The sequence below is a fragment of the Thermobia domestica genome, chromosome 7 (assembly GCF_964235325.1).
Source record: "Thermobia domestica chromosome 7, izTheDome1.hap1.1, whole genome shotgun sequence".
Taxonomy (NCBI): Eukaryota; Metazoa; Arthropoda; class Insecta; order Zygentoma; family Lepismatidae; genus Thermobia; species Thermobia domestica.
This window is the reverse complement of record NC_137460.1, coordinates 277,258,821-277,402,999: the sequence shown is the minus strand read 5'-3', so window position 1 is coordinate 277,402,999 and position 144,179 is coordinate 277,258,821. Positions and strand designations below refer to the sequence as shown.

Here is a 144,179-nt window from a genome sequence, read left to right as displayed (position 1 = left end):
CGTTTTCACGACAGAAAGGATCGAATTAACTTCATGCCTTAAAATGTGTAATGCTTTCTCATCGAGGATCGAACCAGGACACGGGAATCAAACGCAAGACCTGTACTTCACGACCATTGAGTAGAATTAATCCATGCATGAAAAAAAAGAATTTCACGTATATAGCACTTCGTCTCACGACAGAAAGGAACGAAATAATTTAATGTCTTTAAATATTTAATGCTCTTTCACTAAGAATCGAACCAGAACCGTAAATATGCTTTTATTTTGAAAGTTCTTTCATTGGAATCGAACGCGAGACCAGTACTTCACGATTTAGAGTTGAATTAATCCTCGCATGAAAAAAAATAAGAATTTCACGTATATAGCACTTCGCTTTCACGATAGAAAGGATCGAATTAACTTAATGCCTGAAAATATTTAATGCTTTCTCATCAAGAATCGAACCTTGGACCCCAAGGGGCGCGGTTCTTCGTAAGTATATGGGTCATGTATAAACATTTTCGGCTGACTTGCACATCATCGCAACCGATTTCCCCAGAGGAACATTGTCTTAAAGTATTGAATGCTTTGTCATCGAGAATCGAACTCGGACACTAAATATGCTTTCATTTTGAAAGGTCTCTCTCACAGGAATCGAACACAATACCTGTACTTTAAGATTTAGAGTTGAATTAATCCTTGTATGAAAAAGAGAATGCTTTCTCATCAAGAATCGAACCCGGATCCCAAACGATCGTGGTCTTTCGTAAGTATATGGTACATGTATAAACAAGATGAAACATGATTTCCTCTCCGTCATCCCTTCCTGCATCATGCATGTGTGCGCAGATATTTGTATGCATAGTGTCATTAGTCTCTGTTGATCATCTGCTGAAATAACATGGCTGTGTAAATCATAAGTTACTTTATAATATTGACTTCCATAGATTTCGAACATAATTGAACATAGAAACGTAAGCAAGATTCCATTTAAGTAAACGATTATAAAAATACGAATAGTGGAAGATTAAGAATGGAACTGCGATCAAATTCTGTATCTGAAAGGATACCATTCCAACAAAAGCCAGAATTACCATAAAGTGGTGCATATAAATGTTTTGCCCCTCAATATAATCAGTATTGTACAAAGGAATTACGTTTAAGAACATTTGAACACTGACCTATTTCATCAAAACAATGCCCGGATCAATTAAGTGATGCTGGATTTTTTACACGAAGAAAAGAGACCAAACTATATGCTTCTATTGTGCTGGTGGATTAAAAGATTGGACTGATAACGATGTTCCATGGATAGAACATGCGAAATGGTTTCCTAATTGTCCATTTCTTTACCTTAAGAAGGGATATGCTTTTATTAAACAAATACAGGAAAAGTGCTCTTATATGCAAGTATTTCGTAGTGCTCCGTATGATGATATACATAAAAATGCCAGTAAAAGTTGCAATAAGGAACTTAATTTTCAATATGGCACAATTTGAAGTGAAACTTGAATAAAGTTCCATTACATACTTTTTCTTTGTATATAACTGTAAAAAGTACATGTACATATTCTAAAGTTATCAAAACAATATGTATTTATACAAATAATTTACGTATGTGCTATTATGTATAACCTCCAGATGCATTAGCATCGTATTTGGAAAATGGAAATATATGTTTAATATATAAAGGAATGAAGATTAATTTATTTGGACGTAACATGCACGATCTTGAATTTACTGAACTGATATCATAAACGTAAGTGTATAGGACATATATAAACAAGACGAAACATTGTTGTTTCTCCTCCTTGTCATATTAAATGGTGCATATGGTCTTAATTTAATGAAAGCCAAATTAATGTGTATTGTACTGAAGTGGAACATTTGAATAAGTGAATCGTGTTGCTAAAGGCCTTGTATTTGGATTTAATTGAAATTGTAACAGAATGGGAAAGAAAACTTGTACATTTGATTCCGTCTGCTTTCAGACTATAAACAAAAAACTCATAGATTTGATAGTGTACAAACACAGTCAAGTTTGACGGAAAACGAACTTTAAAGTTGATGGGTGTCAATGAAGTGGACTTCTGTTCATAAAGAAGCAGAAAATATTTTTCATTTATACTGAACAGTGTAGTACTAATTCTAGTGCATTTAATAATAATAATAATAATATAGTGAAATTGAAATCTTTTATTATTTTCACATAAAAATTGTATTTTGTGATCGATCAATACGGTAGGATTTTTTAATTAGTATACTAATGTGTTATTCCGATACTTCTGTTTTAGGAGTTAAGAAACTTCATTTAGAATGGTTGATCTGAAAAGAAACCGTACGGACGTCTTTTTTTCGATCACAGTACAACGTACGTTTACGGTGAAGAACGTTGTGTTTGTAGATTTTTGAATTTATCAGAAAGTCCATACGGTGTGAACCGCGATCGAATCAGGGACCCCAAAATACTGGATGTAAATCTTCTATCACTGAGCCATCATACTCGTCAAACCTAAAATATAACAGGTTTGTACATCATGTAAAGACCCCCACGGAAAATAAAGATCGGATCGGATTTATGATAATCAGTATAAAAACCAGAAATAATTTCTATCATTTCAATTTGATAAAGAGATGATAGAATTTATTTTGTAACGGTGAATTGTTTTTCAAAGAAACCAGTTCTTGATCTTACTCTTTTGAGTGTTGATTCTCAAAGTATTCTTAGAAATCTTTTGTCGTCTTATTTCGTTTTGAAAATGTAAGTACAAAATGATGATCTAGAAGTTATCAGCATCCTTAAAGCATGAACATTTCAATCAGTCAATTAGACGGATAGACATAGCTCTTTCATGTGGCTTCCCGTTGTATTACATAGTCTGGAAGTCAATCTTCAGATTGCATTGTAGTGTGAAAAAAAAGACAAGCATACAATGCAAGGCTACGAAGAGCTTTGTATGTTATTTCCTTGTTTTATCACACTGCATGAAGAAAGAGAGAGAGAAAAAGTATATGTGTATGTGTGTGTGTGTGTGTGTGTGTGTGTATGTGAAAGAAGAAAAATGCAGTGTCATGGCTACGATATCTCGTTTCTGAGAAGTGTGATTATAATAATCTGTATTCGTTCACAGAGGACGGCGATGTTACGCAGTCCAGCGGAAAAGACTAAAAGAAGTTTCTTTATTACTAATTGTCGTGCACTATGACAGGATGCTTACATCAAGTGCATGCAGTCCCTAGTTCGACATCGTGTTCGTGAGTTTTCATGGTATACTCATACATTCTCATTCTACTAAGTATTCATTCATTCATTTGTCTTAATCACCCGTCATCCTCAGCATAATCGTGGTACGTTAAACAGAAATATTTTCTTACACTTCGAACGTAAGAAATATGTGAACGTTTGTGTATGTGTGGCTCAGTGGTAAAGCAACGACTTACTCTTTCAGATGAATACTTAGTGTAGTAGATCATTGTTCCGTAATCCATGCATGTGGTCCCTAGTTCGATCTCCGAACAAGTAAACATACAGGTTTTTATTACTAATTGTCATGCACTGTGGTTGACTTCCGAACATCGTGTCCGTGAGTTTTCATGGTCTACTCATACATTCTCATTCTACTAAGTATTCATTCATTAATTTGTCTTAATCATCCGTCTCCCTCAACATAATGAGCATAATCGTAGTACGTTAAACTGAAATATTTTCTTACGTTTCGAACGTAAGAAATATGTGAAAGTTTGTGTGTGGCTCAGTGATAAAGCAACGACTTATTCTTTCAGATGAATACTTAGTGTAGTAGAGCATTGTTCCGCAACCCAGTGCATGCGGTCCCTAGTTCGATCTCCGATCAAGTAAGCTTATAATTTTTATTAGTAATTGTCGTGCACTGTGGTCGACTTCCGAACATCGTGTCCGTGAGTTTTCATGGTCTACTCATACATTCTCATTCTACTAAGTATTCATTCATTCATTTGTCTTAATCACCCGTCTCCCTCAGCATAATGGGCATAGTCGTGGTACGTTAAACTGATTTGAACGTACCTCTAAATTGAGTTTTCGTATTTGCTACGGAATAAGAACATCATATTGTGTTAAGTAATAGTTTTCGCAATCATTGAGACATCATGCCCTTCGTAAGAGAGAGAGAGAGAGAGAGAAAGAGAGACAGAGAGAGAGAGAGAGAGAGAGAGAGAGAGAGAGAGATATTAAATATTTTTAGTTTAACGTTCCACCTAACAGAATTTCTTCGTATTTCCACTCTTCAGTGAAAATCAACGTTGCCATTTTTTTAGCATAATGTGTTTGCAGGTACATTAGTGACAATACTACGCGTCTCGGATGTTTCTGTTTCATTTCGAATTTGAAAAAATGTACTTGTCGATTTGCGAGTTATGTCTTTTCGTACTGAAAAGTTTCTTGATTTGATGGCAAATGAATCTAAAAGTAATATTTTTTTCTTCACGAACTATGAGAATTGTCTGAAACAAAGAGAGATGTGTTTATGCCCTTATTATTATTATACTGAAAATCTAACATTACCATCATCATCATCATCAGCCTTAGAGAAACATGAATCTAGCAAATTCCGAACTCGTTATCTTTCTTTTTTTTTAGAGTAATTAACTGAAGGTGTGATGATTGACAAATCTGGGGCATGGATCGCCATTAAGTTCCAGCACTTGCTTTGTACAGGATGCATACCAAGAAGATTCAGCATTTGAAAAACGAAGTACTGATTGTAAATCCTTTACCACTGAGCCACCACACTCCTCAAACCTAAAATGTAATAGGTTTGTACATCATGTAAAGACCCCCCGGAGAAATAAAGATACGTCCCACAAATATGCCATTTCTCGGTAAAAGGACATATGATTAAGACAAATGAATGACGAAAAAATAATAGTTGATAGAATGACAATGTGAATAAACGTTATATCACTGAGTCATCATGCATCCTGAAATCCATTGAATTTGTGAGTAGAAGAACAATACACGTACTAGAAAGAAAAGATACATGTTCTTCTAACCTGACATAATTGCTTTAGAAAAATAACAAACATAAAAATAAAAAAAATACAGGAATGAACAAAGTAGAAGGAAACAGGCGAACTAATGCTCACAGTTTTTTTGTTTACCACAATTCCCTATTAACATGAACTCGGATTGAGGCAGGAACCCCAAGCACCAGAAGTAATCACTCTACCCAGACCTTATCCATATGGGTGACAAGCGCCCCCTAAAAGTTTCACGGTAGGCCTGCAAATGAACTAAAATATGATTGAATTGGGTCTCTCCTAAATTATACTCCCCCTCTTCCTACATTTTGGGACTGGCTGTTGGCAATCTACCATTGGGACTCAACCATTGATACATCATGACCGTTACAAAATTAAATTGTGATTACTCATCACTCTTTTACAAAAAGTTACGAATACTGTCAGCGAACTTTCCATTGTGATAATACCAAGGAGACAGTAGACAGTATGGTTAATGAGGTAATGCTTAAAATTACTAATATTTGGCGAACATGGGCCCATGATTAGCAACCAAAATTGGCATGTCCAGGTTCCCTTTTAGAAAATTTTGTCCCAACTGGACCTGATTCAAAATGTTAGTGGGTTACATTAGATAGTATTTGCAAAGATGTGATGTGCACAAGAGTAACATGTAATCGTTTCTTAGAAAATTAATTACTTTCAAAACGAAAGTCTAACATTAAAAATGAATCGAATGACTTCATTAAAAGATTGAAATCTATTGTACTGTACATGTTCATCATCAACATCTTTAAACATCGCAAGTTTACTTTTTTTTAAATGAATGAACTACATACGTGTGAAGATAAATATTAAACCAAGACATTCACCAACAAAAGTGAGAAGTGTTAACTTGATGTTCTGACGTAATGCTGAACAACAAAAGATAGCATATATCTAAAGAAAGAAACACTGACCTATCCTATATACAGAAGGAGTAGCAATGTAATATTCTGCGATATAATACATGATGCATTTTATGTAACTCTGCACATGACGACATCAGGTCCGGAATTTGAATTACACAAGTGAAAAAAGGTTGCATCACGTAATGGCCAATAAGTTTTGATCTATATTTGTTGGAGATACAGTAGCATCATTATTACGTATAGTCATATAATCTTCCTGTACACGCGAAAAAGAAAGTATTCTACAGTTGACAAATTTCCCTTTTCGCATTAATTCGTGAACAAATGAATTAATCTGTTTTCACGTTATCTTTGGAATAGTTATAATTTGATAACTTGTCAAGTCGGTACTGTAATAGGAAAAGAAATTTTCTCAACTAAAGAATTTTCTCAATTAGCTGTATGGCGCTAAATGATTATCCGCGAAGATGTATTGTTTTTTAAGACAAACAAGAAAAGGTAATTCAGATGACGAATTACAATAGTCTTGTGTTACGTTTTTTGAACAAATCTGAGAAAGCGGTTAGATCTAGCAATGTAGTATTCTGTGATATAATACATGATGCATTTTTACATAGCTCTGCACTTGTTGACAACAGGTCCACAATTTGAATTACACTATTAAAGATGTACCTAGACTTATATGGGTTAATCGAATCTGTAACTGTAACTGACCACTCACACTTCGAAAAATTGCACAAATCTGAAATTTTCAGATGTACCTTTAATGCGAAAAAAGTTGCATCACGTAATGGTCAACAAGTTTTGATAAGTGATGACTCTACGGATAAAAAAATATCTATATCCTCCTAACTCTAGCAATTCCCCAAAGTCACTGCTAACAGGGGTAATATAAATCGAAAATCATCGCTGATAACGGGCTTGCGTGTACAAATTTCTAATTTCGATATCGGTTTTTCTGAATATAATGTTGCTTATGAAACTAAACACTTTTTAAGGCGGAATTCAATGTGCTATAAATTCCTACATATAATAATAACAGTCAGTGGCAGAGCGTTCAAAATCCTGTTCCCACCAAGTGAACTTTGTGGTGTACAAACAACGTGTACGTGAGGGTCCCAGGTTCAAACTCCTGTTCCCTGCAGACAGATAGAAAGAAGAGAAGTAATTGATTGGAATATTATTTGAAAAGTAGTGCCTTGTACTTGTTCCATACTTAACACAAATTTGTAAATGTATCAAACCTTCGTTCTGTAATAGTTTCTCTCAGAGCTGCAACTTGTGTTCTAACGTTTTTATTTACGTAACGTCTGCATTAATTATGTTTTTTTTTCAATCTGGATCTGGCTATACTTTATGTAGTTGTCCAGATATAAGACGTACCAGAAACTTTTTGATTCAAAGTATATTGGATCTTGGATCACGTTATCATAAACTGTTTTGAACGTACCAATGTTTTTGTATCATCTCGAATTTGAAAATGTACTTATCGAATTGAGACTTGCCTCTTTTTGTATCGAGAAGTTTCTCTCGTTTTGTTGCCAATACTAGTTACCCTAGTAATAGTATTTTGAGGTTTCAGCTTTAGGTCTTCATAATAAATCTTTCAATCCCCCTTCATTTGTACATTTTGTTTCTACTTTTATATCTCTGTAGTTATTAGATAAAACATAAAATGTGAACGTGATTTAAAAACAAAGATAGAGTAGGAATGTTGAAAGAAGCATTTAAATAAGAACCAACCTATCTTGTGAATCTTTGAATAAGAAGTTAAGAAAAAAATTCTATGGAATAGAAACATAAACGCTACTCACGCGCACACGATGTTTGTACACCACAAAGTTCACTTCATGGGAACTGTGATTGAACTCGAACCCGTACACAACATTTGAGGTACAATTCATGTTCATTCCTGTTCTTTGTTTACTATAATGAAAAGGTGTGTTCTAGGTCAGATCACCACCATTCCTTAATATTCCGACTTTTCTGTAAATTTTGTCTAATGTGGACATCTTGCTTATCAAAAACTTGGACAAACTAGTATTGCTCATAAGTCTCGGATGTGTATGAATTAGTATTGCTCATAAATCTCGGATGTTTCTGTATTGTCTTGAGTTTGAAAATACATCGTGTTCGTGCAATTACTATATCAATTTAAAGCTTTTATATATGCCACATGCAACATTAAAACAGTGTCTGAGGACTAAAACTTCAGTGAACTAGTATTGTCTATGACTCTGGGATGTTTCTGTTTCATTTCGAATTTGAAAAAATGTACTTGTCGATTTGCGACTTATCTTTTTTTCGTACCGAAAAGTTTCTCGGTTCGTGTCATATTTTGTCAGACAGTGAAGATAGGAACAAAGGAACCACTGGATGGATTATTTTACAGAGAGGAATTACAATCTGTGACGTTATCAAAGATCTAGATATTCTTTGCCAAGTAATAATGAAAAAGGAAGGAAGGATAACCATTTCTCAAGTCTAAGATAAATCTTCGTAAATGATAATCTAGATATTCTATGCTTGGTCGCCCTCTTCCTGGTTTTCCTTTGCCTTTCTCTCTATCAACACGGATTTAATTTTTAAAAAGTCGTGAGAAACACTAAAAGTATTTCACATTATTGCTTATATTTCTCATGGCTTTTCTTTTCCAGTCTAATAAGGCTATGATTCCGAAACGAGTTAAAATGAGCTGAACGAGCGAGCCATTTATCAAACTCGACTCTACTCGAAACTCAATCAGAAAACAGTGACTCGACTCGAAAATCAATTCGAGAAAATTACATTTGACTCGGCTCACGCCTATTCCTAAGATTTACGCATGTAACCTACGATTTTACGTACGCTACATAGTTTTTCTTTGTGGCATCAAGTCTGTATATAATTGGTTCATATTCAGCCTCAAAGTCTTCAAAATCCTCAATTTCAGTTCATATAATGGAAATTTAATCCATTTTGAGAAATGATGGATAATGTTGCGTGTTGTGTGTCATCTATTTTGTCCATTGACTTATAGAGGATTTATGTTTCTTTCTCCTTTGAAATGAACTGGAATGTTAATAATTCATTCTACTAATATCTTCTTTAAATATTCCTTAATTTAATAAAAACTAAATTTTGGTAGATCTACATCAGTTGTCTGAAAAGCATTGGTCCTTTGAAGTTCAAAATTGAGAATACACTTGTGATTTGAAAATAACGCAATGAAACTTCAAATACAAATGATCTGCCATTTTTCCGGTAACAGAATTAACCCGTAACTGTAGAACAAGTATTTCAAACTTGTGAGTTGCATGTGGCCCTTGAATCATTTGTTTGTAATCCTCGGTTCACCTTCAGAAAGCAACAAAGAAGTACTCGTATATATATAATGGCCCAAAAGTAGATATACAGCCCCGTACTGATCAGCTCATGGAAATTTCATTTACTTATTGGAATCCATACATACAAAATATTGACTTAGTTTCTTCATTATTTGCTCTTAATTCCTTTTCACTTATGCCTAAACTCGGAATAGACTGAAGTATAGAAATTCATTATCTTAATAAATTAAAATGTCATACTTGATCAATGCAGGTATGTATACCTACTTTGGGACACTCTGTGATATGTTCAAAGATAGTTCACATAGACAATGTTCTTAAATCAACTTCATATGGCTTAAACCAGCGACAATTTGCTGTTTTCTTGGAAGATTTTGCATAAATACTCTAGGTTTCCCTATCGCAGAGAAGTGTGCTGGTTATCCTGTGCTCCACGGGTCTGAAAAGTTCATGGAACTTGAGAGATGAATTTAGCAATTTCCTTCAAATCAAAGAACAAAGCACAAACTTACTGACAGATTCTTTGTGGTTGCAATATGTTTCTTTCATGGCAGTTGATTTTACGAAATATTTGTCACAATTTTAATTTGAAACTTTAAGAAAAAAACATAATTACTGCAAACATTACGTAAATAAAACGTTAGAACACAAGTTGCAGCTCTGGGAGAAACTGTTACAAAACGAAGGCTTGATACATTTACCAATTTGTGTTAAGTATGGAACAAGTACAAGGCACTTGCTTTGTACAGGATGCATACCAAGAAGCTTCAGCATTGGAAAAATGAATTCAAAGAAAGATTCCGCGATATCAGACCTATCAAAGATTAGCTCTCCCTGTGTACTTCTTCTTTCTGAACTGACATTAGGGAATGAGCAACTCGTTTCCACATGGAATTAACATAAATTCAGCCCTATATAACTTGAAACAAAAATTCCATGAAGAGGGTTTACCAGAATTTTACAAACTAAAAAATAGGAGTAACTAAAAAACAATAAGAGTAACTAAAATCTAAAAAAATGAATCGTACATTATTTCCATGTTCGGTAGTTCGTATCACTGTGAAGAAATTTTCTCACTTATGAAAAGAACAAGTCCGTAGTGAGGTTCACGTTAAATCATTATCTGATCAATGTTCTAAAATTATTTATGTGAGCGTCATGTTTATTATTATTATTATTATTATTATTATTATTATTATTATTATTATTATTATTATTATTATTATTATTATTATTATTACTAACTATTCTGTCTTTCGGTAGGTCCTGGGATTAATGAGGATTTTTTTTTTAGATTTGGGACTGGAAATGTTTCTTCCACTTTTGTCGATCTTTAACTTCCTCTTTTAACTCCTAATATTTTCTCCTATCTTTCAAATCAACGATCAGCTGTGTTCTTCTTCTTCCTATTCCTCGCTTCACTTCCATCTTTCCTTCTATGGTTGTGTGAAGAAGACAATTTCTTCGCAAGATGTGTCCAAACCACTTGGCCTTTCTACGAAGGATGGTTGCTAGAAGTGTCCTCTTGATAGTTTTCAACTATGTTTCTTCATTCTGGCAATATGTCTCCAAGAAGAAGAGTTGCTAAATCTAACGTTCTCCCAAATAATAGGAGAGAAATAATGAGGAAGAGAAGAAGACAGAAGAAGATGAGTTCTACGAAACGGAGCTTTCATACAGCTTCAAAATATATATATATTGTTAAAATTATTGGTCATTCAGGCCATTTTCGACGTGAAAGCTCGTGGACAAAAATTTTCCTACCCGGATTTTACTTTGAGATTCGCAAAAGATACACGCATTTCAAATTTCTAATTTTACCTGTCACGCATCGGAAGAGAGAGGTGTTTCTGTACCTTAAAAAAATAAAGCGGAAAATATTTTCAGTAGCGAGGCTTTCTATTCAGAAAAACTTGACGAGCAGCATTGCAGATTTTAATGAAGTCATAGAAAAACTTGAAGCTCAAAAAGAACGAAGAAAGGCCATAAACAAACTCTTTATTTTATTAACGACGTATCAAATGAAAAACCTTTATGTTCCATTGTGACGTTTATGTTGGATCCCTTATCAAGTTGAGTATGGTATTGGAAGATATCAAACATTTTAAATTGCAACGTTGGGCCAACAGTAGAGCCAATTACAGTGAGCCAATTAAGCACTAGACAACAGTGTGCTACGTTGAACCACTGTTTTGTTTTCGCTTCTTGGCATCGATGGTTGTTGGATTATCGAATTTGCCGTAGACATTTTGATAGTGGCTTTGCCATCGATGTCTACGATTATACAACGGTTGGCACACCGTTTGACAACGAAAATGTTACTTGGGCACTCCTGCGAGGGCCTTCACTTCAACTCCTTAGATGATATTTACTGATTTCGGACATTTTATATTATTTTTTATCTTTTCGGTTCACTTCTCTGATCCCCCAAGACCACATACATACAGACATACAGATAGACAGACAGAAAGATATACACTTAGATATGTTTACATTTATATTTCATACGTATAGGGACGAATGTTCATGAGGTTGTCAATCAATCATTGCATGAGTAATATAAGTAGAGTACATATGTAGGTTCTGCCCCACTTTCCCCCTCCACCCCCTAACTATCAAAAAAAATTATGAAGCCACCCCTGATCATTATACTTTAACACAGAAGGATACCCCAAAGTGAGATTGAATAGGCTTTTATGACATTTAAAATCAAAAAAACTTACATCTAAAATATTACAATGAAATCCTACACAAAATATATTTATTGCATCTTAATCTCCAGTTTATAAGCTTTCATTTGACACTTGAATCATGAAAATCCGTTAATAATTAGCTTTAAAAACTCAATAAGAAGGAATACATACAACTCCGGAACAGGTGATCTGTCACTGATTCATTTTGAACGATTCCAGTACCAGAACAGGACCGTCCAATCCGATTCTCCTTCTTCTGAGTATGTAATAATAACAACACCAAAACTGTCCGTCCTGGCTGTCTGTCCAGGCTGTCTGTCCTAGGTGTCACAGCTTCTTGTCAGTCCCGCTTTTTTCGATTCACGGTCATCAATTTGAAGAAAATTCTTGATACAAAATCTGTCCGCAACTCTCTAGCTTTTATTACTCTGAAACATACTACATGCCACACCATCTATTGAGTAGGTGAGTAACTTATTGATCATAGCCACCTAGATGGTAAATATAGCTAAAACATTAATGTTTAAAAAAGAAAAAGTCAGTGTATTCAACTCCATATATTTTTTCGGAACGTTCCAGGATTTTATTTTTCAAGATATCTCTTTAAAACATATCGGGATGAATTCACCCCAATACTAATAAATATGATAATTGTTAAAAGTGAGTTGGCCACACAGTGCCACCCCCAAATAACGTTTTATTTAATACCTCGGTCCCTAAATAACCGATTTCAAAAATTCAAACGGTAAATGAATACTAATAACATAGCCAATTTTCTAAAATGCATAAATGGCTGCATAACCCAAAGGATACTTTTCCCTTTTTCAATATCTCTTCAAAATTTCAACAAATCGAAAAAGTAAAAATACCACCATAAGTCAAATAATATTCTGGACTTTTTTAAAGAATAACATTTTCCCGAAAACTCAAAAATAAACCCGTAAAAAATTCCCGAAATTTTGAACTTGCTATAAAATCGTCAAATATTAACCGATTTTCAAGATCCAAACGACAATCAATAGAGAAACCAATTGAAATTTTTTGAATGTATTGTGGGTTGCATATCTCTAAGGATAATATTCCGAATTTGTTATATCTCCTTTGTTTATTAACCGATTTTCAAAATTCAAACGACAATCAATTGACAAATAAATTTCCTATCTATTGAATGTCTTATAAATTGCATAACTCTAAGGATTTAATTTTTAAAAACTCAAATAAATCCCTTATTTATATATGTATCTTTAAAATTTAAATGACATTATGTTCTGTATATCTAAAGGTCTTAGTTTTTATAGTATCAGACTATAAAAACACTTAAAATTACAAGTTCGGATATTGATAATGAAATCATAAAAACACTTATACACTTAAAATTACAAGTTTTATTTTTTGGATTCATTTCTAAAGTAAAACTGATGTATTTTATAATCATTATCTAAATCTTTCAAACCTTCATACTTAACAAACAGCTTATACTTTTTCAAATCTTTCAATACTTGTTCAGTTTCATCATTATATCTCTGTGGTAATAACGTCTTATATTTCTCATCTAAATGTACTAAAACTCTTTGACCATAACGCTGTGTTTGAATCAATTTCCATAATGTTATTTCGTACGCTTTACCTTTTTCTAACTCATCTATGCGAAGGAATCTCAATGCTTTAACATCATTTTTCTTATTCAAATAATTAGCCATAGTTTATTTATTATAAGGAAAATGCTCGTTTTATGAGAAATTCATAAAACCAATCCTAATTTACATTCAGAAAAAATTTACATAAAAATTTTACATACAGAACTCAACAGTTGGATAATTATCTTTTAAACCAGTGTATTTGATTTTTATTCCATCTTTAACGATCTCATCAATCATTTTATCTGTTAAGTGTTTTGTAAATCTAGGTGGAAGAAATACCTTAAACTCTTCACATTCAACTAAAATGCTCTTCCCAAACTTAGTTTTAATCTTTTCCATTTTTACAATCTTATATTCTGTATTTAATTCTAATTCTCTTAATCCAATAACTTCTTTTTGTTCAAGACTTCCAAGTTTATTTAAAAGCTCAATATGACTTGACATCGTATTTATTATATAGAAAATCAACGAACACTCTTCAATTTTTATCTTCACCAAAAAATATTTAATCATTTTTTATCAATTTTGTTTATGGAAAAACTTTAATACATTTAACTATCTAAAACTCTTCTACTACTTTCTCATTCTTAGGGTCATATGTAAAGTTCTTTTGTCCAATTAAAATCGCATAACATATAGTATTAGCAGCCACAGCTTCTGCAAAGTCTACTACAATCTTTATGTTTGTTCTCTCATTTACCGATACATTCTTCCTCTTACTACAATTAATCATATACATTGGTCTGTTATCTATAAACTCTTTAGGATCATAGTACATTTCGATATTGCCACAGGTTATTCTCTTAAATGCAGTATAATCTTCGTACATCTTAAAATAATCCTTGTTAGCAATATCTAAGTTTCTTGATTCTTTTGGAAATACCTCATTCCTTCCATTCTTAAGATAGATATTCTTTACCTTACAATGATCAAACTTACTTGCATCTGCTGTTTGTTTACCACTTCTATCAGTTTGGAACATTACAACTACGAAATCAGGCATATCAAATTGTCTAGAATTAAATTGAGTAGTAACATCAAACTCCAAGAAAGATCCTACAACAGTCTTTTGAACACATTGATAAGTATGGAATGAAAACATGATTTTAGGTTCTTTAAGGATATTCAACTTTAACTTGTTTTCATAATTAGATTCGTATTCAACAATAGGCATTCTTATCTCCATACTTTTTATTGTTATTTTTCCATCACGAGGAGCTGCTGCACCTGCTCCTGATCCAGTCCATTTATACAAGACATCGTTATTGTTGTTAGGTTTTGTAAATGTTATTCTCAATCGACCTTTCCACATAACCTCTTTATAATCACTTAAAAAGCCAGGAATTAATCTTAATGGATATAAAACACTAAAGTCCTTTCTTAGACCAAGTTTATCATCTGTTTCAAATCCTGCTTGTTTTAGATATTCAACTTCTGGTTTGGAAATCTTTAATGTTCCGATAGCTGTTGATGTTATTCCTGGTAGCTCAATCTTATCTATAACAACACCATGCTTTCTAACCTCAATTTGAGAAAAGAAGAATGGTAAGAAGTTATCTACAAGTTTTATAGTATCATTTGCACCAAATGTTCCTCCGACTGATGCACCAACAACTTCAAAAGTCATATGACAATCTGCTTTGTGTGGATGTATAAAGCCATCCCCCACATCGAAATCAAACTCAATATCTTTGTTAGCTTCATTCAAATTATTAAATGTTCTTGTGTTAGCTTTAAAGCTTTGTAACTCGTAACTCTCAACACTATCCATTTATTATAAAGAAAATCTTGAAACAACGCTTTTATGGGATATACCCATAAAACAATCATATATAATCATACATAATCATACATAATAACAATTAAAAACTTATAATCCCCATCCTAACTTAACCTTAGCATTCATAGCAGTACCAAACCCAAAAGCAGCTAATCGTTCACCAATTGACGCATCACTACTAAATGCTCTTTTCCATGCTTTAGTTTCTAGTTCCTTATCTGCAATATGTCTTGACTCTGTATCTTTATTGTCTCTGTAGTATATATCATGTTCTTTACAAGCCTCATCTAATGGGTTAATACCTTTATCACCTCTTTCTAATCTTTCTTGTAGCTTAGTTCCCGGACCACAATACGAAAATCCTGGAATATGTAATTCAAATGGGAGTTTATTAATCAAATCATTTACTAATCCTTTTCCAAGCTTCTTATCATTCCAGAATCGTGGTGGTAATGTATTTAAGATCTTAATCAAATAACCTATACCTTTTGGATCATTAGGAATAAATTGTGAAAGCTTATTATTAATCATACTATACCTACTTTCTCATTATAAAAGTTATTATTACCAGCCTTTTCTTCTCTATAACTATAACTATCAATTAACTTTCTCACATCATCCATCCATATATATTCTTTAGGTATCTCTGTATATTGTTTAATTCCTTCACCAGTCCTTTTAGGAGTTGGAGGTAAAGATGGTTTAATATAATTATCCCAAATAGGCTTGATAATATTAATGTACTTAGAACCTCTATTAGATGCTACTTTTTTATCTCGATTATATTTTTGGAAGGCAGCATCTGATTCTATTATTATTTCCTTGTACTGTTCAAAATCATCATCATCATAATCTTCAATGGTTTTATTAGTATTCATCGTTAACAATTCCCATAGACCTTCTGTTCCCTTATAAGTTTTACCATTAATTATCAAATCATCACCATTCACTTTAACTTCAGAATTTCCTATCTTATTTATTATTTTTCCATCTTCTTCTACAGTTCTTATTCCAAACACACTATCATTTCTTTTACTATAATATTTCGTTGCAATCTTACCAAATGATTGTGCTGTTGTTAAGGGCTCTACTCCTTCAACTTTGTCTTTAATTTGTTTTCTCATTTGTTTTATTTCTCCCGTTATAGGCGTATCACTACTACTTGGGGAACTATCATAAGTTATCTTTTTAGGTGTTTCTAGTAGACTAGGATCTATTGAAACCGTCTTATGTACAACTGGAACAAGTTCAGTTATTAGATTTTTATTTTGTTCTGCTACTTCTTTGATCTCACTTCCCAAGTTTTGAATAGCATCAATTACAGGTTGTTCTTGTGTCTTAAATTTATCATATATACCTGCTCTTTCTTTCTTCCAAGATTTGAAGCCCTTTATCAAGAACTCCTTTAACTTGATATTCTTATTAATAACTCTCTCATCCATTTATTATATAGAAAACGAACAAACGTCAATAAACGTCAAAGAACATCAATAAACGTCAAAGAACATAAATAAACGTCAATAAACATCAAACGTTTAAGAAATGTTTTATCTTGTTCCTATACTTACCATTGTTTACCTTCCTTGTCATATCAATTACTATAAAACCATAATCTTCTTGCCAACATTTTGAACACATCTCTTTAAATTTATCATAAGACATATCTCCTCCAACAAACTCATTATACACGTGTTTAAGATTAGTATCATCTTGTCTGAATATGCATTGGAAGTTAACGTTATCTCTTATAAGCTGTTTAGGTACTTTTGAATATGTTTGTGCAAGATAGAAACAGTCTAAATGTCTATGCCTACCTCTTGTAAAGTAATTTCTAACAGTATCTTGATTTTCAAAAATGTAATCGTCAAACACTACTACAGAGTATTTTTCACATGCATCAATAGGAACAATAGAATCATTACCGCTTAAGAACGTTGCTATTTGTTTCTTAAACTTTAGTTCTGCCTTTTCAAATCGATCTTTTAACTGCTCATACTTTGGCTGATTCATGCTTTTAGAATATATATAGAAGTAATTATTGTTTAACCAACCTGGCTGTAATAAAAAATTAAATAACAAAAACGTCTTACCACACCCCGATGAACCTACGATAAGACAACGAATATCATCAGGTATAAGCTCTCCATTTCTTTTCTTAACTGTTGTTTCTTTTATCATCTCTTTTACATCCCAATTAATAGTTTTCTTACTCATTTATTATAGAGAAAATCGACTCTTTTATGATCTTATATCTTTAAGTTGTTCTCTGATCTTAAGCAACGTATCTTTTATATATTCGTTATCCATTTCACCATTTAATGTTATTATCATCTCTAACTGTTCTTTAAATGAGTTAATACAAGTGACAATGGTTTTATATTCGTCTTTTCTTTTGCTTATGTTTAACTTAGAAGACAAACCTGTTATTATAGCACTTCCAGTTGCAAGAGAAGTTGTTAATATTGAGTAAATTGTTACAGGTATAGAAATATTAATAAATCCAGTTGTTGCAGAAAGTATGACTGATAACGTGATCAAAGTGTAGTATGCATATTTAACAATTCGTAGTTTTTTCTTTTTCTTCTTTAAACTGTATTCTAACTTTTGAATAACATCTTCTATTAACTTGATTACTTTCTCTCTTGGAATATCTCTAGGTAAATCAAACTCATTCATTTATTATATAATAAATGGCTAAGGTATTTAAGTTAACGAGTGATACTTCTGTTTTAAAGAAGAAACTCCATTACGAATTAGACAACAGTAGCAACTATTTAAGTATAGGACTAGTTGGGTTTTACAGTACATATCTAACTCCAAACATAACAACAGAAAAAAACAGTTTCTCATATGGTAATAGACAAGTTTTTATACCAGAAGGGCAATATAATTTAAACAGTCTTAATGAATATTTAAAATCTCAATCCATCAACATAACATTATCAGAAGATCATTTGAGAAATAGAGTTAAAATTGAAACTGATAGTAATGATGTTACAATTGGGAGTATAGGTACTGTCCTTGGGTTTAATGTTTTTGAAGTTTTAGAAAAGAACAAAACACATATTGGAAGTAAGTTGCCAAAGTTTCATCCGTTTGATACTATAAATGTTCACTGTAATATAGCAGATGGCATGTTTGTTAAAGATACAGAATATACACATAGGGAAACAGGAATTTTAGCATCATTTAAAACAGATGCTGAGTTCAAACATAGTATTATTTACGAGCCTACTTATCCATTATTTTTCCCTATATCCAAAGACAAGGTTGACAATTTTGAGATAAGGATAAAAGATGAAAATGATTCCTTAATTGATTTTGGTGGAGCAACAACAACTGTATTTTTACAAACTAAGATTTTCTCTTAAATAAATAGGAAGATGTGTTCTATTAAAGGTTGTATGTTTAGTGTTCCTTATAAGGAACTAAAGGATTTAAATATTGATCATGTATTAACAAAGAAACAACTTAACGATAAATCTAAGAAAATTAAAGAAGGTAGAGGAATGGATTTAACTTTAACTACTGCACAAATGAAAAAGATTAAGAAAGAGCATATGGGTGGTTTTATCTTTACAATTCCAGCCATTTTAGCAGCTTTAGGCGCAGTCGGTTCATTAGCAGGTGGTGCAGCAGCGATTACTAAACCTGTACTGGATGCTAAGAAGAATAAACAAGAACTTGAAGAACAAAAAAGACACAATATGGCTATGGAAGAAAAGCAGGGAGCAGGTAAACCAAAGAAATCAAAAAACTAAAACCATTAACCAACTTCGATATAGAGAGGTTGGTTAAAGAATTAAAGATAAAACAATTTAGAGGTGTATTTACGAGTGATGAACTTCCACAAAAACCCTATATAAATGAATGTGGTGTAGTTAACTTTGATAAATCAGAAAACATTGGTACTCATTGGATATGCTATTGGAAAGATAACAACATAAAGTACGTGTTTGATTCTTATGGTGGTGTTCCTCCTAAACAACTAGTACAATATCTTGGTATCGAAAACTTATTTTACAATGACGAACGAATACAAGAATTTAGTTCAGTTATATGTGGTCATCTTTGTGTTAAGGTTTTAAATCTTCTAAATCAAGGGTATTCTTTTAGTGATGTTATGTATATGATTAAAAATGATTAAATATTATTAAGTTTAAGTACTTTTATGGTTTATATTCATAAAAGTTTTGTTTTAAGATAAATATGGAAGCTATACACAATAGATTTTTAGATTATTTCGAGAAGCATGAGAATGAACTAGATGCACTAGTTAGATTTTATTTTAATTGGTATTTTCGGGATGTTAGTAAGATAGACTTAAAAGATAGAAACAACGCATATACAGTTGTTCAGTTATGGAAAATGTTAATACCTATATTTTTGTATAAGGAAGAAGAGTTGGTAAAGTTATATCCAATAATTACCTTAAAGGAGTTGTTGAAAAATTATAGTTCTAGACCATTAAAATGCAGTAATTGTGGAAGTAAGTCATTAACAAAAGGTAGGGGTACATATATTTGTGATAATTGTTCTGTAGCGAATGGTTTTGTTTACAGTACTTGTGAAGGAATGAGAGCTTGCGTAAGAAAACCATGGTATGATACTATAAAAAGATTTAAGTTACAGTTATCTCGTTTACAAGCTTTACAGTATAGAATTATTCCTGAAGATGTGTTCAAGGTGTTAAATGATGAATTTAGAAATATATCAAAACATTTAATATCAACAAAAGATGTTCTCAAAGTATTAAAGAAAAACAAATACACAAAATATTATGATGATGTTTATTTAATACACTATCACCTTACCGATCAAAAACCATTAAACTTACAACATATGGAAGAAACACTTATAACCGACTTAGAAAACTTATACAAAACCTTTAAAGAACTGTATCCGAAAAGAGTATTGTTTATTAACTTGAAATGTGTATTGTACTATGTGTTGAAAAAGCACGATGTTCATGTTGATATTGATTTTAAACATTCATCTAAACAAATAGAGATGTTAAAGAAATGTTTTGAAAAATTAGGATGGACATTTTCTGTATAATAAATGAGTATAGATATATTTGGTAATGTTAAAGATAATGTTGATATTAGTGAAGAAAAATTAAAATTGTTGGAGAATTTAAATGATGTTGTTAGCGTAAGTCAACTTAGATCAATAGAAGCTCAATTAGAGAACGATAGAAAACGATTTTAAGATGCATTAGAAACGCTACAAGACACATACATAAAGTAAGAGGATTTTCAAAAGATTAGGATGGATACTACTAAATTGATTATGCAGAAAGAAACTGTACCTCTACTATATCGATTAAGAGCTAAAAACGTTAAGGAGCCAATCTTTAGAATATTTAATCTCTCTAACGGTTACAAATTTCTCTATAATGGGAAAATAATGCACATGGAATTAAGTTTGGATAAATACTTTTTAGACATATATTTAGGTGATACTTTGATTGAAAATACACCTTTGATTTTAAGAAGAATGATATAATAACGATTAAACCAAATAAAAATTCAGCTATGGAAGAAGGTCAATTATTGTTTGTTGTGATGTACATAGAAAGAGAGCTTTCCTAAAGACGTTTGCTATATAATAAATATGGATATTTTTGGTAATGTATCTAATGCTATTGATAAACAAGATGTTGTAACATTAGAACAGCTTGAATCAGTGAAAAAAGAGTTTAATTTACTTACAAGAAAAGAAATTTTTGAAGTTCCATGTCGGTTGACAGAAGATGATCTTGGGAAACCAGTCTTTTTTGTACATAATTTAGCTGCTGCCTACAAATTTCTTTATAGAGGTAGGTTAATGCATATAGAATCGAGTTTTAATAAACATCTTATTGACTTATTTTTAAATGACGTTTTAGTTGAAAGTTTTCCATTACACTTTAATATAAATGATCAGTTAGCAATTAGACCATCTAAAGATTCTGAATTGAAAGAAGGTAAGTTATTATTGATTATTATGTATGTAGAAATAGAAGATGAAAACGAATCAAGTGATGATGATGATGATAATGTTAAAAGTATAGTATTAGGTAATGATAAATTTCAAATTTTTTTTGTTGATTTTCTATACAATAAATAATGATGATGTATTGTGTTAAGTGTAAGAAAGTGACAGATACGGAGAAAGATACCATTAGAATTGAACAAACAAAGAATGGGAGATATGTTAAGAAAGGTATATGTGTTGTATGTGGTACTAATAAATCTCAATTCATTAAAAAGCGCGATTGACTATATGAAGGTGAAGGTATTAGAGAAGATATTATAGAAGAAATTCATAAACCATCTAGAAAAAATTATCCTAAGTTAAGTGTTATTGTTAAAGGTATAGATGATTTATGGCAAGCAGATCTTGTGGAAATGGATAGTGGTGTATTAAAAGGTGTTTCCAAATTAAATAAAGGTTATAAGTATCTGCTAACGATTATAGATGAGTTCTCGAAATATGCGTTTGCTGTTCCTGTTAAAGATAAAAGTGGGAAAAATGTTACAGAAGCATTCGAATCCATAATAAAAACGAGAAAACCTAGTAACTTACAAACTGATCAAGATAAAGAGTTTTACAATAAAGAGTTTAAAAAGTTAATGGAGGAAAATAAGATTAATCATTACTCAACCTATAGTGGTAAGAAATCTTCTGTTGTTGAGAGATTTAATCGAACACTTAAACAAAACATGTGAAAAAGGTTCACAACACAAGGAAATTATAAATGGATAGAGATATTACCAACACTGGTTAGTGAGTATAATAATAGAGTACATAGAACAATTGGTTTAAAGCCTATAGAAGTTAATAAGAAGAATGAGCGAACAATTTTGGAAAAAGTGTATAAAAAAGAATATAAGCGTGTTAAGCCCAAATACAAATTAGGTGATCATGTTCGTATAAGTAAGTCGAAAGGGTTATTTGAGAAAGGATATACACCTAATTGGTCAACAGAAGTATTTGTTATTAGTGAAGTTATTCCATCTAATCCACCTACCTATAGAATTAAAGATTTAGAAGAAGAGGATGTACAAGGTAGATTTTATGAACCAGAACTATTAAAGACGAAACATAAAGATGAATACTTGGTGGAAAAGGTGTTAAGAAGGAAAGGTGATAAAGTATATGTTAAATGGTTAGGTTTTGATGATTCGCACAATAGCTGGATAGATAAAAGTAATGTTTTAGTGTAAATATAAATGTTGTCTTTTATGGTTATTCCATAAAAGGCTAGCAAATCGTTACTCTCTGTTAGATGATTATGTAAGGGTGTAGCGATTTCGTAAGAGTTAATACTTGATATGTTAAGATGGTGAATGAGAATTTATTTGTGTGGGTAAAAACTCCGAAAATGATTAAATCAGCCTTTTATATAATAAATATGAGTACTATGGATAATTCATATAGTTTAAATGATATTTGTTATGAACAGATTAAGAACAATTATTGGTATGGTATTTTTGATGGCTTTAAATTGATTATAGATAAGAGTACAGGATATTTCAACGCTACTAAGTTGTGTCAAGATGGTGGTAAAAGATTTAATAATTGGCTGAAAAATAAAGAATCAACAACACTAATAAAAAGATTAGAAGAAGGGCATCAATCTCAAAAAATATATTACGTGGTTAGTGGAGGAAGAATAACAATAATCAGTGGTACATATGTTCATCCAGACTTGTTCCAAGAAATAAAAAGATGGTCTCAATTGAAAAAAGATAATGATAATTCAGGTTTTGTTTATATAGCAACTACCAAACAGCACCAAGAGAAGAATATATATAAAGTGGGTTATACAAAAAACCTTGAACAACGCCTGGGTCAGTTTAATGAATGTAGACTTGACTTCGAACTATTTTATTATGAAGAAACCTATAAGACAAATGATGCTAAAAAGTTAGAGTCACTTGTGCATAAACAATTAGATGAATTTAAATATAAAGGTGAATTTTTCAAGTGTGAACTTAACACGATCAAAGAAGTTATAGAAGAAATTCAAGATGATGAAGTAATCGAAAAATTAAAAGGATTGGAGTTAAAAGATGAATAGGTGTAAAAAGGTAAAGGTAATGAGTTTTGGACATCACTATCAGAAGAAGAATTGATTAAAGAAATTGATTGTTTATATGATAGGTTATTATCTGATAATTAAGGTTAATATTAAATAATTAAAGTTACAACTTTTATGATATAATAATCATAAAAGATAATTAAGGTTACGACTTTTATGATATAATAGTCATAAAAGGTAATTAGTTAAACATTAAACAAACCATCTTCTGTAACATTGAATGCTAAATTCAATATACCACCTAAATCAGGATTATTACGGTATTTTCCTATTATAACTCCAATCTACATAATGTCTAAATAAATATATAAACTCTACAGAGAGGTGTTGAAAAATTGAAATGTTATGCCAATGAACTCTGTCTTTAAACTCTGCAATAAATCCTTCTTTTAAATTTTGAAACAATGAAATTATTTCCCAATCTACTTTGTCAGCGTAATCTCTTATAAGGTTTTCTGATAATTGTTGAGTTCCAGATAAGCGCCACCAAGAAACTTTATCTGCATGTTCTCGTATAAAGGCTTCAGAGAGTTTGCTTCCATAAGATATAGCATCAAAATCAACTTTATCTATAAACTCATTAATAAATTCTTCAGATAGCTTTTGGTTATACGATACTTCCTTCCAATCAACTCTATCTGCAAATTCTCTTATAAAGTCTTCTGATAAGTCTTGGCTTCCTGAAATAATTTCCCAATCAACTTTATCAGCTAATTCTCTTATAAACTCTTCCGATAACTTTTTCCATAAACATATTTCGCTCAAATTAACTTTCTGCAGATATTTACGTATGAAGTCTTCTGTAATGTGATCATAGTTATATTCCTCCTCATAATCATCATAACCTATAGATAACCATTGTTCATTAGTCAGTGAATCTAATATCTCATCAGACAAATTGATAACATTTGCATAGAGAATGTTTTGTATAAGAAATGAGTTGTTTTCTTTAGTGGCTTTCTTGAACAAATGATCTAACATACCTATGGACACGCTAAAATTTATTTTGTCTTCATCATTATAACCACCAATATCTAAATATTTACATACACAATCAAATATAGGTTTGTAAGATAATATTTCCTTAGCACTAGTCATGTTTGTATTTTATTCTTAGATTTTAAATTTATTTCATTTTTGTTGGTTTTCTATATAACAAATATGGAGAAAGAATTTGATTTATTACATGATAGACTTAAACTTATTCATCATGATCTTAAACTCTTAGCAGCACTAGTAGAGAAGCAAATACTGTTGAAGGAAAAAGAATTATTAATAATGCAACAAAAAACATCTGATTTGAATAGTGATGATGAATATAAATATGGCAGTGATGATTATGATGATGATGATGATGAGTAAGTTTGCAAAAATGATTTAATTTTAATATGTGTATATGTGACTTTGATGGGGTATTTTCATCAAAGTTCTAGACTAACACGCAGTTTAAACATATGTAGGCACATGCAGATGTTTGAACGATGTGTTAAAAAATGGATGAAAATGAAGTAAAAAATTTTGGTGTAGATAAAAATTGAGTAGTAGAATTTTCTATATAATAAATAAGATGAGTAATTATAGTAAATTTACTGTAATAGAGTTAAGACGACAATGTAAAGAAAAGGGAATCAAAAGATATTCCCGATTAAGAAAAGCAGAACTGATAAACCTTCTTAAACAATATGACGATGAACAAAGCAGAAGACAGATTAGAGATATATTCCCCTTTAAACAAGAAGTAATTGAAGAACCGAAACCAGCACGTATACCTATAAAAGTAGAATTAGAAGAAACAGCATTCAAGAAGCGCTTACAAACCGTTAAAGTTGAAAACACAGGAGGATATAAAGACCAAATAAAATTTTTAGATACAAGTGGAAGAGTTGCTATTAACAAAATCAAAGAGGAATTAAAATTTCATCCAGTTAAAGTAAACCTTGTTCTCATTTGTGATTATATAAAAGATAAAGAAATACAAGAACGCAATTTCGAAACATCAAACGAGAGAATATTAGAATCAACTGACTTAAGTGAATATATATCTTATGCCAAACAAAAACTTCGTAGAGAAATGGAAGAATTTCAAGGCCGAGGATCAGGATGGACGTTACATCAAATTAAACACCTAGAAATAAGATTAAATAAGTATGTACCATTAAGAGCTTCTTCCTATATTGAACTTCCAAAGCAGATTAAAGATAAGAAAGCAGTAATGAATATTCAAAATAAAGATAATAAATGTTTCTTATATTCTATTGCAAGTCATTTAAAACCTATTGATAGAACCGTTTCAAAAAATCCTCAAAGACCCTTTCATTATAAACAACTTGTTAATGAATTACAAAAGAAATATTGTGATGGTATTGAGTTTCCTGTACAGTTAAAAGATATAGTTAAGTTTGAAAAAAGAAGTAATATCTCCATCAATGTTTACAGCTATGACAAGAACTATAATGTATATCCACTTCAAATCACAAAAAATAAGCAGGAAACTCATATCAATTTATTATATGTAAAAGATGAAAAAAACAGTCATTTTTGTTGGATAAAAGACCTATCACGATTAATAAGAAGTCAAGTGACAAAACATGAGGAAAAACTATACTTTTGTGATAGATGTTTAACAAGACACTTTAGAAATGAGAAGCAGCTGCAAAAACATGAACTAGATTGTAAAGAGCATGAGGCTGTTAGAATAGAACTTCCAAAACCATACGACAATCAAATAAAGTTTCAAAACTATAATCGATCATTAAGAGTTCCATTTACGATAATTGCTGACTTTGAATGTATCTTATGTAAGTTAAAAATAGAGCATAATTGTAGTAAAACTGTAAAATATCAAAAGCATAAACCAATGAGTTTTTGTTACTATGGCAAATATTCAAATGGAGACTACAAAGCCCCTGTTAGTTATATAGGTCCAAATGCTGCGAAAGTATTTATTGAAATGTTACAAAAAGAAGCAATAGAAATTATGGAAATATATAAAAGGGTAGTTGATATGATCCTGCTTAGTGAGGAGGAAATAGAAGTTTATAACAGTTCAGATACTTGTCATATATGTGAGAAAAACTTGAATGACTTACCACCAGCTGTTGAGAAAAAAATAAATATACTGAAGAAGAAAATACAGTTCTACAAGGATAAAGATGATATGAGTGAAAAAATAGAAGAATGGAAGCATGACTTAAAAAATGTTTGTATAAGATAAATAAAAATAAAGCAAAAGTAAGAGATCATGATCATTTAACTGGAAAGTTTAGAGGTGCAGCTCAAAGTTATTGCAATTTAAACTATAAAAATCCCAACTTTGTTCCTGTATTTCTTCACAACTTAACTGGTTATGATACGCATTTGTTTATTAAGGAGTTAGCTTATGATACACAGAAAATTAAACTGATTGCAAACAATGAAGAAAGGTACATAACACATGAAAAATATGTAAAAGCGGGACCAAAAAAAGATGGAATAAATTTAAGATTTGTTGATTCATTTAGATTTATGTCAAAGAGTTTAGCAGAGTTAACAAAGAATTTAAAGCCAGAACAATTTCGAGAAACATTAAAGTTTTTCCCGATTGATAAACTTGATCTAGTTAATACTAAAGGTGATTATCCATTTGATTATGTTGATTCATTTGAAAAATTGAAAGAACCTGTTCCATTATCTCCAGACAAATTTACAAACAGATTAACAGGAGAAAAAATGAGTCCTGAACGTCATAAGCTTCATGTACGAGTTTGTAAAGAATTCAATCTAGAGTTATTGGAGGACTTAACTGAACATTATAACAAAACAGATGTCCTTCAATTAACAGATATATTTGAAAACTTTAGAGATGTGTGTTTAAAGGCATATGGATTAGATCCTGCTTGGTATTATACGGCACCAGGTCTATCGTGGGATGCAATGTTAAAGATGACTAAAATTAACTTAGAAATGTTGACTGATTATGATAAAATACTAATGTTAGAAAAGGGTATACTAGGAGGAATTTCACAATGCAGTAAAAGATATGTAAAAGCTAACAACAAATATATGCAAGATTATAATAAGGATGAGTGTTCAACATACCTAGCATATTTAGACGCAAACAACTTATATGGATGGGCTATGAGTCAATACATGCCTTATAAAGACTTTAAGTGGGTTAAACCTTACATAGATATAAAGAACATTCCAGATGACTCAGAAACTGGCTACATATTAGAAGTAGATTTAAAATGTCCAAAGCATTTACATAACAAGCATTCTGATTTACCATTAGCTCCAGAGAACATGTGTCCACCCGGCTCAAAACAATCGAAATTATTAACAACGATTTACAATAAGGAAAGATATGTAATTCACTATAGAAACTTAAAACTTTATATGTCACTTGGAATGAGATTAAAGAAAGTGCATAGAGTATTAGAATTCAAACAATCAGACTGGTTAAAGAAATACATTGATTTAAATACAAACATGAGAACGCAAGCTAAAAACAAGTTTGAAGAAGATTTTTATAAGCCCATGAATAACTCGGTATTTGGAAAAACAATGGAAAATATTAGAAAGAGGCAGCTCATACAATTAGAATGTGATCCTAAGAGGGTAGAAGCATTAATTGCAAAACCTAATTTTGATTACAGAACAATATTTACAGAGAATCTATGTGCTATACATATGAAAAAAGAGCGATTGACATTTAATAAGCCAATATATGTTGGTATGAGTGTGTTAGAACTATCAAAACTGTTAATGTATGATTTTCATTATAACACGATGAAGCCGAAATATGGAAACAATATAGATTTATGTTATATGGATACCGATAGCTTTATATATGAGATTGAGAGTGAAGACTTTTATGAAGATATAGCAGAAATAGTTGACCAGTTTGATACGAGTGAATACAAGGAAAATAATATATATGGACTACCACTAATAAACAAAAAAGTAATAGGTAAGATGAAAGATGAGAATAAAGGTAAGATAATGACAGGGTTTATTGGATTGAGATCAAAGATGTATGCTTATAGAGTAGAAAATAAAGAAGAGAAAAAAGCTAAAGGAGTAACTAAATGTGTAGTTGCCAAGGAGTTGCAGTTTGATGATTATAAAGAAAGCTTATTTAAAAATGTTAAAACGTATAAAGATATAAACCTTATTAGAAGTTATAAGCATGATATATATAGTATAACCGTTCATAAGCTAGCATTAGATTCGTCAGATGATAAAAGATATATTATGCGAGATGGTATAAATACATTAGCTTGGGGTCATTATGGGATAGAATAAAAGTGTAATTATATATAGTGTAGTGTAATTTTAGATGTAAGTTAGTTATAAGTTTTAGATGTAAGTTTTTATGATTTTAAATGTCATAAAAGCCTATTCAATCTCATTTTGGGGTATCCTTCTGTGTTAAAGTATAATGGTCAGGGGTGGCTTCATAATTTTTTTTGATAGTTAGGGGGTGGAGGGGGAAAGTGGGGCAGAACCTACATATGTACTCTACTAATATAGTTTAATCTTTCGTTCCAGGGGCCACGGATGCTCAATGATAGAACGTTTACCTGTGATTCATGAGGCCCCCGTGTTCAAATCATGCCCCCGAAAAAGTGAATTTTATGTTAGATAAAATCATTGCATGAGTGTTGTGCTTTGACCTAGGAGGCCTCGGTGGTTCAGTGGTAGAGCGTTCATCTCTGATGCATGAGGACCCCCCGAAAAGTGAACTTTATGTTGGATAAAATCATTGCATGAGTACTGTGCTTTGACCTATAGGGGAGTCCTCGGTGGTTCAGTGGTACAGCATTTACCTGTGATGCACGAGGCCCCGTGTTCAAGTTCTGCTCCCGACAAGTGAACTTTGTGGTGGACAAACACCGTATTCCTTCGGATTTCTCCCGTTTCTCCCCACTTTCTTCACTTCATCATTTCGCATCATCACCTTTCATCCATTAGCCTAGTAGGCATAACCGTGGGACGTAAAACCCATTTGATAGCTTTTCGATTCCCTTCCCCCATTATCATCGTAGGCATAAACGTGGAACGTAAAACTCAAAGATTTCATTTCTATTTTCCCATGTTCCACATTTTTTATTCTATTCTCATCACTTAAAGATAAACTGAGTCGATGTTCCAGGGCTCTCCCAAGCACATACTACAGACAGACAGGTAGACATGCTATTATAAAACTTGAAGACACATAATATTATTTAACATACAATTAAAAGTACTCTATCTTTTACCGTCCGATGTTTACTAACGTTTCTCACGGCAGCTGATATCATTCGTTTAGGAGGACTGTAGATCAGTCTGTTGCCTAGTTGCAATACGAATCATGAAAACATTTGGAAATGTTATCTTATCTGTTGCTCTTGAAACTAAACACTTTTAAGACGGAATTCAATGTGCTAACAAACAGAGAGAGAAAGAGATACTAGCAAACAGACATTCACATATATGTATGTATGTGTCTCTCTGTGTGTTGTTTTTTTTAGAGCATTAAATATTTCAAGACATTAAATTATATCGTTTCTTTCTGTCGTGAAACGAAGTGCTATATACGTGAAATTCTTTTTTTCATGCAAGGATTAATTCTACTCAATGGTCGAAAAGTACAGGTCTTGCGTTTGACTCCCGTGTCCTGGTTCGATCCTTGATGAGAAAGCATTACACATTTTAAGGCATGAAGTTAATTCGATCCTTTCTGTCGTGAAAACGAAGTGCTATATACGTGAAATTCTTTTTTTTCATGCAAGGATTAATTCAACTCTAAATCGTGAAGTACTGGTCTTGCGTGCGATTCCGGTGAGAGAACTTTCAAAATAAAAGCGTATTTAGGGCTCAGGTCGACTCTCGGTGAGAAAGCATTGAATATTTTTAGACATTAAGTTCATTCGTTCCTTTCTATCGTGAGACGAAGTCAAATTCTTTTTTTCATACAAGGAATAGTTCAACTCTAAAATGATGAATTACCAAATTCGATCCCAGCTCCCTACCAAAGTGGGAAGTACTGGTCTTGCGTTCGATTCCGGTGAGAGAACTTTCAAAATAAAAGCGTATTTAGGGTTCAGGTTCGACTCTCGGTGAGAAAGCATTGAATATTTTTAGACATTAAGTTAATTCGTTCATTTCTATCGTGAAACGAAGTGAAATTATTTTTTTTCATACAAGGATTAGTTCAACTCTAAAATCATGAAATACGAAATTCGATCCCAGCTCCCTACCAAAGTGGATATTAGAGCATTGAATATTTTAAGACAATAAGTTAATTCGTTCCTTTCTCTCGTGAAACGAAGTGCTATATACATGAAATTCTTTTTTTTCATACAAGGACGAGTTGAACTCTAAAATCATGAAGTACCAAATTCGATCCCAGCTCCCTACCAAACTGGATTTTTGTGTACAGAGTTAGAATGAAGAAACACAGTTTAAAATTAACATTATAAACACATCTTCTTCTATTTCGTTGGAACATAAACGTAATGATAAATATCATCAGGAAACATATTTGTTTGAAAACGAAGTTCATCTGGCGTATCCTACACTTGAAAGCGTTATAGTGCTTCGAAATGAAGAGCTTTGAACAATGTATATCATATGCTACGCTAAAATCAATACATGAAATTCTTTTTTTTTCATGCAAGGATTAATTCAACTCTAAATCGTGAAGTACTGGTCTTACGTTCGATTTCAATGAGAGAGCTTTCAAAATAAAAGCATATTTAGGGTTCAGGTTCGATTCTCGATGAGAAAGCATTGAATATTTTAAGACATTAAGTATGCTCTCCAGTTTCCCAGGAGGAACGGGTCGGGGAAAGACGAAGACTAATCAAATTGGAGTGCTTCGATCACTGAATATCAAAGGATTGGGGGATAAAGGTCTAACCTATGCTATGCAAAATAGCTATTCAATACATAACGAAAAGACGAAAATCAATCAATCAATTGGAAAGCTTCGATTGTGATAACTGAAAGGACTCTGATGAAGATCCGATAGTCGTCCAAGACTATGAGCATCCAAGGGGGGCTAAATCGCTTATGCTCTTCGACTTCCCAAAAGGAACGGCGCAGGGAAAGACCAATGCTATACAAAATTAGCTATTCAATACATAACGAAAAGACAAAAATTAATCAATCAATTGGGAAGCTTCGATCATGATAACTGATAGAACTCTCATCCGTCCAAGAGCATTTAGCTATTCAATACATAAAGAAAAGCAAAAATCAATCAATCAATTGGGAAGCTTCGACCATGATAACTGATAGGACTCTGATCCGTCCAAGGGTATGAGCATCCAAGACTATGAAGGCATCCAAGACTATGAGCATAGCAACAGGCTGTTCTCATAAACAAACATTTTCCCACGCGTTCCTGTGGTAGCCGTAAAAGGCTATGAAAATAAAAACTAAAGGCTTGTCGAAACTTGCATCCCAATTCCAGGAAATGATATCGATTTCTAGAAGAACAAGATCAAATTTCGCTGAAAGCCCTCTATACGCGGGGATATCTACTGGATTCCTGTTCCCAAACATTAAAATATTCACTGAAATGTTACTAGACACTAAAATATACTCAAAATATTTAACCTAAGAATATACATGCTTAGTTACGGGTTACTATCAAAATGCAAACGAAAATCTAAGATTAACACTGAAAAATAAATTTAACATTGATTATAAGCGTAAAGTTTCATATTCTACGCATGAGATTACATACTAAGTTTCAGTTACAAATATACAAATGTACATATAATTAACAACTAAAAAATTTTTATCCTGGGCATATCAATACTTTCTTTTTTGGAAAAAGTTCTAAAAAGAAAACCAAGCATTAATTGAGAGTCATGCGTATGATAACATGTTTAAGAATTTAGAAAGTGGGAAGGGATCCTAAAAAGGAATTTAAAATTTAAAACATTTAATAAAAATATGTTATAAGGCCAAGGCATCTCCCCAGTAGCTGAGGGTACGGAGCTGCGCTACTAGCTCGAATTGCTTTTGGATAATGCAATTTCTCTACGTATGTGATTACATACTAAGTTTTAATTATAAACATACAAGTACATATATAAGTAACAGCTAAAATTTTCTGATCCTGGGCATCTGGATACATTCTTCTTTTTTCTAAAGGAAAATTAAACATTAATTGTAAATAACATGTATTAACATATTTAAGTATTTCGAAAGTGGGAAGGGATCCTAAAAGATTTTTTTTAAAATTTTTAAACAATAAAAATATATATTATAACGCCAAAATATCTGCCCACTAGCTGGGGGTACAGAAATCTCGCCAAGATTTCAAACCGTTTTAGATAAGTACGGTTCCCCTACGTATGATGATCCGTTAATTATTTACTAAACTGAAATGAAAACAAGAAAAATCAATAACATTAAACTAATAGTAAGTCATTTATTAGGTTTACAACACTCATACACAGCTGACTGAGGTATGAAGTGCTTCACGGAGCAAGGACAAAAAGAGGAAAAGAATTAATCAGCTGTGTATCACCCGTTGTTCGTAACCATAAACACAGGTGGTCGAAAATGCAGCGACTATCTTATCAAAATAAAGAAAGAAAAACGTGTTATCTGCTATTTGCCGAACAGTTAAAAGCTAGAAGCAAGAAGAAGTTTAAAAACAATGCGTAGTTCTCTTTTCACTTTTCCATGAGTCATCAAAACTAAAAGCAAAAGGAAGAAAAATGAATGAATGTCTATCGCTTAAAAGTTGAAAGAAAGATTAAAAGAAATGCGTAGTTCTTCTTTTCGTATCCCGGTATTCTGATCAAAAGCTGAAAGCAAAACAAAGATTAAAATAAATACAACGCTTTCCTGGCAGAAAAATTTGTATCAACACACAAAGTCTTGGTTACTTTTTTATGATTACTGTTTCTGTCTTGGTAACTGCAGTCTGTTCGTTTATTCTTAAAATGATTACTACTACGTACGAAAATTTTCTTAATGTTATCACACAAGTTCGGTTCCTGTCTCGCTTGTGATAACTCAGGTTACGTGGTCGTGATTTACGACTTCTTTTGTTTCTGTTACTACCTTTTCGTGTACGATCTTGGTTCTGATTCCCTTTAAATTTCATATTGTTTACGCTCTGATCTTTGTATTTTTTGCTTATTACAATAACTATAACCTCGTTTGTGCTTTTTCACTCTGTAGTTTGTGACAGCTGTTTTAGTGCGCTTGCGGCCTCTGTCATCTACAATCATATGTTCGCGGATTTCACTACTTCTACTACAAGCGGCGTCACTAGATTCTGAATAGATAAAATCGTTGCCAAATTTGTTACGAGGTTGGTTTAGACTACCTGTCTCTGGTTGGAGTTCAGATTCCTGCGTTTCATTTTCATTAGGAGTGTTAGTTTCTAGCTTAGGTTCCAATTCCAATGTTTGTTTACACGAGGCATATCAGTCACTAACTGAGGCTCAAATTCCGGTGTTTCGTATCCAGTAGAAACACCTGACTGTCACTGGGGTTCACATTCCCGTGTTCTACCTTCAGCGCTCTCTGTTTCTTGGCTATTTTCACGAAACACATCCCGTAAACCGTCTATCTTCTGACCTAAATCACTCGTTAGCTGTTTTCCTAATCTATCTAGGTTTTCTTTATTTCCCTGTTCTAATCTAGCAAAGCTCTCATCATATAACTTTTGTAATCTATCAAAATTTTATTTGTTTCCCTGTTCTAATTTAGCTAGGTACTCTCTATTTTCCTTTTTTAAATCTTCAAAAGTCCCTTCAAAAATTAACTTTAGTTTCCGGATTATATCTGTCTCGTTGTATGCCATCTTACACAAAATAGAATAGACTATTAATAAAACATATTTTGAAAATCATCTGAAAGAGATTTTTTTCAGATTACTGGTTCTAAGCTGGAAAAGAAGTGATATATTAAAATATTTATCTTATATGTATATTCGAGCACCAACGGTCTCGATTCTGGTCCTGTTCGGGCGCCATTTATTTGTAATCTCCCGGGTGTCAAGTCGCTGTTTGGGCGTCCTTTTATTTGTAACCAATTTAATTCGAGGTCTCTATTTGGGTGAACATTTATTTGTAACCGTTTCGTGTAATCTGGTCGCTGTTCGTGGTTCGTGGTCCTACCAATAAGTATTTTCCTGAGACTGGAACTTACCTGGACAGGACGATGAAGGACCTCTCCAAGAAGAGTTACAAACTGTTCCCAAATCGCTCGTCGGTCTCAATAATGAGATGAGCATTAGGCGCCGAGAGGTTCGGGTGTCTCGTCTCGAAAACCTCACGGACGATCAGATGGTCATCCAGACCATAACGCGCACAAACATCACTCATACCAACAACGAAAACACACTGGTTAAATGACACTATACTTATTTATTAGAACACTATTATATATAAAAAATAACGAAGAGAAATGAACACAACACTGAACACTGAATATGTATAATAATTTTAGTCGCTGAAATCACGCTTTGCCCTTTATATATATATGATTATAATTCAGATATCACTGCAAATGCTTCTCTCACACCATTGACACACTTGGGGGATTAGCACTGGGGAAAAGTTGTCTGGATCGTCCCACGACGAATCCAATTGCTGTGCCGACAATCCTGCGGCGTAACGATGAATCCTCAACAAATTGAACAAGAAATTCTCCAAAGTAGAATGCTGGTGTTGGAGGGCGCGTGCATAACTTACATGTACGCACAAGGTCTGCGGACCTGGGACTTCACTAATTGGGGCTAGCCGTAAAAAAACGTCCTTCACCGGCTAATAGCTTGTGCTCCTTAACAAAAAGTCAGACATGAAGCTCGACGCGATATGCGTGGTTACGGCTTCCAGACCTGGAGTCAAACTCCCTGAGCATCAAAACTCAAGGTACGGGTTGCAATGATCAACTGAAAAGTGTTGGCAGTTCATTCCAAAAATCACTTAGTTAACTCACCTGTATGCACATACAAACAGAATACGGAAAATAATTTATGTTAATATTAGTCAACTGCCCATAATGCACTAGACACGGCGATAACTCTGGCGGGAGAAAGTACAGATAACGGGCTGGAAACAACGCAGTTGGTGCCACTTTGGCCACTGGAACATCTGGTCAGACCGTATTTCTCTAATCTATTGTAATGTTTCCATAAGCGATTAAAGAAAACACTTAATTCAGTTCCAAATATCTATAGAATATATACTTTGTATGTAATGAGTCAGGGAGAAACACTGAAATGGTTCGTCACTAGCTGAAATGTTCTCAGCAAAAGCAATGTTTAAATATATATATATAAGAAAACGATGAAAGACTTCTTTGTCCAATTGTGTGGGAAAGAAGCAATTCCCACCAAAGAAAGAACTTATGTGCGTTGCAGAATAAAGTATAAATCGAAAATAATGACCACTGTCTTTACAAAATATACAGAGTGTCACAAAAAAACCTTCTATAACCTGGTAGCGGTTATATCCAAGATCCGGAAGTTTCAAGTACAGAAAATACTCCAGTAAAACCAATAAATGAAGAAATCTTAATAGATAATGTACAATTATACGAAAATATAAACCATATGTATAGACTAGCAAAATTGGAAGAAAAACAAATCCTAATGACTGCACTAAGACAGATAGTAAGAGATATTCATAAAAATGGAAGAACTATAACATTTCCAAACTGGGAGGTACTCGATAGAATTGAACTACGAATTTATGATCTCCCAGCAAACGGATGGGAGTTACTTGATCTAGTGGATGAGGTTTTTCAGAGACGAGGGATATACTGGACGCTAGAAAATGTTTAAAAACAACTGGTGCGTGCGCATGGTAGAGTATACTTCGACCCAACGAAATTAGGAACGGATGCCTACATATATACGAGATATGGATAAAAATCAGAAGTATTTGAAAATTATGCGGAATAACGCACAAGGAAGTAAAATAGCCACAATGGAACTTAGAAGACTAATAGAAATTCAAAAGATTGATATCGTAGCAATACAAGAACCATATTTACTAAAAGGGAAATTAACAACATTTCCAGCAAGCTCAAAAATAATGTACGGAGGACAGGAATCTAAAACAGTTATAGTTTTCATGAATAGAGGAATTGAAGTACTTAAACTAACCCAATATAGTAACAACTGGATAACAACAGCTGAAGTTAAGTGTGGAAACATTAAAAACTGGCTAATAAATGCGTATTTCGAATACAGCTTAGAAACACGTGACTTCATAGACAAAATTCAAGAGATAATATGGCAGAGGAATAATACGGAAATATTAATCCTTGCCGACACAAATGCAAAATCAATCTTATGGGGTGCCCCGGAAACAGATGGTAGAGGAGAAATAGTTGAAGATTTTGCAATGCAAAATGGACTTGTAATCTCAAACATAGGAAACAGACAAACTTTTGTAGGGAATAGAGGCAGCTCTCATATTGATGTGACATTCGGAACATTTGAAATAACAAGTAGGATTGAAAGTTGGCAGATTGGAGATAAACTCACTCTCAGCGACCACGAAATAATACTATTTGATATGAAAATTGAAAAAAATGGAAAAGAACAAAACAAATTTAATATAGCTAAGACAAATTAGATTACTTTCAAGAACAAATTAAATCTACCCCAAATAAATGAAGATGAAAACTTAACCTAAATAATCAACGAAATTGAACAAGCAACAAAAAAAACTTTAAAAGAGGCTACTCCGGAAAGTCAAGAAAGAAGAGTATATGAAGGCTTTTGGACACATAAACTACAAAGATTAAAAAGACTTGCAACGCCAGCCCGAAAAAGTTATCAAGCAACTTAGAACCCAATACTAATGTGAAGAGACTAACATTCATTATTTATTGATTTTCGTTGATCTCCCACAAAATCATTTATTGTTCATATATAAAACATTATATTCTTTAAGACTTATCATCGGTGTTGTGAGACTATTCTTTTTTTCTTCTTCCTAATTACATAAAACTATTTCTTATGTGTCGAAGAACGCTACTTATTTGGATGTCTTAGTTAATGGAATTCATGTATGTCTGAGAATTTAGTCAACGCTTCTCTTCCGTAATTTTGTGTTTTCGTAGCTAAATCGTGGTAGTGTTTGTTTATGTTATATAATGTATTATGCCAATGTGTATTTGATGTAATAAAGCTGAGAGATCTCCTTTCCCAACTATCTGTTCATCTCTGACGTCATGAGTACCTGTTGAGACGAAAACATCTCATCTACACGTGTCTGGAGTCAGCAGGATTACCAGCAGTTCTTTGTCTTTAAATACTCTCTCTAACCCGGAAACGGGGAGTCACACGGAGCCTTTGGAGACGCTTGGAGCCTTTGGAGCCGGTTATCGAAGTTTTGTCTCGAGAGTCTGTCGAGAGTCGGTCTTCGGAGTCATCTTTGGACTTAGTCGCGAAGTTCTCAAAAGACTGTCAACGGAGTCGGTCCGGAGAGTGCACAGCAGTCAATTGGGCACTCCGAGAGTAACTTAGAAAACGAACCAAACAGTCTATAATTCAGTTTTCGACAAACAGAACATCGGACGAACAACAGGAAGATAACAGGAAGCCTACCAGAGAAGATGAAGCTACAGGTACTGTGACGTCAGATTTCTTCCTTTCTCTTGCTCACCTCTCACCTATCCATTCTCTCTCTTTCTCCAAAAAAGCTAAAATTCTTATTTTTATTTCTTTTAAAATCAGACGGGTGTCGTCCGGTCCCTGGACCCGTTCTACTCTTGAGAAACATCCCAAGAATCTCAATTTGACGACACAGCTTTCTTTGAAAATACTTTCCAAATTAAGCACCCGTAAAATGGTAGAGCTGCTGGCTCTTTGTTAGTAATTTCTATTCCCCCCCCCCCCCCGAAAAATGGCGGAGATGCTGATCTTTTATCAGTAATTGTTCCTTTATCCTGCCCGTAAAATGGTGGACATATTGGTTTCTTCTTTACAACTTTTCAATTAAGTTTTTTTTTCTAATCATTTTCACCACTGCTACCCCTCCCCCACCCTCTCTGTATTACGCTACTAAAATGATTTTCATTTCTTTCTCATTCGCAAGATTTGTTTTCTTTTCTCTTCAATCCTTTGAAGAGTGGTGGAGAAGCCCCAAATACCTCTTGTACTTTAAGACATTCTGTTATCTCTCTTCCTCCCTCTAAGTTTTTGTATGTGCTATTTAGGCTTAAGTAGTTATATATGTACACTTTGTATTTCGTTAAACTAGTGCCCATTTTAGTTCATTTTTTGTGTATATGTTGCGACGTCTTGTTGACGAATTTTTAGTACCGGGTGATGACTTCTCAAATTTTAGCGACACGATTTATTACGATCCCGCGGCTTTGTCGTCCCCTGTATCGGCTAAGTTTACCAGAAATTATTTAGACCAGCTTCCGAAAAAGTTAGAATTTTCTGAGGTCTTATCCGATATTACTCCCGATTCTTTAGAAGTGACCGTTGAGGAGCCCAGTTTAGACATGGCGTCAGGAGGCGATAACCAACCGTTGCCTATTTTTAATACCATAGTAAGACCAGAACCTTTCTAGGGGTCCAGCCGAATCATAGTTTACATCTATGGAGAGAAAGCCGGATTTTGCTCAGCTGTCTTATGAGCAATTTAAGCAGGCAGTAATAACAGCGTTTAAGGATAATTTGGTTCCCCAGTTGACAGAGGCCCAAATGCGAGGACGGGAACAGGGCGATGATGAGTCAGTCGTTGGTTATGTATATGCAAAACAGGATCTCATTCTGAGAGAAGATCCTAACGCGCCTGAGAAAAAACAGATACAACTGATCATAGAAGGGTTATTGCCCGACTTTTTCAAGGTCGTAATTCGTAAAGAATATAATACCGTAGCTGCGTTATTGGGTGATTTAGTAGTGGAAGAAAAGACTCGGCTATTACTCAAGAGAAAAGGGTTGGAAAAATTCTTCAAAAAGAATTCTGCGGTCTTGGATTCGTTAGTGCTTCCGCCAAGCCAAGTTGATAGTCAGTTATGTAGAAGTGCGGAGTCAGCAGTTCAAAGTCCGCTGTACAGGCAAGAGAATTTTGTTCAGTCAGCTACAGCTCAGAAAGAACAGACTAAAGCAATTAGTGATCAAACGAATGACTTGCAACAGCAATTAGCTAAAATGACTCTTCAGATATCCGCGTTAAGCTCAAATGATGACAATCAAGGTAGCGATTATGCACAAAATAAGAAAAGTCAGCAAAGGAATGTAGGTCAGGGTAACAACGAGAGAAGTGATAATCGTCAAAACCGTAGAAACAATAATAACAGCAATAATAAGAACAACTCAGGTTCTTCCACGCAATCCTCTTCACAGACCCAGGGTTCGACTCCTAGTAAGGGTCCCATCGTCGGTTATAAATGCAACATGCCTAACCATATTGCACGGTACTGTAGGGCGTCTTTAAACTCAGAAACAGAGTAGATGACAGGGACGAATCTGCTCGAAGGTGCGTTATAGTCCCCATTGTATCTTCTAACGACTTACCACATGTTTCGACCCTTTTAGATGGTCAGCAAGTTAAGATCATGATAGATTCTGGTAGCCAAATAAGTTGTCTCGGGGAGAATCTCGTTCCGAAGAACGCAAGACGTTTTCGTCTTAACACCAGATTGAAGGGACTTACGGGAAAAGCATTCAAGTATCCGAAATTGCCTTGTTGAAATTTTTCCTTGGGAACAGATGTTTTACTCACGTTTATAGGATAATCCCGAATTTTGATTATGGTCCTTTGGTTGGTGCGGATTTTTTAGAAAAACATAGAGCTATCTTAAGTTATGATAAGCAGAATTTGACTTTGTATCGTTTTGGACGTCCGCCGTCCAGAAAGTTACCACCTAGAAATTTAGAGGTCAGTTTATCTGAAGTATTAACAGCGAGAATCGCTCGGGAATCTAGAGCTATTTTTAGAGTCCTAGAGAATACTGTTTTACCACCTCGTTCGCACACTTTAGTGAAGTTACGTTCCTGTTGGGACATTACGGGGAAAAAGGCGTTACTGCTACCATCTCAGCGTATAGAGGAAATGTTGGGAATTTTTATCCCAAGGGTAATAGTAGATTGTGAGTCCCCAGTGGTGTTTTGTAACGAATCCCACCGTCAACACCGTGAAGTTGCGCCAAGGAACGAAGATAGGCGATGCAGAGGAGTTCGAGGAAGTACCCGATGATCCAGAAAAAAGGACATTGACAGCGTCAGAACAATCTTTACCATCTCCAGAGAAGTTGGAACAGTCTAGAAAGATGTGTGACCCGCAAAGAGTAGATGTCAACCCAGATTTGTCTCCAAAAGACCAGGAGCGTTTTTACGACCTAATTTACCAGTTTGCCGATGTTTGGAGTTGGATGGAAGACGATGTGGGGCTCGCCCGTGGTTTTGAGCATGAGATACGACTTTCCAACCCCACGCTAGTCAACAAAACACCTTATTTAGTACCTTACCACCTACTTGAAGTCCTCAAACAACAGCTGGATACTATGCTAAGAGAAGGACGATTCGTGAGCAGACGTCTCCATGGAACCACCCTATTCTTTTAGTGAAAAAACGCAATGGACAGTTCAGATTTGTGTCAGATTTGCGCCATCTTAATGGGCAATCTCTCCCCTCGAACTTTGCGACGCCATCGATTGAAGACTTGCCTGCTCGCATGGCGGGACGTCTTCTTTACACTTCTAGTGACATGAAGCAGGGATTTTTCCAAATTCCAATCACAAAAGAGAGTCAGCAGTGTACAGGATTCTCCGTACCAGGTGCTTCGAGTTATTTTACCAAGTTCTGCCTATGGGCCATGTGTCCTCGGCAGCTGCTTTGAATAGATTAGTGAAATTGACTCTCGCAGGCGTCCCGATTTCGAATATAATGTATTACATCGACGATTTTTATGTAGTGGACGAGATGATACACTGGTGCACCATCCTCTTCCAAAAACTTCGAGAACGTGGGTTGAAAATGTCACCCGAGAAGACGAAAATAGCACATCACTCTATGGTGGTTTTAGGCCATAAACTTTCGAAATATGGTTTACAGATCTCTGGCCGGATGCTGGACACGATCAAGGACTACCAACGTCCAAGGACAAAGAAGAACTTGAAGAGTTTTCTCGGCGTTTGTTCTTTTCTGAGAAGGTGTGTCAAGGACTTTGCCCAGATAGCGCACCCACTACAGAAATTGATGAGGCGTGACGAAGAATTTACTTGGGGTTCCGAACAGCAGCAGTCCTTCGAAGCATTAAAGAAGGCGATTCTTGGAAAGTCCAATCTTAATGGCCTACAAGCCTGAAAGAGAGCTGCACATCTTTACAGATGCTTGCAAGAAAGGTTTGGCCGGTGTAGCCAAACAACCAGCTACAGATGAGCCGGATGCTGAATTGGTGCCAATTGCGTATGCGAGCAGAGCGGTTGCTCCATTGGAGAAGAATTTGTCCATCATTTGGAACTTTTAGCCCTTCTCTACACTTTACGCTCCTTTCGTTACTTTATCCTCGGGCGTCATTTTCATCTTCACACTGACTCGAAGGCTATCACATTTCTTCGCCATAGTAAGAATTTGACAGGGAAACTCGCTCGTTGGTTGTCAGAGATTGATTCTCATGATTTTACGATTTCTCATGTTGCTGGTTCTGAGAATTTAGAAGCAAACGCCATCAGCCGCTTTGTGAAACATCGAAGAGACGAGGAGGAGGAAGAAGCGAGTGCCTCAGACCCAAGGATCTTCATGATCGAGGACTTGGATAGCATCGACCTTAAGAAGGAGCAGAGGAATGAGGGATTTCTGAGTAAAATCATCGCGTATTTGGAGGATAGACCCGACATAGACCCGGAGTATGAGAGGAGAGCACCGCATTTTGCCTTGCGTAACAACATCCTGTATAAAGTTAATAAGACGCCATTGGGAAAAGTTTTTCTATTAGCAGTGCCCACCAAGTTGAGGGATGTAGTATTCGAGAAGGCCCATTCAGAGAAATTAGGTGCTAATCACGCTGGTTTCAGTAAGTTTTTTCCCTGGCATATAAATTCCCGGGAAGGAATTTATTTCCATTTCTTTACTCTCCAAATTATAAGAACGATATGACCAATTACTTTATTTTCATTTATTATCATTTACTTTTACGTTTTAAGTAATTTGGAGGTTTAAAAATGTAATTAGTTGACTACCTTATATAACTAGTTTTTTTTTTAATTTTCATTTCCATTAGCACTAGAAAGTAGCAAAATAGTAATTTACAATTGAAGAGGAACCAGTTTGTAAAACAATCTAGAAATTCTGTAGAGATAGTGGTGAAGTACTATCAATACACCCCCGACCACCATTAGTAGTAAACTTTGTCTGTCTGCTATCTCTGACTTGCAGTTTCTGAATAGGTACTCAGGCTTTTCTTACATGTGTATTAACGCACGAAATTCCGAGAAATGGGTAGTAAGAAAGGTCGTGTGTGGCAATATTACATGCAAAATCCTAAAGATAAGTCAGTATCTTGCAAATATTGTGGACATAAATATGTATGCGCAAATGCTGATAAAATGGTGAGACATATCTCAAAATGTTTAAGATGCCCATCGAAAATGAGGAAAGCTATTTCGTGTGGAGATTCTGGAGAAATAAATACTGGTATTATTAAAGGAGCAGGAACGAGTAGTACTTGCCTGAGTACGGAAATTATAGGAATAGAGGAAAGTGATATTTTCCCTGAAAGTCCTATAACAGGTGAACGTCATTCACTTTCCATTAGACCTTCATCTTCCTTATCATTGCCAACAGAGGAGAAGAGAGAAAAGGCTTCCAAAATACGTTCTCTAGAATCCTTTATCGACGCTATGGATTCAAACGAAAACGTAAGTATCTTCTCTCAAGCAACGTTATCTTCTGTAGGTGATAGGCGCATGGGCCTATATCATATCCTCACTCTCGGTCAGGATTCCTGAGTTCTGAGATGATTGTGTGTTATGAGTTGAAAATATTCAAGACAGGGGAATAGATATATTGTTCACGCAATGATTTAGATAACGGGTTAAGTTCAGAGTCGCCCCTGCAGCTACGGCAAAATTTACTTACCTTGTAGATGAGTTTTCAACACTAGAATGGCGTCCCTTTTGTTGATTTCCATAGCAGTGAAGCTAATTCTTAAGGCTGTATCTATGTTCACAGATGACTCTGCGTCTATAAATAAGTTTTGCTAAACATTATTCGTTCTATCTGAATTAACGCTTGTACCTGTAAATATAAATAAAAAGTGACCCAGTATTCCTAATCTGCACCCATTTCCGGTTTTAGCTGTGATCGTCATACAGCAGGAAGTGAGAATCACTTTTCTACAATCGATTAAGCATCCCAATAACGTATTTCATTCCTATCCTCAACTTTTTAATAAAACCCAAAATAGTAGAAATTTACATTTTCCTGGCATTCGTGGACATAGAACGAAAAGGAAAAATATAAAAGAAAACTATTTTCTGCAATCAATTAACCGTTTCATGAATAGTCGAACCAATAAAACGTGAGTTAATTATCTCAGTTTTCGGGATTTCATAAATAAGTCATATTCCATCGTAGTTTGTAGTAAACAGTTTCTCAGAAGTATTTTGACAAGGAATACTCCATAAATTATTTGCCATGATTTTTTTAGGTTAAATTTAGCTGTTTTGTTGATTCGTGGTACGATAAACGATATTGTAAAAAAAAAAAGTAGTATGAAAAGTATATTTACGATATATTCCGCTCGTTCTCTTACAAAATGACTTAACCGCATTTCTTCTTTTGTAGGAAAATTTGAACAAGATGCTGGCTAAAGCGATATATATTAGTGGAGCACCGCTCTCCATAGTTGAGCATCCATTATGGATCGATTTCTTCAAGAAAATGAGACCATCGTATAAACTACCAACAAGGAGAGCATTGGCTAACACTTACCTTGATGGTGAATATGAAGACATGCAGTCACAATTACATCTGCAACTTCAAGAAGCAAGAAACTTAAATCTGCAGTTGGATGGATGGAGCAATGTGCGAAACGAAGGTATTGTTAATTTTATTGTCACGAAACCCGAACCTGTTTTTGTGGACTTTGTGAACACTGAAGACCATACGCAGACATCTGAGTTCTTAAAGGAAAAAATAATATCGGTTCTTCAAAAGTATGAACCCTCAAAATTTTTTGTAATAATTGCTGATAATGCTTCAAATATGCAGAAAGCACTGAAATTGGTACAAACAAGTTACCCACATATTGTTCCGCTAGGGTGCTTTGCTCACACACCTTGCATTTACTCTGTAGTGATGTTCTGAAATCTCATACAGCAGCGCAACTAATGGAAAATGTAACAAAAATTGTAAAGAAAATACGTTCTGTGCATCTTCTTAACGCAACATTAGTTAAGATAAACAAAGACAAAAAGTGTAATGTTTCTCTGAAACTACCAAGTAAAAGTCGTTGGGGCAGTTGTCTTTCATGTCTTGAAAGCATAATTACTTGTAAATTGAGCCTACAAACGTTGGCTGTTGAAGAACAAGCAACCAAAGTCTTGCCTAAGGAAATAAGAGCAATGTTACTCGATGATACATCATTTTGGAGTAAGATCGAAAGTTTAATTACAATTTTGAAACCTATTGTGACCTGGATCTTTAAATTAGAATCGAATGATTCATGTATACATTCTGTCTACACTGGATTCTACGAGATTGAAAGCAAGATCTCCGAGGCACTTTCGTCAGCGTTGTCGACCAGCGAGCAGTCTGAAGTGCTTAAGAAAACGAGACTGAGAAAGGAACATGCTTTGAAGCCAATACATCTCCTCCTGGATCCGTCATCACAAGGACACAATTTATCTCCAGGAGAAACGATCGATGGCATGGAATTTATTCATCATGTTGCTTCAAACATGCAATTAGATACAATTTCAGTCATGGAGGATGTCGCACGTTTCAGATCAAAACAAGGATTGTTTAATAAAATGTTTTGTGGACAACAGCTGAAACAATAAGTCCGCTGTTATGGTGGGAAGGGTTATACGGTACTTCAGAATTATCAAAAGTGGCTGTGCGCATTCTTTCCGCTCCTTGCACGTCTGCAGCAACAGAAAGAACTTTCAGCACGTTTGCCTGGATTCACTCTAAGAAAAGAAACCGTTTAACCACTGAAAAAGCAGGCAAAATTACTTACTTGGCATATAACTGGAAACTGCTTAATAAGTCAGACACGTCCAAAAAGGAACATGTAGAGAAATCACGTGAAGAGGTGGAAATGATCCAAAGTACATCTACGAAAAATAATGAAGAATCTATCGAATTGGGCACCAGTGAAAGTGATCTAGAGTCAGATATCCCATACGAAGAATCAGATTTTGACCTGCACTTATCGCTCTCTGAGGAAGAATCAGATATTGAATAAAGCAATCTATGTAGTTGCAAATATTTATACTTTTAAACTGTAATGTTTACATATCAAAATAATGATTCCTTTTCAGGATCTTTCATTAGTACCGATGTTTCCGGACCTGTGTTCATTAGAATTTGTGTGCTTCTTTTTGCGTGTATATTCATGTACCAAGCGTTGTTGGCGAATATTTGTAACAGCGTGTATATTATTCGAAACGGCTCATCTTCTTAAATTAGAGATTTAATAACACAGTAAGAACACACTAAAAAAGTATAGTGTACCTCAATTCAACATTTTGTATGCATGTCAAACATACACTGACAACCTTACGAATTTTTCGACACACTACGTTTGCATTCTGGCAGTTACCCAGCTAATTTGTTTATGACATTTAAAAATTTAATACCTTTATAGTATCAGTAGCAGTCAAGTTTTTACAGACTCCACTTACGAATAAATTTAAACTGTTTAGCTGTGTAAAAGTATGATTTTATATCAAATGTTGTCCATACCAAATGTTTTTCCAATGTGTTTACTTGCATGAAGCATATTGTAAATATATTTACATTTATGCGTACTCTCTAAATATAATCAAATAACAAATACCGTTCAAAATATACATTTTAGAGAACCCTCTGGAGACAACAGTAATAAATATACTGTGATTATACAACGAATTACCTTTGAAATCATAATATAGTAATAGAATGCAATTTTCTTTGTAATTGTACATAAATTCCCATTTTGGGAATCTTCCCGGGAATATTCCCAAAAAATATCTTCCCGGGAATTTACCCATCACTAGTTAAGACCCTAATAGAATCCACTATTTATGAACATTGTTTCTAGCTTTTTCATTTTATTTAGTGAAGACATATCGAACCAGAGACCTCTACCACTAAGCCACTTCGCTCCCTACAATCGTAATCGAGTTCTTGATATACATTAGGGGGTCGGTGAAAGTAAGCAGAAGGGTAACAAATAGAATCAAAGTTAATAAACAGGTTGGGCTAGGTAGTACCATTTAAATCACTTTCTTTGATGCCCCCTCGAAATTTTACATGCCGGAGACGCCAGTGCGCCGGAACACACTATAACCGCACCTTTTTCATGCGCAGCAACAACTAACATATGTAACACAACATATAGAATTTATGACAATTTGAAATGTATATGAATAGTATTATATTAACTCACCACATGTATATAGCTCTTCCACTTCTAAGGCCACGATTCCTCATGTTGCACATGGAATACCATTAGCTGGTTAATATTTAGTTTATTCGTCGTCTTCCCCACCATGGACACTTACAAATCATGTTTTCGTGATATTGCAACTGTACCAGCAACTTGGTACAGTTGCCAATTAATGAATATTTTTATCACAAACATTTTTCCCCACTTGTAAACTCACCTTCACTTGACTATAAGAATCAACGAACTTCTTCCACATTGCATCACCATATGACAAATGAAGGACGCGAACCGAACATACATGCAGCGAGACCAGACTACGATTTCTCCAATGAGGCTCTTCATCGGCAAAGGCGGCTCGGCGTCTGCCCAAGCACCTTTCCAAGGTCGGTCCGTCCGCTTTTTTCAGACCTTCTTTCGACTCCTTTACTTGTCGGCACGCCGACAGCGTTTCGGCGCCTTTCCGACATTTGCCGAGGTCGCCCGTCCGATGTTTGCCGTTTTGTTCCAAAATGTTTGTCGAGGATCCTCTCGTACTTGTAATTTAATTTTAAAAATTTACTTCTCATATACCGTTTACGTGCAGTCCCTTTACTACATTTCTTTTCATACATTTACCTTTTTTATGGTCGGCACGCCGTCAACGTTTCGACGTATTTACAACCATCATTTATAGAGGTTGTTCCGTCCGCTGTATGGCGACTATCTGCCGGCTCCGTTTTCACAATTCATATTTTATGGAATTAGTGCCCACTCAAGGGAAAAACCTTCGGACAGTTTCAATTTTTACTTCATCTTTAACATCTACGGACCAGCATTTTTCAATGCTCGAAAAAAATATTTCTGAATATTTTCTAGTTAGTACACTGTATACTCAAAGCTGCCATATGATGGACCCAGAGTGCACTAAATGTATTCTCGAATGAGTTACGTTTACGTAATATTAAAATGAATGTACTCAAATGAGCACTGGGGTCCGTAGAGGCTAAAGAAGATACAGGCACTATTCATTTTCCAAAATTCGACTCGTTGCCACTTTTACGCAATATTGAAACATTCTCCGACGTCGTTTTTTAAAAGAAATTTGCCGGCAGTGTCTTTTTGCAGTCGTCGTCCTACTGGCTGCCGACTGTTTCGAGAAAGCTTTATACGAGGGAAATATAAGCCCTAATTCGTATTTTAAAGCAAGAAATTTCCTTCTAACTCTCTTTGTTTCTTTTGGTGAACGAATCTCTTTTTGCTCGTCGCGTTCGAAAATCGAGCGGAAAGACGCCGGTGTCCTCAGTAGGGACATGCAAGATTGAACTATGTTCTGTTAATTAATGTGAAATTTGGCGTAATTGTACAAAAAGACTATGTGCTTTTCAAATCTGAAATGTTATTTTGGTAATACACCGTCTTAGGTGGCGAAGCTCAGAAGATGGATCTTTATAAAAATTCAAAATTTTGTTCCCGAAATGCAAGTGAGCGTCAGATTATCCACAAATATCATATAATTAATATTTAAATGCTCTTTTCATGTGCCAGTGATTTATATGGGGCTATAGCCCCCTTTCAGAAATAAAAGAGTCACCATAAATATCCTTAGTACGAACATACGAGAAGAATGTATTTCTTGTCAATTGATGTGAAATTTAGCGTCATTGTAACAAAAAGGATGTGCTTATCAAATCTTGAATGTTATGTCGGTAACGCACCGCCTTAGGGGGACAGTGGGGGCGAAGCGTATGTTACTGGATCTTACATATAAAAAAAATAAATTTTATTTTGGAAATCCAGTGAGTGTCAAGTTGATCACAAATGATACGAAATTAACATTCTGAAGCTCCTTGCATGTGCCAGTGACTGATATTGGGCTACAGTCCCCTTCAAAAATGACATTAAAATTCATGATAAATATCCTAAGCAGGGATATGCGCAAGAAGCTATTGTTTGTCAATTAATATGAAATTTGTCGTTATGTTAGTAAATATCTGGAATGTTATTTTGGTAACAGGGGGCACACAGTACGCAGGGTAAATTAGTAGAGATATATTCGGGAATCACAGGGGGAGGGGAAATAAAAATTCCAAATTTTATTTTGGGAGTGCTCATGAGTTTCAAATTACTTGCAAGATGCGCAGAATTAATGATCCATACTACTTTTATGTACCAATGACTAATATGGGACTACAGCCCCCTTCGAAGAGCATAATAAATTCAATATGATTGTTCTTACGCAAGGATTTACTGGCAGGAGCTAAATATTTTTTATAGTTAATAGGAAATTTGTCATTATTTTTTAAAGAAAATCTTTATATTTAGAAAAGAGTCTTAGTAACAATAGGATAATACCCGCGTGTTGTTTTCCTTTCAGGGGCACGGACTCAGAATTTCTTTTGCCTAATGGAAGTGCCAATATGAAACGTTGGAAGTAGTTTTCTCTAATTCAGTGGTTCTCAAACTTTCCAATAACTGGGACCCCTTGTTCGTTCGGAAAGTGATCTGTAGGTCCCCTTGCAACGCTATTTGGAATAGATGGAATTACCACTGAGAAGAAAAAGATCAAGAAAAATAATGCAATAATTAGTTTATTCTAAATATACATGATTGTTTCCTAGTTAACGAAATTTCAATTTAAAATATAGTAATCTTCAAGACTGAAAATCAGTCTTTTCTTCTTAAAGGATACCACTTCATAAACAATGTTCTCAAATGTGCGATCACTAATGTGAAGAGTGATTTTTTTTTTCTTAATTACGTTGAAATCTGGAATAGGTTTTGTCACCATCAATCTTAGGTCCGATTCGACACTAAGACGATTTCATTTCTAGGTTTTAATACTGCAAAGAGCAGAAAATTTATGCTCACTTAAGTAAGTGGTAGGGGAAGCCATCAAATGTTGTGATGCCTTTTCATACAACTCTTTATACTCACAGCGCACAAGCAACCAAAAGTTACAAAGTTCATTTTTTAAAAGTTTATCCATGAATTCCCAAGATAGTTCCAATAGCTGTTCTTTTCTGTGTTCGAAACATTCATAATTTCTACGTCATGTATTTCTACTATCACCGACCCGAAGCTCATTTTGAAAATTTTAAAAAAGACAGACATAATTTCAACTTTATTAACCAACCCTCGTATATAAAAGGAAAAATCTCGAAGCTTTCTTCATCAGTTTTGTATTTCGTGCATCTGTGTTGGTAGATCTCATTTTGATTTTTATGGCCATATATGGTCGAGGAACAAGGACTGTTCACGTGAGAGTTACATGCTTGGTAAATGTCCTTTTGGGTCTGATTTTGGGACAATCACTTTCAACCTACGCACTTTTAATACCAAAAGCTCATTGGACAATAATTCTGATCCCGACGCTAGGAGCGAAAATCGGGATTTCCCCGTTGACCATATACAAGCTTTGGTTTGCTAAATAGAACTCTCACTGTGTGTTTAGTACGTGTGCCTGTTTGTTACTTCGAAGAGCACCCACCAAGGCGTGTGGGGTGCCGTGTTCTAAAGATAATACGCGCTCCCCTTGTATGGGTTGTGCTTCGCACGTTGAATCGCCGTTGGCATATGTGAGAGTTAATTTTCAGAGTTTATCAACAGTGATATGTTACGCATCTGTACAAAAAGGTCATTGTAACAGTGTGTCGAAGTCTCATATAAAGTGACTCGTAATACGTGTTAGCTCTTTAATATTCGTTTGTGGCCTTAGCATGGATGGTCGTTTTATTCCTGCCAGTAGGGAATTACATTGAACCTTCAAGACTAGTTGACGCAGATCCGAGCTTATTTCGGCTCTAGTACAGGAACTTTTGTGGATCTTGTTTACATCTAGCGGATTCGACGCCAGGACCCGAGTTGTACACTCTAAATACAGTACTCACTATTTCAGAGGTACAAATCGGCCTTTCTGTACCCATGAATTTAGCAGGTACATGGTACCCAAGAGGTATCAGGTACAGTGTACGCAGTGGCGTATTTACGATTTTGTTTCGGAAGGGGCTTTGCTAACTTTCGGGGGGGGCTTTGCCTGGAAATGTGAAAATTCCGCAAGATATTTCATTCACTTTACTATACTAAGTAAGATTTCGGGGGGGCTTAATCCCGGAAGCCACCCCCTAAATACGCCACTGAATGTACGTCTGATTTCTTAGGTACAACTATTTTTCATGGGTACTAAAGCTCCTAATTTCGTCTGTACATGTACAGTCAGAAACAATATTAAGTATAGGTTGGAGCTATAAATTCATATACTTTCAACCTATACTTAAGTTAATATTGTTTCTGACTGTGCCTATTACATGGAGCTGCAGTGGCTCAGTGGTAGAGCGTTCACCTCTGGTGCATGGGGTCCCTGGTTCGACTCCAGGTCGCGCCAAGTGAACTTTGTGGTAGGCAAACACTGTGTGCGTGGGTTTCCTCGGGGTTCTACCATTTCCTCTCACTTTCTTTATTCTACAATTTCATTCATTTATCATCATTGCCGTCTTCTTTAGCCTAACCAGCATAACTGTGGAACGTAAAACTCAAAGATTTCATTTCATTTTGTACCTGTTTTATTGATAAACATAAGGTGACTCAATCTATATCTAGATTACAACACTTAACAACATTTGCTATTATAGGTCGTAATCTAAGCATTTTCCAGTCAACATTAAAAGTCGCAATCACTCTGATTAACATAAATATGCTAAAAAAGAAATGTGATGGTTCTGTATAAAACTTAGGTGGGCTCGTGAGAACTTTCGTAACGTGAGACTGTTGCCCATTTCACAAGTAGAAATATTGGTTTAACCTATTAAAAAATTAATGGAAACAAGGGTCATGTGATGCATCGCCTTTAAGACTAGATTTCAATAGAAATTCAAAGGCAAAGTCAGATTTTCAGTATTTGTACCCTGCTACTTTTCAGAGGTGACTTTATTAATGATATTGAAATTAGGAACAATATGAAACTGGTTACATAAACGGTAATAATGAAAACTCATTTTTTTCAATAAAGTTCTCATGAAATACTAACACAAAATGAGGTGGGCTCCATTTTCCATTTAAGATTATTTTCAGACAAATTCAACAGGGCTGCCTCCAAAATGGCCTACAGAACACATTATACTGCTAGACATTTTCCGCATCCAACTAAACCAATTGACAATTATTTCTCTTTCACTTCAGAATATACAGTAATCAGGGTGGCTCTAACTTTGACTTACTTTGTACCGTATCATATATGAATATTCCTTGTACTTTGTTCCTTATTATAAACACAAATATTTATTCGATTTGAAATGTTTGAATACATTTTATATTAATACTAAAGTACGGCCATTCGTCCTACTGGAAGGACGCGCCTCCTGATTTAAAAATGGAGAATCTGTTCTCCCTGAAGAATATAAAACTCCTATAGGAGGTATTCTGCAAAAGAACGAATATCAGTGTGATATTATCCATCAAACATCACCTTCGGAAAGCATCTCACCTTTAGTGAACGAACAATCGTAACTTTTTTTTTAAGATTGGATGCCATAGAGAACTGAGTCTTCTTTTTTTCCTTACTGATGCTTTCTATGCTGCCACAAATATGCAAAGTCCGATTAACTATGGGAAAATATTGTAGTACCTTTTGGACGTTCAGTCCTTCCTGAAGGATGTTTAAGTTACAAGTTTTCTGATGAAAGTAATAAAAATACTTAAAAATACCATCGATTATATTTTCGACATCAAAGCTCTGCTTTTATCAACCCAAATAAAACAACATAACAGCTTAGCAATGCAAATACCTTCCATTAAAATCTAAGCCTTTTGCTTTTAATAAAACTTATTTTCTTTGTTCAGCTGTTATTTTATTTTACTTGGGGCAAAATGCCACATATTCTTCTTCAAGCTGTGGATTAGGAAAAAATGAAGAAAGAATACTTCAGTTTGCGGGTGCGGACTCACACCGATTAAAGCATCCCAAATTGAATAAAGCAGATCCGGAAGCTACGCGAAAAATTTCAAGAACAACCAAGGACCAGACTGGTTTGTTGAAATTAGGGGAAGGGGCGCTGATAATGCAAATTTGATGTTTTAACCTTATTGTTCACAATTTTTGCTGCTACATTATATAACCTTATTAAATAATAAATAAACATTCTTATTTTAAAATGAAGTGCTAAAAATACTTGATATACAGGAACATAATTCAAGTAATACAAAACAAGTTTATTGCTATTGTTTAATTGTTATTCTTACAGTTGTTTTCGTTATAATGTTTAGTATCTTATATGGTTTCTGCAGTACGCTGCGTTTAATATTTCTTTGTCAAATCTCAAAATTTTTTTGCAAGTCGCAGAAATTGTCCAAACCATGTTGGGTATAATAAATTCTTAACGTAATAAATACATAAGAGCAGCAGGGATGTCTCTTCGATATCACGGCTGTTTCTAAATTTCCTTTCCACAGCATTTTGGACTCGGCAGTATAGAATAGGGTTGGTCCTTGAGGCTTTCAAGGTTTGTGGAAACGCTGCCTGTAATATATATATCCAAAGGAATGAGTTTAGATATGTTTAATAAAATATAAAGAACACAGTACATATTTAAATAAAGAAATAAAATTACGAAATAACAATGCCGTGCAAAATTTGCAATAATTATCTTATCAAGTGTAGCTACATCTAAATTGAAAAGTTGTTTACAGACTATCGTTATGTAGACGACACGTTAATTCTCTATAAATACAACAAAAAAATAAAAGTACTCCTTAGAATGTTTAACAATATTAATTTTAAAAAAGGAAATATGTTATACTTTGGTACGTTGTTTTAGTGGTAACATACTACAAAAACTTATAACTTTACTTTGAAATTCGATTGTTCTTGGTAAAATTCTGTATTTTCGTCAGAGTTTGTCCATGTGAGCGCAGCTCAGCCAAAAAAGGTGTTTTTTTTTCGGGTTGGAAACACCTGAAAAAAAACCCACCGGGTTATTGAGCTTTTGATGAGTATATTAGTCATACAACTAAGCGGATCACATTGAAAGTGATTTTTACAAAATTTGGACTTTTAGGCATACTACATCATTCAATATATACTAATTAAGTCTTTTCTAGGACCTTTGTAAAGTACTGAATGAATTTTTACAAACTCAGCTTGAGATAATTATGGAATTAATTGAGATAATTATACAAATTAATGTACAGATTATGCTTATATTTGAAATAAATGAAGTCTTTGAGTTTTACGTCCCATGGTTATGGTTTGTGGGCTTACGGAGGCTATGATGAAGAGAATTGAACGAAATGGTGAAATGAAGAAAGTGGAAGGAAACGGGAGAACCCCGAGAAAACTCACGAGTACGGTGATTGTCCTCCACAAAGTCCACATGGCGCGAGCTGGGATCGAACCAGGGACCCCAAGAACCGGAGGTGAACTCTCTACCACTGAACCACCGCGTCCCTTTTGTTGCAATTTATGACAATGAGAATCTTCAAATATAAATCACATTTTAACACTTTTACACACATTTAGATATTTTGAAAAATAAATTAAGTCCGAGAAAACAGATACGGGCGCAGGTGGGTTGTTTTTTTATACCCTGATTTTAGTAGCTCTCGACTTTGGCTGGGTACGATGCTATTAGCTGATAAGTTCCTAAAATCCACAAACAACCATGCCCCAGTGAGAATGGAACCTGGAACATTAAAGTAAGCGGAATGATACTTAAAAGCGCACGGCTACTGCGGTCAACTCTCGTTCTAATTTACAAAGTCAAGTAAAAGGTGCTACAAGACTTCTTTCTGAACTGCAAAATTGGTTTCAAAGTGCTTTTAAATTCTTATGTGCAATAGATGTAATCTGTTGGTCGTAGAAGGATGTCAGAAGGAAAAGAAAAAATGTATACAATTAAAATATATTAAAAAACTACAGTAATTCCGTGGGAAAAGAGCGACAGATCGCGGATAGATCTATGTAACTTTAGATAAGTATGGTTTCATGTGTTAAATTTAGAATTTTTGAATCAATATACAATGAATTTTATGTCGAGCATTCACTGATAGAGTAATTCCAGCAATTTCTTCAAAAGTGATGTGTGATTGAAAAAAAAAAAAACTAGTACACGTGATTAAAGGCATTGGTACAGTAATTAAAAAATTGGAAGTTTACTAAATGTAATAAATGTATACAGGTACCTATAATTATTATTGCTATTTAAAGATAGCAACACATTACCATTTTAATGGTAAGAGAACATTTAGTTGATTTTTAAAATACCAAAGCGATTATTTATTAAAACATACTTCGATTTTGCTGCTATCTATGTCTCATAAAATAACGGATTACTTATTAAGATCACAACGCAAAGGCGAAGATTAATCAAATTGCGTGGTCCCAATTTCAAGCACTTCTATTTAAAAAAATAATGAAGAATATCCTTCTGTATCCTACTGCCATATTACCAGATTTTACTACAATGCATGAATATTGCATAAACAGGGTATTCAAAATTCCTTCTCCAATTTACTGTAATTACTGATGACGATCTTAAAGACATCCGAAACATTGATGCTGCGATTTCTAAGAAATTTATTTTCAAAATAATAAAAAATTGCAAAAGATAAAAATAAATGGTTAAAATTTCGTACAATACTATTACCTATGTTAAAGGGTTTAAAAAGTCGACACTGGCCGTATTTAAGGCACCATTACAGCATTTGCCTTGTACGACTACAATAAACCAGGGATAAGCGGTTGCTGAGCGCGAACCCAGAAACTTCCTAAAACGAAGCCAACGCTCTACTCAACTGCCCTACGGTCACTCGCTAACATAAAGCAAAACTTTAATATAATTAACCCTAACTCAAGTTCATTTGGAACGACACGGATTTGTTGTTTCTCTTTTGACAACAGTTTTTGCTTCTTTCTTCCTCTGTCAATCTTCTTATGAAAATACCTTACGAAGAAGAAGAGGAGAGAACTGTCACTTTTATTTTACCAATAATAAGCTAATTCATAATTATAAATCAAAATAAAATTAGTGTGCTTTAAATATGAAGCAACACATTTGTATTATAATCGCGCTATTTATTCCTATTGCATCAGACAGCTAAACATTTTCCTAGTAATCGATGTCTACTTTCGGAAAAAGATCTTCTTTCATATCACTGTGTTGCATAAGGACGTTAAGGCCAAATAAAATTATTTATATCCATATGTAATCTAAATAAATTAAGAAATTTATTTAATCCAAAACACCGCTTGAAAAAAAATGTGTTTTTTTTTTGCTGACCCTATGTAGCAGACAGATACTGGCACCCAACAAAATATTTCCCACCAGCTGTATCGAGTAATATTATATGTTAGTAGCGTAAGTAATTTTGGGGTCTTATAAATTACACACGAGTAGAATCACAGTATTTACAGACAAATTGTTGAGTGGGTCAGGAAAGTTTAACGAAATTATATTTGTCTGTTTGTTTAGTTTGAGATATTGCATTCCCTATTTGAGTTTGCGATACTGAGCAAGAAACACTGAAATTTCGAAGGAACCGTATATTTTATTTTTGTTTGGCCAGGTTTAAGCTAGCACCGTTCATAAAAAAAAGACAGAGAGAACTGTGTAAGTTGTAGGCCCAGTTGCTAAATTTTCCTTCGATCACTTTTACGTTTTTTTTTTCTACGAACTCTTGTGGAATATCAGCTAGGGCCAGGTTAATTTAAGTCCTTTCAGTTTTCGTCGTTACTTTCGTGATATAGGACTATGAGGTGAGGGAAACGATAACTCCTCCCCCATGATGTTGCGAGTTTTATTGCCGCATTTTGATAAAATCGCCTTCCCTGTGTGCACATTGGGTATGTTTTCTTTGTCGTGTACTTGTACAAGGACTTCGAGGTATTCGTAGAAGGTAGAGGGGTGCAACGTTGTGACTGGTGTCCGAGGGAGAAGGGGGAATTTGTGTTATATAGAGATGCAAAAAAGACGATTTTTTCGAATCGATGTTTTATCACATAAAAAGCCGGCTTTTTTGAAAAAAAACGAGAATTTTGGAAATTTTGTTTTTTTTTCATTTTCATGATTTTTCTATCTAAATAGTATATTCTAGAGCTAGTTAAGAATTCCATGATCTGAATGCGATATTTCGCTCTGAAATTCACCATCAAGATGGATGGAGCACATGTTTTATGAATTAAAGCTAACATGAAGAATGTAGTATTTGAGGGCAATTTTAGAGGCTATTTAACTTTATTTTAACTTTTGATTTATCGACATCTTTTTTCTTCTCTAGATCATTTTGGTTTGTCATCCGTGTTTCATTTCTAAGAGCTTAGTACTCTAGCTTCTAGCAGAAAAGTTAATCTTGCCCGTTTTTCTATTTATCCGTCAAGGCATACGTTTTTCAATATACCCGTCAAACCGTACTTCCATATTTCTGTTAAACTGTAGCTGTGAAGTGATTTAGCAATAATTTTCCGAAATCAATCTGGAATACCAATTTATAGAAATAATCAGTAGCGAATTTAGAAAAGTACTTTAGGAGGGGTTTTTCTGATTGTTTCGTTTTCTAAAAGGTCCTAATTTCATTTGGGAGGTGGTTGAAGTTTATGAGTACAGGCATAACTAATATTTCGTTTCGTTTATGTTTAGCAATAATCTTCCGGATACATCCTTAAAGATAATTTTATACTGAGAATCAGTGGCGGACTTAGAAAAGTATTTTGGGAAGGGTTTTTCTTACTAATGTTTAGTTTTCTAAACATTCGTAATTTTTATTTGACGAGAGCTTAAAGTTTATGAGTAAAAGCATAACTAATAGATATTTTGTTTGTTGCACACATTCCGTAACTTTGGGAAACGGGCTTCGGTCCGAAAGACCGCTCCCTAACCTTCGCAAAACCGTCATTGCTGATAATTAGTAATAATAACGATTTATAAACAATAAGAAAGGAAGTCGGCCAACTCACGGTACACGCACTATTTCTACATTCACAGATGGAATGAAGAAAAGCTTTGTCAGAATGGTCGAATGCTGGTTGAATCCCGGACTTCCTGATAGAAGCGTAAAAGCTAATCACTCAGTCATGTTTGTCGTGGAGTTGTATTTAGCTTAACTTAAATATATTCCGTAGTCCCTTTTTTTTGGGGGGGGGGGAAATTCCGTAATGATATGTTGAATCCCTCTTGTTAAAAATTCAGAAAACTTGAGGATTGGGGAAACCGTGATGGTGGTTATATAAAACTTAACTGTAGAATTTCAAGAATATACAAAACCAAAAGCTCTAGATGTGCAGCCTTTAAGTGTATCATATAAAACTAAGTATTTCTCTTATGTTTTATTCTAATTTTATTTTGTTTCAAAAAGAGGGTTTGGAATATTTTGAAGTAAAAATACTACATACTATTTTGCTAATTATTTGTGTATTTTTTAAAAAAGAAAAGAAGTGTTTACCTTTAGGGTGGGCTGGTTTACACCAACTTTTTTTTTATAACTGGTTTAAACCATAAAATTAAAAAGAATGAAAAATGCGAATCGTGTGAACTTCATGGTGACCCTTCCACATATCAAACCACCTGCAATAGTTCTATTTCCTTTTCACCTTTTAATCAAGGTGTCTCATGTTCAATTCTCGGTCGAACAAACCAAGTAGCGGTTTGGATGTCACTTTAAGCAGAAGTCTTCTCCTTGATAACCTCGGTATTACGTAAGGATGTTCAGCCTAAACGTACGAAACGAAACCAAATTGTATATTTCTCCTTGCCTGAATGCCTGGTGTTTTATAAAGAAGTCAGGGTTGCCTAAATATATTGATAGAAATTGGCAAAATTTATTGATTGCCTACGTAGCTTCCAGCATTAGATAGGATTGCACTTTCAATGATATCTACGTGTTAAATTTATAATTTAATACCTCAGTTTTAGCGTACTGATTATGATACGTTGGCCTTTAAATTTTACATGCAAAGCAATAACAGGGACTTCCCGTTATTGTCTTACATTTCAAGTAATGACGGGATTTTCCCGATGGCTAGGGCGGGAGATTCTCAATTTAAGAAATTTACTGACCGGGCTTCTTTAAGCGTATGGGAGTTCTTCCGGAAAATCCCGCTGTTGCATAATAACACAAAGGCGAAGCAAACGTATTTCTGTGAATATTTAATATAAATACATAAAGCAAAAAATCTAAATAAAAAACTGGTTTACACCAAAAAAGCCTGGTTTAAACATCCCCCCAAAAACAGGTTTTTGGCATTTTCAGAAACAACCATGTATATAGAAGGTTAAAAAATTCTTATTATATACATTGGTTAATCCTGTGGAATTCATAATGTAAATAAGTTGAAGAAAAATTGTTTGAAACATCTTTTCGAAATTCATAGTTTATTTTCGAGATTTTATATTATTATCAGCACCAACCACTAATTAAGTGACTTTTTGTGTTATAGAGAAGCGAAACAAAGTCTCCTTTATCAAATTGAAGTACCTTCTATTTCATGGGTACTTGTGCAAAATCATTGGTACTGTTTTTAGAGTGTATCAGCAGTGGAACAACTGACCGGTGAAAGATTTATCGTGAGTAAGTGAAACATTAATTATTCGAGCCACCTAGCCACTTTTTTATTGAAGGAAACCAAATAGAAATGAAACGAAAGGTTGAAAGAATCAAATAAAATTGAACAAAAGCTACTTGACCGCTTGTTCTCTTAATTTGTGTAATTCAGATTCAGCAACACATTCTTTGCACAGTTTAATTAGGTCTTTTTGAGTTTATCGTAAAGTGGTTTCTTTATTATTCGTTAATATTTGTGTTGAAGTTAATCATTTTCACATATTTCTATTTTACGGTCAACCGTATGTGCCCAGCTTCGGGTTTTCGATAAGATATAAGTTCGGATGTAATTGTGATTTGCCGTAGTAAAGCTGGGGTAAATGCTTAGGTTTATAGAGTTTTAACAACGGCAAAAAAACACGATTACAAACACATGGTGACCATGACAGGACAAAATTATCAATCTTCGGATGTAATTGTGTCCGAAGATACTACTGATTTACTTGGTAAACACGGCAGTATTTAGAACAGATATTGTAGTGTTTGCGTATAGAATCCAGAGTTTGAGTCACGTAGTATATGTAGCAAACTAGTTAAAATTAATTTCCTTGGAAATTGTTCAAACTTGTGAAAAAGGAAAGAGAAAATAATAAGCAGGCTTTAAATAACATAAAGTAAATTTAATTACTATAGAAATATTACTAGTATAAATTTTTCTTAAGACATTAAAATATAACATTTTTATCTTTGTTCGCAAAGTTTTCCAACCGTCAACTTCCAATATTACGCACATATGAATAAACACCAATCAGCTGATCACAGCCGAACACACACCAATATAGACATAACCTTCTGTTTGCACCTTTATTTATACTTATGCTAAGAATATTGTGAGAAAATAATTATAGGATACGTGTTAAGATATGTTAAAATAATTAATAAGTTTTGAGAAGTGTCAAAAAAGAGAAGGTTTTGTGCAATTGAAATAATGACACATTAGTTTCAGAAAGTTGTTTCTTTACACTTTGTTGTTGAAGTTAGGTGTTCGTATTTTTCACTTTTATATTTTGAATTAGTTGTTTGTAACTTAAATAAATATAGAGAGTAGAATTACATTAGAACAAATTCAAGCATTGTTAGAGAAACAGTCTGCTAAATTAGAGCAGAAACTAGAAAATAACAGTGAACGTTTAGAACATAAAATTGAAAGCAATAGAGAAAGAGTAGATGAATTAATAGGCGAATGCAAACAGTCAATAACAGAATCAGCAAATGAATGTAAACAGTGCATAACCAAATTAGCGAAAGAGAGGACGTAGAATTGAGTTGAATTAGAAAGTAGACTTGATGGTTTGAGTAGTACGATTACTGATTACTGAATTCAATAATACGATTACTGAAATACGTTTGGAATTAGCTAGCCTAACCAAACGCGTTGAATCACTTAGGGAAGAATATAGGAAAAGTGTAGGGCAATTACAGGCATCCATACAAGCGGTAGAGATTGAGAGTAGAGAAACCACCGAAGCCCAACAGCGTGATATTGATACTTTGAAAGAGGAAGTGCAAGGTGTAAAAGGCCAAGTAGAGAAAATAGAAGATCACCAGGTACTCACAGACAGAAAATGCGATATTGTTAGTTTTTGTATGAATAGACAGGAAAGTGCCGTACGCGAATTAAACGGGTATGTAAAGGAACTCGCGGAAAAGAGAGGTGAGATAGGTGAAGAAGTACAAGGGCAACGGCAAATTCTAAAACTTAACAGTGAACGGTCAGATGGAACCGAAAAAACCTAAGAAAGTTTCAGTGAACACCATAAAGCTACTGTTGAAATGATAATGGAGCATTTTGAGAAATTGCCCGCTGTTATCGTAAAATCCGAACATGATCAAAATATTACTCAGGAAATGCATAGATTAGAGAGAGTAAATCGTGAATTATTAGTACGACAGGAACATCTTGATAAATTGCGACAATTGCATATTGATACACGTACGTCACCACGTAGAGAGAATCAGTTCGATCATGAGTACCACGGCTCACATTATCAAAGTGAAGGATTCGAATCCGACGGCCCCCTAGTGTATTTATGAATATGTAATATTTGGCATAATTTGAATGAAATTCGTCGTGACATCCTCATATATATACCTTCTGCGTGTGTGTCCCCCTCCAAATATACAGAGAAATGGGCGCTCTTGCGTAGTACTATATACCTAGGTACATGCTAGAAATTACAGGTTATTCGTTTTATACCCACCGACTTTCGGTTCGGTGCTGCCACCTGGCGTATCATACTGGAATTATGGTCACCTTACAAGGGCAGTGTTTGTCTGACCTGGAATACTAGCAGACACAGTTAAAGATGGTTTTATCATGGAATCTGGAAAGTCCTCCACTTTCCCTTCTATTCTTTGAGATATTTGTTAGATATTTATGACCCCATTACCTGAAAATCAACGTTGCTACTTCCCTCTATTGTCCATTTCTTTTATCTACCGTTCATTGTTTTTTTTTAATGCTGAATTTTGTTGTTTATGAAAGATTACGGAAGTACGGCAACATTGAAGAGAATGACAGCGCACGTGCTGCTTAAGATCAGCCCTGGATTGTGTGGGGGGAAATGTGTAGTGTTTGGGGCAAGAGATCTCTAAGTTTGTCTCCAATAGTTACAGTAGGTGCGTGAGTGATGGTAGTGACTGTTATGAAATGGCACCGAAAATCAACGTCTTATTCCACGAGACGCTTACACATACACACAAAAACCACAACCAGTTATTGTTCTCAAGTGAAAAAATTGTGTTAAAATATTAAATTGTTCGCATTAACTATCTTAAGTCGCGGCACAAGTCACAATCAAAAGTAGCATTTGAAGCAATAATAGCACGTGTATTAAATAAAATTAGTACCGGTATACGCAACGGGAGATCGACAGTCAGTCAAACCGCAATGGCGTACAGAAATACAGGTTTTGCTATTTCCGCTAAAACGATTAAAGATGGATGGATACCTTCTCAAACACGAGAATAGCGGTATGTGAGCGTGAGCTACACTAGCGACAAAAGATCTCACTTGAACGAAATATGAACTAAATAAGTATACATCCGGGTTCCATTTCACTTTCTTCCGGCTGCTACAAACAAACAAACAATTGCCTAGAGAGCGATCGTGGCTAAGGAAATAAGGATCTGCAGAAGATGATGATTTTAAATATAAAGTTGCTTTTGTGAATGTTCTTGTAAATCATTTCATTAAGACTGGCAACATAAAATATAAGGGAAGTATAAGAACAGTGTTATATTCTTATTATATTTCAATTCACAATGGCTGGTGAGGCGTCTGTTAAGTTGGAATTCATGTGCAAAGAAGAAATTGCTTTTGACTTACCTCAGGAAGATCCACTCGAAGGGAAAGAGTGGACATACGAACTGATGATTGACAAGAAAGAGTTAATATTATCCACAACGGAAGGAGAGGTAACAATGGACAAGGATACAGCTATGTGTTCTTTGGATGTGAAACTAAACGTTGATAGGGTGAAATTCGAATTAGCAGTAGAAGAAGATCCTGAATCTGAAAGGAATATAGAAACGCCTAGAAATATAGTGGTTCAGGAGACTTGCGCGTCGTACTCTAATGACTTCCAACAATTAACAACAAAAAGTTTAAATTCACTTCGCTCAGAAAGGTAATGTTCAATTTTTCATATACTAATTGGCTCAGAATGTTAATACGGTTACATGCGTTCGGAAAGTTTGTTGGCTGAAAGCAATACTTCACGAGAAATATTTACATATGGGAGATATCTCGAACGTAAGTTAGTAACCTACAAATAGGAAATTGCAAGGCGCAGATAGATAAGCTGTATACCAAATAAAAATAAGCTCGATACGTCTAATACAAATCTTATGCAGTTTAGATCTTGATAAACTAATTATTGATCACACACTTCTCACTAATTGCTGCACATATTTAAGATATGTGTGCTCGACAATATTGTTTTTTTTTATATAGAGACTTATGTAAAATAAGAAATCGTGAGAATGGTATATATCCTAATATTTTGCAAATTTAAACGTGGAATGTATTATATTGGAACAAGAACTATGGATGTTTGTGTTTTTACTTAGAATTTAGCTCAAATGTGTCTAGCCTCATTTTTCCGGAGGGCTTCGAAAGACATTAGTAAAATACAAGAGAAAGAATATTTTAACCATCAATGGATGTTCGTTAATTGTAGAGGTCCATACATCAAACCATTTCATAGCTGCACTCATTTCTTTCAACGAAGTCGACTTTTTACATTCGCAGGAATCATTTCTAGAGTATGGACCTAAATTTCTCAATAAATAATCACTTTAGGGGCTTAGTGAACGTACGATATGTGTATTATTGTACAAACAACGCTAACTAGCATGTGCTAGATGGCCGGTAAAAATAAGATTGCTATGCAGATTAGGGCATTACGCAGAATATTGGTAAACGAGGATAGCGCAAAATTCTGTATTTAGGATAAACTTACATGTCTTACGTGTTGAATGTGTTGTTCTACATTCCTAAGTATTTTATAGGTAACATCCTGAAATGCTTTCTTTGCTTGTATATTTGTGTTCCAAATTAACACAATATATTAGGGACGTAATTCCTTAGTTATATGAATTCCTTCCTTCCCAAACGTTTTTCTAGATTTGTGTCATGATTTGCCACATTGAATGTTGATATTTCATTTCGCTGACAGTGGTAACTAGCTTCCGTAACACGGGGTTACTTTGCACATTGGGCATTACTTCCCACAAAATATGAAAAGAGATTCAGTCATCTGTTAGTAAAACCCTGAACTGTAAACAGATTGGTGGTAGTTCATATTTTTCTCACTGGGTGTCTCTGTACAGTCTATGGTACTATGTTACTGTGGCGTCACATATTCTGTCTGCTTGTATGTGTGGAATGCGGAGAGCGGGTAATTGAATTTTGGTTGCATGGCGTCGATCGTGGCAACTATTCTACAACCAACTTTACTGAATAGATAACTTAGTTCTTTTCATTTTTAGTAGTTAAGTTTAACAAATTTGATTTTGTGCTTTTTACAATTTAGAAATTTATAAGAACTCCCTAGGTGGAGACTACAAAGAAAGTTTGAATTCGTTCTATTTCAAGCGCTTTCCAATTCGATTTTTTCTCTTTTTTGCGCTGCTCTGAGCCTATCGTAGAAGTATGTATTCGACATCTAGCTATTCCTACTAGAAGTAGCAAGTAGCTCGCGAGTTTTTTCTTTTTTTTTTTTTTAATGAAGAAGGAAGTATTAGTGTTTGTACTGATAAACAATGAAAGACATTTTGATCGTAGCTTTAAAGTTGTTTAAAAAATCGTGATCAGAACGGCTCCTAAATTTCCCAACCATTCTATTTTTAACATCTTTTAAACTTTAACAGCTATTGCCAGTTATTTCGCTTCTAACTGCAGTGAATGTAATTTGAGATAACGTCTTTCTTATTAGGTGAGTTAAATAAATTTTGTTAATCTGCTTTTAGATTTTAGATAGAGTGAGAATGGCCATAGATACAAGTCCCTCAGGATTTTGTGTTTTTTTTTTATTTAAGAACAGTTTTGGAATAGAAGATTAAGAATAGATTTATCAATACAAAATAACTATGCAAAGTATCGATTTTGACAAAATAGAATCTTAATATGTTTTAAAAATGTGCCCGACGTGGGTTTCTTTTTTTTGGGTTCCCTTTAAAGGGGGTGGTCATTATGACTACAAGTCGAATTCTAAGTAACGTTAGTTTGAATTTTTGTTGTGGGGCAGCAACATTTTATCAGATAATGTTCTCGTTGTACTGTTGAAAAGGGTATTTTATAAACGACTTTTCCTTCTTCTACATAGAAAGGTAGAACTTCTGTATAGATCATCATTATTTTTTAAAATCATTTCAGAACGATGTTAAATCAAATATCCTTGTAAGTTAATGAGATGTACTCATAAAATGCCAGCGAAGCGTTTTTTATTTATTTATAAATTAGCCCTGTACAGTCCAGATTATGAATACCATAAATACGATATTATTAAGTACATCCCGCCTTTCGACTAAAATTTCTTAGTATGATAGAAAACTATATCGTATAAGCTGCATTTCATTCTTGAATGTAGGTTTACATTAGTAAAGCACGATGATGGTTGAGTCCAAGTTTTTTGAGACAAAGATTTTAACTGCTTTAAGAAAAATTATTTTCCACTTTTATTATATTTCTTACACGGGGGAATATATTCTATGATCCAATCGAAAGTGCAGGAACGTGAGAGTACAACGAACCAAGACAGACGAAAAGGTTATGGAGCTAATGGTTTATAGTTTACTTGTGTATCAGTTTTCTGATATATTTTGTGTTTCCACGTATTTTTCCCTTTCTTTAATTTGCACTTTTCTCAATTTTTAAGATTTTTTCACGCCATTTTAGACTAAATTCCACCAAGATATAAGTTTTCTATCATTTTGTCAGAATGTATTGATAGCTTTTCCCATAGTTCATACTCCCTTTCTGGACAGGTCTATATTTTTTCTCTTAAAGTTGTAAACGCTGAGCTATTCCATATAAAATGAGGAAATTTTCGAGTGAAGCCCTAAAATTAAAGTTAGATTTTATGTTTCAAAGGAAATTGACGTTTGTTTGATTTGATGGCTCAAATCTCATAGGATACAGGCTTGGGTTCTGACACGATTGGATCGTGTTCCTATTAAGGAAAGCCATTCTTACGACCGGTAGGGTTCGTGTCTTGTCTGGTACGCCTATCTGGTGACTTCACTGGGTATGATTCTTTCATTCGGACATTAAAGGTTTTCGTTTATAGTGAGTCTGATGGATGAAACGGAATGTGAAACTCTTTTCTGTATAGTAGTGGTTAGAGATTGTGGGAAGAATTGCACCAGATCACCAGTTAAGATGGGTTCGATACAAGCTGATATATGCGCGTACCCACCCTCGGTGACACGCCCACTCCGCATCGACACAATTTCTACAACACCAAGTAAAATATTCTTACCGTTCCAGTTGTGATTTGCGTATGAAACAATTGAAACAAAATACATATATGAAACTGATTTACTTAAGAACAAACATTATATATGTAGCATACATACTTACTTCTGTATTTTGATTAATATGAATATTATTGATCCCTTTTGAAGTTTTCTATTTTAGATTTTTCCTTTTATCATTTTAACATATTAAATTTAAGCCCATGAATTTTTATTGGAGAATAAAAAAATTAAAAAAAAGAATTTCGAAAAAATTAATTTAGAATTATACGCTATGTCGACGAAGCCGGCTCATTGCGTAACAAGAAACATGATTACTTTGCACATATTGCTCACTGAACACTAATTCACACAACACTTGTATTTTGGAGATTTCAGAAGAAGGAGGGGGGGGGGGTCAGTGGATTTTTTGGAGGACAATTCTTTAGATTCTTCTTCCCATTTTTGAATGGATTTTAGACTTTCTTGATTAGTTCCAATTTCCATTGTCCGGCTGGGTAGTCGACCGTGAACTTACTTATGGTGCCACTGATTAACAATCTAAGAAGTAAATTTATCCCTTGTCTTACCTACATTACTTTATCACGAATATAAGTAAAATTCAATAATAGGTTTGGTATTTGTTCTTGAGTAGCAACATTTGCAAGGAACTGAGACAACGTGGTTTTCCTTAATCTCAGATAAGTTAAGTTGTTTTAATGCATTTTCGTTGAAATTCACTTACGTAGGTAACGAAATAACATAAGTTCCACAATTTACTGATACATATTTTAGCACAATAACATAAATGATGACCAAATTATCGATGGATTTCCGTGGTAAGTTGTTCACATCTTTTCTTTTCGATGGCGTCCGTTCGCACAATAGTTCTCGCGCCTTCCCTTTCTAGCGTATGTATGCTTACGCTTGCGATAACAGAGAGAAATTTTAATAATATCTATACGAAATGTTCTTTACAAGGAATATATATATCAAAAGGTGTTCACCATTTGTATATATCAAAGTATTCACCATTAGAATTATATATTTAAAGTATTAAAAATAGTAAACATATTCTTCGATTAAACTAGATTTTAAGGGACTATTTCTTTATAAAGTCACAACCACGTCTCATTCCTTTGTGCGATGAACAAAAGATACAAGTCACCATTCACAGTACTGCCAACTCATTGAAAAAGATAAAACTAACAAAGTTTGCATCGACGTATAATCCATGGAGCCTTATTCCACTTCAGCCAAGAGTAACTGGGAAAATTAAAATGAAATGGGAATGGCGTGCGAAAGGGACGATGATCGTCTTTGATTTTGCTTCAAGATTTTGTATAGCAGTTAAAAATGAATTCCACTAACATTTTTTCTTTGTTTTCTAAATTACCTTCAATTTTATTTCCTGACTCCTCGATTGCTTCAATTTTCTCGAATGCTCGGTCCGCCATTTCTTCACATTTACCTAAATCGACCGTAATGTTCTCAAGTTCTTGATAATTCTGAACTGTTTTCCTTCATATTTTCTCACATTTATCATTTACTTTCCCGCATTTCTCATCTATTTCTTTAGATATTTGTTCGTATCTACCTACGCATTCTTTTCTGATTATTTCTAATTGTACCTCAAGTTTTTCGTCAATCTGCCTTTTTGTTGCCTCTGATATTTCTGACATCTTATTTTCTAAAGATTCATTGATCTCAACTATTTTATTTTCTAAAGACTCACGCACTTTATTGGTTTGTTCATTCAGTTCAAGTGTTTTTCCTTCCAAAGATTTATTAATTTTCTCTAATTTGTTTTCTAAAGATTCGCGTAAATTTTGCATTTCAGCTTTATTTGCACTAATTGCATCTAACAAAACCTTGACATTACTTTCATCCATTTTGCACTACTATATAAAAATTCTAAGCACGAGTCAGTAACTTACCTTGTACCTTTACGTTTCTACGCATGAATCACTACTTTGATCTTACGGTGCAGGAATTCTGTCCCTGTTCGGGCGCCATTCTTCTGACATGATTGGATCGTGTTCCTATTCGGGAAAGCCATTCTTACGACCGGTAGGGTTCGTGTCTTGTCTAAGACGCCTATCTAGTGACCTCACTGGGTATGATACTTTCATTCGGACACTAAAGGTTTTCGTTTATAGTGAGTCTGACGGATGGAACGGAATGTGAAACTCTTTTCTGTATAGTAGTGGTTAGAGATTATGGAAAGAATTCCACGAGATCACCAGTTAAGATGGGTTCGATCCAAGCTGATGTATGCGCGTACCTATCCTCGGTGACACGCCCACTCCGCATCGACACAATTTCTACAACACCAAGTAAAGTATTCTTACCGTTCCAGTGGTGATTTGCGTATGGAACTGGTATGAAACAACTGAAACAAAATACATATATGAAACTGATTTACTTAAGCACAAATATTATACATGTAGCATGCATACTTACTTCTGTATTTTGATTAATATGAATATTATTGATACCTTTTGAAGTTTTGTACTTTAGATTTTTCCTTTTATCATATTAACATATTAAATTTAATCCCATGAATTTTTAGTGGAGAATAAAAAAAATTAAAAAAAAAGAATTTCGAAAAATTAATTCAGAATTATACGCTATGTCGACGAAGCCGGCTCCCTGCGTAACAAGAAACATAATTACTTTGCACATATTGCTCACTGAACACTAATTCACACAACACTTGTATTTTGGAGATTTCAGAAGAAGGAGGGGGGGTCAGTGGATTTTTTTTGGAGGGCAATCCTTTAGATTCTTCTTCCCATTTTTGAATGGATTTTAGACTTCCTTGATTAGATCCAATTTCCATTGTCCGTCTGGGTAGTTGACCGTGAACTTACTTATGGTGCCACTGATTAACAATCTAAGAAGTAAATTTATCCCTTGTCTTACCTACATTACATTATCAGGAATATAAGTAAAATTGAATAATAGGTTTGGTATTTGTTCTTGAGTAGCAACATTTGCAAAGAACTGAGACAACGTGGTTTTCCTTAATCTCAGATAAGTTAAGTTGTTTTGATGCATTTTCGTTGAAATTCACTTTAACTTACGTAGGTAACGAAATAACATTAGTTCCACAATTCACTGATACATATTTTAGCACAATAACATAAATGATGACCAAATTATCGATGGATTTCCGTGGTAAGTTGTTCACATCTTTTCTTTTCGATGGCGTCCATTCGCACAATAGTTCTCGCGCCTTCCCTTTCTAGCGTATGTATGCTTACGCTTGCGATAACAGAGAGAAATTTTAATAATATCTATACGAAATGTTCTTTACAAGGAATATATATATCAAAAGGTGTTCACCATTTGTATATATCAAAGTATTCACCATTAAAATTATATATTTAAAGTATTAAAAATAGTAAACATATTCTTCGATTAAACTAGATTTTAAGGGACTATTTCTTTATAAAGTCACAACCACGTCTCATTCCTTTGTGCGATGAACAAAAGATACAAGTCACCATTCACAGTACTGCCAACTCATTGAAAAAGATAAAACTAACAAAGTTTGCATCGACGTATAATCCATGGAGCCTTATTCCACTTCAGCCAAAAGTAACTGGGAAAATTAAAATGAAATGGGAGTGAGGGGGGGCCATACGCTCACAGGGTGTCGTTTCTAAGCTTTGCATCACCCTTTACAAGAATTTCTATTAACAAACCTGGATTTCTTTAATTTGTACTATTGTTTTCTTTTGAGATTTTAGCCTGCATTTTCCGTTTTTTGTTGACTACTTACAGCTTTATCTCGGGCACTTGCGTAATGTCTTTTTCATCCTTGTAAGTATCTATTTCCTTTGTTTTTTTTTCTGGTTAGTTATAACTCAGTAGGTTACGAATATCTATTTTAAATTTTGCATCGTCCCTGAATTTTAAACTCAATCTTTTTCTCTTTCGTTTCCTTCCGCTTTTTAACCCTTAAGAGAAAATATGTGTATGTCTGACACCTATGGTTTTTCTTTGTATTACATTGGCAACACTGATTCACTCAATGTATCTGTTCTCTCAGTACCTTCCAATTATTTAGTTGTATGTGTGTCGCAGTAGTCCATTGTTGGCGTAATGTCTGAGTGAACATTTATCGATGATTTTAGAAAGAGGCACACATTTCCATTATTGTTTATATTTTTGCGTGATTATTGGACACACATTTCCTGAAGAGAGTTTTGCTTTCAAAAATTTTTGTTGTTTACTTTTGTTTACCTTGAAATAGAAGCTTTTGAGCTCTTGAAACATACTATTTTGTTTGTATGAGATTATATGTATTTGCAAAATATAGACCTAGTACCTCGAGAAAGAAATTTAAGAATGAAACTGTAAGTACAGCAGATCCTTATATCACGGCAAAAATTCCAAAAATGCTGAAAGTACAGAAGGAATTTATATTGTCTTCAGTAGCTTCTGACTGAGACGCCTAATTTTTTCCACAAAGTCAAGAATTACCTACTGACAGTGAGGGCGATACCAATTCTGATACAGTGCCAGGTGTGAGCTCAAGTAGTAACACAACTGTCAATGTGAGCAGCCCTAGTGAAGTTTCATATGATAACGAAGGCCTTAGATAGAGAGGTAATAACAGGTTTGTTTGGAATTGAAATGAACCACAAAGAAACCGAAGGGTTCTTCATCAAAACATAGTCAGAGGGATGCCTGGTATAGTCACCCATGTAAGAAATCTGGGCAAAAAAATCCTGTCTAACTTATGTGATGATGATATAATTCAGGAGATTTCAATATGAAGTTGGAAGAAAATCGAAACAAATTTGAAGTAAATTAGAGCAAAGTCAAACTACAGATCTACTGATCTATCTGAAAATAAAGCCCTTATTGCTCTCCTAATATTGTGTTCTATTTGTAAATCAGGATACGAAGACATGTATTCACCATTTTCAAGACACTTTGGGACGACCTCTATTTAAAGCTACCATGTTCGTTAAACGTTTCCAAGCTCTTGGACAAATAGCACATTTGAACAGGGCAGCTACATGTGGACAAATAGCATATTTGCAGGGTAGTAATATGTAGAATTATACTAACTTAAAATTTGTCAGTTTTTAAATTTATGTACTATTTTTATTTAGATATTGAATAATTTTCCGAATTTATATTCCAATAAAACCGAATTAATATATGTAATTCTTGTTTATCATATTTTGCTCGAAGTACAAAATATAAAGTTTCATTGTTCTACATTACACATACGTTTTTTAAAAAAGATATTACTTTATACATGTCCGTGTCCCACAGACACGCATTTCCTGTAAGCTAACAAAAATAACGTTCCCTGTTAAGGGTTAAGATATTTTCTGAATTTAAAAATTACTCTAATAGCATATATTTTACAAAAATGGAAATTTTAAAAGAGCTGGGAGTGAATCAAAAAATCCTCTCTCTTCTTTGTCTTCAGTTAAATATAATGTTACTATTTGGATGAATCCTTCGCGATTAATTCCAGTCAGTATTGTCTTAAAATCGATAAGATAAAGCGCAAGTAAAATGGAATTAAAACAAGAAGAAACAGCTGGCAATCAACAAGGTTATCATCTAAAAGTTTGTTCTTGGCTCTCTTTTCATTCTTCCGAATATCTCTTTTCCATTTTGTCTATTGCCAAACAACATCTGGAATTACAAACATGTATTATAACGAACATTAACAAAACGGAAGTGACATTCACCTGTTCCACGTTATTTCGAGAGAAGATAATTTTGTTTATAACAAGTTTTCGTCTTCGTTTATAAAGATTTATAATTTGTGCTGAAGTAATCTATGATTTTTTCTTGCTTTCCTTGTTTTTATCTTCACCCGATATTCTTTACCATATATTGAGATAAGTTCTGAAATTAATTTTCTATCTTACCATTTGATGTTATCCCATGTATCTCCATTAGCTTTTTCCAATATCAATATTGTTCTCGTTTCTACCAGGTTATAATGAGAAATGTGAGGGGCGTAGACATAAAATCATCAATAAGGCGGACTGACTGTAACATAGGGACGTTATTTCATATGCGTATTTCTTATTAAACAGGCTGATCAACAGTTGTATATGCAGTATTATTACAAACTATACTCGCAGACCGTTTAAACGCTCAAAATTGTAAATAAGTAAAACGCAGCGTAATGATAACTATTTCATAATAAGTTACTAGGTTTGGAAACACCTGCTCGACACACAGGTACCGTAGTGAGTCATCAAAATTGCCAGAAGGCCATTTTATAACATTTTTTAACTTTTTAGTTTGTATAAAAAAATTGAATCGAATATTTCTGATTCAGGCCTACACATCCGGGATAACAATGCTACCAACTTGAAATGTACAAAATATAGCTAGAGGAACAAATATTTAACATGTACAAATTTTACCCTGAAATCCAAATTGAAAAGTTGAATATAATACAACTCAAAGATATGGTAGTCACATAGATTGATTATTTGATCTCTGTGGATTCAAACTTCAGAAAAACGATCATATGGCATTTCACTATATTTGACCCAAAACCGTTGCTTGTAGGAAGCGCAAACCGTTGACCGCTAGGTTAGTCCTACGGTGATTTCTTCCGACGTTTGGTCTACCATGCAGTAACATGTTTAATCACATAAGGTATTTAATCTTCTAGTATAAGAATTACAGGAACCCTGACCTGTAAAAATTTTCATCGTCTCTTTGTTTAGTTCCCTTTTCCCTTTTTTAATTTTAATAGTCAGTATATTTTTTTTCAATTTGTCATCTCTTGGTTAATTTTTACCATGATATGCATTTTCTGTTGATGATTGCGTTTTGCTACATAATACGAATTGTTCCAAATATTTCTTAAATGCTCACTTATTTCTCTTTAATACAATTTTTTATCACTTTTCCATGTCAGCTAACCACTAACATTTAAGGGGACTGGCGTTCTAAGAAATAGTAGCTCCTTCCTCCAGTTGAATTCTTTCAGTTTATGTCTGATAGCTGGACACCGAACATGGCAACACGCATGCCCCGAAATATGACATACCAGTATATTTCTCCAATTGGAGCAAGAAAGAATGAATATTTCGCCATGACTTAGAGACGCACTAGATAGATTTGATAAACTACATTCACGTTGAATTCTAAGGTATGAAAATTAATGGAAACGAAATGAATATAACAGGACAACAAAATTTTAACTTTTAAGAATAGCAAGTCTGCATTTCCCATCTTTTTGTTTTTGTTTTTTCTCTTTCCTTTAAGGAATATACCGCTTTTAGTTCCAATAGCGAACATAACTTACCATGCTTAACTCCCTGAAAAACAAACTGTAGTTCCAGGCTGCCATTCCAACGAAGATTAATTAGAATGAGTCTTACACGCTGTCGAATTGGGTGCACAATCTAAGGCGTATGCTCAAATCAGCCATAAAACTCCACACTGCCATATAGTTGCCTCCGGTTCCATTTCAAGTTTTAGTTTATTTACGGTTTTTAAATGTTTATGGGTTAACATCTGGCCTCAGAAAAAAAACATTGTATTTCTAGATCAAGGTCAGGCAAATTTTATCTACTATCTTCAGAAGTTACTGTTAAGTCTACATATATGTAGGATCAATCGAGGATTTCCATTGAGAAAAGCTAAAATATCTAAGCTAGAAGCACTTTGAATGTGGTCTTGGCGCACAATGTTGCGTATATCATGGACCGAAAGAAAAAGAAATGAACAAGGACTAAGGGTTGCTAATGAAGGACAACAGATCATGAAAATAATAGGAAAAAGAAGAAACCTATGCTTTGCCATCTTATTCGGCACTCCGATGTGATCACCATGCTGATAGTGGGAAATGCAATAGAAATACCTGGAAGAAGAATACCAAGGATACAACGTATAGACAGTTACGAAGAAGAGACGTTATCAAGTTTTAAAACTGATCTTCCACGGTAGAGAAGAGTTTCAAAACTTCCATGTTGCCCACCTATCTATGGTTGGGGTGAACAGGATGAAATCGACGATTTAAAGATTGGTTTCCCTAATTTACTATATTCACGCTAGTTCTTTAAGGATAATTAGAACGTTGATTTCATAAATCTACGAAGCCAGTTGTACCTCTTGAAGGAGGTGTGCTCACCAATAATCCATGCGGGAATGACATTTCTTAGCTTTGTTATGTAATGTTCGGGCAGCGTAAATAAAACTTCGAAAATAATATTCGCAACCTATCGCATGAATACGTCGGAACTAGGTCGTGTTATTTTTTGAAATAAACCGCGTTCAAGTATCGGCAGGTACAAGCTATATCTTGCTCTCAAAGCACATTATATTGTTAAAATAATATGTTTTCTGCATTTCTTGTAGATATCTTAAATTTTATTGGCCAGTGGTTAGTGGAGGCTAGTGTTGGTGAAATATCTTTACACTTCTATTTCTTTCTTTTAACTGCGTGGATTATTCTTGTGGCCATGAAATCCTGTTTCCTGTCGTTGTTAGAATCTTGTAAATATATTCGGAAAGTTCATATAGATTTTCGCTTTTTTCCCAAAAGTTTACACATCCTTCTCTTTCTCTGTCACTTGTTTATTGCGTTTATCCCAACTTTGCTACGGCAAATCACGTTTTCTTTTGTACCTACATTGTGTCATAAACCGAAACTGGGGAGAACGGTAGACAAAACATAGATACCGTAAAAATGGAAAACTGAACAAATGATCAAATTAAGCTCAGGCATTAACAAACTAAAATTATCATGTGCTAATCACAAAACCTTGTTAAACTTTACAGAAAATATTATAATACCAAATATAATTCATACAAATTAAAGAACATCAAAAGGTTACAAATGATAAAGTAGCTTTTACTGTATATATTTTCGGCCGTTTTAACTTCTTTTATTTCCCCTTTTATCTTTTATTATTTTCGGTATTGTCGAAGTATCTTGTTATTTTATTTTCGGGTTTGTCACACAAAACTGAGATTAGAAACGATTGTTAAGATTAAACAGTGGAGTGCATTGTTCTAAAGTAAACTCATGTTATACTCTTATGAGTGCTCCAATTGTACGGATTGAGCTTCGCAAGGTAAATCGCCGTTTGCATACGTGAGATCCAATTTTTTGTTTGTTTATCATCAGTGGTTGTACGATATTTTCATACGCCTCCGTGTAAAATAATTTTTTCTAATATTGTGCAGAAATCAGCAGTGAAGTGACTAGTACATATGTGTTAGCACCCTAACATTCGTTTGTAATCTCAGTTTTGTGACAAATTCTGGCTCCATATCATTGAAAAGGAAGGAGTAATTGTGCCTGCTTGAACGATCGCTTATTACTATCTGCAGAGGACTCCAGCGGACCCTTGGAATAATCCGACGTGTTACCCCTGAGATCCTATTAACTGCAACGCCTCTGAAGGAGTTGACCGGTCGAAGATTATTGTGATTAAGTGAAATCTTAATTTATCAATTGTGCCACACAGTACAGTATTAAAAGAAAAGAAAATAAGATAAAAGTGAAAATAAAAAAAAGTTAACACAGCTGAAAATATATACAGTCAAAGCTACTTTTTCATTTGTAACTTTTTGATGATCTTTTAATTTGTGTAAATTACATTCAGTATTATCACATTTTCTGCACAGTTTAACCAGGTTTTATGATTTGCACCAGAAGATAATTTTAGTTTGTTAATATCTGAGCTTAATTTGATCATTTGCTCACTTTTCCCTTTTTACGGTTACTATGCTTTGTCTACCGTTCTCCCCAGCTTCGGTTTATGACACAACGTATGTACGGAAGAAATCGTGATTTGCCGTAGCAAAGCTGGGATAAACGCAACACAGAAGTGAGAGAGAGAAAGAATATGTAAACTTTTGGAAAAACAGCGAAAATCATTATGAACGTTACGATTATATTTACAAGGTTCTAACAACAACAAAAACCATGATTTTGTGGCCACAGGAATAACCCACGCAGTTAAAAGAAAGAAATAGAAGTGTAATGTGTGACGCTGAATCCAAAAATATGGTTACATTGCTCTTTATTAAAGGAATTGAAAAGATCAGTTTGAATTAATATGCATTTTAAAAGACATTTTTCTCTCTTGCCTTGCTGCAAACTACTAACAGAGAAAGGAAATACGTAAAACTTTCTGAAGGTGACTGATGTTGCTATTGCTGCGCAATTTTGTAGGAAGTTTACTTGTCGAAGAATACTCATAATCATCATACAGGATACACTAATCATGATTTTGACAACGTGACGCCGCATTAATAAGCGGAAATTGGTTAAATAGTTAAGAATCTATAGATAAATCTAGAAATCATGCTATGGAATTCTTCCGGCTGTGACAGTACATGTGTGTCACGCCACGTATTGTGGGTGCGGCAGTCTCTAAGAGCCAATCAGAACCCAAAGGGGCAATAAGTTTCCATATTTGTGGAGATGATAAAACGGATGAACTGATTGATACGAGGTTTGGGTGTGCCCTCAAAAATAATATAAAAGAACCTCAAGGTCTCAAACGTTTGTTCAGAAGTTCAGAAGTTCCGAGGTCCAGAGGTGCAGAGGTTCGAGACGTCGGTTGTGAGCAGACAGAATCATCGTCAAAGTTTCTAACAGTTACAAGAATACTACCATAAGGTATGTATAAGCCCTTGTTGCATCATAAAATTCAAGTTTAGAAATGTCATGCAGTACTTCTACCTACTGTAAAACTTTCAAGGTTAAGAACTGTTGTCGAATATCCGTATATCATCTTCTAATCGATCTACATTAAAATATATAACTATCATATGAACTATCAGATATCAAATAACTCTTGTGAGTTACTCAATTAAATGTTGTTGTATATTACCATTTTAGTTATGTAATAAACTTACTTTTTAGAAATAATGTTGTCATTCCCCTAGATTAATCCACTTTTCCCATGAAAATCATGGTGTAATTTAATTCTATTTCATTTGTGACATCCGCTACGGAAATAGCGTGAGCAGTTCTCTCATGAATGTGGAATAAAACGAGCTAAATAATTAAAAAGTGTCTGCACGTCGTCACAAATGGGGGCTCGTCCAAAGCTTTTCTTCTTTTTTCATTTTTCGGGACGAAAAATTTTGTGGTGCTGCTATGACATCTTTCATTTTCTATTCTGTGTCTTATGTTTATGTTTTGGTATTTTGTTCATAGTGCATGTTAATTTAAGTGAATTCTGTAAGTTGTCGCATTACTGCAATTGTGTTATTGTGGATTCTAATGGCAATTTGTGATCTGATTATATTGCTCATAGTGAAACCCCCCCCATGATTTTTTTTGATTAGTGAAAACAAAAAATTAGTGAAAACAGTAATTCTAAATGTCTTTCCATTGGTCCCCCTTTTTCAAACCTAAGAAATCTCCACCAAAATTTCGTATTTGGTATATTGCAAAATCGGGTGAAGCAAATTGCAAATATTGTAGGAAATCTCTTGGTCAGAAAACCGCGCTCACGAAGGCCTTTCGTTCCGAGTTATGTTCCATGGCACAGGAAGCAACCGATTTGCCAGTGCAGCAGGCCAATTTGCCAGTAGCCAGTTCGTTACTTGAACCGCGGATAAACCATCCACAGCAGTATAGTTTATTGGATCCTGTGGATAGGCAACCGATAACACAAACTCAGCGTTATAAAGAAAATTTAGCTAAGTTTGAAGAAACTTGTAATAAAATGCCATCCTTGACTCCTTTGGACAGTACACAATATAAACCAGTGGTCGCGAAACGAACGATTTTCCTTAAGCCAGAACAACTGACTAACCCTTCTAATGAAGGTGCAGTTAGTTCTTCCGAAGAATCCCCTGGCATTCTGACGAGTGATTTTGAGTTTGACCCTAAATTAGCGTCAACACCTTTAAAGAAAGAAGAACAGCAGCAAATAGTTGAGGATGAATTTATTTTCCATTTGATATACCACCTCACGTGAACAAAAACCCTTGGAGGGTCAACTCCCAGAAAATTCACCACCAGAATTAAGTAAGTATGATTTCGACGACGAAATTAAACAACTGGCGAAGAAAGAACTCTATCAGGAAAAGACTGCACGTGACGTACTAACACCAAGTCCTTTTTCATATGACTCAGGCGAAGAACTTAAAGAGTTTATAAATGAAGAACCTTGTATTGAGAATCTAAGTTTTCCTAAATATCCGCAAGTTGCTTCTCACCCTCCTCAAGTGAAATATTCCCCCACTGCCGATAACGCACTTGCATTTTTGTTATATAATAATATTAGGCAAGAAATTTTAAATAATCATGAAGTAAAGACTCCCTCAGAGGATTCATTACCCTTGGACGAGAATAAGGCAATAGAAGTTAATTTACCCCTCCGAAAGAACCCCTAGTAGAAAATAGACAAAATCTTGATGAATCAAGTGCAAGAGAAGAAAATGGAGATCGAGTAGCCAGTGTACCGGTATTGAAATTGCCGAAATTTAAAGGAAGTCCTAAAGAATCTGTTACTAGATTCCTTAATGAATATCAGACCATAGTCGAGAAATATGACCATAATTTGGCAAACTATTTGAAGAAATATGTGTTTACTTCTCCAAAAGGTTGGTCTCTATTTGTTAGAACTGCTTGTTACGCTTATAATACTGCTAGACACGAACACCATCCTTATTCTCCTTTTAAATTGGTGTTTGGTAGAAAGGCTGTATTAGGTATCGAACTCGAGACACCATGTCGGACCCTGTATGGGAAACTCGTGAAAAAGAATCTTAGTCGTATAAGAAAACTAGCTCAAAAGACCTTAATTCGTCAGCAGTAAAAACAAAAGCCAAAAAAAAAAAATAAGTGTAGAAAAGCCCATACGTAAAAGGAAAATAATTTAGTCCTCATTAGAAATTTGGCAACTAAGCCGGGGTTGTTTCTTAAATGTAAACGAGGAAGATAGTTAATGTTGAAAGAATGAAGTTATATTATCCAAGTTCTCTAGTTCCAAACCTGATCGATTTTGTTCGATCATCTTACACGCAAGGTCTAATTAAAATATGTTAATTTAATAAGTTATAGCGGTAGGCGTAGGAACTTCTAACGTGAAATTCAATGTTGATGCAGGCTTTCTGAAAGAAATGTTATGTTAATACATAAATAAATAAGTAAATAGGTACCTAACCAATTAAGTAAATACATCTATGTGTATAGGAAGGAATAAATAGAGAAAAGAATAGTATAGAGAAATAAAAGATAGTTTAAATCCATATATGGTCGGAAACCCTGCTACAAGAGAATAAAAAGAAAAAGATAATACATAAATAAATAAATATACAACTAAGGAACTAATTTGATTTCCTTACGTAGGTATTACATTCCTGGTGTTGACAGACAGACCGATGGCCAGACAGACAGACAGACAAAAAGAAAACACCAAGAGAAAGAAGACGAGAGAAGTGGATAGATGTACAAAAGTTAAATTCTATTTATTAAAAGTAAAACTTCCGTTAGAAGGATTGAAAATCGCATTAATGAGAATATTAAAAAGAGAATAAGAATATATTAAGAGAGTAAGAATATAAAAGAGAATAAGAAATAAAAAAATAGGATACGCCTTCTATTTTATAGGTCCAGATAGGCTTTTGCCTTCGCAGCCTTTGCTAAGCTTGGTGAACCATTGCCTTATTGGCAAGACGGAATAAAACACCTCATGAACGTTTTCGAATTAAGTATGCAGTTCTAAGAGTATGTACTAAACTAGATTTTAATATGAGTGGAAACGACATATATATGAAAAGGTTTGGACCCCCGTGCTTTGGAAATTATCTTTACTCGTGTGCCAGGTTGTGTGTAAATGAAGTTAAGAGGTTACTTAAATTGTATGAATCTGCTAATGTTCAAGCAGTTTTACGTGCCCTCTCTGATGCTCCCTTGGAGCTCCATAATGTGGAATATAGTCAACCAAAGTTAAAATCAATCGACAGAGTGTATTGATAAATCGTGGAGAACAATGATACTATAATAATAAGGGTCGTGTTAAAAGAGGTTATTATAATAATAGAAGTCAGCCACATAATAGAAGGACGACATTCTAGAAGACACCTTAATAGGAAGAGACAGAACAATAATGTAGGTAGAACTTAAAATGTAGAAATTCCTAATAATGCCCAAATCTCAAGTGGATATTGGTACCCCACTCCCCTCACTTTCAAGAATTCGACAAATTTGAATTTTGTAAATAAAATTCATGCAGGACATATCTTTAGAAAGAATTCGATCCACTAGACCTTAATTATTAACACTGTACATACAGATAACCTCCATAATCTGAAAAAAAGGCACAAGAAAACAAAACAACACAAATCATATATTCATTTAGAATATATGAAGAAGCATGAATAAGTTCATAAGTTAGGTTAAGATTGCCTTCGATTACGGGATATTACTCCCCGCCACCAATCTATAACAGAATCTAGAGTGTATGATTCGAGAGTACTATTCAAAAGACATCCGTGCACAAAAACTAGTGCAATGCGAATGTTTAATTCAATTATGTTTAATTCATGTGGCAACAGTGTAATCTTCACTATGTACATATAGTAGGCTTGCTATCAATAAATGTATGTATATGTCAATATACATGTACTATATGTAAATCATTGTAATCATTTAGCGCTGTGCACCTACTGTGCAGACTCAACTCGACATTGTGTTATTTGTACACACCCGTTGTTAGAGTACAGAACTATGTATTGGAATTAAAATGTTAATGTTATCTGTTACAACGGTAATTATTAATTGTAAATTAGAAACGCACTTCCTTATTATACCATATGTCTCTATCCCAAGTATGCGAGCTTAGCTAAGTTGTTCTCTCACTGTTCTATTTTATGCGACAGGAAATAAGATGCTTTAATGCGTACTTTTTCGCTTTAAGTGTTCTTATGTTCTTCAACAGTAAATGGACAGTATAAATTCAATAAAGGAATAGAATATTGTGTATATAGTCTCATCCAATGAATAGAATATCCTGTATATAATATCATTTCATGGCATTGTATGTACCCTTATTCGTATTCGTTAGCTTAGTATAAGTTGTTCTTTAGTTATGTTAGTTAATATATATATATAGTCATACCTTACTCACTAGTCACTCTCATTTTTATGTTATGTGTAAATATAGGTTATAAATTTTAAATACACTGACGACCTTCTTATTCAAGTAGTAGCCTACTACCTTTATAAGCAGATGCAATTCATTGTTAGTATTCTATTAGTAATTAATTCCATAATTCTATTAGTATTATTTTACTCTAGAACATTATATAATGAAGCAGTGAGAACGTAGTTGTCATTAAAAAACTAAGACAAGAAAAGAACACGAGCGACAACAATCTTAATTTTGTATAATTATGTTTTGCTTCGTTTTACAGATAAGGTCTCTATTAATTGCCATTGGTCGTAAGTAATTACGTCTTGTATTGTTTGTATTATTGCAATGCAACATTATAGTATATTCTGTATAAAGTATTATAGCTACATACATTATTGAATTACAAATATTGCAAATGGATGACAATTCACAATTCACCATTTGCGTGAGCACTATAGGTAGCCCCGAAATACCTGTGTACCGCCCTCTTTATTTTTTTTGATTGGCATGAATGTAGGTATAGTACTCTGTTACGAAGCTAGGACGACTTCTTTCACCTTTACTTTTTTTCCGGTCTATTTCCGGCCTGATTCTGCAACGTTCTGTAACCTTTTTAAAGGTCTGTCTCTAAGCAAGTATATGTTTTGTTATGTATTTCATATTTATTAAATAAAATATTGTTATATACTTCACATTTGTTAAATCAAATATTGTTTCTTTTCTCAACGATCTTACTTCAAAACAGTATTATCTACTATTATGTAATAATGTTCTCTAGCATACTTTCTGCATTCCGGAAGTAAGTTATCTACTTCCTTACTCAACTGTTATCAGCACACACTCTTAGTTCTACTATTGGAATTAGAATAGCAGCAGCCTTACCCATAAGTTTTCATACAATACTAATAATAATAATAGTAATAATAACAATGATAAAATACATATAATTTGTACTGTCATCTAAGTTAAATAGTAATATTAATGAGCATATATAAGCTATTCACTTTTCGATTCCTCGTATAAATTACCATCGATCCCTACTTACTTAAATTCGTTACGTTCAATTGAAGAATGTACATGTTACATAACAATTGCCCTCATTACTCTTCCTATAACAATTATTGTATATAACAAGTATTACTTCCTATAACAAGTATTATTTGAATACCTTCTTCTAATACCACTACTTCCATTACGACCACTTGCATAGCTTCCTGTGCGTATTTCTTGTGCGCTCAATATTGGTTACGCTCCCTCCTTATACTAGTAAGACTTTCTAATCGATGTAACTACCATTTACTATTGCAAAGAATTTTATTTTTCTTTACTCCAAATACTTTTTCCTTTTAATTTTGTTTCCTTACTATAAGTTCATTTTTTACTACTTGCTATATCTATATAAATATTTATCAACATTGCGTCAGGATATTCTGCTTATATTATGGTGTATCATATCAGTCTTTTAGTTAAGTGGAGAATTACCTTATTAATTATTTATTAGTTATTTAAATCTTTTAATTGAAAATGGTATATTATAAACTAATCGTGTTCTATTCTATTTTCATGGATCTAATTGACTTCTGAGTGCGAGTTCTATTCCTTGAAAAATCGAAGGATGCCTAAGACGAGTAAAATTTGGAAACTCCCCTCCCCCCTTTGGAAATAATTTGGACATCCTTACTGTATTTCGGACAACAGACTACAACTTCAGGAAGTAATCATCCTTAATGGTGTATAGTGGTGTATTTCAGTGGCGTATTTCATTCAAAACGTGGCATTATATTCAGGTGTTAGAGTATTATAATATGTGGTATTATACTATATCAGAATATAGTTTCTACTTACCACTTGACACTTTTCCCATGGTAATCCATAGGTAGGATGCTGAAGTAAATCACGCCGACGCGATTATAATATTTCTAAAATGATTTAAATCCCTAACTACCCGTAGTATTAAACACAATTTTAAGTTTTAGTAAGAATTGTTGCACTTGCATTTAATATGCATTTCTTACTTAAACAACACTCACACAAACACTTACATTACGATCACTTCGCGACTCTCAAGAATAAGAGTAACTACGATGTGCATGTCAATCCGCGAATTACCAACGTTTGACTACGTGGTCACAAGCTTTGCATAATACAAAATATCCGGCATCCACCCATCCGCTGTATTAAGACACCTATTACTTTCCTTATATGATGTATGGTGCCATCCTTAGAGCATCAACTCGAGTAAGGAGTATCCAACCCGACACCTTTATTTGTGAATTATGAAAACTCAGTAACACTCACAATTAAGCCCCTGATTCTTGTGGGTTCCAACAGTAAAAACAAAAGGGAATATAGCATTACTTCTTATTCAGTTGAAAATTTTGTAAACATTTTCCTTGCTGAATTGGCACACGCTTCCTGTCTATGCAAATTATAGACAGTAAACAGGAAATGCCTGCGGTTTTTGCCTAATCTAAGATTGCGAATAATCGCCTGTGGCACTATACTTTAATGCCAGCGAGAAGTTAATAAAATGTGAATGATTAAAATAATATAATTGGCTAAATTCGATATACCTGACAACTCACCCACGGCCTCTAGCGGAAGTAAGAACCACTAGGTGTGGAGGTTCCAAATCTAACTAAGTATTGGTTCAATTCTCCGAAGTCCCCGAATAATAAACAACAAGGAATCCTTTTCCTTCCTCGCTCCTTTTAAATACACCTGTAAACTTTTAAAACGCACAAAAGAGGAGAAAGGAAAGAGAGGAAATCACCCCTTTCACTCTATGTAATGAGAGCACTCGTAACGAAACAGGGTTCTAATATTATAGTTTCACCGACATGCAGACTTAAGGCGACTACAGGTCAACTCAATGTTAAACTTATATTTGTCTTGTTGCTTTTGTCAAGCAAGAAATATAACATACAATGGAATAGTAAATTAACATTTAAAATTGTAGTATTAAAAACCTGCAAAATTCCAGTGACAATAGCCACCTTGATTCTTCATGATCTTACATACTAGGATTTCATTGTTTTTAAAAAAAACTAATAAATCAATGGTAGTCAACAACAGTAATTCAGCCCCTCTTAGATATCTTGAATCTGTATGTAATCAAATCTCTACATTGCTATGCAACTACAGAAATTGACTTCTAAACCCCATTAATTGTTGTTGTTACCAATTACTCCCTTGAGGTGACTAAGTTATAAATATTCACTCATCTTTGTAAACAACGTAACAAGGCTGATTTGCTACGTATTCTACCATAACCTATGTATTGGCGTCTTTTCTTTTATATTCATGTTAGAATTTTTCTCTTCAATTTCCTAATGTCATTTAATTAGATGCCACAAATGCATCAATGTCTTAACCAATTGTTGATGTTTCATTCATTCAGTCACTTCATAAGCACAATATTGATAATAAAATCTGTGTAATGTAATAGAATAATGCAAACTAATTGTGCTCCTGAGTACATTACATTGTTACTAATTATAACAATACTAATTCCTACTTACTTGTGTAGTGTTAAAATTCTAATGGGACCCTATTTCGTTGAGTATGATATGGGACACATCTCACTAGATTGTAGTATTTAACATACGTAACCGTATATCAATGCTTACTTTTAATAAAGTTCAGAATTTGCCTTTAGTGACACTACTGTACTAAAGAAACTGAATTCGAATCTGAGATAATGTTCTGAACACTACAAAATTATTGTTCGAGTGATAAACAAAACGGTTCTCTGTTATTGTTAAGTAGTCTAATTCACCCTCTCTCATTACTTTACTCTTTGTCCTTTTGCATATATTACAATTCCAATAAAATGTGGATGCTTGTCGTTAAGGTTTTTATGCAAGACTCTTTTAGTAATGAATCTTTAGAACTGAGGACTGTTAGTTGTTAATGAACATTATGTAGGTTGTTCTCCTGTTACATTCTTGCAAGTAGCATTTGTGAAAATAGAGAAAATTGACTTTTTATCTTTAGTGTAATATTCCATTCAAGTAACTTCTTGCAAATGTAGCATGTTCAATAGTTATTGACTTTTCAATTTTAATGTGGTAATTCATTCATGTAAAGTCTTGCAAATGTAGCATGTACAATATGTCATTGACTTTTCAACTTTAGTGTAATATTTCGTTCGAGTAACTTCTTGCAATTGTAGCATATTAAAATGTTGTTAATCTTTAACTTTGATATAGTACATGCTATATGCTATGTCAGACTAACATATAATTGTTAACTTGAAGCTACTTATACTTGATCACTTGTTCTTCCATTTAGCTGTGTTATTGACGGAACAGAGACACGTTCTCTGTTTTATTGTACACAAAAGGTGAAATGCGATTATGCTGACAACAGGCTCCTAATTATGTGCATGACCTATAATATTCTTCACTTGCAAAAGTTATATATATATATATATATATATATATATATACATATATATAAATTCTTCTACGAGGACCACTCGGAAAGTAAGATACCCATGTTCCGGTTCTAACGCTCGCTTCTTGGTAATTTTCGAGGTCGAAAATTATGAAGCAGTGGGAATGTGACGCTGAATCCAAAAATATGGTTACATTGCTCTTTATTAAAGGAATTGAAAAGATCAGTTTCAATTAATATGCATTTTAAAAGACATTTTTCTCTCTTGCCTTGCTGCAAACTACTAACAGAGGAAGGAAATACGTAAAACTTTCTGAAGGTGACTGATGTTGCTATTGCTGCGCAATTTTGTAGGAAGTTTACTTGTCGAAGAATACTCATAATCATCATACAGGATACACTAATCATGATTTTGACAATGTGACGCCGCATTAATAAGCGGAAATTGGTTAAATAGTTAAGAATCTATAGATAAATCTAGAAATCATGCTATGGAATTCTTCCGGCTGTGACAGTACATGTGTGTCACGCCACGTATTCTGGGTGCGGCAGTCTCTAAGAGCCAATCAGAACCCAAAGGGGCAATAAGTTTCCATATTTGTGGAGATGATAAAACGGATGAACTGATTGATACGAGGTTTGGGTGTGCCCTCAAAAATAATATAAAAGAACCTCAAGGTCTCAAACGTTTGTTCAGAAGTTCAGAAGTTCCGAGGTCCAGAGGTGCAGAGGTTCGAGACGTCGGTTGTGAGCAGACAGAATCATCGTCAAAGTTTCTAACAGTTACAAGAATACTACCATAAGGTATGTATAAGCCCTTGTTGCATCATAAAATTCAAGTTTAGAAATGTCATGCAGTACTTCTACCTACTGTAAAACTTTCAAGGTTAAGAACTGTTGTCGAATATCCGTATATCATCTTCTAATCGATCTACATTAAAATATATAACTATCATATGAACTATCAGATATCAAATAACTCTTGTGAGTTACTCAATTAAATGTTGTTGTATATTACCATTTTAGTTATGTAATAAACTTACTTTTTAGAAATAATGTTGTCATTCCCCTAGATTAATCCACTTTTCCCATGAAAATCATGGTGTAATTTAATTCTATTTCATTTGTGACATCCGCTACGGAAATAGCGTGAGCAGTTCTCTCATGAATGTGGAATAAAACGAGCTAAATAATTAAAAAGAGTCTGCACATCGTCACAAATGATATTTCACCAACACTAGCCTCCACTAAGCACTGGCCAATAAAATTTAAGATATCTACAAGAAAAGCAGAAAACAAATTATTATTAACAAAATAATGTGTTTTGAGAGTAAAATATAGCTTGTACCAGCCGATACTTGAACGCGTGTTCATGCGAGAGCTTGTAAATATTATTTTCGAAGATTTATTTACGCTGTCAAAACATTACATAACAAAACTAAGAAAAGTCATTCCCGCCATGCTTTCTCTGTCTCAGCATGATGCATATTATTATATTAATTTTGTTTGTATTAATTTTCCTCTCTTAGAATTCAACGTGAATGTAGTTTATCAAATCTATCTAGTGCGTCTATAAGTGATGGCGAAATATTCATTCTTTTTTGCTCCAATTTGGAGAAATATACTGGCATGTCATATTTCGGGGCATGCGTGTTGCCATGTACGATGTCCAGCTATCAGACATAAACTGAAAGGATTCAATTGTAGGAAGGAGCTACTATTTCTTAGAACGCCAGTCTCCTTAAATGTTAGTGGTTAGCTGACATGGAAAAGTGATAAAAAATTGTATTAAAGAGAAATAAGTGAACGTTTAAGAAATATTTGGAACAATTCCTATTATGTAGCTAAACGCAATCATCAAAAGAAAATGCATATCATGGTAAAAAATAATTATAAAAGGACAAATTGGAATAATATACACCGAACTTAAAATTAGAAAAGGGAAAAGAGATCTAAACAAAGAAACGATGGAAATGTTTATAGGTCATGGTTCCTATAATTCTTATACTAGAAGATTAAATACCGAATATAATTAAACATGTCACTGCATGGTAGACCAAACGCCGGAAGAAATCGGCGTCGGACTAACTTAGCGGCCAACGGTTTGCGCTTCCTACAAGCAACGGCTTTTAAGTCAAATATATGAAATGCCATATGATCGTTTTTCTGAAGTTTGAACCCACAGAGATCAAATAATCTATCTATGTGACTACTCTATCCTTGAATTTTTATTATATTCAACTTTTCAATTTGGATTTCAGGGTAAAATTTGTACATGTTTAAATATTTGGTCCTCTAGCTATATTTTGTACATTTCAAGTTGGTAGCATTGTTATCCCGGATGTGTAGGCCTGAATCAGAAATATTCGATTAAACTTTTCTCTACAAACGTAAAAGTTATAAAATGGCCTTCTGGCAATTTTGATAACTCACTACGCTACCTGTGATTCGAGCAGGTGTGTGTCCAAACCTAGTAACTTATTATGGAATAGCTATCATTTCGCTGTGTTTAGTTATGGAGAAAGAAGTTAAGATGAATACTGTGTAGAAGTTGTGCCGTATACTGTATGAATACTGTATAGAAGCTGTACCGTATAAGAGATGTAAAGAGTATTTACCAACCATATCTTTCAAGATTTGTGTGTTTGTAAGGTTGCTGAAGGCAATGGTTTCATGGTAAATTCAAGGTGAAAACATAATAGTGTCTAGAGAAAAGTAAGATCATTATGTCTTTTCATTACGTTTCTGTTTTTAAGTTTGTTAACGTTGAGATCTGCGCTTAAATACAATTACTATTAATGCGAATACATTTTACTAATCCTCTGGACTTTCCTGATTGGGTATATACTATTCATTTCACTCTGTTTGCTTGTTTGGAAATAGTTCCGCAGGTGTGAATTCTTTTTGCTAATGATTACACTAGGAAAGTAGTACCCGAATCATGTGCTGGCATGTGATGGTATTATTGCCACCTCGCATACGGTTTTGATATTTCGTGACTTTTCACGTCACACACAGTTAAAATAAAAATTAATGGTTTAACAAATTCTTCATTACCATAAACAAGTAATAAAAATATCATTTAAATTACTTTGAGGATTCTCATATTACTTAGATACAGAATTCAAAATATGTATGTTGCATCCGTTAGTTCGCTCTAGTTCTGAAACTGAATTGTTGACCACGCGGAATTTACGTGGCGTTTCACACCAGGTGTTGACAATAAGTTAACTCTGGTTAACAAAAAGAATGTCCTTGTAATCCACAAGGAGCGTAGCAGATTGGGTGTCGCGTAAGCGGGAGGTTGTACGGGTAGTAGGGAGTTGGAGAGGGGTAGGTTCCGAAGAAACCAGCATTAAGCATGCGTTTTGCTGTGATCAAATAATATCAAACCATAGAATGTATTCGTTCTATCTTATTACTGTAACGTTATAATTAAATTTAATGTATTTTTCGTCACATTAGCCCAGTTCGAATACTAAGATAAGTCACCACTATCAGGCACCTTTAATTTATACGTATATTTGCAATAACTAGCGATTGCATAACTTTCAAATTAGACACATCACATTCACCACAACTACTTTTTGTTATGTAATCTCCATTAATAAATACCAGTTGCCATAGCAAACCGAAACAAAAATTCTATCTTATTACTGTAACCACAAACAGAGACTATCTATTTAAAATCAACATATATTCTATATGTTTTTTCTTTTTCTTCTTAACAACAGATTGTGCACTTTTAAGTAGTACCTTTCCCCAAGATAGCTACAAGAAAAATGGAAGTAATTCACAAATATATAATATCGTTGCATGATCTGAATTGGCATGTCATGAAATCAAAGAATACTGAAGAGAAAAGTTTCAGACCGTGCTTTTTCAGTGATGTCCTTAACAAAATCATTCAAAGTGTGACTAACCGGATTTCGAAACACGAAAACCTTTACCACGACTTTGTGTGTTTCGATCCAAGGCGGATTTCTGTTTTAAAAGACGTACTACCCTAAATTGCAATGAACAAAATCTGTGGCATAGATGAAGGGAAAACTATCGAAGAACTAAAATTTTATGCAGATATTTAGTTCAAGACATCGCAAGATGTTGGGTGAATATGATATTGAATATATAAGTAGTGGGTATGAAGAGGAAGCATGGTGAAGCGATATTGAACCAGGGATGTAGGAAATCAAAGTAAACTTGCAAGTTCTGCCTCACGTGTGGGTTTAAAATTACATATGAGTATCACATGTATGCCTTATGTTATACCTACCTCTTTAAAATATACAAGTTTTTCCTTCTATCCCTCTTACACATGTAGAAAGGAAGTTGTAAATATGCTTTTCTTGAAACTCAATATTATAAAATAAGGATTGAGAGCGAACCTCGGGAAAGAAAACCTTCAATCGTTTATGTTAATGCAGTATGAAAGGGATATACTAAATACAGTGAATAAAGATGTCTTAAATAATAAATTCTGTCATAATAATGCGTAATTGAAAAAAAAATCTGATATAAGGTAAGGATGTACTTTCTTCTTGTCATGTAAACAGATCAAAGTAATAAAAGTTAAATGCTATATATATATATATATATATATATATATATATATATATAGTGACAGTGCATCAATAGTAATTAAGTTGTCTGAAACCAAAGTGAACTATCATAACTCCATTTTCGAGCTGTCAACAAGTATGTGTAAAACTGGAAACCCGGGATGTCAAATACCACAAAAATTGTACATTGCCACATTTTTACATCACCTTTTCATGTGAGTTTATCCACCACTCTTTCCAAAAGTGATAATTTATCACAAATTATGAACAACTACATAGTTTAACCTGGTTGCTGATAGTTTGAAAATGCATTTAGTTCACTGTTTTCACTGTGTTCACTGTTTCAGACAGCTCAATTGAGGTCCCCATAATAAAAGGGATCCAAGTTATACATGACGTTTCCAATAAGTTTTATTTATAATCGGAAAACCACTCTCCGGATCACAATATGCAAACTTTAAAAACCTCATCGCACTCCACACGAGGGTATACCAATGAGTGAATTGTGTCGTGGTTATCCTCCCAGCTTATATACAGATGATGATAAGAAAAATGATAAAACATGTTGTAGGCAACACGTCAGATGTATGGGTTGGCAGTGATGTGGCACGTGCAGCGCCGGAACGCTGGTAGTGGTGTGTTAGGTCGGTCTCCATACTACGTCAGGCGCAGTGGAACAGCAGTGTCCAGTGGCTGCCTCAGACGGAGGTAGTGTAAAATGGGACACCTATCAGATTTTCAAAGTTGGCAAATTGTTGGTGCGCGGTTATTTGGAGTGAGTGTGACGGCAGTGGCCACTATGTTAGGTGTGTCCCGTGGGAAAGTGTCGAAGGTGATGACGGCCTACACAACACACGGGAAAACCACATCGGGGAAGCGGAATAAAATCATGATTGACAGGTCACGCCGGGTATTAAAGCGCATTGTCACCCAGAACCGTCGTGCCACGGCGGAGCAAGTGGCGGAGGAACTCAACCAGCACCCGCCCCCCACCCTGTTTCGACAATCACAGTCCGCTGCGAAATACATGACTTGAACTTAAAGGGTCGTGTTGCACGTGCCAAACCGCTCATCAGGGACCATTACGCTTTCACACGCCGCAAATGGTGCCGCGACCATGCAGCTTGGACCGTTGAGGACTGGAAACCTGTGATATGGTCAAATGAGTCAACCTTCACCCTATTCGCAACCACGGGCCGTGTTTATGTGTGGAGAACACCCAAAGAAGCTTATGATCTGCAGTGTCTCCGCCCAACTGTGAAACATCTCGGCGGCTTGGTGGTGCTGTGGGCCTATGGTCAAACTTAGCGGACGAATCACTGCCAACGATTATGTCGCAATTTTGGAGACCACTTGCATCCTATGGTCCGGATGTTGTTCCCGGACAATGACGCCATCTTCCAGGATGATAATGCACCCATTCACACAACTGGAGTTGTTGCAGAGTGGTTTGAGGAACATCGGGATGACGTTCAACACCTTCCCTGGCCCGCCCAATCACCAGATTTCAACATAATTGAACATCTGTGGTCCGTCTTGGAAACAAGATTCCGGCGACGATTTCCACCTCCAGCCTCTCTCACAGAACTGGCCGATGCCCTGCACGAGGAATGGTGTAAAATTCCACTTGCTACCATTCACGACCTCTATGCCACCATCCCACGTCGCATCAAGGCTGTTCTGAAGGCAAAAGGTGGCCCGACACCATATTAATCTGGTAAGTTGCAATTTCGTTCAGGTGTTTCCATTTTTCTGATCACCATCTGTATTTCACTATGGAGAGTCAATTTCCTAGACATAAATTTATCTACTTCAAAAGTCACTTCCCTTGCCCTCTGTAACATATAATCCATAGATTTTATGGATTTTATGTCACTGGTTATTAAATATTTATAGAAAAGGTGTCTCTAGGAATAATTTATATTATTTTGTACCGAAAAAGCTTTTTCGTTCTTGCCTATTCTTTTGTTTTTGTTGGTTATGCCCTCTGGTGGGACGTACTAGCACGACGGATGAACTATCTCTATAGGTGGCCATAGTTGTGCTGGAACGTCCGAGGGAGGAAGTATGAAGGTTGTTTCGCTACTATTATCATAATTTGTGATCGAGTTCTTGTATCAAAAGTTATTCTATATACATAATCTACGAGTGATATTCGAAGTATAATTATGTTAAAGTTTAAAATTCGGATATAATCATGAAGTTTAAAGTGGAGTGCTGTAACCTCATGTCGGCTATTTGTTCTATTCGATAGCACGGATTGGCTTAATAAGGCAGCGAGGTACGTAAGTTTCATGTTTTTCCTTCCTTCATTATAATTATTCTTACATTTAAAGGGCCGTTTGCCATTTTGTTAGTTTTAGGCACTTTGCCTATAAATTTTCTACCTTTTTTCTAAATTGAATTAGATTCCTGCATTATTACCAATCGGCGTGACTAGTTAGAACAAGTTAGCTGGTACTGAGGCAAATAAGTTACGCTGCTAATTGGATAATAGTCTAAGATTGAATCTATTGAAATTCTCTTTCCACTATTACGAAGACCATAATGAAATACTGACTGTTGAATTGTTAAATGTATGTTGATTATTGGGTTCTTGAAAGTTTAAATATACTGTTTGAATTTCTAAAGGAGATCGGTTGTACGAGTATTATTTTATGAACTCAAATCCTCCTACTACTATTCAGAGATTTATTTTCATAGTGTTGCTTGTTAGTAGCGATAATAGATTACGTATCCTTTCTATATTTCAGTGTGGAATTACGAAACCACTAAAATTAATATCGGGGGAACCGATCGATGTGTTCTCCTCTCCCACCCATACATATACGCTAGTTTTCGAATTTGAGGTTATATATGGTTTAATTGAAATTAAAAAGATACCGAAATTAGCGTAACATAAGTATGGTTACACATTATTCCAGCACAACTATGATTAATTTTCTGTATATGGAAGGGGTGGTAATCGTGCAATATCACTCGTAGATATACAAAAGAAGAAGTTCAGTATTGCATAATTTATGGTGTATAAGAATTTCAGTATTGCTCGCAATGAAAGAGTAAAGTATACGGGGTGTGAGATTGACATTAGAGGTCTCGGGTTCGAACCAGGTGTTGCGTTTGGATTTTCTCATTTGTAAAAGCTTATTAGTTGGTATATTATTACATGGACTGTGCTATCCTTGTTAAATCGGAGTTTATTACCTTATTTGAACATAACATGAATCAGTCTAAAGACGAAAAAACTGGTGGTAAACAAAAACATATAATAGTGGACGACGAGATTAGTCTTATGAATGTCGCCGGACCTATTAGAGGTGACCGGAGTGTTCCTTTCTCCGATAGTGATAAGGACCTTGAACTGATTACCCAGAACACCGAGTCAATAACGTTAGAAGCCCCAATGGATTTGTCAAAACCAAAACTGTGTGAAATTGTTTATAAAAGTGGAAATGATAAGATGAGGCAAAGGATTTTAAATCCTGTAGTTATCAACCGTCATAGTGAATCGAGTATGCCACACCTGCAGGCCAAGGCTCGCGACCTTCAAACAGGTTTTTCTTTATCTCACTCATTGCCTCGAGGCTATCAACCTACTGAACAACATAAAAACTTTTCTTTAGGGCATGGTTTTCAAAACAAATCTGTTGCTATTCCTTTTAAATCTGATAAACTAATGAACTCAATAGCCATAATACCTTTTGAACGAATGATTGCGAATTTGCCCTTTTGTGATGGACACAATGAAGTGTTATTATTCGAGTGGCTGCTAGGTTTATATCAAATTGTAAAGACAATGTTATATTCTTTTGACATCGTATTAATTGCTTCACTTTCTAGAACAGGAGGCGCTTTGAAACAAATTCTTTAGTTACTAATAATTGTGAGTGGCATGGGGTTACAACTCGTATACGAGAAGCTTTAATTTCAGAAACCGGATTACGTGTAATAAAACAGCATTATTTAGAACGCTTGCAAGACAGGGATGAAAATATAATGGAATATTTTGATCACGTGTCTGACTGTTATTATATATTATTTGGTGAATATGATTCAATTCCCAGATTGTATTACATATTGGGAGGTATGAATCCCCGATTGCGTTATGAACTTTTCCGGTATTCTGAACCAGGAAGTCTTGAGGAACTAAAAGATAGGTTACAAACTTATAATTTGCAGCAACAATCTGTGTTAACGTATGAACGTAAGCTTCTAGAAAACCCTCAACAAGTGCGAATTAAGTGTCATCTTTGTCATGGAAACCATAAACTAGTAAATTGTCCCCATAGACAGCAACCTATTTACAATAAAGGTATTGGTCAAGAGAAAAGAACTAACAATAACATCAGTAATTTTAAGAAAGGAAGTGTGCGGACATTTAATGATAAAATGGTGCATCGCCCCCTTGCAGTGTTTGTTAAAGCAATTATATATGAAAACCATGTTGAAGGTGCAATTGATACTTGTTCGACAGTTAGTTTGATTGACAATGCATTAGTAAAATTGTTGGAGAACAATAAACAAATAAAAAGAAAAAAAGAAAGTTTTGTTGGTGCGGGAATAGACGGGAGAACAGTGACTATTAATGAGTCTGTGGAAATACCTATCCGGATTGACTCTGTTACTATGAATATCAAATTTTTCATTCGCCCTTTTTTGTCTCCAAAATTTATATTGGGTATTGATGCCGTTAAAGCTAATCATATGGTCATCGATACGGTGAACGACGTAGTGATATTGAAGGGTGGACAAGTGCGTGCCCCTATATTTTATAAACGTTACATACCATCAAGTTCAAGCATTAATGAGTCTTCTAAGTCTTTTGTTAGTGGACCAGTCCAGCGGAACCGGAGGGGGAGGATCGAGTTGTTTTGGCCCACGTCTAATCCGAAAAGGTGGCTCCAGAGGGAGGTCACTAATGGATTCCAGGGAGCAATAGGAAGCCGTGGTGTGATGCTGAGAAACGATGGTCCAGTGGTTCATGCCTCGGTTGATAGTACGAGTTCGGCGAGTCGGTCCCCGGTCGCAGGATCGAGCCAGCAGTCCAGTCTTCAGAGGATAGTAACTGAAGAGTCATTTTCGTCTACTGATGGTACCCAGGCCTCCACAAAAAGAGAGCCACCTGCTGTAGATCCTCAATTGGATAATCCGGAGGGAGAGCTTCAACGTTATGTAGAGCAGTTATATGCTTCGTACTCCGATGTTTTTACTGAGAAGGTAGGCACAGTACATAACTATACTTTAGACATTCATGTAAGCGATGAATCACCAATACGGTTAAAACCTTATCCTTTGCCCCGCCAAGACCAGAAAGAGCTTGATAAAATTTTGGATAGTTTATTAAAAGATAACATAATAGAAAAATCAACGAGTCCATGGGCATTTCCTGCCTTCTTGGTGGATAAAAAGACGGGAAATAAGAGACTTGTGATCGATTACTCTAAGTTGAATAAAAGGTTAAATATTGTTTCTCAGCCTTCTCCCATTATGGAGGACGTTCTTTCGGCTTTGAGCAAAGGAAAAGTGTTTTCCGTGGTCGATATGTCTTCAGCGTATTCACAATTATTATTGTCAGAACGTTCCAAAAAATATACTTCTTTTGTAACTCATCGCGGTAGTTATATGTACCGAAAGTTACCTTTTGGATTAACAATGGGTAGTTATGCTTTAATGGAAGTACTTAATAAGTTGTTGTATGAGTTGAAGGATGAAGGAATTGAATATTACTGTGATGATATAATTATTTTTAGTAAAAATGTAGAACAACATAAAGTCTTGCTAGAGAAGGTACTTACTATTTTCCGTAATAATGGGATTACAATATCACCAACTAAGTCTATTGTTTCAAACTAAGATAAATTATTTAGGATTTGTGATTTCAAATGGAAACTTGGAAATGGACCCTAAAAGAATTGATGTTATACGAAATTTACCCCCACCAAAAAATCGAAAAGCTTTAATATCTTTGGCAGCATTTCTCCAGTTTTATGGGAAGTTTGTTGAAGGATTTAATGAAATCATGTATCCTATACATAAGTTGCGCAGTATACGGACAAAATTTGCTTGGAAATCAGAGCAGCAGGCCGCTTTAGACAAAATAAAGGAGTTGTTTGAAACTCAGATTGTTTTAAAGTTACCAGAATTAGACCGGAAGTTCATAGTGCGGACGGATGCAAGTACCCGGGCCCTTAGCGGGGTCGTCGAACAAATGGATAGCGCCGGGAATATTAGGCCTGTGGGTTTCTATTCGCGAACTCTTAAGCCAGCGGATTTTCATAAGAGTGTGTATCATCTTGAGTTGCAGGCAGTGGTAGAAACTCTTGAACGATATAAATTGTATTTACGTAATCGATTTGATCTTTTGATAGATAACCAAGCATTGATGTACGCCTTGAGTAATGTAAGGCGGATGAAAAAGTATGGCAGCTTATTGTATAGGTTAGCATGCTTTAATTTTGATGTTAAACATTTGTCATCAGTCCAAAATATCGGTGCAGACTTGATTTCACGGATTTATGATCCTTTCAATTTTGATATTTATGATACTACTTTAGGTGAGGAAGAAATTAAGAAAAATTTGTTAAATATAAATTTCTGGAATAATCCCAATTCTTCTATTTCCATAAAGGAACATCAGTTGCGGGACCCTGAATGTTTACAAATTATTGAACAATTGCAGCAAGGTAAGGAAGTTAAATCGTTCAAATTAGTTAATGGTATTCTTTGCAAGAAAACCAAAGCTCATATTCGTCCATTTAAGATATATGTTCCGAACGCTCTTAGGCCTATGATTATGGATTTGTACCATAATGACCCACTATTGGGGTCACACCTAGGGGTTTATAAATCAATCAATAGAATCGCCATGAGATACACGTGGGATCGGATTTTTACGGACGTTCATGATTATATTACTTCGTGTGAATTATGCCAACGCGCGAAAGCGAGTAATGTTACCCCGCGGGGAGAGTTAATCTCTGAAGTAAGCAAAATTATTAATTCCCATTGGGACATTGATACCCTAGGTCCGCTACCAAGAAGTAGGGCTGGGCGATACATATTGATAATTGTTGATAGATGCAGTAAATTTTTAATGTTAGAGCCTCTCAGGGAATTGAAAAGTTCTCTTGTTATTAGGATATTACGTAAATTGATGAACCGACACGGTTATATACAGATTCTTTCCCATGACAACGCGTCAATTTTTACATCACAAATTTTTCGTGATTTTCTTGCGGGATTGGGGATTAGAGATTGTCGGGTATCACCTTATTTTCCAGCGGCAAATTCAGCGGAACGTCCGATAAGAGTAATTAAAGATATTTTGAAAACATATGTTCATGATAAACAGGAACATTGGGATAAGATGTTGGGAGAGATAGAATTCTCTTTGAATAATTCTATCCATGAGGAGACACGTGTTTCTCCCATGGAGATGAAATATAATTATAACGTCAATGATCCGTTAGACGTGAAATGGAGGATCGATATTTTATTTCAGAATAAACCAGATCGCGATACTTTGCAATGTGCTATTCAAAATATGGAGAGAGCGTGGCAACGTCGTAAACGGTTATATGACCAAAATAGGGTCCCCACTGATTATCAGGTGGGGCAGAAAGTTCTTTTAAAATCCCAACTGAAATCTTCATTGACAGATAAGATTAATAAAGGATTATCTATGAGATGGTCTGAACCGTTCGAGATCGTTAAGCTGTTGACGAACAACACATTACTCGTTCGGAATGTGGAAAATCCGAGAGATGTGAGAAGAACGCATGTGGCGTTAGTAAAGAGATTTCGTGAGAGGAGGTCTGTACCGTGAATTTTTGGTACTGTACTGTTCCTAACATAGAGAGACCTGTGAGTAATGATATGAGAGTAATATTGAAATTTTCAGTAAATTGTAAATAATTATGTTTATATGTATGTAAATTGTTTTTGGTGTTTTCGTACTGTTTGTCTTTTTTCTATTTATGTAGGGTGGCCACCTCCTAATCTAGTCATGTTTGTTCGGCTTCTTGTTATGTATTTCGTCTCCATTTGTTACAAACATAATGGGAACCCATGATTTCTTGGTATGCTTATGGATTGCTGGAAGGAGGATATGAAATGAAATTTGAAGGTCGGATACATGTATTTGTATATATGCTATTTTCCTCAGGTATTGTGTTATGTTACTAGAATCGATTTGGAGATTATACCCACATCAGAATTTAGATTGCACTTAAAAAGAAATAATTATATATATTGAAAGTAATTTTTCCATACGAATTGATATTATTTATTAACATATTTGGATCTTATGATTCTAATTTGTCTCAGGTTATAATGACAATCTTTTTTGAAACTTTTGCAAATAGTTTTACTAGTTGGATCCACGGTGAATTCAGATGGACGTATGTGGATTGATAATTTATTTTCTCTTTTCCTAAAACTTTTCCTAGTATGAATGATTTTGTATGGTTGATCAAGGGGGATTTTTTTTTTTTATTTTTAGTATGATTGTTTGGATGAATGTTTGTTCTTTTCTTTCCTATACTAACATTTTTCTAAAATCGTCCACAATATGTCCTTATCTGTAATTCTCTATATTTCTCGATTCGCTCGCTTTCAAAAAAGATTTTTTCTTTTTGCTTGCGAGTGGGCCGGGGCGAGGGTGTAACATATAATCCATAGATTTTATGGATTTTATGTCACTGGTTATTAAATATTTATAGAAAAGGTGTCTCTAGGAATAATTTATATTATATTATTTTGTACCGAAAAAGCTTTTTCGTTCTTGCCTATTCTTTTGTTTTTGTTGGTTATGCCCTCTGGTGGGACGTACTAGCACGACGGATGAACTATCTCTATAGGTGGCCATAGTTGTGCTGGAACGTCCGAGGGAGGAAGTATGAAGGTTGTTTCGCTACTATTATCATAATTTGTGATCGAGTTCTTGTATCAAAAGTTATTCTATATACATAATCTACGAGTGATATTCGAAGTATAATTATGTTAAAGTTTAAAATTCGGATATAATCATGAAGTTTAAAGTGGAGTGCTGTAACCTCATGTCGGCTATTTGTTCTATTCGATAGCACGGATTGGCTTAATAAGGCAGCGAGGTACGTAAGTTTCATGTTTTTCCTTCCTTCATTATAATTATTCTTACATTTAAAGGGCCGTTTGCCATTTTGTTAGTTTTAGGCACTTTGCCTATAAATTTTCTACCTTTTTTCTAAATTGAATTAGATTCCTGCATTATTACCAATCGGCGTGACTAGTTAGAACAAGTTAGCTGGTACTGAGGCAAATAAGTTACGCTGCTAATTGGATAATAGTCTAAGATTGAATCTATTGAAATTCTCTTTCCACTATTACGAAGACCATAATGAAATACTGGCTGTTGAATTGTTAAATGTATGTTGATTATTGGGTTCTTGAAAGTTTAAATATACTGTTTGAATTTCTAAAGGAGATCGGTTGTACGAGTATTATTTTATGAACTCAAATCCTCCTACTACTATTCAGAGATTTATTTTCATAGTGTTGCTTGTTAGTAGCGATAATAGATTACGTATCCTTTCTATATTTCAGTGTGGAATTACGAAACCACTAAAATTAATATCGGGGGAACCGATCGATGTGTTCTCCTCTCCCACCCATACATATACGCTAGTTTTCGAATTTGAGGTTATATATGGTTTAATTGAAATTAAAAAGATACCGAAATTAGCGTGTAACATAAGTATGGTTACACCTCCAAGGTCTTCACCTTATGTTTGATGTAGATGTATTATTGAGTGTAAAGGAATAACATTATGTGGTTTTGAAACTTACAATTTTGAGCGTTTAAACGGTGTGCGAGGATAGTTTGTAATAATACTCCACATACAACTGTTTATCAGCAAGTTAAATAAAAAATACGCACATGTTATAACGTCCGTATTTTACATTCAGTGCGCCTTATTAATGATTTATGTCAACACCCCTCACAGCTTCTCATTATGACCCTGGTAGAAATAAGAACACTATTGATATTAGAAAAATCCAGAGGCCAGACTAATCTAGAGGCATGGGATAACATCAAGTGGTAAAATAGAAATTTAATTTGAGAACTTAGCTCAATATATAGTAAAGAATATCGCGAGAAGAAAGAACAACGAAAACAAGAGAAAAATCATACGTTACTTTAGCATAAATTATAAATATTTACAAACGAAGCCGAAAACTTGTTATAAACAAAATTAATTTCTCTCGAAATAACCTGAAACAGGCGAACATCACTTCCGTTTTGTTAATGTTCGTTATAATACATGTTTCCAGATATTGTTTAGCAATAGACCAAATAGAAAAGAGAAACAAACCATAACAAAATGATACTCGGAAGAATGAAAAGAATGCCAAGAACAAACTTTTAGATGATATCCCTGTTGATTGCCAGCAGTTTCTTCTCGTTTCAATTCCATTTTTCTCGCGCTTTATCCTATCGATTTTATGACAATACTGATGAGAATTAATCGCGAAGGATTCACCCAAATAGTAACATCATATTTAACTGAATACAAACACGAGAAAGTAGCTTTTTGATTCACTCCCTGCTCTTTTAGGATTTCTATTTTTGTAAGGTATATGCTATTAGAGTAATTTTTAAATTCAGAAAATATTTTAAAAAGCAGAACGAAACGAAGGAGAAAGGGATTAAGTTTAAACTTCAGAGACGATGCAATATTTAAAATGCATAATCGTAACCTACTGAGTTATAACCAACGAAAAAAGAGAGGCAACGAAAATAGAGAATTACAAGGAAGAAAAAGGCATGAGACAACTGTCCTAGATAAGACTGTATGTAGTCTACAAAAATGGAGAATGCAGGCTATAATATTAAAAGAAAACAATAGTACAAATTAAAGAAATCTAGGTTTGATAATGGAAATTGTTGTGAAGGGTGATTCATAAGCCTAGAGACGACACCCAAGCCTGTATTATATGAGCTTTGAGTCATCAGCCAGTTCTACTCGAACAAACGTCAGTTTCACTTGAAATGAAAATCTAACTTTAATTTTTAAGGCTTCACTCGTAAACTTCCTGATTTTGTATGGAATAACTCCGCGTTTACAGCTTCAAATGCAAAAAAAAAAAAAAAAAAAAAAAAGACCTGTCCAAAAAGGCAGTATGAAGTATGGGAAAATCTATGAGCACACACAAGTACTGACAAAATGATAGAAAACTCATATTTTGTTGGAATTCAATCGAAAATAGTGTCTTAGAAATTGAGAAAAGTGCAAATCAAAAGAAAGGGAAAAATACGTGGAAACACAAAATATATCAGAAAACTGATACACAAGTAAACTATAAACCATTAGCTCCATAACCTTTTCGACTGTCTTGATTCGTTGTACTCTCACGTTCCTGCACTTTCGATCGGATCATAGAATATATTCCCCCGTGTAAGAAATATAATAAAAGTGGAATATAATTTTTCTTAAAGCAGTTTAAATCTTTGTCTCATAAAAACTTGGATTCAGCCATCATCGTGCTCTACTAATGTAAACCTACATTCAAGAATGAAATGCAGCTTAGACGGTGCAGTTTTCTATCCTACTAAGAAATTTTGTTCGAAAATCGGGATGTACTTAATAAATTCGTATTTAAGATAATATTCTTAATGTTGACTTTACAGGGCTAATTTATAAATAAATAAATAACACTTGGCTGGCATTTTATGCGTACATCTCAGTAACCCACAAAGAAATTTGACTTAACATCGCTCTGAAATGAACTTAATTAATAATGATGATCTACAGGAGTTCTATATAGAAGAACGAAAAGTCGCTTATAAAATACCCTTTCTAAAAGTACAACGAGAACATTATCTGTTAAAATGCTGCTGCCCCATAACAGAAATTGAAACTAACATTACTTAGAAATCGATTTGTAGTCATAATAACCACCCCCATTTAAAGGGAACCCAAAAGGAAGAAACCGTCGGGCACATTTTTTAAAATATATTAAGATTCTATTTTGTCAAAAAAGATACTTTGCATAGTTATTTTGTATTGATAAATCTATTCTTAGTCTTCTATCCTAAAGCTGTTCTTAAATAAAAAATACAAAATCCTGCGGGACTTGTATCTATGGCCATTCTCACTTATGTCTAAAATCTAAAAGCAGAGTAACAAAATTTATTTCACTCACCTAATAAGAAAGACGTGATCTCAAATTACATTCTCTCCAGCTAGAAGCAAAGTAACTGGCAATTGCTCTTAAAGTTCCAAACATGTTTCAAATAGAAGGGTTGGGAAATTTTTCATAGTTTGTACCCGGGATATTCTTACATTCTTTTATATTCTCAAATATGATCTCAATTCATTTCACTTGCCTAAAAGAAATGAAACGGTCTCAAATTATACCATCCACAGAGTAGGAGCCGTTCTGATCACGAAGTTTGAAACAAGTTTAATACTACGACCAGAATTTCTTTCACTGTTTGTCAGCACGGACATTAATACTTCCTTCTTCATAAAAAAATACTCACGAGTTACTTGCCTCTTCTACCAGGAATAGCAGGATGTCAAATATGCATACTTCTACGATAGGCTCAGAGCAGCGTAAACAAATATTCGAATTCGAAAGGGCTTGAAATAGAACGAATTGAAACTTTCTTTGTAGTTTCAAGCTAGGGATATTCTTACAAATTTCTATATTGTATAAAGCACAAACTCCTTATTTGTTAAACTTAACTACCAAAAATGAAAAGAAATAAGTTATTTATTCCGTAATGTTTGTTGTAGAATAGTTGCAACTAAAGGGTACAAATCCGATACAAGTTAGGAAAATATTTCCAATCCTTATTTTTGAAATATTATCAAACTTGTGGTTGGTAATAACTGTTTTTCCGCTTCTCAACACAAAGGATATAATTTTAATTTGTCTTATCCGTAATAAGTGAGGGAAACACATTTGTTACTATGAGATACAATATAAAATATACAACTATGTCCGTAGATAACAAACTAAAATTATCGGTTTCTTCTATTCTTTACGTACTCTAAATTTTGGCCCCTCATTTACGCTCTCTGAGGAACTGACGTGGAAGTGTTTCACTTCAAATCACGTTATCGCTATTCGATGAGTGAAATAATTAGTTATTTTCTACAATCCATTAAAGGATAAGAATATATGGTATGGTAATATGGTTAACCACTTGCACCTTCGTTACTTTCTGATTATTGCTAGTGCTCCTATGTTTGTGCTCTCAACATAGAGCTTATCATAACCTGCTCTAATGGTAATCGCAAAAATCGAAATATATAGCCTACTAGGTTTGGAATTTTGCTTTTACAGAATTTTTGCAAACAATGCCTCTCGTGTGTTATTAGCATAGTGAAACACTCTTCATTATTGTTTTTACGCTAAAAGTAAAAAGGGCATGCGAAAATAAATACTACACTCTGAATACCGAAAAAGTGAAGAAATATGTTATGTACCACATTCTAAAATACAGGGAACTGAACTATTTGAAATAAATATTTAATATGTTGAGCGTGTTCATTTAAGTGGCATTTTATTGCGTTACGTTCATTCAAATGGGTATCATAAAGACGGGAACAGGATTAAAACTGTACGTCAAATATTATAATCTGAGTGGTCTCTCTTGTTAGAGAAAGGACAGTTGGCACACTAGCCTTTTTTACTTTTAAAAAAGTATCGCCTGCATCAGTGTTTTCGGAAATAAATATTCAAGAGAGAGAAGACGAACAATCTGCATACTATACTCAGTACAAAAAATTTGACATCAACTTAATCTGGTATTAGCTTCAGAAATGGCTGAATCGATTGATATTAAATTTTATGTGTCAGCAGTTAGCCAGACATGTAACTCATTTAGAAAACTTTTTATTTTTTCTTACGTTACTCTCACTAGAATGAAGACCCTACGAGTAAAAGAACAGATTTAAATTTTACGCTAAAAATGGTGAGTGGATTATGCTTAGGAGGTTTCTTTACGCTATACCAGTGAGCAAGTGATCTACGACTTACGAGATGAAAACGGGCAAATTCCGCAGCTTCCACCTCAATATGCAATTATGAATAACAGACAAAGTTTTCTATATGGTACTAGTTTATATCTGTGGTTATTTTATATTAAAGCACTTCGCAAAGTGTAATCTGAGCTGTGAATAAAACAAGGATTGGTTGCTAATGGTCGTAATATCAAAATTCTTAGTGTTTCATGTTTTAAGTTCATGTTTCTTATTTTCGTCACAAACTGAGACATTTACATTTTTGTACTTTGAAATAGTTGCTTTTAACTCATATCAATATGGAGGCTAGTGTTTTAGAACAATTTCAAGCAATGTTGACAGAGCAATTATAGAAACAACTAGAAACCGTTGCTCAGAAAATGGAATTAAATATTGGACGTCTAGGACATAAATAGATTAATCTGTAAGTGATTCAATTGTGAAGAGAACCGCGGCCGCCAGATGGTTAATGGTCTTTGTTAAGTATCACTGAAGAAATCACTATATTGTGGAACATCCTATATATAGGTTCAATTCACTGGAAGTTCACCATGGAAATCGGTATATTGGTACCTCACTGTACATAATGGAACACTTTTCACTTGTCAATTATAAGGTTATTCAACCTATAAGACGATAAGCCACCTATTGTTAAAGCCAACTGTTATATTTATAATTCCTCATTTAAGCCACCATTATACCACCATTAATAAAAATGTATATATTATTCATTTAAATTTGCAGTTTATAAGTCATTTTCTTTCATTCACTTATTTATTTATTTATCTATATATTTTTCAACTGTGGGTTTCTCCCATGAGTGGATGTTTCAATTGATTTTCCAATCTTTTTCACTGAACATATAACATATTTGAAATCATAGTAAACACCTGAAACTAAATGAATATACTGGTAGACATTAACACAAAAATACTTAATTACTAAACCATAATAGAAAATGTGTATATTTCGGAAGTGTTGCCTAACAACGGTGTAAACGCTAAAGCCGAAATTCCTAATATGTGTATTTAGTGTAGTGTAATGTGTGCATATGCACCTTTTTTTTGCAACAAACTTGCTCAATACTCAAACCTTTTTATTCAAAAATATTTTGTAATATTCAGTTACTAAATATAAACACATAATGTAGCATTAAAATTATAATATAAATTAATATATATATTCATACACAAAAAACATTAATAAAGCAAGACAATTTTCAAAACAAGCATTTCGCAAAATAGTTATAACATTACTTGTATATTGATTATTTAAAATACTGTATCATAACTTACTAAATAACAAAAATTCTAAAGGAATGCAAAAACATTTAAAGTCTCAAGTTTCAGTAATCATATTACTCATACGGCAAAACGAAAGACTCATTAAAATGTTTCAAATAAATTTAGAATAACAGGTCAACTCACAAACAATCCCTCTTGTCTTGCTGTTATTTAAACACATATATATGAAAACTTACATTTTTTTTAATTATCAGTAGTACTCGCAAACAAACTTCTATTTTTACCAAATCATCAACTATAACAGGTACATAGGCATCAACCCTAATGCACGGATCTTTACAACATTAGCGAGCACGCGATTTTTAGCTGATAGAATCATTACTTAAACTTATTTTCAACAAAGATCTTATTGGCTACGGCAAAGTAAAACTCTACTAGCACATGCACAACAAACGGTTCCTACTCATCTATCATTCACAAGCTAGGCATTCGGGAAGCAAGAAGGAGTAACTATCTACGGAGTGATCCACCCTCTAATGGCCATTGGCATCACGTTAAAATACGCATTCATTATAACTGTAAATTCATGTAAGGATGCCACTCTAAATCAGCCTTTTGGCATCTTGAAAATAGCCCTAAATCATTTATAATGCTCAATTGCCATTTAGTTGAACTCAAACGTGCACAGCTCTAAAACACTTTATATGCAATCATTTTGTTCGCTTGACGAACGTTGTCAATTTTCACGTGCCTAGTTGGGTCATGCATTACTCCCTCAACATACCATGAACAACGGGACCTAGCCATCACTAGAGTCCTCAACGAATCAAAAAAAAATCTTATGTCGTTTTTTTTAATATCAGAATTCTCCATTTCAATTTAAAATCCGTTACATAGTATTACTGTTGTGTGAATCATTCGAACTGTAATCAGTGAAAGATTTATGGGGTTTGTAATTTTCAGGCTGAAGGCCACCCAGAATTACATGATTTCTTCTTTTTTTTTTAAAAAAAAAAAGGAAAATACTTAATTAGACTCAAACAGTGACTTTAGGCGGTTCTTATTGTTTCAATCACTTCTCGGAGCAGTTTCTGCATGAGTCACTTGCTGGAAGTGTTCGTGCCTTTTGAGTGACGTCCTTTTTGAAAGATTGGTGGTAGTTCATATTTTTCTCACTATATGTCTCTGTACAGTCATATGGTAGTCTGTTACTGTGACGTCACATGTTCTTTCTGTTTGTATGTGTGGAATGCGGTGAGCGGGAAATTGAATTTTCGTATCATAGTGACAATCGAGTTAGCAAGTGCGAATGAGAAACCGTAACATGAATTTAATAAAAGAATTTGAATTTGTCGTTTTTAAATAAGTTTGAATTATATTCGGATATTAACTCATGGTTTTGCAGCATTGTGTGGTTTCATTGAGTTAGAGAAATCCTAATATGGTTGTGGTCGAAGGCTGAAGATATTTTCGACGTATGGTAAAAGTGGGCGTTTATTGGTTAGTCTTGTTTGTAATAATAACAAGTGTCCTCGCTTTAGTAAATCGACGTCTGTGCGGAAAGAAACATTTTTCAGTAATCTGAAATTGAGTATTGCGCGTGTGTTCTTGCTATCTTATTTTTTCGTGAATCATCATTTGTGAGTTCATTATTCATGAGTGTTCTGGTATGGCGAAACGGTGAGTGCTTTCTTATTAATTGATATTAATTTTATTCTTGATTTGCTTTGCATTTGAGTTTTTAGCAAAGTATTTGTTTGGCTGCTGGTGGTTCCATTATCTTGGTGAGATGTACTTTATTTTTCTTCGTCATGCTGCACTAATTTATAATTAGTGATGATTCTTTTTTCTAAATTTTTCCTTCTTACGTCAGCTTTATAGTACTGGTTTGAATAAATATTGTTTTTTGGGATATTTTTATGATAGATGAGTGGGGGGTTGAGGGAACGGTAGTCCCCATTTAGATATCAATATTGATAGTCATCGCTTCACCTGGATTGATTAGGTATAGTGTTTAGTAACATTTTGGCCCTTGTACTTATAGACACAGTCTTTACATTGTACATTACTTTGACTCGGAAAGTGACTGTAACCGATTCATCTGATCCGGTTCCGGGAGCAATTGAGGAATGATTTTTAAACTGCTCTGGTAACAGGATCAGATGAATCGCTTGCAGTCATTGTTTGACCAAAAGTAAAGATTTGCCGAAAAATCTATTGTTAGTGATTCCAACATGTATAAGCTACAAACCTACTCACAAAAATCTAGTGATTTCTAAAATAAAAAAAAAGGATTTTTGAATGAAGGTCCTGTCAAACTACTTTTCTGGATTCGCCGCTGTTCATAATTTTTTTTCTAACAAGAAATTCATTCCGGGATCTACCTAAATAGGAAATTTACATAACGTTAAAACACAGGAGGCTCCAGTGGTAATAAATTCCTATCTAAGCGTTATTTTGGACCGGTGCAAAATAACCGCGAGTATAGGCTGAAACCCCTTCTCCCAGTTTTACGTTTTTTATGACTAATACGTTAGGCATTTCAATTCCAACCACTGCTTCAAAGTCCCACTATACATGGTAGTCTACGAAACTAATTTAACCTTGACGGAAATTCTTATAGATGATATCTTTCAAATTTTATCAGCCTTTACAGTGACTGCTTTCAATACCTCTATAAAAATAAACTTTCCCGGTAAGTAGAACTGAATTTAACCACCAACATTACAGCCAAAATACAGTTACATGTTCTATTTTACGGTGGAAGTCGAAACTTCCGGTTTACTGCTCATGGTTTTCCCGACAGAAAACTGTGAAACTCTTTTCGAATTTTGTGCAAAGTAACGCCCGATGTGCCAAGTAACCCCGTCTTATGGTACTTCAAAGTAGTTTTATGCAAGACATCATAGTTTTCAATAAAGAGTAGGTTATATATCATTATTTGGTTTAGCTTAACTTGGGAAAAGGAATACCTATGATGATGTTATTAATTTATTTTTTTTCTCTCTCTCTGTCATCACGTTAGGAATATAAAGCTCGATTCGTATACTAATTTATAACAGCAAGTTAATATACATTTATAACTAACATTATCGAGAAGAGAACTATAGATGTGAAAGACCCCAAAATATTATGAAGAGTAGAGATGAGAAAATGATCAAATTGGGCCGCTATCAGTATCGAATCCATAGTCTTCTGGCGCAGCAAATGTTGCTCCTTCGTATTTATTTTGCTTAATTTTTATAATAATAGTTATTATTATAATTACGATAAGGAATTGCAAATGTACCGGTAATGGACATTGAAATCGCAGGAATGTGTTTTTTTTATTTATTCTCATCAGTTTCTTATTTCAAAATTCTTTCTATATGCGTTTCTTTCCTAAAGCTAGTGCTATTTCGCCTGGCACCTGGTAAAATACAAGTTTGTACAGTATTATAATAAGAATGTTTACCTAAAACTGAGCAAAAAATTCGTATTGTGTATCATTTGTTTAACATAGCATACAAAAGATATAACAGAAAAATATATATTAATAATAAATACCTGTTGAGTAATCGAGGACAACACATAATGATTCCAATGATGTGTAAAAATATTTATAACAATCTTTGAAAGATTCACCACTCGAAAATGGAATCAATAATCACTACAGTTTGGAAATACGTCTCAAATAAATAAAAAGCTAAGAAATTGTTTGTGATTCATATCTAGTCCCATTCGTTCTGTAAGATCCTTGAAAATTTTAAGTCATTTCACTTGTCTTTTAAATGGTGTGATTTCAAATTATAACTCCTATGGTGAAAAGCTGAACGCACGCCATTAATAGATCCAAATTCAAAACATGTTACAAATAAAACGATTGAGCATATTTTTATAGCTCTTACCTACGATATTCTTATCCTTTCCTAGATTGTAGAAAATAATTATTTCACTCATCGGATAGCGATAACGTGATCTGAAGTGAAACGCTTCCACGTCAGTTCCTCAGAGTGCTCTAACCAATGCAATAAATTTAGCTGTTAGAATAGACGTATCATGCAGCTACAGTTTCACTTGCAATCGATCAGGAAGGAGAAAATATCTGTTGACCGGCTTTACAAAATTTCATCTGAACTATCAACAATTCTACAGAAAGACCAGATTGAGAAATGGATGATAATTTCTTTTATCTCAAAAAATAGAAAGAAAGAATAGTGGTTTCGATAATCTAGTTTGATCTACTAATTCTCCTAAGCATGATTTTTTTTAACTATTATCTTTCGGAAAAAAATAACCTGCACAATGATGCTTGTTCGGCTGGTATTGTATATATTGCTGATTCTATCTACCTGCACAGTTGTGTTGGTCAGGGCTGAAAGGGTAGAAATGATTATTAGCAATCAGCAAAAAGACGTTACATCTTCAATAACTTACTTAGCGTGAGATGAAGGAAAGAATGTTTACATGTTATATATATATAGTTAACACAGAATAAACCGATATGTCTACTATAGGTGGGTTACGTCGCTTGCGTCAGTAATATGCATGTGAACTGTAAAACTTTCGTGAAAGGTTGGTGTATCAAAAACGATAAAATAATATTATACAATACGATAAACTAAGAATGGGCTATAATAATAAAAGTTGGCATGGTTTAGTATAGTATGATATCCAGTTGAGAAGTTAAATGTATGAGATATGGGACTTCGGTTATGGTTAATTACTGAGTGAATGAGTTTCGTATATTCTTGAATGTATACGAAACTTTAAAGTGAAGTATATATTTTATTTTTAAGATTTTAATATTTGCTGCTAAAATAACACAGGGAAAATTACTGTGAAAACTTCAAATGAAAGTCACGTTTGTTGCAATCAATTGACTCTTTCGGCCTTCATTCATAATTTCGCGAACGTATGCTCATTACGTTGTACTTTCTTTTAACCAGCGAAACAAACATCTGATCACGAGGGTGCTACCTCTGCAAAAAAATGTGCAGAAAACCAATGCTTAATCTCAACTTTTAAATTTCACACATAGTACAGTAAATACAACCAGGACCAAGCTTTTGCTTATTGTCCCAGGTTCAGGATATGCTTATGCTTATTGTCCCAGGTTCGTTATTTTCCCCTAGAAGTATGTAGATATACTTCCCTATATAAGTAGATTGCTCAATATAAGTAAAGAAGCACATTCGGAAGGAATAAATGCGTAGTTTGAAAGAGAAATGACGAAAATACTTTGTTTCCTAGTAAACAATTTCTAAGTCGTATACTACAAGCCTTTTTGCTGTTTTTGACGTTGCTCTTGTTAAAACATCTAAAGAAGTCTATGTTTATTTAAGGTTTACAGCTTAATTTCACAATATCCTCTTGAAAACGTAGTTCTTCTATAATTCTTTTTATGCCAACAAAATTGTGATCACTTGAGTGGATCAGCCAATGTGTGATGAAGTTCTGTACATTGCATATTAATGTTATATCATATGGTAAATTTCTGTATTATGAAACCTGCGGAAATTGCCCGTTTTCTTCTTGTAAGTCTTAGATCACTTGCTCACTGGTATAGCGTAAAGACACCTCTCAAGCATAATCCACTCACCATTTTTAGCGTAAAATTTAAATCTGTTCTTTTACTCGTAGGATCTTCATTCTAGTGACAGTAACGTAAGAAAAGATAAAAAATTTTCTAAATGAGACATGTGTGGCTAACTGCAGACATGTAAAATTTAATTTCAAACGGTTCAGCTATTTCTGTAGCTAATAGCAGATTAGGTTGATGTCAAATTTTTTGTACTTAGGTGTAGTATGCAGATTGTTCGTCTTCTGTCTCTTGAATATTTATTTCCGAAAACTGCTGCACGTGAAACTTTTTTAAAAGTGAAAAAAGCTAGTGTGCCAGCTGTCCTTTCTCTAACAAGAGAAACCACTCAGATTATAATATTTGACGTACAGTTTTAATCCTGTTCCCGTCTTTATGATACCCATTTGATGAACGTAACTTAATAAAATGCCACTTAAATGAACACGCTCAACATATTAAATATTTATTTCAAACAGTTCAGCTCCCTGTATTTTATAATGTGATGTATAACATATTTCTTCAATTTTTCGGTATTCAGAGTCTAGCATTTATCTTCGCACTCCCTTTTTACTTTTAGCATAAAAAAACAATAATGACTAGAGTGTTTCACGATGCTAATAACGCTCGAGGACATTGTTTGCAAAAGTCCTGTAACAGCAGAATTTCAAACCTATTATATTTTTCAATTTTTGCTAATGGCATTACAGCAGATTGTGATAAATTCTATGTTGAGAGCACAAACATAAAAGCAATAGTAATAATGTAAGAGTAACGAAGGTGCTGTTAGGTGTCCATATTACCTTAACGTTGAATTCTGCAATCATTATGTCATGTATTTCAAATAAGTACATAATAATAACAATAATTTACAAACTCTATGCTTCTCAAATGTATTTGTTTATTTAGAATGTATGAGATGTAACTACGTCGCTACATGTCAATATAAACAAAATTTTACTATCTCAACGTATGAGATTATATAAAGCGCAACCTTAAATTGGTATGCTTAATGAAATCACGTATCTTGTGCAAAATTTTAAAAGTTCTTATATAGTCCCTTTGTTTCTTTGTAATCATAGTGACAGTTTCTTGTAGCTGCAATTGCAAAAGCCTCTTCCGTTTTTAAATTTTCTGACACAAAAGGTAATAATATTAGTGACAACGGATCTCCATTTTCACTTATAATAAATGTTTATTCCATATAGCACAAAATAAGTATTTTGGTATGTACCTGAGTTAACTCTGATATCGTATGTGTCGTGTCGGACATAAGTCTTTGACCAGGTAATGGCGACTGCTTTGAAACAAATGCAGAGTGTGAGAATTAAATCTGCCATGTCTGTAGTTTCGTGTGCAGAAGATACATACTTCTGGGTCATTATCGCAGTGGGTCATGGTGAGTGGTGACTTGTAGTGGGTCGCGTGCTGTTGACCCAGTATCGACTGCCCCACCGACTCAATGACCAACTCCAGCTGTGGCACTTTCCAGAATATCCGTACAGATTTTGGAAAAGTTCTAAAGGATATGTAATTGTTACATTTTAATTTAAGGTATTGCTAGTCTGCATTTTATTTTTGAATGGAATTACGATTCGCCATGACTTTTTCTACACATTGTTTTTGTGAGAAAACCTTAATGAGCAATAGAAAATACAACTGTTTTTCGATTCGGATTTGTTTGGGTTAACAGCTAGAAAATGAAATCACTTAATGTCCAACGCTTATGCCTGCTAGGCTAAGGAAAACTATGATTGAAGCAGGTGATGATGGATGAATTGGTGGAGTGAGGAATTGCGACTGTCCCGAGAAATCCCACGACCACTATTTTGTCCGTCTTAACCTTACTTGCCTTGGAAACGAACCAGGCACCCCACCCATCTGATTGATTAGTAGGCGGGGTCTCACTTTCGATTCTCGATGGGAAAACCTTTGAAATATACGATGCCCTTGGTGTATCCCTGCCCTTCCAGGTTTTTGAAATTACCTGTAGAAGGAAAATAACCGAATAGAATAGAGACAAATTTCAGAGATGCTTTCAGTCTTTTTAAAATTTAATCTTGAATTCTCTGGACTGCATTGTTTTATCATAACCAAAATCAGTGATTCATGGTTAATAAAACATTGCATTTGTAAACGTTTTCATTTCCTACATAGACGAGTGATTCTTCACTCTTACTTAAAAGAGCATTATTATGGTAGTGGCTTGAGTATTCGCTTTGTGTATTAGGGATCCGCGGTTCGATTCTCCGTGGATATTCAGAAAAGAAATTGTAATTTAGAATGATCATATTTCTGATTTGTAATAAAATGTAGAATTGTCGATTTCTCTCGTTCTTACAAATTAAAGTTGAAACGACTTCCTTCACAGGGAAAAAGTAATTACATGACGTCACAGCCTACAATCTCGATTTCTACTGTCTGAAAACTTCGCTTGTTTCGCAAACAATTCATGAATAGAAATGGGTCATTTTTCAGGCCTAGTTTGTGTCATAAATTTTCCTGGAACGTCATTGTGTAATTGTTACTAATTGTTGTTGCATTCTTACTAGAAATAATAATAATATTTTCGTTCGGCCTTTACAAGAAGTTCCGTATATTCCTTCAAGAAAAATTGATAAATTATAATTATTCCTTTTTATATATTTTGATAATATATCAATATTGCGCATACATAATCCAATGTCCTTAGTATTGTAATAACCTAACTACTGGGCCAAAACTCTGGCCAACCCATTTTGGAAATATCTTTTACCAGCACAGGTTGAGTAGGGTGAGATTGAGCAGGTTGCTTCGCGCATAGGCTTTTATGCCATTTAAAATCTTAAAAAACTTACATCTAAACCTGCATTACACTATACATAATTACATTTTTACTCTATCGCATAATGTCCTCCTGATTGTTTATAACTTCTAGACCTTTTTTTGAGTGTCTATAACTTTCAGCACACCCGTTATCGCAATGCTTTGATCAGAACATAAGAATAGCGTGAAGTATTTAATAATTAGAATGCTAAAGTGCTTTGAGTTAAAGCTAAATACTGTACATTGCGTCTATAACTAACTAACTAACTAACTAACTCTATAGCCTATGGAACCCGGAGGTTCAATGCCGCGTTCACAAAAGCTCTGCACTGACTTCAATCCTTAGCCAATTGGATCCAGTTTCTACTTTGAATTCCTATCTCGGCGAGATCCATCTTGTTATTGTCCTCCCATCTGCGCCTAGGTCTTCCTAATGGACGTTTTCCGATTGGTCTTCCAGTCAAGACTTTGAAAGGTTTTCTACTTTCTTCCATTCTAGCTACATGACCCGCCCACCTAAGCCTTCTAGACTTCACGACCCTAACAATGGTGGGTAAACCATATAACTTATGTAGTTCCTCATTATGAAGTTTCCGCCATTCCCCATACCCGTTCCTCTTGGGTCCGAATATTCGTCTAAGGATCTTGTTCTCAAATACTTTCTTTCTATGTACTTCCCTCAGAGTAAGTGACCATGTTTCGCAGCCATACAAAACAACACGCATAATTATCGTTTTGTATATTTTAAGCTTCAATTTCCTCGACAGAAGCTATTGGGTTCAAAATCTCTTGTCGTCGCGAATTCTGTCGAGGAATTTGAAGCTTAAAATATACAAAACGATAATTATGCGTGTTGTTTTGTATGGCTGCGAAACATGGTCGCTTACTCTGAGGGAAGAACATAGTCTGAAAGTTTTTGAGAACAGGATCCTGAGACGAATATTCGGACCCAAGAGGAACGAGAATGGGGAATGGCGGAAACTTCATAACGAGGAACTACATAATTTATATGGTTAACCCAACATTGTGAGGGTTGTCAAGTCTAGGAGGCTTAGATGGGCGGGTCATGCAGCTAGAATGGAAGAAAGTAGAAACGCTTTCAAAGTCTTGACTGGAAGACCAATCGGAAAACGACCATTAGGAAGAGCTAGGCGGAGGTGGGAGGACAATATTAAGATGGATCTCGCAGAGATTGGAATACAGAGTAGAAACTGGATTCAGTTAGCTAAGGATAGAAGACAGTGGAGAGCTTTTGTGAACGCGGCATTGAACCTCCGGGTTCCATAGGCCATAGAGAGAGAGAGAGAGAGAGGGAGAGAGAGAGAGTCTTTATCATTCGCATAGACATTTATAGAAATATTACATAATTTTTCGACTTTTGGAATATCGCTTAGTTTTACAGGAAAATGAATATTTTTTAGTATGGATTCTAAGTTTGACAATAGTTCATCATCTTTTGGTACTCGTTCTGGATGTGAATTTGTAGGATACAAGGCACTGTATAATGAGTATAAGAAGCATTTTTCGTCTTTATTTTTACATTAATTACTGCCTTTTTGTTTGAATCTGTTTAGGTAATTCTATGTATGATGATCCTCTGTATGGTATATATTTATCGTATGCTAGTTCAAAAAAGTTAATGTTTATAAGAGCCCAGCCAGAACTTCAAGCTTGAAACTCATCCATTCTTGTTCTTAATGCTTGTTTCATATTAGTTAGTGGTTCCTTTACATTGGTTGATTGAGATATTACTCGGTTTTCAGTATTAAAATAAAACTTGCCTTTCTTTTCCTTTCTTATATTTAGAACAAACATAGATTAATTTTCAATAAGCCATGTTTTTGTAAGCTGAGTTGAATTATTAATTTTCAATGAGCCATGTTTTTGTAAGCTGAGTTGTATTCTGTTTAATATAGCTTTAGATGTTGTTTTAATATTATGTTCTAATGGATCTTCTGGTTTGTATTGTTTTGTGAATCTCCATGTTTCTAATTTTGATTTAAATGTAGTATTTTGACGATTTACATCGATTGGTATTGATTCAGATTTGATTTTTGGTTCTTCAAATACTTCTTTTTTAAAGGGAAACAGTTTTAAAGCTCTCTTCTTACCTAATCTCTTAGGTTTTTGTTTTTCCAATATGTCTTTTAAATGGGAATGTTTTGCTAAAGTTTAATCTGTTTTGTTCATATTCTTTAATACGGTCTATGAGTTCTGTTTTTCCTTAATCGGGAATAACTTTTGATCCCCTTTCCTTTACATAAGTTTTTTTTTTAATTCCACTACTGTGCGCTTAATTAAATTCATAATTACTCTCTTGTTTTTATTATACAAAAAATAATTTTTAATCATTTTCGTTATCTAATACAACAGCTAATATTCATGTGACGTAGGAAATCTCGATGTCTATTAGCATATTGTATTAGAACATGGCCTTTATGGGAATAACCCATGAAAGTTACTAATGATCTAATGAAAACTAATTCATTTTTATTATTATTTTTTCAAATCTACCTCACCTATCATTTGTAGGTTCAAGTTCTTTGTCACTATCATTTGTGGGCTAAAGTATTTTGTCGCTATCCCAATTTGATTCTGGTGTATATCTTTCTAATACTCCATTCTTTTTTTCTTTTAATAGCATTTCTTGTTCTTTTAATATTTGTTTTTCTAGTATTACTGTTATGAGTTGAAGATCTTGATGAATAAGGTTAAGTTTATTCTGTATTCATTCATACTGCTTATCCATATTTTTAAATACAGAAATAAACAAAAATGAATACTTACTTTCTTATTATTATAAAAAAGGAGGATATGGAAAGGAAAACTGTCCCCCAACTTCAGCAATAATGTAGAGAGAACGGAGTACATGGTTATTCAAAGCTTAGAAAAGCAGAAATAATAGCCTTAATCAACGAGCACAGAAATAAGTCTCTAGCAACAACTGCTGCAAATTCACAACAACCAAATAAACAATATAAAACAATGATAAATAAAGATGAGCTTATAAAAGACACGATTCAAAGGTTAAACCCTGAGCATATTGTAAACTACTTTCAGAATCCGGTTTGTAGAATTATAGTTATAAATGCACTTAGTAGTCGAAAATTCAAAGAATGGAAACAAATTTTAGAAATAAAGAACTTACCCGATAACTTTCTACATATCGTCAAAAACAAGATACATTGGTGTTCAGTTACATCAAGCCATAAACTGTCACTTTCTTTTATAGAACGTTATGAAGAACACATCAATTGGGTCAGATTATCAAACAGGAGAGACTTAGTTAGATACGAAAACATTATTAATAAATATAGTGATAAACTTTTCTGAGACAAATTGTGTGAACGAAGGTATGGTTCATGTTGTTATCATCATTTAAAACCAGATTTCGTACGAAACCTTAAAGAACATAGAAGACGACATATTCATTGGGAAAACTACACGTATGAATACGCTCAACAAATGAGTGAAGATTATGTTAATGAATTTAAAGAAAAAGTTGATTGGCTCGTGTTTGGTGAAGAAAATAACTGGAGAAATATTCACAAAAACAAGCTATTGAGGTTTGCACACAATTCCAAGAATACTTACTTTGGAGCATACTCTCTTGCAAAACAGATTTGCTTAAACTTACGTTCCTAAAAACCTATAAAGACAAACCCTGTTGGGATATAGTATCTAAAAATTGTCGCATCTCAGGAAAAGAACTAACAGCCTTCTTGAAAGAATTTGATTCTATTATCGATTTGCACGATATTACACCACTGCTAGATGAAGCACCTGTGAGAAATAACAAAATAAAGTTTACTCGTCATGTGTTAGTTTACACGATAAAAGCGAATAATTCGTTCTGGAGTTCGAAAGCAAAGTTTTAGAGTAAAAGCAGCATAATACGCACTTGTTGCAATAGGAAGTTCTCAGAAAACTTTCTAATGAAAATCGCAGGTAAGATCGAAATGTTGAAATTCTTAAGAGTAAATAAGCATGTCACGAATTTCTCAGAAACAAACTAATGCTACTCTTAACAGGTTTACATTTAATAGAGAACTCAGAAGAATGCTCAATATGCAAAGAAACAAAAACTGAATTATGTAAAATGACGTGTAAGCTTGTGTTCTGTGTTGAGTATATGAATATATGCTTACCTAGTTAAGAATTAATAACACTTGTCCTTTCTGTAGAACAGTTATTATACTTAACAACAACAACAATGAATATCCTGAAGAAAATCCTGATTTTGATAATCCGTTTTTTTTTTCTGTGGGAGATTGTAAATAATAACATCGAATATTGATGTTAAGTTTTTATGAAATGATAATCATAAAAGTTATATCGAAAGTTTTTACATAGGACTCGATGTTAACAGATAATAGAAACAATCAATTTTTTTAATTTCTTTAAGCAAATCTTCTTCTGATAGGGACGTCCAAACTCATTACCCTTACCTTTACGAATATCTAATTCTTTTTGCACTAGGTTGAATAACTTAATACTGTTAGGATCTCGAAACTTTTCGTATATTATCTCATAATCTGGATATTTTTCTTCTACCTCATTAAGAGGCTTATATAGACTTCTCTTTTGGCATCTGATAGCATAATAAGGGAAAGGATAATTAAGTTTGTTCTTCTTGTATATGATTAGGCAATTATCTTTTGAATCATCGTCTGTATATGGTGCTGCTTTTTTTTAAGCCCTTGCTCTTAAGACTTAACTTTTCCGTCTGTATTTCTATATCTTGCATTCGTGTTTGGAGTAATTCGTTGTTAACTCTATATTGCCTAAAGACTTGGATGAAATAGTCTTCGATAATATCATAAAACTTACTGTAAAAATCTTTAGATAACAAAAAGGCAACAGCTAGAAATATTTCTTGTGTACATAAGATCCACATATGATTTAGGTTGCTTCTTTGTCTCCTCCTTTTTTTAGCTATGTGGAAGAGCAATTCCTTTAATTAGAGGAGTTGGTTAATTCTAGCTCATAGTATCTTATTAACTCTTGTGACTTTATTTTTTAACCAATTATCAAACCTCTTACCACCATCTTGACACAACTTAGTAGCAATGAAGTATCTTGTAATCTTATCCACAATCAATTTAAAATCTCCAAAAATAGCATACCAATAAATGTCTTTAACCTGTTCGTAACAAATAACGTTTAAACTATCGATAGTACTCGTATTTATTGTTTAGAAAATATTTTTTTATCATTATTTCGTTACCAGCTAGTTTTACTGTGTAAGGTGAGTTTTTGAAGTGGCCCGAATTCGGTCCACTTAGTTTGTTATTGTAATATTCTAATATTTCATTTGAACCTTTATTTTCTAGCTTTTTTTAAATCTTCTACCTCCCATTGCACACAATTTAGTAGCATTGAGGTAACCTGTGTTCTTATCTATAATCAGTTTAAAATCACCAAAGATACCATACCAATATCTTTAGTCTGTTCGTAACATATCTCATTCAAACTTTGATCCATACTAACCTATTATCGTTATTATTGCATAAAAATAATATTTAAATTTATACTACAACATTACTTTTATCGATCCAGCTATTATGTGAATCATCAAATACTAACCATTTAACGTATGCTTTGTCACCTTTCTTTCTCAACACCTCCACTAAATATACATCTTTATGTTTCGTCTTTAATAGTTCTGGTAAAATCTACCTTGCACATCCTCTTTTTCTAAAGCTTTAATTCTATACGTAGCTGCATTAGATGGTATAACTTCGCTAAAAACAAATACTTCTGTTGACCAATTAGGTGTATATCCTTTTTCAAATACTCCTTTCGATTTACTTATTTGCTTATTCTTTTTATTCACTTCTATAGGCTTTAAACCAATGATCCTATGCACACGATTATTATACTTGTTAACTAGTGTTGGTAATATTTCTATCCATTTATAATCTCCTTGTGTTGTAAATTTTTCCACATGTTTTGTTTAAGAGTTCTATTGAATCTCTCAACAACAGAAGCTTTCTTACCCCTATGGGTTGAGTAATGATTAATCTTATTTTCCTCCATCACCTTCTTAACTTCTTTATTGTAAAACTCTTTGCCTTGATCAGTTTGTAAGTTACTAGGTTTTCCCGTTCTTAATATGGATTCAAATGCTTCTGTAACATTTTTACCGCTCTTATCTTTAACAGGAACAGCAAAAGCATATTTCGAAAACACATCTATAATCGTTAGCAAATACTTATAGCCTTTGTTTAACTTGGAGATACCTTTTAACATGTCCCTATGCATTTCCACAAGATCTGCTTGCCAGAAATCATCTATACCTTTAACAATAACATTTAACCTAGGATAATTCTTTCCGGAACGTTTGTGAATTTCTTCTACAACGTCTTCTCTAATACCTTTACCTTGTTCTAGTCAGTCTTTCTTTTTAACGAATTACGATTTAGTAACACCACATACTGAACCAATACCTTTCTTACTATATCTTCCATTCTGTTTTTTTCTATTCTAATAGTGTTTTTCTTCGTATCTGTTGATTTCTTACACTTAACACAATACATCCTGTTTATTATATAGAAATTTAAATTTCATCATTACCTAATACTACCCTCCTAACATTATCATTATCACTTGATTCGTTTTCGTATTCATCTTCATCCTCTCTTTCTACATACATAATAAGCATTAATGATTTGCCTTGTTTCAAATCAGAATGTTTGGATGGTCTAATTGTTAACTGATCATTTATATTAAAATGTAATGGAAAACTTTCAAATAGAATGTCATTTAAAAATGTGTCTATAAGTTATGAATTGAAACTTGATTCTGTATGCATTAACTACTTCTATAAAGAAATTTGTAGGCAGCAGCTAAATTATATACAAAAATGACTGGTTTCTCAACATCATCTTTTGCCAATCGACATGGTAATTCTACAGTTTCTTTTTGTGTAAACTCTTCCTTTACTTATTCAAGCTGCTCTAATGTTCCAACATCTTGTTTATCGATAGCATTAGATACATTAACCAATCTTTTATTCTTAAAATCAACCCAGGATGTATAATTTGACGAAAAAACTTCTTTTTTACTTTTAATGTTAGAAGTAAGTTTTAGATGTAAGTATTTTATGATTTTAAATCTCATTAAAGCCTATGCGCAAAGCACCCTGCCTAATCTCACCCTACTCAATCTGTGCTGGTCAAAGATATTTCCAAAATGGGTTGGCCTAGAGTTTGGCCCAGGAGTTAGGTTATTACACTACTGTCCTTTACCCAAAGAAAGGGTGTTACTTCGAAAGGGTGTTGTGATAAAGACACATCCTACTTAGGTTCTGTTCGATTTTCACATTATCCAGTAGCTGACACCTTTTTCCTATCTTTTCTTTGCATAGTATCTCATAACTCAATTCATCCTTATATAGGATTAAAAGAATTTATTTTTATTGCCGTAACTTCAGTATGTTTATTTACATTGCTGTAGGACGTAATATTGAGGTCTCAAATATTGAATAATAATAATCATAATAATAATAATAATAATAATAATATAGGTAACAATTTCCGTATGAGGACACATTGTATTAAAATCTGTAAAATCGCCCGTAGCGTTAGCCAGAAGTTACAAAATAGTCGGGATTAGAGAGAAGTGTCAGGATCAACAGGACATACCCTCACAAACGTCCCTACAACTAGCTAAATGTTATAAGGGAAAGTTTCCCTAGTACTAGTTAAATTTTATAACGGAAAGTTTCGAGGCAAATTTCGTTTAGAAAGTATGGATTCTGAACTCACAAGAGCCGTAAGAAAATTTGTTTTTAAGTAATGGTTATGCCGGCTAAGCTACAGAACACGTCGATGGTGAGAATGAAAGAAATATTGAAATAAAGAAAGTACGAGGAAGCAGAACACGGAGGAAACCTATACACACGTTTTTTTTTCTGCATAATGCATACTAGGCGGGAGCAAGGTGGAACAGGTTGTACCATTAAATTTACATCACTTGAATAATAATAATAATAATAATGATATTGAAAGTTTATAGTTGCACTAAAATTCGGCAAAACTTACTTAAACGTAGGAGTTTCGAGGAAGGGGTACAGCTACTCTAATTTAAACGAAAGCTTTCTGCTAATATTTCGTGTAGAAAATATTCTACTTTACGTTTCCAGGAAAATAACTAATAGAAAGACCTGAATATAATTGAACACTAAAGCTTGTAATAAACTAACGTGTGGAGTTTGCAGATGTAATTATAAAAGCCTTGCTACAAAAATATATACACAGACCATAAATCAGTGAGCTCTGAAGTACAAAGTAGCAAAATAATATATAAGATTCAGTCTACATAGCAATTGTTGCTTAAAGAGTGGCATATACTATTCCTAGAATCGAGATAAGACGAGAAATGTTTACGATACTTTTCGTCTCGTCTCGATTCTCATCTCCAAAGCATGACGGTAGAGTAAGTTAGCCTTGTCCCGTCTGGAATTAAAATGTTAAGTCCCATCCCGATTTTGTTTGGTTTGTTTTTAGAATCGAGATGAGAAATTCGTCTTTTAATGGGCAATGTTACACAAAACCATTTTTTTTATTTCTGCTTGTAATGGTATGACCTGAGCGATAATAAATTTTTAATTTTTTAAATATTTTTCCGGATAATATTTATTATCACTAGTATTATTCCTGAAAATTTGATAGTTGAAGTGTTGAAACAAACGAGTATTTATTTATTTATTTATTTATTTATGTATTTATGACTTCTTTTACGTGGTGAAGTTAAGGATCTGCAGCCTTCTCCGAGCACTTAACCACGTGCATACATTATATATATTTAAAAAAAACACCAACATAGAAAATATTAACAATTACAAAAGAAAAGTATTGAACCACATAAGAAAACAATATAATACTTAATTTTTAAAAAATGGTTAAGAACTTGAAAAAACAAAATGAAAAAATAATATTTAATAGGGGAAACAAAAATAACATGGAGAAACCAAAAATTGCATATTGCATATAGCAGTACTAGAGGTATGAATAAGCTGTACAAATTAACGTAGGTTACCTATTGGTTGTGTGTTCATATGTGGGTTATTAATAATCTGGTAAAACGAAGATGCCTCATGTGCTACAAGTGCCCTTATCTTTACTTAATTGAAAGGAATATACCGATTTTTTTTTTTTAATTTGGCGACTGTGGAAACCTTGTGTTTTAATTGAGGTAAACTGTTCCAGAGGCGTGTAGTACTTACTGTGAAGGATTTTGAGTATGAATCAGAATTGCGACTGGAGATGGAGAGCAAGAAATTATCTTGTGATCTTGTGTTTCTAGTATGAAAATCTCATAAATATAAAAATCTACGGGCTAGATACGATGGTTCTGACGTAGTAAGTATTTTGTACAATAGGGTAAGATTATGTAAATTTCTTCTTCCGACTAACGTCATCCATGACAGTTTTTTATTAAAAGATGTGAGATGTTCCCTGTAAGTTATATTGAAAATAAATCTATTGCAGGCATTTTGCACTCTTTGGAAGCGCTTTGATTGATTTTCTGTTAGATCAGAATAGACTGAGTCGTAATAGTCAAGATGTAGAAACACCAGTACCTTGACAAATTTGATCTTCAAAGATATTGTTAAGAAAATTCTTAGTCGATTTAACGTATGTAGGGCACCAAATGCTCTCTTACAAACTCCATTTATTTGATCTGACCAGGGGAGATTTTGATTTATTACGACTCCGAAATTTTTGGCAGCTGTAGAAAATGGAATAACAGTATTGGACAATATTATATTTGGGAGCTGATAGATATTAATAGAAGAAAGAATTCTTGGGGAGCCAATTAAGATGCACTGCGATTTTGTTGCATTTAATTTTAACCCATGAGCCGTAGACCAGTCTCTGATTTTGTTTAACTCAGTATTTATTTTCTCAATCGCATTATTAATATCTTGTTGGGGAAAAGAAGCATATAACTGAAAATCATCAGCGTTAATATGGTATTTACAATAGGTGAGAATTTTAGGGAGATCATTAATGTAAAGGGCAAAGAGAAGGGGACCTAGTACGCTACCCTGCGGCGCTCCACTGTTGATACAATGCCATGTCGATATGTGATCCTGATTGATCACTACTCTTTGTTTACGTTCGTGAAGGTAAGAATGAAACCATTTAACCACTGATTCAGAAAAATTAAACAATAATGATAATTTCTGAAGTAATATATCAAAATCAAAGGTTTGAAATGCCTTACTATAATCAAGTAGAGTAAGGAGCGTCAGTTTTCTGTTATAAATAGCCAATCTTATATCCTCCCTTATGTTTACTAGTACAGTGCATGTGCTATGATTACTTCGAAAACCAGTTTGAAATGTATCCAATAAATTATTTGTTGTTAAGTATTCCCGAATTTGATCATTTACAATATATTGAAAAACTTTTGAAAGCTCGGGAAGGACACTGCTCGGATTGGACGATAGCCTGCAATATTATCAGCGTTGTTCTTTTTTGGAAGTGGGGGGACCTTAGCGAGTTTCCATACTGTGGGAAAAGTACCTGTGGCAAGAGAGTAATTAAAAATGTCAGTGATAGGATTAAATACATGCAGTAAGATTTTCCTGATCATGGTTATTGAAATATCATCTGTACCAGTGGCTTTATATTTAATTCTTTGAATCGCTTTTAATACATGTGCAGGCTGTACGTGAGAAGACGAGAACAGAGAGTTAATTTCCGAAGCTACAATATTATTCATTGTTTGCAGTTTCATAGAGGCTGGTACCATACAGGTTTGACAGAAAAAGTGTTCAATTCATCTGGCGTATAGTTAACAGCGTTCTTGGCTATGTTTCTCCCAACACCCAATACTTTAGCCATTTCCAAAGAACTGCTCCATTATTTTGGAATTCAAGTATTTAATAATCAAAGCGCCGTTTTGCCTTCCTTACTTGAGTGCAACGGTTTCTTAACATCCTATTGTTTTCGAATTTCGTATTAGGATTTATGGTGCTATCACTGGAAGGATCACTATTTTTAACATGTCTCCTGTATGCTCTATAAGCTTTATCTCTCCGCGCCATTAACAAACGTATTTCATCGGTTTAGCATGGTGATGGGTGTTCCGAAACACGTTTCTTAACTACAGGGGCGTGTCTATCATAGAAATTTATTATTAAAGAATTATTCAAATATTTGAATGTAATAAAGTGTGTGTTATCGCTGGTCGACCGCCATGAACATTCCTAAAGTAAAAAAAAAAAAAAAAAATGCTCGACGTGTATTCGATCGAAAAATTTCCAGATTACTCGCCAATCGCCTAGACCACTGAACTACAATCACTACGCTGTAAATGATTCGTGTTTAGTCTGGTTACTTTAAGTTTCTCTGCCTCACCTTGGAAATTGTATATTATTTTTTTTCTTCGTTTCAAAATGTCTTTCGTATTCCTCTTATGATGATATAAGTGAATGATTTTCGATAGAGTTTATTTTAATAAGTTCAGTTGTTCTTAAACCTTTGATACGCAAGTATGTTTTTTCTCCACATGAAACTACAGATAAGACAAATTTAATTCTCGTACTGTGCATTTGTTTCAAAGCAGCCACGGTCAAATACTTATGACAGCCACGGTATAAACTATGGCTCAATTTGATATATTGAAACAAACTACAGCCTCTTATTTTGAGAATAGAAAGATATGGAAACTTCTCAGTGGTACTCCATTTCATATTTGTACTATATTTCATGTAATAAAAAAAATTAAGTGTAATTTTATCATGAAATAAAGAGAATTATTATTTTTTTTTTTTTGTTGCTACTTAATCATTATCTCCATTCACATTTCCTTATTTGTTGAATTTGTTACAGGCGCGATAACGTATTATCATTCCACGGAGAAGACGATACGTGTATTACTTTAAAGGAAACCATTTCTCATTCAGATGAGGAATCTCATCCTTTGATGCAGTTCGGCAAGGGGTTTCATCCATCACTTTTTTCAAGGCATATTCTAGCTCAGGAGAGTGAAAAGCGTCATACCTACCGAAAGAGTGAAAAACATTTTAGTCAAAGTTCAACTTTGTCAAGCAATAACTTAGTGTACACAGGTCAAAAATCCCACATCTGCGGAGTATGTGGATTGGAATTTAGTGTATGCTCATGTTTGGCTTCGCAATTGTTAAATCGTACAGGACCAAGGTTACACACATGCCAAGAGTGTGGTAAGTCAGTTAATCAACGTTCATATTTGGCTAGACACACGTTAATCCACACAGGAGAAAAACCTCACACGTGCCAAGAGTGTGGTAAGGCATTTAATCAACGTTCCCATTTGTCTTCACACCTGTCGATGCACACAGGAGAAAAACCTCACACGTGCCAAGAGTGTGGTCGGGCATTTAGTCAACGTTCCCTTTTGTCTTCACACCTGTCAATCCACACAGGAGAAAAACCTTACACATGCAACGAGTGTAGGAGGTCATTTAATCGACGTTCCTGTTTGGCTTCACACATGTTAATCCACACAGGAGAAAAACCTTACACATGCAACGAGTGTGGTAAGTCATTTAATCGACGTTACACTTTGGCTTCACACATGTTAATTCACACAGTAGTAAAGCATCACACGTGCCAAGAGTGTGGTGAGGGATTTAAGCATCGTTCAGCTTTGGTTAGACACCTGTTGATCCACACAGGAGAAAAACCTCACACGTGCGAAGCGTGTGGTAAGGGATTTAGTGTACGTTCACGTTTGGCTAGACACATGTTAATCCACACAGGAGAAAAACCTTACACATGCAACGAGTGTAGTAAGTCATTTAATCGACCTTCCAGTTTGGCTTCACACATGTCAATCCACACAGTAGTAAAGCATCACATGTGCCAAGAGAGTGGTGAGGGATTTAAACATCGTGCAACTTTGGTTACACACGTTAATTCACAAAAGATATAAAGCGCACACTTGCCAAAGTGTGGTTAAGTCTTTAAATAAAATTCAGAGTTGGCTACCCACATGTTAATCCACACCCGATCCAAAATCTCACACGTGCCAGAACCCTGGAATGGAATTTATTCAACGTTCATACGTCTTAAGCCAAATAGGACGTAAATCTCACACATGGAAAATGTTGAAAATGATTTAGTCTACGCTCAATCCTTGCAAGGCACTTCAATACACAAGTGACAAACCAAAGAGATGCATAGAACGTAGCCTCCTATTTACTCAAGGTTCACATTGAGCAAGTTAATTGTTAATCCACACAAGACAAGAGTCTCACACGCGCGCAGTGTAGAAATACATTTACTGGCAGTTCTCATTTGGCAAATCGTATGGTAAGACACATATTTCAATAACGACAGATATGCGAAGGAAGTTCAAAAGGATTTAGTTTAGAATCAGCTTTTGGCAAGACACGTAAATAGACATGGCATATAAAAGAATTTGCCGCTCTCACAAGTTAAAGTTTTGGCAGAAATATTATGTGCACGATAAATACACTGCTAAAGAAAACTACAACAAAATTAAATATTAAAGGAGTCAGACCACATTAAGCCCTTCAAATGTATTTGCCCTTTGGATTTGAATATAAGTTGTGAAGGACAAATTGTTAAGTCCGAATTTTGGGGGCAGATGTTACAGGAAATTGGTTCCGCATCTACTCCGCGAATAGCTCTTCTGCTTTGCCGCCACAGCGATTGCTGCATAGTGTAAAGGTGGATGACGCCGACGAAGATTCAAATTACTATTTCGCAAAGGAACATTTATCTAGAGAGATAAGATAGAGAGAGTTCTTGTATGTAAGGGAGTTAAGGGCAACAAGTGTAGGCGACATCCTTCCTCATCAGCTACAAGTGTAGATCCGGCGGAAAAACATGTCAATTTCAACACTAGGACTTTCTGGACCATCTGCATTTTAGCTGCATCTTGCTTGTCGATACATGGTTGCGCAGTTCCATTTTCACCGCAAATTTTTATATTTCCCGTTTTTATGACATTCTTTCATGCTCTTTGACAGAAAAGTTTATGCAATTTGAAGATAAGAAGCGATCATAAACTCAAGTCTTCGTCCCTTCCACATGGGTTAAACTGATCAGATAAACTTTACGTAAAAATCGTATTAAGGTTGTATGTGTCAAAAAATGACTGACTAATAATATTGAAAACGATTGCATTCCAGTTCTTGTCGTCTTTGATTTCAAAGCGAGATTAATAGCATTTTTATCCAATGTGTTAATGACTTTACCGGAATTCGTGGTTTTTGTGCGAAAAGAGGGTCTGTACCAAAATTTCGACGCAAATATCTTCTACTCTTTTTCGCCAACAGTCGTTTCTCAAGCGCGGAATGATGATATAAGGTGAATGTGCATGTGGGTTGATAAAAATGAAGTTCGAAGCTATGTTTCGCATTCCTTACTTATTCTCTTGTATACTTAGAAGTTTTTGAGTATACTGACTTACCAACTTTTCACTCGTTTTATAAGAAAAGTTGTTATATCAGGTTTTAAAGTTTATTCAAAAACGTTCTGTTTACCTTATAAAAATCGGTACTGTGAGACAACGTCACACCTGTCAAAACGAACCAGCATACAAAGTTTTACACCATTGTATTAATATATCGGTATTTCAACACATTTTTATAAATTTTAAAGCGTGATCCTCTAAAATCAAGCAATAATGAGTTAGCAACTTCTGATTTGAGTGCTTCATATAGTTCGCGTTCAACCTTGACAAGACAAATTTTAATATACACAAGTGGAAACCTTCACGTATACGAAGAGTTTGGAATACTATTTGGTCTATACTCAAGTTTGGAAGGATATTTTAATACACATATGAAACTCTCACACATATGACAACACAAAGGCGAAAAGAAGATTTATATGGAGCTCACGTTTTACAATGCACAAGAGAAAACATACTAAGGAAAAAACTAAAGCGTTCTACGTGTGTAGAAAGGGCTTAATTAAAGTTTCTATTTCTCAACAGATATATTAATACAGATGGGGAGTAACTGTTCAGTCAAGACTATGAAGAACGGTATAATCGAAGTTCAATTTTGAGAAAACATGCTATCTCATACAGGTAAAAGATGGCTGTTCATAATTGTGAAAAGCGTTTACATGAAGTCCATATTTTGTTAGTGGAAAGACATTGTAAGATATGTGAAACTAATTACTAAAAAATCATGTTTCTACATAAAAAGTATCTTCAATTTACACACGTGATAAAATATACAAATGCGAAGCATCTTAGTTATCAAATGTGCGATAAAATTCGTTCAATATTACGTATCAATCTCACGTACTGCCAATTCACGTTTCCGCTCGCGACGACGGTAATTCGTCCATGATTGATTATTCACATTTTTCAGCATTGTGAATGATGCGAAAAGTATGTTTTGGAGCATTTAGGTTTAGTAAATCAAGACAAATCATTGTTGACCAAACGTATAAGTTTAATTAAACTATAATACTGCTAAATATGAGTGAAAACACTGTACAAAACACAAAATAACAGATTCGAACCTAACCAATATCCATGTCACTGAGCTTGTTGTTATAATGCTGATATTTATTGCAAAGAGCAGTAATGATTGAATGCTTTTTGCATATGTTTTTCCACAATATGTAGACTCAAGTCGGGTTCAAAGTTAATCAACATGCACTTCACTGCTCTCTTTCTGAGATTGCTTGCATGTATTGCAAGTAGTGATAATTGTTGACTGCAATCTGAACATTTTTTTCCACAATCATTACATTCAAGGCGAGTTCTGTTGCTTTCACTTGTACCGCAGATGTAGGAAATATCTCTTCGGATTGGTTACACTGCTTCATCATTGGTAGTTAGTTTTCTGTATTGTGCCAAGCACACCAGCAATTTTTTTTTTGCAAAGTTGATATTTTACGATGAGCTTTCAGGTTTTCGTTTATTATTTCTAATGCTAACAGGTATAGATATGGGTTTGTTATATTTTTTATGTTAGGGCAGTTAAAAATGAAACAGCGGATGAAAAACAATGAAACTTTTATTTACAATTTTATGTAAATGCGAAACAAAAAATCACGTTTTGGCTCCCTCTGACGGCAGATTGGCCGTTCACCCTCCACTACCAACTTTGGGATTGTACTGAACGGGAAGTAATGCATTTGATAATTTTCTCGCAGAGGATTGATATGTTTAGAGTAGCGAGATATTGCTTTTGCATTACACATTACTTTCTAATCCACATTTACAAATGGAGGAGAATCAGGCTGTTTTCCAAGAACAGGGAAAACAGGATTCCCTGAAACATCTACTAAAAATGAGCGAAAGTGGAAAAGAAATAATATATGATTTCGAACACAGAAAGGTCCAGCTTATATTGTCCTGGCCAGAGGCTCTCAGGCCGGAGTGAAAATAAGAGAAACTCATACTCTGGGGGACTGATAGATAAATGAGATAAGGTGGACCAGTAAACGGATTGAACAGGGAGGTACGTCGATTATGCAGTTGAGAATATATTACAAAAGATTTTATTAAAATTTTCTGTTCTTCCCTCAATTTGTGCACCTGATATAACATTGTACTTTAAAAGACTTATGCTTGAAGTTTTAGATCTAGATCTGATAAGATACCAAAATTGTTTAGTGTGGCTGATGCTGGTGTCGTTTTTTTAAAGATATAATCTAGGTGTTTCCTGCATCTCAATAGCTTTTTATATTAAGTCGTATATCAGAAATTATTTTAAGATATGTATACATTTGGAAATGCACACCACAATTCCCAGTTTTTTTTTTTTATTATTATTATTTGGTAATGTGTAGCGACTCTGTTCGCCGTGCCTCATTGGAAATTTCATTGTTTTTACTTTTTTGAACAGTAGAAAGTATTTATTGTTGCATTAAAAACATGAGGGAAAGAATTCAGTGCCTTGTCTATAGTTCAATTTAGTAAAAGTATCCACTGTATCACCTGTTGCACTTTGCAAATTTCACCCAAAGTGCCTTCCTTCAGTCAGGTACAAACTTTCTCTTTGAGTTGGATTGCTGGCTTCTGGGATTGGGAATATCGCGGTCTGGGAGAAGGAACTCTTTATATGAGATGACGGATTATGTCAGAAAAATAGACTTGACATAATTTAAGCTGCTATTTTTACGCGCGTTATGAAAATCGTACAATCCCAAGTCGAGTGCTTGAGTAGAATGTTCGACAAAGGAATGTCATTTGTGTGAAGTTATCCCATGTTTACTGTAGATCCATATGTAAGCCCAAGATATATTCACCAAAATGAAAAATTTTGCCACCTTGTGACAACATTTGGAAATGATTCGTGGCATGTTTCCATTAAACTTGAGGACGGTTCGTATATGGTCTGCAGAAACACCGGACGAAGTTTGTTTTGGATAGACTTACTTGAGCTCAAATATTTTCACACTCACGTACGAGATCATTCTGTGCTCTGTTGCCCTATTTATTTTAATACAACAACAATCCGCCCCTGTGGTCTTGCGGTCGTTTATCTATGTAGAGAATTGGTTGAGAAAAGGCATTCCACTGTTCCTTACCAATATATTCAGACACGTTTCAATTACCACTAGACAGCCATATTCCAGCAACTAACTAATATTCATACCACAGTCCGTAAAATTGATTATAATGCATTGTACATTTAGATAGTATAGTTTAATCGTACTGCACTTTTGATCAGCATTCTTCTGTACATCACCAAATTAAACGCAGAATATGGAGCACTTGACGGCACACTTCTCTAGCGTGGGATCACTTTGTTCTAGTCACTCTCACTCTTTTCTTGCCATCTGGGTTGAACATTGTAAATTATATTAATTGAGTGTTCTGTAGCATTACGTGAAAACGGTATATCACTGCTTTTCCAGCTGGAGAAACTGTCAAACGCAGACTCTAGCCGTAACCTTACTACTGGGTTCACAATGGAAATGAAAAAGCACAGAAATAGCACAAATATTTTTCCCGAAGCAGGAGCACGAACCTTAACTTTTCTGCGGTTTGATGCAATTTTTTTTTAACTTTATGCATAGACTATCCTAAGTACATGCAAAGATTTCGTATTGCAAAATTTAACACACAGATTTACGGTGCGGATAGCCGCATCATCCATAATTTATCAAAATCTTTTGATCCTCTAACCAAAAGTTTTCCAAAGAGCTTTCCTTTTTCGATTACCTAGTCCTACTCTGGAGCTATACCAATGCATAACTTTCCCCATATTACAGTACTATATCGAAAAACTAAATCTCACCTATATCAGCAAACGCTTCCAAACTCAGCTCCCTTTATTCATACAATATCTATTACCTCACTTTAGATCCTACACGAAATCGCTATCAGCATACCCCTTGTCCCTAATGTTTACGCCCTGTTACTACACTTTACCCTCGTGACATTCATTGTTCTTAACCCTACAGTGGTAACGTGAAAGAAAATTTCATGAATGGTAACACTTTGCTTCCTGGACCCAGGACCATTTTTGCCTGATAAGATGTGAACTAGGATTTAAATTTCTATTATATTTACAATATTAAATACAAACACCAGATAGTGGATACGCTTTAAGCGAAACTGTACATTCACTTTATTGAAGCAATATATTTCTTGTTATAATTAAGTTCGATACCTATGTGACTATTTTATTGCTTAAATACCAGCACTCAAAATAAAATATTTATGAACTAGAAAGAAGTAAACAAGGATTTCTCCTAATAGGGGTGTATTACACATAAGGAAACTCATTATGTTCACTGTTGACTCATTATATTCCATATCGAAAAGGCGAGACTTCACGAGAAACTAATCAATTTCTTTATATTCATAAACTATTAGCATTTGGCAACCACACTCTTCAAAACGTTCATCTTTTGCACAACCATGAATATTACGCGTTCAGCACAAAGCTCGCAACATTCTTCACTTCGATTTTCATGCCACTTACAATGGTTCGTACGTGCAATTTCATGTATCTACACTCGAAACAAATATTTAACTTCATAGTGATCATATATACCTAGGTATTTGACTATGACTTTTATTTCTATTTCTCAACATTCTCTTCTACTTACTTCATAAACTCATATTTGAACAATTATTATACGAGGAACAATTTTACACATTGCTTATCAGTAAAACGCATCTCACTTCCAAATTTAGTTGCAAATTTACCGGCTATCAACTCATTCGACACGATAAGAAGCTTCCGACTCGACGCGCCACCAGCGCCGTGACAATATATTTTATCCTTACACATGGTATAGTATTGACTCTCCATCTAATATTCCAGAACATCTAATCATAACTATTTATTACAGATCTTTATGTGTCACAATGACAGTCATCTATGTTCGACCAGGTCGTCCTATTCCCCTCCCATTCCAATATATTTCAAATAATTTCCGACATTACCTGATCTCTTCCAATATTAACATCCATAGCCGCTCAGACCGAGAAAAAACAGCTTTTAACAATTTTATCCCTGCCTCCACTACATGCTTCATTCACACATTACCAAAACCAATCCGTTCCTGATCTAACACTACTCCTGACATAGTGATCACATGGTCTCTCGCCCACAGTATTTTTATCTACATTCTAGATCCTCTGGGTAGTTAACATGTGCCCATTACACTCACTCAAAAAGTTTCCACTACTTCTTCCTTCGTCTGAGCACCTTCTCGGCTAATACTTCGCTACTAAACTCATATACTGTCAGCCGCCTATCCTCCTTTTACTAAAAATGAATTACACCTTTGAATACCAAAACTGGGTCAATTTGGCCCAGATGATCTTTTATAAAAAAATGCCACAATATCAAAAAGAGGTAGTGGGCTAATATTTTTGTTATTCTTCCATTAGCAACCATTTTTGCTTTTGGAAATCATTTCAGTAGAATTCATATAAAAACAACAAAATACCCCCAAAAATGGCAGAAAGTGTAGCTAGGTCATTTGCACCCAGTTTTGTATACCTCGCGGCACGGCCCACAAAAATATCGTTTTATTATTATTATGATTATGATTATTATTATTATTATTATTTTGCCAATTGAAATGAAACCTGGAATAATCACTTCTCCGTTCTACCGAGCTTTGATTCGGGTAAGAGTAATACTAAATATTTTTTTATATACTCCTTTTTCCCCACTCTTTCCCACGTCCACACGTCACTACATATTTCCTTCTCAGCAATTGTTATATTTTGGTTCAGTTCCCTAAAATATCTGGTTTTATTTTTAGCAAGACACGTGATTCTTCACCCCTTAAAAGTACTATGTAATATTACTTATAACGTTGATACGTAATATTCAACGAATTTTATCGCACTTTTGATAACTAAGATGTTTCGCATTTGTATATTTTATCACGTGTGTAAATTGAATATAATTTTTATGTACAAACATGATTTTTTAGTAATTAGTTTCACATATCTTACAATGTCTTTCCAGTAACAAAATATGGACTTCATGTAAACGCTTTTCACAATTATGCACAGCCATCTTTTACCTGTATGAGATAGCATGTTTCCTCAAAATTGAACTTCGATTATTCCGTTCTTCATAGTCTTGACTGAGCAGTTACTCCCCATCTGTATTAATATATCTGTTGGGAAATAGAAACTTTAATTAAAACCCTTTCTACACACGTAGAACGCTTTAGTTTTTTCCTTAGTATTTAATAGTATGTTTTCTCTTGTGCATTGTAAAACGTGAGCTCCATATAAATCTTCATTTCGCCTTTGTGTTGTCACATGTGTGAGAGTTTCATCTGTGTATTAAAATATCCTTCCAGACTTGAGTATAGACCAAGTAGTATTCCAAACTCTTCGTATATGTGAAGTTTTCCACTTGTGTATATTAAAATTTGTCTTGCCAAGCTTGAGCGCGAACTATATGAAGCACTCAAATCAGAAGTTGCTAACTCATTATTGCTTGATTTTACAGGATCACGCTTTAAAATTTTATAGAAATGTGTTGAAATACCGATATATTAATACAATGGTGTAAAACTTTGTATGCTGGTTCGTTTTGACAGGTGTAACGTTTTCCTACAGTACCAGATAATTATAAGGTAAACAGAACCTTATTTAAAACCTGATTTAAAAATTTAAAACCTGATTTAACAACTTTTCTTATAAAACGAGTGAAAAGTTGGTAAGTCAGTATACTGAAAAACTTCTAAGTATACAAGAGAATAAGTAAGGAATGCGAAACATAGCTTCGAACTTCATTTTTATCAACCCACATGCACATTCACCTTATATCATCATCCCGCGCTTGAGAAACGACTGTGGACGAAAAAGAGTAGAAGATATTTGCGTCGAAATTTTGGTACATACCCTTTTTCCCCACAAACACCACGAATTCCGGTAAAGTCATTAACACTTTGGATAAAAATGCTTTAATCTCGCTTTGAAATCAAAGACGGCAACAACTGGAATGCAATCGTTTTTAAATATTATTAGTCAGTCATTTTTTGACACATACAACCTTAATACGATTTTAACGTAAAGTTTATCTGATTACTTTAACCCATGTAAAAAGGACGAAGACTTGAGTTTATGATCGTTTCTTATCTTCAAATTGCATAAAATTTCCTGTCAAGTGCATGAAAGAATGTCGTAAAAACGGGAAATATAAATATTTGCTGTGAAAATCGAACTGCGCAACAATGTATTGACAAGCAAGATGTACCTAAAATGCAGATGGTCCAGAAAGTCCTATTGTTGGAATTGACATGTTTTTCCGCTGGATGTACACTTGTAGCTGATGAGGAAGGTGCGCCCTCACTATGGATGTCGCTAAAACTTGTTGCCTTTAACTCCCTTACATACAAGAACTCTCCTGGACTATATTTGGAATTTTTATCTCTACATAAATGTTTCTTTGCGAAATCGTCATTTGAATCTTCGTCGGCGTCAGCCACCTTTACACTATGCAGCAATCACTGTGGCGGCAAAGCAGAAGAGCTATTCGTGGAGTAGATGCGGAACCAATTTCCTGTAACATCTGAACCCAAAATACGGACTTAACAATTTGTCCTTCACAACTTACATTCCATTCCAAAGGGCAGGTACATTTGAAGGGCTTAATGTGGTCTGACTCCTTTAATATTTAATTCTGTTGTAGTCCTCTTTAGCAGTGTATTTATAGTGCATATAAAATTTGTGCAAAAACTTAACTTGTGAGAGCGGCAAATTCTTTTCTATACGCCGTGTCTATTTACGTGTCTTGCCAAAGCTGATTCTAAACTAAATCCTATTGAACTTCCTTCGCATATCTGTCGTTATTGAACTATGTGTTTTAAGATACGATTTGCCAGTAAATGTATTTCTACACTCCGCGCGTGTGAGACCCTTGTCTTGTGTGGATTAACAATTTCTTGCTCAAGGTGAACCTTGAGTAAATAGGAGGCTACGTTCTATGCATCTCTTTTTTTTGTCACTTGTGTATTGAAATGCCTTGCAAGGATTGAGCGTAGACTAAATGATTTTCAACATTTTTCATGTGTGAGATTTACGTCCTATTTGGCTTAATACGTATGAACGTTGAATAAATTCCATTTCAGGGTTTTGGCACGTGTGAGATTTTGGATCGGGTGTGGATTAACATGCGTGTAGCCAACTCTAAATTTCATTTAAATACTTAACCACATTTTGGCAAGTGTGAGCTTTATATCTTTTGTGAATTAAGGTGTGTAACCAAAGTTGCACGATGTTTAAATCCCTCACCACACTCTTGGTACGTGTGATGCTTTACTACTGTGTGAAGCCAAATTGGAACGTCGATAAAATGACTTACCACACTCGTTGCATGTGCAAGGTTTTTCTCCTGTGTGGATTAACATGTGTGTAGCCAAATGTGAACGTACACTAAATCCCTTAACACACTCTTGGCACGTGTGTGGTCTTTCTCCTGTGTGGATTAACATGTGTATAGCCAAATCTGAACGTGTTTTAAGTCCCTTTCCACACCCTTGGCACGTGTGTGGTTTTTCTCCTGTGTGGATTAACAGGTGTCTAACCAAAGCTGAACGATGATTAAATCCCTTACCACACTCTTGGCTTGTGTGTGGTTTTTCTCCTTTGTGGATTAACATGTGTCTAGCCAAATGTGAACGTACACTAAATCCCTCACCACATTGGTTTCACGTGTGAGGTTTTTCTTCTGTATGGATTGACAGGTGTGTAGCCAAATTTGAACGTACACTAAATCCCTTACCACACTCGTGGCACGTGTGAGGTTTTTCTCCTGTGTGGATTGACAGGTGTGTAGCCAAATGGGAACGTACACTAAATCCTTTACCACACTCGTGGCACGTGTGATGTTTTTCTCCTGTTTGGATTGATAGGTGTGAAGACAAATTGGAACGTCGATTAAATGCCTTACCACACTCTTGGCACGTGTGAGGTTTTTCTCCTGAGTGGATCAACAGGTGTGAAGACAAATTGGAACGTTTTTTAAATGCCTTACCACACTCTTGGCACGTGTGTGGTTTTTCTCCTGTGTGGATTAACAGGTGTCTAACCAAAGCTGAACGTTGATTAAATCCCTTACCATACTCTTGGCACGTGTGTGGATTTTCTCCTGTGTGGATTAACATGTGTCTAGCCAAATGTGAACGTACACTAAATCCCTTACCACACTGGTGGCACGTGTGAGGTTTTTCTCCTGTGTGGATTGACAGGTGTGTAGCCAAATTTGAACGTACACTAAATCCCTTACCACACTCGTGGCACGTGTGAGGTTTTTCTCCTGTGTGGATTAACGTGTGTGTTGCCAAATTAGAACGTCGTTTAAATCCCTGACCACACTCTTGGCACGCGTGAGGTTTTTCTCCTGTGTGGATTAACATGTGTCTAGCCACATATGAACGTCGAGTAAATGACTTACCACACTCTTGGCATGTGTGTAACTTTGCTCCCGTACGATTTAACATGTGCGTAGCCAAACATGAACATACACTAAATTCCATTCCACATACTCCGCAGATGTGGGATTTTTGACCTGTGTGCACTAAGTTATAGCTTGACAAAGTTGAACTTTGACTAAAGTGTTTTTCACTCTTTCGGTAGGTATGACGCTTTTCACTCTCCTGAGGTAAGTGATGGATGAAACCCCTTGCCAAACTGCATCGAAGTATGAGATTCCTCATCTGAATGAGAAATGGTTTCCTTTAAAGTAATACACGTATCGTCTTCTCCGTGGAATGGTAATACGTTATCGCGCCTGTAACAAATTCAAGAAATAAGGAAATGTGAATGGAAATAATGATTAAGTAGCAACAAAAAAATAATCATTCCCTTTATTTCATGATAAAATTACACTCAATTTTTTTTATTACATGAAATATTGTACAAATATGAAACGGAGTACCATTGAGTAGTTTCCATATCTTTCTATTCTCATAATAAGAGCCTGTAGTTTGTTTCAATATATCAAATTGAGCCATCGTTTATAGCGTGGCTGTCATAAGTCTTTGACCGTGGCTGCTTTGAAACAAAAGCACAGTACGAGAATTAAATCTGTCTTATCTGTAGTTTCATGTGGAGAAAAAACAAACTTGTGTATCACAGGTTTAAGAACAACTGAACTTATTAAAATAAACTCTACCGGAAATCATTCACTTATAAGAGGAATACGAAAGACATTTTGAAACGAACAAAAAAATAATATACAACTTTCCAAGGTGAGGCAGAGAAACTTAAAGTAACCAGACTAAAGACGAATCATTTACAGCGTAGTGATTGTAGTTCAGTGGTCTAGGCGATTGGCCAGTAATCTGGAACTTTTTCGATCGAATACACGTCGACCATTTTTTTTTTTTACTTTAGGAATGTTGGTGGCGGTTGACCAGCGATAACACACGCATTATCACATTCAAATATTTGAATACTTCTATAATAATTCTTTAATAATAAATTTCTATGGTAGACACGCCCCTGTAGTTAAGAAACGTGTTTCGCAACACCCATCACCATGCTAAACCGATGAATTACGTTCGATAATGGTGCGGAGATAAAGCTTATAGAGCATACAGGAGATATGTTAAAAATAGTGATCCTTCCAGTGATAGCACCATAAATCCTAATACGAAATTCGAAAACAATAGGAGGTTAAGAAACCGTTGCACTCAAGAAGTAAGGAAGGCAAAACGGCGCTTTGCCTATTAAATTCTTGAATTCCAAAATAATGGAGCAGTTCTTTGGAAATGGCTAAAGTATTAGGTGTTGGGAGAAACATAGCCAAGAACGCTGTTAACTATACGCCAGATGAATTGAACGTTTTTTTTCTGTCAAACCTGTATGGTACCAGCCTCCATGAAACTGCAAACAATGAATAATATTGTAGCTTCGGAAATTAACTCTCTGTTCTCGTCTTCTCACGTACAGCCTGCACATGTATTAAAAGCGATCCAAAGAATTAAATCTAAAGCCACTGGTACAGATATTTCAATAACCATGGTCAGGAAAATCCTACTGCATGTACTTAATCCTATCACTGACATTTTTATTACTCTCTTGCAACAGGTATTTTTCCCACAGTATGGAATCTTGCTAAGGTCCCCCCACATCCAAAAAAGAACAACGCTGATAATATTGCAGACTATCGTCCTATCAGTGTCCTTCCCGAGCTTTCAAAAGCTTTTGAATATATTGTAAATGATCAAATTCGGGAATACTTAACAACAAATAATTTATTGGATACATTTCAATCTGGTTTTCGAAGTAATCATAGCACCTGCACTGTACTAGTAAACATAACGGAGGATATAAGATCGGCTATTTATAACAGAAAACTGACGCTCCTTACTTTATTTGACTATAGTAAGGCATTTCAAACCTTTGGTTTTGACATATTACTTAAGAAATTTTCATTATTGTTTAATTTTTCTGAATCAGTGGTTAAATGGTTTCATTCTTACCTTCACGAACGTAAATAAAGAGTAGTGATCAATCAGGATCACATATCGGCATGGCATTGTATCAACAGTGGAGTGCCGCAGGGTAGCGTATTAGGTCCCCTTCTCTTTGCCCTTTACATTAATGATCTCCCTAAAATACTCACCTATTGTAAATACCATATTTACGCTGATGATTTTCAGTTATATGCATCTTTTCTCCAACAAGATATTAATAATGCGATTGAGAAAATAAATACTGAGTTAAACAAAATCAGCGACTGGTCTACGGCTCATGGGTTAAAATTAAATGCAACAAAATCGCAGTGCATCTTAATTGGCTCCCCAAGAATTCTTTCTTCTATTAATATCTATCAGCTCCCAAATATAATATTGTCAAATACTGTTATTCCGTTCTCTACAGCTGCCAAAAATTTCGGAGTCATAATAAATCAAAATCTCTCCTGGTCAGATCAAATAAATGGAGTTTGGAAGAGAGCGTTTGGTGCCCTACATTCGTTAAATCGACTAAGAATTTTCTTACCAATATCTTTGAAGATCAAACTTGTCAGGTACTGGTGTTCCTACATCTTGACTATTGCGACTCAGTCTATTCTGATCTAACAGAAAATCAATCAAAGCGCTTGCAAAGAGTGCAAAATGCCTGCAATAGATTTATTTTCAATATAACTTACAGGGAACATCTCACATCTTTTTATAAAAAACTGTCATAGCTGACGTTAGTCGGAAGAAGAAATTTACATAATCTTACCCTATTGTACAAAATACTTACTACGTCAGAACCATCGTATCTAGCCCGTAGATTTTTATATTTATGAGATTTTCATACTAGAAGCACAAGATCACAAGATAATTTCTTGCTCTCCATCCCCAGTCACAATTCTGATTCATACTCAAAATCCTTCACAGTAAGTACTACTCGCCTCTGGAACAGTTTACCTCAATTAATACACAAGGTTTCCACAGTCGCCAAATTTAAAAAAAAATCGGTATATTCCCTTTTCTTAAGTAAAGATAAGGACACTGGTAGCACATAAGGCATCTTCGTTTTACCAGATTATTAATAACCCACATATGAACACACAACCAATAGGTAACCTATGTTAATTTGTACAGCTTATTCATACCTCTAGTACTGCTATATGCAATATGCAATTTTTGGTTTCTCCATGTCATTTTTGTTTCCTCTATTGAATATTATTTTTCAATTTTTGTTTTTTGAAGTGCTTAACCATTTTTTTTAAAATTAAGTAGTATATTGTTTTCTTATGTGGTTCAATACTTTTCTTTTGTAATTGTTAATATTTTCTATATATTTGTGTTTTTTTTTAAATATATATAATGTATGCACGTGGTTAAGTTCTCGGAGAAGGCTGCAGATCCTTAACTTCGCCACGTAAAAGAAGTCATAAATACATAAATAAATAAATAAATAAATACTCGTTTGTTTCCACACTTCAACTATCAAATTTTCAGGAATAATACTAGTGATAATAAATATTATCCGGAAAAATATTTAAAAATTAAAAATTTATTATCGCTCAGATCATACCATTACAAGCAGAAATAAAAAAAATGGTTTTGTTTAACGTTGCCCATGAAAAGACGAATTTCTCATCTCGATTCTAAAAACAAACCAAACAAATTCGGGATGAGACTTAACATTTTAATTCCAGACGGGACAAGGCTAACTCACTCTATCGTCATGCTTTGGAGATGAGAATCGAGACGAGACGAAAAGTATCGTAAACATTTCTCGTCTTATCTCGATTATAGAAATAGTATATGCCACTCTTTAAGCAACAATTGCTATGTAGACTGAATCTTATATATTATTTTGCTACTTTGTACTTCAGAGCTCACTGATTTATGGTCTGTGTATATATTTTTGTAGCAAGGCTTTTATAATTACATCTGCAAACTCAACACGTTAGTTTACTACAAGCTTTAGTGTTCAATTATATTCAGGTCTTTCTATTAAAGTTATTTTCCTGGAAACGTCAAGTAGAATATTTTCTACACGAAATATTAGCAGAAAGCTTTCGTTTAAATTAGAGTAGCTGTACCCCTTCCTCGAAACCCCTACGTTTAAGTAAGTTTTGTCGAATTTTAGTGCAACTATAAACTTTTAATAGCATTATTATTATTATTATTGAAGTGTTGTATATTTAATGGTACAACCTGTTCCACCTAGCTCCCTCCTAGTATGCATTGTGCAAAACAAACAACATGTGTATAGGTTTCCTCCGTGTTCTGCTTCCTCGAACTTTCTTTATTTCAATATTTCTTTCATTCTCATCATCGACGTGTTCTGTAGCTTAGCCGGCATAACCATTACTTAAAAACAAATTTTCTTACGGCTCTTGTGAGTTCAGATTCCATACTTTCTAAACGAAATTTGCCTCGAAACTTTCCGTTATAACATTTAACTAGTACTAGGGAAACTTTCCGTTATAACATTTAGCTAGTTGTAGGGACGTTTGTGAGGGTATGTCCTGTTGATCCTGACACTTCTCTCTAATCCCGACTATTTTGTAACTTCTGACTCACGCTACGGGCGATTTTACAGATTTTAATACAAAGTGTCCCCATACGGAAATTGTTACCTATATTATTATTATTATTATTATTATTAATATTATTATTATTGAATATTTGAGACCTCAATATTACGTCCTACAGCAATGTAAATAAACATACTGAAGTTACGGAAATGTAAATAAATTGTTTTAACCCTATATAAGGACGAATTGAGTTATGAGATACTATGCAAAGAAAAGATAGGAAAAAGGTATCAGCTACTTGATAATGTGAAAATCGAACAGAACCTAAGTAGAGTGTGTCTTTATCACAACACCCTTTCGAAGTTACACCCTTTCTTTGGGTAAAGGACAGTAGTGTAATAACCTAACTCCTGGGCCAAACTCTAGGCCAACCCATTTTGGAAATATCTTTGACCAGCACAGATTCAGTAGGGTGAGATTGGGCAGGGTGCTTTGCGCATAGGCTTTAATGACATTTAAAATCAGAAAATACTTACATCTAAAATTTACATCTAACATTAAAAGTAAATAGAAGTTTTTACGTCAAATTATACATCCTGGGTTGATTTTAAGAATAAATGATTGGTTAATGTAGCTAATGCTATCGATAAACTAGATCTTGTAACATTAGAGCAGCTTGAATAAGCAAACGAAGAGTTTACACAAAAAGAAACTGTTGAATTAACATGTCGATTGGCAAAAGCTGATGTTGAGAAACCAGTCATTTTTGTATATAATTTAGCTGCTGCCTATAAATTTCTTTATAGAAGTAGTTAATCCGTACAGAATCAAGTTTCAATTCATAACTTATAGACACATTTTTAAATGAAATTCTATTTGAAAGTTTTCCATTACACTTTAATATCAATGATCAGTTAACAATTAGACCATCCAAAAATTCTGATTTGAAACAAGGCAAATCATTAATGCTTATTATGTATGTAGAAAGAGAGGATGAAGATGAATACGAAAACGAATCAAGTGATAATGATAATGTTAGGAGGGTAGTATTAGGTAATGATGAATTTTAAATTTCTATATAATAAACAGGATGTATTGTGTTAAGTGTAAGAAATCAACAGATACGAAGAAAAACACTATTAGAATAGAAAAAAAAACAAAATGGAAAATATAGTAAGAAAGGTATTGGTTCAGTATGTGGTGTTACTAAATCGTAATTCGTTAAAAAGAAAGATTGACTAGAACAAGGTAAAGGTATTAGAGAAGACATTATAGAAGAAATTCACAAACGTTCCGGAAAGAATTATCCTAGGTTAAATGTTATTGTTAAAGGTATAGATGATTTATGGCAAGCAGATCTTGTGGAAATGCATGGTGGCATGTTAAAAGGTATCTCCAAGTTAAACAAAGGCTATAAGTATTTGCTAACGATTATAGATGTGTTTTCGAAATATGCTTTTGCTGTTCCTGTTAAAGATAAGAGCGGTAAAAATGTTACAGAAGCATTTGAATCCATATTAAGAACGGGAAAACCTAATAACTTACAAACTGATCAAGGCAAAGAGTTTTACAATAAAGA

The 144,179-nt window shown here is 34.3% G+C and overlaps 1 protein-coding gene across 1 annotated transcript; it reads left to right on the top strand.

The window, feature by feature from the left end:
* The first annotated feature begins 62,626 nt into the window (after positions 1–62,626).
* Positions 62,627–128,385, top strand: LOC145689076 (uncharacterized). The gene is made up of 2 exons (XM_081763203.1): positions 62,627–63,176; positions 126,039–128,385. Exons 1-2 carry the CDS (start codon positions 62,812–62,814, stop codon positions 127,120–127,122), a joined length of 1,449 nt encoding a protein of 482 aa, XP_081619329.1. The 5' UTR covers positions 62,627–62,811; the 3' UTR covers positions 127,123–128,385.
* The last annotated feature ends 15,794 nt before the right edge of the window (positions 128,386–144,179 follow it).

What these genes read in the sequence shown, in the direction of transcription:
- LOC145689076 (XM_081763203.1), top strand. Translation starts at nt 62,812, where the DNA reads ATGGCTGGTGAGGCGTCTGTTAAGTTGGAATTCATGTGCAAAGAAGAA. An exon ending in AATTCACTTCGCTCAGAAAG is followed by an intron (nt 63,177 to 126,038) that starts GTAATGTTCAAT and finishes AATTTGTTACAG; the next exon opens with GCGCGATAACGTATTATCAT.